The sequence below is a fragment of the Schistocerca serialis genome, chromosome 9 (assembly GCF_023864345.2).
Source record: "Schistocerca serialis cubense isolate TAMUIC-IGC-003099 chromosome 9, iqSchSeri2.2, whole genome shotgun sequence".
In the NCBI taxonomy this organism is placed as follows: Eukaryota; Metazoa; Arthropoda; class Insecta; order Orthoptera; family Acrididae; genus Schistocerca; species Schistocerca serialis.
The window spans coordinates 374,244,238-374,385,804 of NC_064646.1; the positions used below are offsets into that span (position 1 = coordinate 374,244,238).

Below are 141,567 nucleotides of genomic sequence, written 5' to 3' on the forward strand. Positions count from 1 at the left end.
CTAAAGGAAAAGGTTTAAACACACTATATCCACCGTATTCAGCTGTTTTGGTAGCAAAAAAAGCTTGCTGCCCTCAAGACGTAACCCTCACTTTTACCGAATCAAAATCTGAGGTACGGTTGCAAGTTTTGTTAGACCACACTGTTCAACGTGTTCTGCTGCTGAAACGAGACGATATTTTACATATGAGTGATTCGGAAATGTAAGTGGGGCTTGACGGAACCTCCGGGCAAAGCATGTATAGAATGAAGTTTTCAGATTCGAGTATTTCAGATGCAACTTTATTTTTCACTTCGCTTGTTCCACTGAAACTTGCAAACGTCTTTAAATGAGAAAGCGTATTACGACAAACAGATCGAACAACTCCACTCATTCGAAACAGTTATTCATGGGAAAAACATTTCCATTAAATACAATTTAAGCATGACCATGGTAGATGGTAAAGTGTGCAATGCTATCACCAACACGAAATCTGCGCAACGGTGCTATCTCTGCAAGGCTACGTCTGCCCAATTTAATAACATTGACGATGTTTTGAAAAAACGAGTTACCGCCGATTATCTGCAGTACGGACTATCAACTCTTCATGCCTGGATTCGATGTTTTGAATGTTGTATTCATTTGGCATACCAAATGAAAACAAAAAAGTGGCAGGCACATAGAGCAGAAGATAAAGAGGATAAAGCAATACTGAAAGCCAATATTCAAAAAGCTTTCAAAGAGTAGCTTGGAATTGTAATTGACATGCCGAAACAAGGATTTGGCAGTACGAATGACGGAAACACCGCTCGACGTTTTATTGAAAACACTCCAACATCAGCGCTGATAACTGGAGTTTCCGAAGAACTAATCCACCGTTTCCATATAATTTTGCAGACGATTTCGAGCGGACGTCAGATCGACGTTGAAAAGTTTCGAGCATACGCCTTAGTAACTGCCAGGCACTACGCGAAAGAATACCCCTGGTACAATATGCCAACAGCAGTCCATAGATTGTTGATTCACGGTCCAGACATTATTTCTCCGGCCATTTTACCCATCGGTCAACTATCGGAGGATGCTCAGGAATCAACCAATAAGTTGATAAAGCAATATCGCCTGAGCTTTTCTCGAAAGTTTTCAAGAGTTAAGACTATGGAAGACGTGTTCAGGAGATTGTTGGCAACGACAGACCCCTACGTTTCTTCCTTACGCAAATCTTCGCCGAAGAAACTGAAGAGTTTGTCGCCAGAAGCCGTTGCCCTCTTAGTTCCTGTGGCGGAAGACTATGAAGATTCAGATGCAGATGCAGATAATGAGGAAACAGTGTTTGAGGATGATGACGATTCAGTTGAAGCAGAAGATGAAAAATAATAAGAAAATCAAAACTTGTAAATTATGTTATAAAAAATTTACAAAATAAATAATTGTAATTAAAATAAAATAATTTTTTGTAATATTTTACACCATCTTGTAACCTATATTTGGTCCTTTCTTCGAGTACCCCAGTGAGCGTATTACGTGTGAATTAGGAAAATTATGTAGGTTATACTCCAGACGTGACCACCGATCGTGGGAAATACACCTAAAAGGATTTCAGAACATAATTAATGAGTTGCCTAATACGTTAACAAAGCTTCCGCCAATCACTGTGCAAAAAAACAAGGAGCCCCCGAGCAAAATCAAAGAGGCGGTGCCCTGTCTACTAGAGCCGAGACTACGCCGGAACGCAATTGTTGACTTAGCTTTACGCAACATCAAGCGTGCAGCAGAAGCCAGAGTCGAGGCGTATAAAGAAAACGTGAGAAAAGCAGTGTTTCATGTAGGACAAAAGTTCTTATCAAATCACAGAAGCTGTCTAACAAACGGTCAGGTGTCTACAAGATTTTTTTTAATCTCTTTAGCGGACCGTATCGGATAAGGAAGATTCCCCATGAAAACGCAATAGAATTTGAAACTCTTCGATCGAAGAAATCAAAAGGGCTACACCATGTGTCAAACGTAAAACCATACATTGAGTAGACAGGACAGGACAAGTAGAGATGACGGTGAAGAGAAACAATTGATAATTTTACATTTGTCACATATGCATTTTGAATAATATGTTGGTAAAAATAATGATAAAGGTGTTTCTATGTGATTGATTGAAGTGATGTTTGTGTTTTTTTTCCTTTCCTTGTGCAATTAGGATTTAGGTTGGTTCAAATGTGAAGATAAAAGGTTTCTTTGCGAACGAGTGAAATTCTGTTTATGGTCTTTTTGTGTACATTGAAAAGAGTCGCTCCTGAGAGAAGCAAGATCTGTGTTGAATTAATGCAAAACTCAGGGGAATATCCGATCTGTGGGTATTATGGGTCTGGCAATCCCAGGTCCCCAGCTGTTAGTAGCCTTGTTTCCGATTTTCTGCTTTCAGTGCTACTATCTATCTATTACTATTCTATATCTGTCAGTATTAATGAGGATCTCTTATTATAGTATGCGTGCTGTATTAATATTTTAAGATAGGAGAACTCCGAGAAAGGAATGAATAAGTTTAGAATTTTGATAACAGGATGCAATAATACGATTGTTTAACCAATGGCTTCCCAATATGGGATGATATGTTAATATTGATGATATATATCTTTTTTGTTCTTTATAGCTGAGTACGTAAAGTGCTGTTTGTGGATTTTGTAAGTAGATTGATTCCCTTCAAGGTGAAAGAAGAATTGTGGTTTGTGTAATTTACGTGGGCCCTAAATATTATTGTGGTGGTCAAATAACGAGCAGTTTTACAGCAAATGGAGAATGGAACAGAAATATGGATCCTTTTTGTAGTCTTGATTGATGTTGAGCCAGAACCTGAAAAATTATTCTGCGTTAATACTTGTCTTAGAAAAGTGACATTTTGTGTGTTTTGCTGATGCTGTGAACATTACAGCTTACTGTTTTCGCTGGTGCTGGATGCACTGCAGCCTACATGAATTGAACTCAAGAAATTTCCCTCTTGAAGGTAGAGGAAGATTAAATAATTTTGATTATGGGACCGAAGGAAAGCTTGGTTTAATGTAATAATCCTGAAGCAAAACATTTCTCATTTAAACTACAGGAGGATCCGGATTTTTGTGTCAGTTGTAAGTTAAATATGTTAAGATGAAACTGTTTTACAGAGTAGAGGAGACCACAATTTTGCCATTCATGAGAAATGAATCCATAATAACCACAACAGGCGAAATAACTGATTTGGAAGCGAAAGGTAACTGAAAGAAGGAACGAAATTGGAGCAAAATGGGTAAGAACATGTAGTATAACCTGTATGATGAAAATGTTTTTACCCTTCTCAGTGTCATCTGTGTGATTAATTCTTGTGATAACGTAATTTTAGATGAAATTGTCTTACTGTTTTATGAATAAACATATGAGTATGATAAATGTATAATTGCGACTCTCTTGTCAGGTGTGTCAACTGGTATAAATGTTTTGGCGTGTAAATAACCATTGTTCTTTTTACTATGTATGTTTAAGGAAAGTTTCTGCATATTTATCATGTGACAAGCGTCAAGAAGAGGACGAATTAGAACAATGTTGTAGTGGTGTAAACACTGTGTTGAAGTAGCATTGAAGTAGCTTTTTGGATTAACTAGTAGTGGATTGAAATAAAATTATGAGTAATTCCTGTTTATGGGTAGTTAGTTTGTAGAATAGAACAGGTGTGCATGTGTGTGTGTAAATAACATGTGAACCCTATGCTGTTCTGACCTATACTTGCACAAAGCGTAATTCTGTTCATTTTAGTGAATTGATAAGTAGCGTTTGATTTATTAAAACGGAAGTGAATTGTTTAAATTTGAAGCATACCACATTTGTGAAATGGATTTAAATATAATATTGTCAGTTCATTTAATTTTTATTTTCATACTGTCAAGTCATTTCACTTTTATTTTTTTATATTGTAAAGTCATCACCTTTTATTTTTATATTGTCAATTCATGTAACTTTCTGATTCGCAAAAAAAAAAAAAAAAAAAATTAGGTCTCACTTTTGATCTCAAAAATTGTGAAAGACAATACTAAGTGGTATTATGTATGACATTTTGTAATCACATAACTATGATGAACAATTTCCTTGAATGCAGTTGATAACGTGAAAGCGAACCGGCTAAACTCTTACGAGACACCGGGAGCAGCGAGGAGGAGGACTAGTTGTGAACAGGCGGGTTTCCCAGCAGGACACACTGGAGCGCGCTCGACAACAAAAGAAGGGCGGCGGGGCAAACACTTTCCCTTGCACCCGGAGCTAATGTCCGGCCGCACCAGTGCGATATGTGTTGAATTAATGCAAAACTCAGGGGAATATCCGATCTGTGGGTATTATGGGTCTGACAAACCCAGGTCCCCAGCTGTTAGTAGCCTTGTTTCCGATTTTCTGCTTTCAGTGCTACTATCTATCTATTACTATTCTATATCTGTCAGTATAAATGAGGATCTCTTATTATAGTATGCGTGCTGCATGAATATTTTAAGATAGGACAGCTCTGAGAAAGGAATGAGTAAGTTTAGAATTTCGAAAACAGGATGCGCGGTCCACTGCGCGGTAATCCATCTGCCGGCAACGCACCACACGCAAGCGACCATGACGAGACGGCCGCGTAGAAACGACAGAAGACAGGGGATAAAGAGGCTTGGACCCTTTTGACAGGTACTGTCCAGAGGAACTTGCAGACTTCAACGACGACTGTCAACATTTCCTGGCGGAAGCCCACTGTCAAGCGACAGTAAATCATGGTTCGGTGTTCTATGGTTGCTAAGGGTGGCACAAAGAAAAGCCAATAAGTGTCATCCTGGCCCAGGAATATCAAATTGGCGAGCCAATTGAGGATAACTCAAGAATTTAACAGCACAAAGGGCGTGGAGCCTTTTGACACGTACTGTCGGGAGAAACTGGGAGACTTCAACAATGCCTATCATCATTTCCTGGCGGAAGCCCATTGTCAAGCGACAGTAAATCATAGTTAGATGTTCTCTGGTAGCTAAGGGTGGCACAAAGAAGAGCCATTAAGTGTCATCCTTGCCCAGGAATGTCAACCTGGCGTGTCAAACGAGGATACTGCACGAATTTGACAACACAAACATGGAACCAAATCGAGATGTACGTGACACGGGCCACTAAGAGAAACTTCATGAGAGGGCAGGCGGGATCGCACGCAACAGATGGACATAAATCCCTACTGACGGCTGCAGCGACGAGCCTCCCCCCTCCCCCCCTTCCCCCCCCCCCCCCCCCCCCCCCGTTACGTTGGGCCTCGGAACAGTGGAACTACTGTGTGTGCCAGTGAACAGTGATTATACGGCAAATACGTGTGTTTCTTTCAGAGAAACTTTGACTATTGTATTTTGCAGGGTTCGATTTATTGGTGTTTTTATTAGACTGTCTCTTGTATTTTGCAGGTGTTCTATTTACTGTTTTTTTAGACATTGACTCTTGTATTTTGCAGGTGTTTTATTTACTGGTGTTTTTTTAGACGTTGACTATTGTACTTTCAGAGCTGTTTTATTTATCAATGTTTGTTTTTGTGTGATGTATTAGATTTGTGATATCTTGTTTCGTAAATTCATTCCTGTGGCATCGCTTCGTTTATCAGTCAGATAGCTATTGATTCTCATTGGACTGTGATCGATTACCCTTTGCATGGGGCATATTTATAGTCAGGAACCCCATAAGGGGATAATTGTAGTTTCAATATAACGACACAGTGGTCATTGTGTGCTAACTAACTGAAATATTGTAGGGTGAATAAATTAGTGCCACAAAGTTATTTTAATTCTACAAATCATAATTTTTATAAGATATCGAATTTTTTTGTGATAACCGCTTTGTAAAACATGCTTTTATCTCTTATTATCATTTTCTTTATTTTTTTTTTTTTTTTTTGCCTTTGCAGATTGTGCATTGTAATGTTCTGCTTTATAACACTGATGTTATTTTCATGATTTTTTTACTTGCTATGGCACCTTTGCTATTTTCAAAAACTTTACATGTTAATAAACAGTCATAAACTTTCCTATGATCACTTGGCTCTTGCAATGAGCAAATACTGGTGAACTCCATAAGGGTAACAACCAGAAATTGTTTTCATATTAATGACACAGGGACCATTGCTTTTTCTTGCTGACCGAATTAGGTCTACACTATCTTTTAAATAGGTGTCACAGATAGATTTTTTTTTAATTGATAGATTCTAAAGATGTGTTGAAATTATTGTGTTAGCCAACAGCTGGTGACATTTTGCATTTTCTTTACATTTTTGGTTTAAGTGGGGTGTGAGAAGCCTGCTTGGGAATGTCCTAGCATGAGCAGAAAATTCCCTGCACAGTCTTTTCCCGGAGCATTGGGGTTATGAAAGGCCTCTGTTGGATTCCTTTCATGTCAATTTCTTAAATCTGTTGTCATTTACAGCATACATTCCACTTCCGAATTTACTGTGGTGTTTCTGACTCCATGTGGGAGGAGACTCAGCAGTGGAACGTGTTACTTTTACACATAAACAAGAACGATCGGTCACACTATTACACTTCAAAACACAATTTATATGTCATTCATGCCACACAGTCTGATACGGAACCTACATCCACTTTCATTTATATACTGTATATGATAAGACACTGTCATCCCCCTTCCCTTCTGTGTGGAAGCATGAATGAGCAATGTATTTCTAGTTGCATGCTTCATGGTAGCAGACAAGCCTCTCTGCTAGAGAACAGTAGGACCAACGTCAGAACAGGTAGCTTTCTAAAAGCAAAGACGTTTCTATTCTTGGTATGGTCCTGTCCGTCCCTTGTCATGTTTGTATAGGAAGCTGCCTCTCTGGTCACTTCCATTTCTATCTGTGAAGCACCCTCGGTAGGGGGCCCAGGGCAGTCGGTCAGCGGCGAGCTGGGAATTTGTGGTTTTGAATACATGGTACACGAACTGAACTAAACTCATCTAATAGTGGTACTTAGTCTGCTAGTTATATCAGTAGTGCCAATATATGAGAACTCTTATATTATGTCAGTAACGCCACATGATGTTTTGTACTGGAGATGTTGACATATTTTGATAAATAATACAGGCTATTCTATTTTTGTTCAAAATCGAATTTTCGTTCATGGTAAGACATCTGCTGATGTACTTTCATATTATGATAATTACTATGTGTATGATTTGTACTCGAAATCTTGATGTATTCTGATTAATAACTTCATTAATAGATTATGTTTTAGAGATATTGGAGTTTCCTTCCTCAGTGGGAGTTTGTTCCATCATTGTCTTTGGCCTTGTTATGTGTTTAGCTAATATTTATTGTGTATAATCAAATGATACTTGTATTACGAAATTATGTAGTTTAAGTGATACAATATAATAAATCTTTAATCAAAGCACACTTTTATTGATAGAGTTTGTTGTATTAATGTGTTAGAAAATATGACGAAGTTGTATAAAACAGCAGTGGAACATAATTACAGAGAGGTACCAGATCCAAAAGTAATGAAGGTAAGGTATATTAGCAAATCAGTAACATCGATTATATTTCCTTAGAGTAGAAAATGTTGCATTATCTCCCCAACTAATCTCCTAAAATGGTGCTTGCGTAGATGAGATTTAATAAAAACTTCTAGAAATGTTATGTGATGAAAGTGTATTCTAGTAACACAGTCTATGATCTAAATACCAATATCTTATGCGTTTAGCAAAAATTAGAGACAGTTTAAATATGACTGCATCACTGTGCCACTTAATTTGGGGTCATATTTTTTCCATCAAGCGTAAGTTAAACGTTAACTACATTCTCCTTGAAATTCATACTGTTCTTTACATCATTATCACTATTTGCCAGCTTAGCACAGTTAATAGGCGTAGTGTTGTCATGTTGTGGCATACGTCCTGCCACCAGCTTCTGGTAAAAGTGTTGCTGTCATTGTGCCATCAGGAAGATGTCAGCACTGTGAGCTGTGATCTGCTGATTTACCTTCAACTGACTGTGAGGGAGGAAGTCTCCTCATATACATAGCAGAGGTGATGTTGGACTGGTGACAAGAAATTTGTTGGGTTCATAGAAAGTGAATAAGTGTACAAACACTTCTGTACGCAATTTAAGACCATTTTGTTTCTCAATAATTCAGTCCTACTCAAAGAGGGGACTTACAGTTGATTTTTCTAGATCGACGACTACACACTTCCACTCTATATAAGGCGTACATAAAGTCCTGGAACACTTTCAATTATTTATTGCACAAGAACCAAGCATAGTACAGATACCATACACATGTCATTTTGAAGAGAAACCCTGAAAGTTTTTTTTTTCCATGTGTACCTCCACAGCATAGTTTGGTAATTTGCCGATAGTCAGCGCTAGTCACAATCATGGCGAGTTCAGGTGTGGAGCGAGCTTTCTTTGTGTTTCAGTTCGATAAAACTGCTGTTTAACGGATGTTTAAAACCAAGTATGGTAAAAAGATACCAACATTGAAGGCCACTTACCACTGGCACAACAAATTCGTTACGACGGGTTGCTTGTGCCCTGCAAAAAGAAGCGGACGTTGCAGTATGAGTGAAGTGAAAGTGGAGTGCGTACGAGATATTCATAAGCAGTCCAAGGAAATCGGTGGGTCTTTATCCCGTGAGCTCGAAATGGTTCCAATGACAGGATGGGGCTCAACCCCATTTTCATCATAAAGTTCGTTGGTACCTGAACACGGAGCTGCCGCATTGATGGATCGGCTGTGCTATAAAAGAGGACAGCAGTTTTAAGAAATGGCCTCCCTGATCACCAGATCTCTTTCCATGTGACATTAAAAGTCTGTTGTATGTATCGCCTCTACCACGTGATGTACCAGAGTTCTGGGAGAGAATACAGGAGGCGACTGCCACAGTCCATGATGCCATGCTGTGACGGGTATGGAAAGAATTCGATTACCGTATTGACGTCTGCTGGGTCAATCATGGTTGGCATATCGAATGATTGCAAAAAAAAAAAAAAAAAAAAAAAAAAAAAAAAATTCTGACTTTCACTTCAAAATGCAATACGTATGACATCTATAGAATGCTTAGTTCTTGTGCAATAAATAAATGAAAGTGTTCCTGGACTTTATGTACACTATATTAGTCCTCTGCTGCAACTCCAAATGCTGAGAACTATCTTTCACTATCAGAAATAAGTGTTGTGCTTACTACTTGTCCCAATCATACACAATTAGATACTCGAAGCAAGATAAGAGACAAGTGGAAGAAAGTACTCGTTCCTTCCTAAACAGTGACACACAGAAAATTTATAGTTATCACTCGTTGTAATTCACTCAACTGTACACTTCATTCACACTAGAAGAGAAGTGTAAGATGGCACTTGTTCCCCTGTGTATTGTGACACACAGAAATACAATTACCAGCCAGTTCTAGAGATAAATTATACATTGCTTGTCGTTTATTAACAGGCAGAAAACTGAGGCTAATAGCTGTGGCTGCATAATTACCGCAAAATTTGTTGCTTCCCTGGAATGTGTACAGTCTTTTCATAGTTTGCTGCAGCATCATCTAGCTGTGACTCTATAATCACAGCTCCCAATGACTCAGAAGTTCCCTAGTAATGACTGTGACCATTAGAATATTTCTGAACGTTGCCTGTATGGCATCGCTGCAGATACTGTCTGACTGGCTGTTTTGTTTTAATGTCCTGAAAAATACTGTTATGCGATAAGCTGTTTCATTTTGTTGGCCGGTAAAATATGACACAGTCTTTGGCTGTTTAATTTCAGAGGCCTGCATAACGCCGCCATGGTCCCATTGAATTGCTTCTGACATTATGACAATGACGTCATAGGTGGGGGATGGGTCTTGTGATGTCGTGAGTGGGACTCTAATCTGCGAGAGTGACGTCAGAAATTTCCCAGATTCGTCACAGCAATTCTGCTTGTACCATCTGCGAAAGGTGTGAGGTTGCTATTAATGTTATCTGCGGGGGCATTAATATACAACATTAACATCAAGGGTCCAAACTCCCAAGGGAACACCTTAAGTTACTACATCTGTCGTTGATTCTACATGAGGAAAAATGTGCTACATCTTCCATAGATATAAATCTTCAGTTCAGTCCCAAATACCGCTTGAGAACCTGCACGGTACATACTTTCATTAACAGTCGTAGGTATCACATTGAAGAGGAAATCAAGGAATACTATCTCTGCCTGATTGCCTTGATTCTTTGTCTTCAGTATGTTACATGATAACATCGCGAGATGGATTTCACAGGGACGATATTTAATGGAATCTACGATATTTAGTACGGCGAAGTTAATTCTGTTCCAGATATCGAAGGCGACACGCCTTTTATTTCCCACCAGGCACTAGCTCAAAAAAATCCATCGCTCAGAGCGCCCTCCTTGACATTCTCTGACTACAGTATTTTTGCAGTGAACACAATGGATGATCTCAGTAGACCGCCATTGAAGAATGAGTGAGGTTCAAGTTTTGCAACAGTATGACCACCTCAGCAACGATATGCCAAGCAGGCTCTCACCATGTTAGTAGGTTCTAGGTGGAGCAGCATGGAACTGAAAGTAACCTAACACTAGGAGAGTTTGACTGCGCTGATTCGTAGCACCGAACTGGCCGTTTTTATTTTGACTGTTGGTTTGTTTTTATTTCAACTACCAAAAACCCTGCACTAATTTTAAAGTAACTATTTATTATTGATGTTGATGCGTATGCTTACCGCCTTCAGATGTTTGTACTTCAAGGGTGTATCGTTCAGAAAACTTTGTCCTTATTTATCTAGCTGATGCTTTCGAAGCAGGTTTGGCACACTGATGGTTTCTTTTCGACACCAAGATACTGGGGAATGGTCTTTCCTTTACCGTACCTAGGTCGATGTGACGTAAAATTCATGTTAACTAGGTACAGTTTAGATGCGCTTTCTGTTTGGCAGTCAGTTGTCGCGGGACTTCGTATCGATGCCATTGTCTGAGATGTACAGTTCAGACTTAGCTTAATTGTTTAACGGCATGCCATAGGTCGTAAATCTGGCTAAAAATTTAGGTTGCGTAGTCTCGTATTTTGTGGATTTCGTAATTTTCTTGTCGCGTCGTATGGAAGTCTTGTGTACTGTGCACTGTGGTAGTCTTAAACTCCATTTGTACCGTTTTCTTTTGCAGCATCTGAAGATCTTTCATGTTAGTGTTGAAAGTTGTGTCTCATGCTACACCACCGTATAATGTGGTGTGTAGAAGCGACGCTTTATATGGTCTGAGATTAGTTGTAGTTGACGTTTTTAAAGATTTTGATGCTGAGGATTGGCATTGATGTTTCACTTTCTTCTTTTTCTTGACGTGGTTTCTAAAATGACCTCGGTCTCACCAAACTCTAAAGTATTTTGTTTCCACTTTCCAGTGTATTAATCATCAAATATAGTTAATTCCTTATCTAGAATTGGCCTTATTGTAGCTGTTCTAGTTGAGTGTGAAGCAGCTGCTTACACTGAGGCCTCACACATGAGTATTTTATTTGTGTTCATAATCCCTACATTCCTTGGATTGACACCCTCATATGTTCACAGTTATGCATATACAGGAACTCTTAATTCAGTAGTTTCGAATGATCGTTGCACGACTCTCAATCTTTGAAAGGATTTACAATGGCTTCAGTATATATATATATATATATAGCTTCACTGTGAATATTACATGTATTAACCCTCAAAATACCAAGGGGTACAAGGTAGTTTATGCCCACATTTTCAAAATGTCATAATCTAGTCAATTACATTGTTATCTAAAATTAAAAGAAAAACATTTTTTAATGAGCACTAGTGGAACGAATAAATTTTTCATGCTTCTCACTAATTTTAAAGTCATATTCAACAATTTAGGTACAAAACCTTACTTACACATAAATATCTCTTTAAAAATTACATTATGAGAAAATTTCTACAACAATTAACGAAATTTGCATTTTAAAATTTTTCTTTAGGGTGGCCGCACCTGGTTGTAAACATGATTGAAGATGCATTGATATTGCCAAAGTGTGCTAAAAGATATTTTCGGGTTCTGGACCAAAATTCCAAATCAGTACCTGTTTAAAAAGTATGTGGTTAATGTAAGTCAACAAAAATTTACGAATTTCTTATATTACTTATGTTTTATACGGTGGGTGTAAAATAAGGTTCATGTGCAATTAAGGATCAAAATAGGCAATCATTATGGAGCTACTACGTAGCAACACTCATCACCCATAGATAACATAATGGAAGGAAGAAAGAGAGAACAGTCTTTAGCGTCCCATCGACAACAAGGGCATTAGAGATGGAGCACATTCTTAGCATGTTTCAAGAATGGTGAAGGATATGGGCCATCCCATTTCAAAGTAACAATCCTCTTGTTTGCCTTAAATTATTTAGGGAAATCGCCGAGTATCTACATCAGGTTGGCTGAATGCTGATACTAAGCACTGTCCTCCGCAATATTATCAGTTTTTGTATTTTCGAGTTTATTATTGTACGTTAGACAGTGACTAAAGCACTAAGAAGATCGATGTGCATGTGCACTGTTCTGCAAATTTTGAAAGGAACCTTTACACTACACAGAGCTCTGATGTACGTGTTTATTCGTACACGCTCTTGATTTAGAATTTTAAAAAATAGTTTTATATTGTTCCTGCTTAGTAACACAAATACAATAAATAAGGAGACTGAAGACATAATTCACTTTCTTACTTTTAGATGTGTAATTGTTTTCATTTACAATGTGTGACTAACACTTTGAATTATGTTTCTGCGGTGGTGTTGATAAATAATGTTTTATAATGAAACTTCCCGTAACGATCTAATCATCCTGATAATTAGAAACTACATTATAGTAATGTATTGCGAAATTTATTTACTGTTGCTGGAGAATAACTAATAAATAACATGATTTTTTAAAAGAAACTTTATTTTTTTCAAATATTTAGAGTACAGAACTATAATCATTTGAATCACACACTGAACATCTTTCACATCATGTTGTGATAATATGCTTAAGGACTAGGCTCCAACAGAGTTTATGGACTAGAATGCTTTCAATAATTACGATAGCATTGTTTCGATGAAACATTTCTATTGTTAATGAAAGCAAGTCCGTTGGAATAGACTCTTAAGCAATAATATGCTAATTGCATTTCGAAAGGGACTCATTAATGACTAAAAGGGAAGGAAAATCACTTACTAGTGGCAAAACAATGCCAAGATATCTTTGTTTCTACGAAGATTACATAATACCATGAAGAGAATAATATTGACCTACGTGTCATGTTTAATGTATTCCCTTTCTATAAGCAGAACTTCCAAGCTGCTAGATCTTCATGAAGGTGGGAAGACTGAGTTGTAGGGGACCTTGCTAAACACTCTTTCAGCCATCTCCTTGAAGGAGGCAGCCAGGGCTTCCTGTATGACGGGTACCACCTCCTTCGCAATCTCTTCAGAATTCTCATTCAGAAACTTGAGGGTGTTGTCAGCTGTAACACACACATAAGTTACAGAATTACCTTTACTTTATCAGAGTCATAATCATCTTAGAGCATCAATTAACAGGCCAAACTCTAAGACATATGAGTATTGCTGAGGTTCATGTGTTTTTTTTAAATTATTGCCATATGTATTTAAAATATTGCAAACGTATCAGAACACTATGAAAAGTAGTGCCCAATAAATTAAATAATGACACTGATGGAGGTCGTGAATACGCCAGATGTCTCAACTGTTAAGATCAGCACAATAATCAAAATTTCAACTAGTAGGAAATTATAAAATGAGTCTCTGCAGGTGCTAAAAGTAGCGATTACTGCTCTCCACATAGCTGATTGTCTCTGAGACAAGCATATCAGTGTCTTAACATAGTTTGCATATTTACAATCAAAATCTTAATCTTCTGGGAAGTGTCATCACTTTTTAAAATATAGTACTTACTACAGAAATGTGAGAGGTGACATTTACTTTCGGTGTTTATCCACAGTTAATTTGTGGTAACTAGTAGCATTCATCCTATGTCACTATCTTTTAAGAGTTATGCTATCTGACTGAAATTTTCCTAAATACACTAGCGTCCACAAATAACGCAACGAACCGCTATTTCCCAGTCTTGTGTCTAATTCACCGTATAATCATAAAAACTGCCAACAGATTCGGTACGATCGTACTATGCACGGAAAGTGGAGTTCCGGTGAACGGACATCCACGTCAACCATCAAGTCAGTTACCATTTAGACAGTGTAATATCTAACGTGTATTCCCACATCCACGATTGCTGAATGCAGTCACCGACGGTGCAGCATGGCACAAAGAAGAGGCCTACCAGAACACTCTGCTGTGGAGAGCCATAAGAAGAATAGAAGCAGGACAGTTCGCACACTGATGAGGCCTGATGGCTTAATGTAAATCGTTTTGTTATTTCACGGATGTGGCAACAACTTACAGAGGCCGCAACAGTACCCCAAAGACCAGAGCAAGGCCGACCACGTGCGATATCAGAAAGAGAGGACCATTATTTTAACTTTAGGTCACGATGGTACTGCCTTAGCACTGTACGGAAACTGGCATCAGACCTCGCAGCATACACTGAAAGTCTTGTATCAAGACAAAATTTGTCCAGAAGACTTTGGCAGAGTGGCCTTTATTGTCGAAGAGCTGTTGTATCTGCACCAATGATGCGTTTTCACAGAAAGGAACGTCTAGAGTGGAGACGTCATCATGCCGTCTGGGCGCTCGAACAGTGTACCAATGTTCATTCCACAGATGATTCCAGATTTGGTGTGTAGAGTGATTCTCGACGCATTCGCATATGGAGGGAACGAGGAACACGATTTTGGAATCCAAACATTATGGAAAGAGACCGATATAAAGTAGGGTATCTAATGTCGTGGGCAGGGATTATGTTGACCGTATGAAGACCTCTTCTTGAAGTTGTGTGCGTGAATCGACAAGGTTTAACTGCTGTCAGGTATCGTCACAAGATTTTGAAACCCAATGAGTGGTTGTTTCGAGGTCTTGCGGGCCCAGGCTTGTATTGATGGACGATAACGATCGGCCTCAAAGAGCAAAATCGTTTGATATTTTCTTGGAAACGGAAGATATTGCACTCATGGTATGTTCTGCTCGCTCTCCCGATTTTAAACCCATACTGCATGTCTGGGATACACTAGGAAGACGGGTTGCTTCACTGCAGCGTCCATCAACCACTCTAGAAGACTTGGGAGCAACTCTGCAGAAATAATTGACGTTATTGTCTCTAGTTGAGATTGATGATGTCTTTGTCAGACCTGTGTTACTGCCAGAGGTAGTCACACCTCATATTCAGCGCATTAGCCAGTTGTCAGAATCTGTATACAAATCTGTTAAGTCGGAAAAATCTTGGAACATTTTATGAATATTGCAGCTGTTTACGTTCAGAATTCCTTACATTGTTACAACTTTACTATCATCTGTTTGTGCTGTTTGTGGCAAACCAAACACAACCGTCCAAAAATTTTGAGTTTTTTTCTTAATTTTTGGACCAGTGTAATTCATCACATTGGCAGATGGTGTTTGTGGCCAAACAAGAGCTGTATCATTGGAGAAATACAGAGCCGATCGAGTTTGCCGGGACTTACCCCAGTTCACTGTTAGTAGCGACATGTCACCACAATGCGTCTGTGCGTAGCACACAAGTATTGCACCATAATTTAAGAATGGAATTAAAAGTTAAAGTTGCTTTTCCTAAATTTGTTAGCACGTCTTTTAGTATACTAATTTGTAGTATGTCAAATCTCGGAACGATCAGGTCAATATTTTTCCCTAAATCCATCATTTTACGGAAAAACAAGTGGTGCTAAAAAATAAATCTAGAAACCGAAAAATTGGTCATTGTGTGCAGATGTATGTCTAAATTACCTGGTACAAGTCTCAATGTGATTAAAGAAATATTTTGGTCAGAATTCGGGTTTTTAAGAAAAATTGAAGGCACCACTTAGAAATATGAAAATTTGTATGAAGCTTCAGTTCAACATAAAAATAGTATCTGTTATATTAATGCTAAAAGTTTTGGTTACAACACGTGATGAAACCTATTAAACAATAGAGCTATGACAACTTTCAAGGCCTGTATATAAGTAATAACAAATACAAGGTTTCTTAAAGTTGTATTCCAGAGATCAGGTTCTACTGAAGTTCCGTTCTGAAAATTCTAGACGGCAAAGGTTCAGTGCAGGCGAGCTAAAACATTTCGGCATTTCGGTTATTTTAAACAAATTAACTACATCTACAAAAAAATTACGAAGATTCTAGATTAATACACAACAGTGTTTTAAAATATTATGTGCCTGAGAAAGAGGCCATTTGGAGGCTGCTTCTGTCGGCATAGGGTGGATAACAGCAGGTATTCCCTTGACCGTCCGTTGCGCCACATACATAAATATAGCCTCGGAGGCTAGACTAGGCTTCACTTCGCATCCAGCCACTGTACGATCAGTGTCAGTCAAACATCAGAGTGCGTGCTGCCTCGGATGACGTCAGAGACAAGCTGTTACTAAACGCATATATCCAGTAATAATAGAAAATGAGCCCACGAGGACTGTACACCTTCTTGGATCACTTAAATTTCGCAGATGTAACCCTTAGTGTGCCGTCCGTAATGTTAACAAATCTGCATGGAAAGTTGTGATATTTATTTTCCACCTTTGTGGCGAGCCATTATTTTGATTATCAGAAGACACAGCGAAAAACAATTTAAGAGGAACTTACGATAGAGGTCGCCTCTGAACTGCTCTAGTGATGTTTAGTATAGAGAGATTTATTGTCAGTATTAACATACACAAGGTTGAACAAATGGAACTTTACCAAATATATCTGTCAATTCGAACTCAAAACCTTTATTTATAATTACAGTTCTGATCCCGCTGAGCAAATAGAGTATGGCAACTTTTCTTTCAGTGGGCTGGACAAAAATGTGAACTTGCAGACTGGGAACTATGGTCAGCAAGTTCTCCATCGCTTTCCGGCTGAAGACAAAAATAATTTCCAGGCTCACGTATAAGATGGCGAACAATATTCAAATACTTAGAGCAATTCAACCATATTCTAATATTTCAAATATTCTCTTCTATTACTTATAACTGAGATTATTATATACTATAAACTATTACTGCTGTTATTATTAACCCACCACCTCACATGATAAGTCCCACAACCTTACAGCAGAAGAAAGAAAAAAATTATAACTACTTATGACTAAATCTGTTTATACTAAAAGCTTGCACCTCAACACCACAAAAGAATTTAATCGTTTAACGAATAACACAAACCTGATGACAAATAACAAACTAAATTATAAATCTAGAACGAAGTCCTTTCATTACTAACAGCCATGTATTTTATAGACGATTTTCTTAAATTGATAACTAATAGCACAAAGTGTATGTACGACAGTTACTTTTTGATTTACAAACCAAAGCTATTTTTAATTGTAATACACATAGTAAGTATAAATCCTCGTATTTCCTTGCACTGTTTTATGACAGACATTTATTGTGGGAAATCAGGGGTCTGCCGTTGATAAGTAGACATTTAATATGAGTTTAATATCTGTATAACTAGCAGGTGTTGACAGATGTGAAAATTACTGAACAATCAGTTTAATAAGCCACAGCTGCAAAATACTAACACGAATTCTTTACAGACGAATGGAAAAACTAGTAGAAGCCGACCTCGGGGAAGATCAGTTCGGATTCCGTAGAAACACTGGAACACGTGAGGCAATACTGACCTTACGACTTATCTTAGAATAAAGATTAAGGAAAGGCAAACCTAAGTTTCTAGCATTTGTAGACTTAGAGAAAGCGTTTGACAATGTTGACTGGAATACTCTCTTTCAAATTCTAAAGGTGGCAGGGGTAAAATACAGGGAGCGAAAGGCTATTTACAATTTGTACAGAAACCAGATGGCAGTTATAAGAGTCGAGGGACATGAAAGGGAAGCAGTGGTTGGGAAGGGAGTAAGACAGGGTTGTAGCCTCTTCCCGATGTTATTCAATCCGTATATTGAGCAAGCAGTAAAGGAAACAAAAGAAAAATTCGCAGTAGGTATTAAAATCCATGGAGAAGAAATAAAAACTTTGAGGTTCGCCGATGCCATTGTAATTCTGTCAGAGACAGCAAAGGACTTGGAAGAGCAGTTGAATGGAATGGACAGTGTCTTGAAAGGAGGATATAAGATGAACATCAACAAAAGCAAAACGAGGATAATTTAATGTAGTCGAATTAAGTCGGGTGATGCTGAGGGAATTAGATTAGGAAATGAGACACTTAAAGTAGTAAAGGAGTTTTGCTATTTGGGGAGCAAAATAACTGATGATGGTCGAAGAAGAGACGATATAAAATGTAGACTGGCAATGGCAAGGAAAGCGTTTCTGAAGAAGAGATATTTATTAACAGCGAGTATAGATTTAAGTGTCAGGAAGTCATTTCTGAAAGTATTTGTATGGAGTGTAGCGATGTATGGAAGTGAAACATGGACGATAAATAGTTTGGACAAGAAGAGAATAGAAGCTTTCGAAATGTGGTGCTACAGAAGAATGCTGAAGATTAGATGGGTAGATCACATAACTAATGAGGAAGTATTGAATAGGATTGGGGAGAAGAGAAGTTTGTGGCACAACTTGACCAGAGGAAGGGATCGGTTGGTAGGACATGTTCTGAGGCATCAAGGGATCACCAATTTAGTATTGGAGGGCAGCGTGGAGGGTAAAAATCGTAGAGGGAGACCAAGAGATGAATACACTAAGCAGATTCAGAAGGATGTAGGTTGCAGTAGGTACTTGCAGATGAAGAGGCTTGCACAGGATAGAGTAGCATGGAGAGCTGCATCAAACCAGTCTCAGGACTGAAGACCACAACAACAACAATCTGTATAACTAATAGAAAGTCTGACAGAAAATTAGAAAATACACATAAAATTAAATACATCTACGTCTACATCTACGTGATTACTCTGCTATTCTCAATCAAGTGCCTGGCAGAGAGTTCAATGAACCACCTTCAAGTTGTCTCTCGACCGTTCCACTCTCGGACGGCAAGAGGGAAAAACGAGCTCTTACATTTTTCTGTGCGAGCTCTGATTTCCCTTATTTCATCGTGATGATCATTTCTCCCTATGTAGGTGGGTGCCAACAGAATGTTTTCGCAATCGGAAGAGAAAACTGGTGATTGAAATTTCATGAGAAGATCCCGTCGCAACGAGAAACGTCGTTGTTTTAACGATTGCCACTCCAATTCACGTATCATGTCTGTGACACTATCTCCCCTATTTCGCAATGATACAAAACAAGTTGCCCTTCTTTGTACTTTTTCGATGTCATCCGTCAGTCCCACGTGATGCGGATACCACACCGCACAGCAGTACTCCAGAATAGGACGAACAAGCGTGTTGTAAGCAGTCTCTTTTGTAGTCCTGATTCACCTTCTAAGTGTTCTCCCAATGAATCGTAGTATTTGGTTTGCTCTAAGTACAATATTATCTATGTGATCGTTCCAATTTAGGTTATTTGTAATTGTAATCCCTAATCATTTAGTTGAATTTACAGTCTTCTGATTTGTGTGTTTCCTTGCGTATTCGAAGTACAGCTTATTTCTTTTAGTACTCTTGTGAATAACTTCACATGTTTCTTCATTCAGGGTCAATTGCCACTTTTCGCACCATACAGATATCCTATCTAAATCATTTTGCAATTCGTTTTGATCGTGTGATAACTTTACAAGATGGTAAATGACAGCGTTATCTGCAAACAGTCTAAGAGGGCTACTCAGATTGTCTCCTATGTTGTTAATATACATCAGGAACAATAGAGTGCCTATAACACTTCCTTGGGGAACGCCTAATATTACTTCTGGTTTACTCGAAGACTTTCTGTCTATTTCTACAAACTGTTACCTCCGTGACAGGAAATCACGAATCCATTCGCACAACCGAGGCGATACTCCGTAGGCACGCAGTTTGGTTAGAAGACGCTTGTGAGGAACGGTCTCCAAAGCCTTCTGGAAATCTAAAAATATGGAATCAATTTGACATCCTCTGTCGATAGCACTTACTACTTCATGAGTATAAAGAGCTGAACCCGTGCTAACCATGTGTCAATAAATCATTTCATTTGAGGTACTTCACAATGTTCGAATACAGTATATGTTCCAAAACCCTACTGCAAATCGACGTTATTGATATAGGCCTGTAATTCAGCAGATTACTTCTACTTCAATTTTTGGGTATTGGTGTGACTTTAGAAATTTTCCAGTCTTTAGGTACGGATTTTTCTGTGAGCGAGTGGTTGTATATAATTGCTAAATATGGAGCTATTTTATCACCATACTCTGAGAGGAACCTGACTGGTATACAAACTGGACCAGAAGCCTTGCCATTATTAAGTGATTTAAGCTGCTTTGTTACACCGAGGATATCTCATCTTGGCAGTTTTTCGTGATTGCAGTTCAGGAATATTTACTTCGTCTTCATTGGTGAAGGAGTTTCGGAAAACCGTGTTTAATAACTCTGCCTTAGTGGGACTGTCATCAATGACTTCATCGTCGTTATCGTGCAGTGAAGGTATTGACTGCGTCTTGCCACTGGTGTGCTTTATGTATGACCAGAAGCTCTTTGGGTTCTCTCCCAGATTTCGAGATATTGGAAATTATTGAATGCATCCTGCACTGAAGTACGCGCTATATTTCGAACTTCTGTAAAACTTAGCCATTCTTGGGGATTCTGCGTTATTTTAAATTTGGCACGCTTTTTTTCGTTGCTTCTGCAACAAAGATCTGACCCGTTATGTGTACCATGAGGGATCAGTACCACCACTTATTAATTTATGAGGTATATATCTTTCAATTGCTGTCGATACCATCTCTTTGAAAACATTCCACAACTTTTCTGCACTTACATGATCAGATCGGAAGGAGTGAAGACTGTCTGTTAAAAAGGCGTTAAGAGCATTTTATCACTCAACAGAGGAAAGGCCACTGGACGTGACGGGATACCAATTCGATTCTACACAGAGTACGCGAAAGGACTTGCCCCCCTTCTAACAGCCGTGTACAGCAAGTCTCTAGAGGAACGGAAGGTTCCAAACGATTGGAAAAGAGCACAGGTAGTCACAGTCTTCAAGAAGGGTCGTCGAGCAGATGCGCAAAACTATAGACCTATATCTGTGACGTCGACTTGTTGTAGAATATTTGAACATGTTTTTTGCTCGCGTATCATGTCGTTTCTGGAAACCCAGAATCTACTCTGTAGGAATCAACCTGGATTCCGGAAACAGCGATCGTGTGAGACCCAACTCGCTTTATTTGTTCATGAGACCCAGAAAAAATTAGATACAGGCTCCCAGGTAGATGCTATTTTCCTTGACTTCCGGAAGGCGTTCGATACAGTTCCACACTGTCGGCTGATAAACAAAGTAGGAGCCTACGGAATATCAGACCAGCTGTGTGGCTGGATTGAAGAGTTTTTAGCAAACAGAACACAGCATGTTGTTCTCAATGGAGAGACGTCTACAGACGTTAAAGTAACCTCTGGCGTGCTACAGGGGAGTGTTATAGGACCATTGCTTTTCACAATATATATAAATTACCTAGTAGATAGTGTCGGAAGTTCCATGCGGCTTTTCGCGGATGATGCTATAGTATACAGAGAAGTTGCAGCATTAGAAAATTGTAGCGAAATGAAGGAAGAACTGTAGCGGATAGGCACATGGTGCAGGGAGTGGCAAGTGACCCTTAACATAGACAAATATAATGTATTGCGAATACATAGAAAGAAGGATCCTTTATAGTATGATTATATGATAAGGGAACAATCACTGGTAGCAGTTACTTCTGTAAAATATCTGGGAGTATGCATGCGGAACGATTTGAAGTGGAATGATCATATAAAATTAATTGTTGGTAAGGCGGGTACCAGGTTGAGATTCATTGGGAGAATCCTTAGAAAATGTAGTTCATCAACAAAAGAGGTGGCTTTCAAGACACTCGTTCGACCTATACTTGAGTATTGCTCATCAGTGTGGGATCCGTTCCAGATCGAGTTGACGGAGGAGATAGAGAAGATCCAAAGAAGAGCGGCGCGTTTCGTCACAGGGTTATTTGGTAACCGTGATAGCGTTACGGAGATGTTTAACAAAGTCAAGTGGCAGACTCTGCAAGAGAGGCGTCCTGCATCGCGGTGTAGCATGCTGTTCAGGTTTCGAGAGGGTGCGTTTCTGGATGAGGTATCGAATATATTGCTTCCACCTACTTATACCTCCCGAGGAGATCATGAATGTAGAATTATAGAGATTAGAGTGCGCACGGAGGCTTTCCGGCAGCCGTTCTTCCCGCGAACCATACGCGACTGGAACAGGAAAGGGAGGTATTGACAGTGGCATGTAAAGTGCCCTCCGCCACACACCGTTGGGTGGCTTGTGGAGTATAAATGTAGATGTAGATCAGCTTTTTTAAGTAGATATACTCCTATCGTTACCATAGTGTCTTGCACAGCAACCAATCCATATACCATAACATTCTAAAAAAAAACGTAATTTTTATGAAAGACAATGACTGAAATGAATTTTTGCATCTATTGTCTGTTTTTGTGTATTTCTGCAACAAAACTGCAATTATAATTCAAATGATACTTCTTAGAACAGAAGCAAAAGATTCCTGCCCTTCAAGTATACTATTTTTCCATAAGAGAATTCTGAGGTACCAAAATTTAGCCTAATATAGACAGAGAATAATAAATTTCCGGCAGTAGGTAACTGAAAATTACAACAATGTGAGCTTTTATAAGGAAAAAATACAAAAATAAAATGAACTTCAAGAGAAATAAAAGGATCGCCTCATTAGACTCTCTGAGATGGTTGACGAACTGTTGACATCAGTAGTCTAGTAAACTCCATGACTATTCTTTGTTTAACTTTGCCAGGTTCTTCTGGCTAACGTCCTTACCACTCTCAAACATAATGTACTTTTATCGGGTGTTTCAATAAGTGGTATGGACGTTAGCTAGAGGAACCTGCCAAAGTTAAATGCACATAATGTTGTACAATTGATGTATGTTTTAAATATTACATGAAACATTTGTAACTGTTTAACATAATCTGAAATACCAACGTTCTATACAAAAACTGCATTTCTGAGAGAATTAGGTTCTGTGGTATAATCTGAAGTTGCCTCAGCTATAGTTTTCTGTTAAGACAGCGCACTTTGTTATGAGCTATGAACGTAAATGTCTGTTGTGATGTGATTAATTGGTGCTGAGAAGGTGTTGCAGTATATGACAACTGTGAAGTTCGAGCTCCACGTCATAGTATGACATTTCTGTGGATACCTCACTTCCCAAATACAGAATCTGGAGGAGAATACACATACAGCCACATGAAAATGAAATTTTCTGTAAAGGTAGGAATCGTGTCGTATGCATTACCATCAACTCGGTGGACTCGTCTATCAAACCTAGTTTTCCAAGTATTTCACTTTGAAATCAGAAACCTCTGGGCTAGACACCCTTTAGGTCCCTGTTTAATCCGAGCAAATCATGTACCGTAAAATATCGTAGTCGTTTTGTAACTGAATATTGCTTTTCGTTAATAGAATCTTGGTGATTCCTGTATCTGTCAATATAAAGGACTAGTTAATCTGTTATATTTAAATAATCTGGTATATCTACTTGGAACACCCGCAGGTACTTTCTAATGATACATTACTTTTCTATATTATTTGAAATAAATGAATGGAGTTTCATTGCATTATGGCAGAGTGCTACAGCAACCAGTTTAGAATTATTTCAGAGTAAAAACAATCTTGGTTGCGAAGTTATTTAATATCAGCGATGTGGTTCACTCTACTAGGATTTCATCAGATTGAACAAAAGTAACTGGATATGTAACACATATGTCATAAAGCCACATAAAATGGAAAATGGACGCAACAGTAACTGGATCTGTAATCCATCCGACAGATTGCATATCCAGCTACTGTGGCGTCCATTTCCCATTTTATACGGCTTTATGACGTGTGTGTCGTATATCCACCTTCTTTTGCACAATCTGATTTGCCCCAAAAGAGTGATACGCGTTATTGATATTAAATGACTTCGCAACCAAGACTGTCTTTGTTCTGAAATAAAATACATAAAACATTGACACTTGGGAAATCCAACAAAAATTTGATTTCTTGGATTCTGTTTTGAATCGTATGTGTACCATGATTACTAACATTAACAGTATGCATTTTCTAAATAATATTAACTCTTACTCTCAGCGACTACATGAATGGAGAAATTTTTCTCTCTTTTGCTGCAGAAAATTGTTTCCTCTACGACATAACGAAATTACTCAATGTATGAACACATAATCAGTAAAACAGTTACTCCTATTAGCATTAATCTTGTCATCACAGATCTAACAACTGAACATAATCTACCAGGTTTAGGTGAAACGCTTATTCATGCAGATTTGTCCTGCCTCTACAACCAAATGAAAGGCAGTTTGTGTTTAGCCGTACGTGTTTCGATTATCCTATCTATGAACCACTTAAGTGGGCTGTAATACAGGAGTAGTTTTATCTACATGTTGTCTCCAAAATTAAGGGACAAGCTTAGGGCAGCTTCCTTACATGAAAACAAGGAAAAATTTCTTGTAAATTTGGGCTCTCAAATGAATAACGTAAGAGCTAAAAGCACTTTTTCATCTGCAATCCTACGGAATACATCTCTTCTACTTTCAGTTCCCTGCTTTCGATACTTCTGCAGGAAATAGTATGCACCAGAATAGAAACGGATGTCAACATTGGCTCTAAAATGGACCTGAAGGACTATGAGCGCTTATTCAGTAGAAGACATATGTCTCACAATAGCGAAGATGAATAAGTGCTCATAGCAGCCAAAGTAGGCAGTTTAGATCGCATATTTACTAAACATTTTTGTCTTAGTTTGGATCATAGAACCGCCTCCCAAGATATTGGAAGAAAAATCCTTGCTGTAGAAAAGATCTGAACGTGGTTTTCAGTGTTTAGTGTTGCCACCCATCGCTGTTGGTTTGTCTTTCGTCTTTTGCTTGTGTCGCGCATGTGATTTGCTATTCGTTTCTTTTGTCTCGAGTGAGTGGGTGTTTGTCATGTGAGAGTGCATTACTCTTTTCGTGAGTGAATTTGTCTGTGTGTGTGGGTGTAAGTGTGTGAGTATGCGTGTTTGTGTTTGTGTGTGTGTGTGTGTGTGTGTGTGTGTGTGTGTGTGTGTGTGTGCGTGTGCGTGCGTTAGTCTTTATGTGAATAGATTTTGTGTGTTTATGTATGTGTGTGTTGTTAAGTGTGAATGTGTTACTCATCTTTCATTTACTTTTTATAGTCTCATCACTCCAAAAATTACCCACTGCACTTCTCATGCGCCTCAATATTTCAACAGGTGGGAGGAACAGCCCTATAATGATGAGTACAAAAGGCTCTGTTCAGTAACATACCTAGTGCCTTGTCATTGTTGTAGAGTCCTGTCAAGTCAATCGATAGCTTGCCTAAACTGAGGTCGACCTTGTAGTCCGTGACGTCCCAGTACACCTCTCCATCTCTTTCAATGGGCTGTCCAAATAACTCCAGGACGGCCTCCAGTCTAGCTGCAGATTAGGAAAAGAAAATGAGTATTAACACAATTATATCGAAACTAAGAATACATGACGAAAAGCTACAGAAAAATGCAGGGGCTTTTACCTGAGAGCTGTACCATTATTTGAGACAAAATTTAATGAAAGGAGTCACGAAGCTGAAGTTTTTGAGCTAGGTGTCCCTGTGGTGGAAGAAAAAAAAATGGAAATTTCTGTTAAGGTCTTCCTGGACCAAACTGCTGAGGTCATCGGTCCCTAAGCCTAACAGTATTTAATCTAACTTCAACTAAGTTACGCTATGGACAACGCATACCCATGCCTGAGGGAGGACTCGAACTTCCGACGGGGTAAGACGCACGGACCGTGACAAGGCGCCTGAGACCTACACCGCGCAGCAGTGGTGGAAGAGGTAAAGTATTGAATAATCAGTTACCTATGGCTGTGAGTCATTATACTGATTCTGAAGCCTCCAACTTTCATGATTCTTTCGCAAGCTAGATGAAGTATTGCAGTTGGTAAATGATGGTTACCAAATAAATATTCTTCAGTAACGTGGTGTCGTCAAACCATAAACAAAGGATATGCCGTATTAAGTCACTCTTAACAACTGAAATTTACACTCACACCATGTAATAATTTTGTGCTGCGTATAAGATATCTTAGACGTTTTACATAAATAATTTACATAGCTGTTTCTTCAATGCTAAAACACCTAGATTTGTTGTAGCTTGTCCCTGATTCGTCAGGACAAATTTAACCCTGCTTGATACACTTCTGGATGTGGGTTCAGGCATCCCAGCACTCTTACCATAGGCTTGAAGATATTGAAGGTGAATTGGTGACAAGTATATGGCATGTTTAGGATTTCTTAAGTGAAGAAAATTCTGTGGGTTTACTGGATCACACAGAGGAAATTCACCCAAACTTCGGTAGACATATAAGTTACCACAAGCCTACAACAGGAGTGTGTGGGAAAGGGATGACGTGTGAAACGTAGCGCAACTCTGGATTAGCTGGTGCAGTTTGAACCAAACATGATTAACAGAAGAATTATCAAGTGGAGAAAAAGTACTGTGAGTGATACCTCTATAACATCACGACTGCCGAGGATGGGAGTGAAAATTAATAAATAATTAGATAAATTTGATTTCTATATAATAATTTATTTACCAAACACTGCTATAACCCAACATAGGATGAGACATACTTTAGAATCTGACACTCTGATGAGAGGTGATTTTTGGTCATCCGATTATTGGTACACGAGCGGCTTCGTACACAAGAGAGCCAGCAACGAGCTCAAGCTAAGACGTTTTAGATCTCTGTGTCTGTGGTTGGAGAGAGTACAGAAAGACTATGATGTCGAGCTAGGGGTTTACGTGTGGTGGTGGTAGGCGGAACGAGAATCTGGGTTGGTTTATTCGTCTGCTTTTTCTTCCTTCTTCACGCGTTTACGACGAACATGCAGTACACCTCAGACTCTAGTTTATAATTTCAGTAAGTGTAGAACGTAGATGAGGCTTCCTACCAATTACCAGAACAAATGGCGACACTCGCGCACACTCAGTAATTCATTCCACTACAGACCACGAACCGCGGAGATGCCAGTTTCTGTTTCTTTAATCGAAGCCTTAGGTTCAAATACTTGTCACAGTGTAAATGACATACAAATATAGGTGTATGTAGACAGTTGTAAGATGGAAGCAAATAGCCCTAACCCAGAGGTATGTACAGGCAAGTATTGGAAGTCCTTCTTATTGCACAGGATTAACGGAGTATAGTCGCCCACTTCTAAAGTATTTACTGCATGCTCGTATATCTGACGTGGCTGTCGCAAGTTCTCTCGAACCCAGAGGCATGTACAGGCACGTTTTGAAAGTCCTTCTTATTGCACAGGGTTAACTGAGTATAACTGCTCACTTGTACAGCATTTACCTTGTGCTCGTATATTTGACTCGGAACTGTCCTGCTTGGCTTTCGAGGGCCCCTACATACAGCTTTTGAGGCTGTTTGGTTATAGATGATATACGACTGCGTCGCTTTTTACCTCCGACTCACAATCGGTGTTTGTGAAATCAGTGGATTCTCGATGTATGAGACCTTTTAAATGACTGACGAAAGGGGCTTGCACTATGCGCCTCTACCTATGTTAGTGTATTTACAGCTGTTACTAATACTTGGATGATTTTTTCTTTTCTTTCTGGCAACCTTTCATGATTCAGTCATTACAACAAAGACAACTAAAGGAAAACAGTCACTATTAGTATTATATCGAAAGCTAGAGTTATCGCCAATAGCACTCATATATATAAATCAAGATTAGTCGAAGACAATGAACGGAATTATGTAAGACTTTACACTAATTTTCAGCAATGAACATTCTGAAATAACTAATACTGTCAGACTTATCATTTTATAGTTATATGTTCTGATAAACCAATATAAACATGTGACCAAATAACGCCCTGGTAATTAACAATTTCTCCGCCTTATGAAAATATAACAAAGCGTGTTCGCTGTTTCTACCAAAGATACTAGTTGCCAACATTGTTTCCAAAAGCAGATTAATTTTATGAGAACAGCTTAACATAATATACTGTTCTCTACATCTGAATATTTCAGGGTGGAACAAAAAAATTGTTCAAATGGCTCTGAGCACTATGGTACGGAACATCGGAGATCATCAGTCCCCTATAACTTGGAGCTACTTAAACCTAACTAATCTAAGGACATCACACACATCCATGCCAGAGGCAGGGTTCGAACCTGCGCCCGTAGCGGTCGCGCGGTTCCAGACTGAAGTGCTAGAACTGCTCGGCCACACTGGCCGGCCAGGGTAGAACACCGTTTGGCATGTCATACACAATCAATTGATGTCTGTTGAATATTCTACTTAAGTAATATCAAATATTGAGGAATGTTGTCACACAAATTTAGTGTGTTTCCTTTCAGATAGATATCCATTGATGATCTCATATTCACACATAATATTCACACAAAATCATCCAGTCACAAAATCAGTATCATTGGCGATAATCTGCTATGCAGCTAAAGCTTCCTTTTGTGTAAGTGATGGTTTTCCCATGCAGAAGTGAAAATGTTGTATAGTAATTGACACAACAATTATATTGCAGTCACCTTACGTATGAAGCATAAAATGGAGTTAAACAGTTTCATTTTCATTACATAGCAAGAAGATCCTCTGTATCGGTTAATGACTTATGATGTTCTCTCATGGGTTCTTATTGTTACTAATGTACATTAAGTATGTTCCATTTGCTTTGTCACAAAATGGTAACTTGGTCATTTTTTGCAGATAACAGCAGTATGGGAGTAAGCAGGTGGCATTAGTTCAGTTAGGTAAATTTTGAATCAAATCCTATTCAAAAATTTAAGCAGATGAATAAAGGTAACCAATCTCCATTTAATTTTAGCTAGACTCAGAATTTTCTGTTCAGTAACTCACTTTGAATACCAGAACTGAAACGTATAATACATCAAACAGTTAAATAGAAGTAATCAGTGTTCAGTGTTTGGGAACATCAATAAATCGCAAATGAGCTTTAAAGTGATTTTTAATCTTCTTGTCTATAGACTGATTGTGAAATTTTTCAGTATTAAACCGTTCTTTAGGTACCAGTATGAGTAAAAAAGTTTTTGATTCACAGAAATGACTGAATAAAGTAACATGTTTCTGACACAAACCTGACTGTCAAGATCTAATGGCTACACAAAAACAATAAACAATTTTTTCTTAGATGTTTTCTGTTGTCATTGTAGGCTCAAGTTGCGGTACGTGCCTTAGAACACGCTGCTGACTGAAATAATTTAAGTAAATCAACAAATAATGGTTAATATAATTGTTAATGGTAGCCATTACACAATTTTGTTACCTGAATTTAATTGTTATTTGCTTGTACATAATACAGTCCATTGAATCAACATTTTCAGAATAAACCACTTTGTTCTAAAAATTATATGTAAGGATAAATGTGCAACTCCTTACAGATATTTCTTGAAAACTTTTGTATATATGTATACACATAATTTAAAATTATCAGTATGGGAGAGTGTTGAACCCAGAGGACAATGTGACTAGGAGCTCTTGATTTTCCATGGTCAGCATTTCAGTTTAGTAGCTGATTTAAAATCACACAAAGGAAAGCCATAAATGATCTAACAATTTTCTGCATTTTTTGCTGTTAGATATGAGATTGAGTTATGAGTAGAATTTGTAAGTATTTCTTGTTCTGTTCATATAAGTTCTGCATGATATATTGATAGGTGCTAGTCACATTTGCCAAATAGTGACACAAATTCTTCACAGTTCAGTCGAAAAACTGCTAGAAGCTGACATCAGGATAAGTCAGTTTGGATTGCGGAGAAATGTAGGAACATACAAGGCAGAACCGATCCTAGAAGACAAGTTAAGGAAAGGCAAAACTACGTTTATGGCATCTGTAGACTTACAAGGAGATGTCTCCAGCGCTGAGATCGACTTTTTGAAACCAAATATACAGTGATGTAAGTTAAGATCCTAGATATCACAGCATGCAAACATTCACCCTGGCGGGTCTTCCTTTGCGAATAACCGACAAAAATATTCGAAAATTTACATGATTCTCTGTAACGTTAAAAAAGTCGTAATACTAGACTGGATGCATGGTGTAATGGATAGAACAATGTCTATTAACGCTGGGATTGTGAGTTCAGATCATGAAAGTTGCAATATTTTTTTTATTTTTAAAAATTTACCAAAATGACATTGGTCATTACTTTCATTCAATTAACTGGTTTATATTTAATTTTTTATTTCTATTCCTTTGTCATTTCATTTTAAGCCCTGTATGAACTTCTTGATTTGTTTAATTTTTACTGTGTATAATTCTTTTCCCTATCGGAATTATTGTGACAACAGGTTTAATTATATTTGTCTACTATAATATTCAATTATTTGAAAATTCCAATGTATCAGTTAAAAAGCATGAGACGACATGATCTATTTATACTGACAGGGCAATAGTGCGAAAGATGTACCTTTCGTCATCAGAAATTACTTTTTTCATGGTAATTGTCATAGAAACATTTAAACCATATCCTAGCTACCTTTTGAACTATGGACAATATAACACAGTTCAAGATTTAAAGGAAAGAAGGGTTTATAAGTAAAAGAAGTTGGATACAAAGAACAAAATAATGTGGATCAAAAAACAGGGTCATAAAGCAAAATAACTTTTATATAAATGAATACATAAATTAATTCAAAATGCATGAACAAATATTTCAAGTGGGAAAAGAATGATAAGAAGAAAATAAGAGCAAATGAAGACGTTAATACTATGATTAAAATTACTTTACAAAGGAATGGAAATAAAAAATTACATTTTAACCAATTAATTGAATGAAAGTAATGATCAAAGTTTTTGGTAAGGATTTAAAAACAAAGGCAATTACTGGACGTGACAATCCTAACCCACAACCTCTTGTATATGAAGCTATTATCCCATCCATCATACCACACAACCAGACTGCGTCATGCAACCTTTCTAACACTGTTGAATATCACAGAAGATTGCAAACATTTTTTTTGTCAGTGAATCGCAAACAAGGGGCCACCTGGTGAATGGCTGCAGTGCGTGATCTGGGATCTTAACATACTTAACCATCTTTCAAAAAGTTCTTATCACCGCTGGGCACCTCTTAGAGAAAGATTTTGACTATGTTGATTGCGATACTGTCTTTGAAATTCTAAAGGTATAAGTGATAAAATACTGGGAGCGGATCCATAGAAACAAGATAGCATTCATAAGAGTCGAGGATCATGGAAGGGAAGCACTGGTTGAGAAGATAGTGAGACAGGGTTCTGGCATATTCCCAAAGTTATTTACTATGTACTCTGAGAAAACAGTAAAGGCAGCCAATGAAAGACTTGGAGTAGGAATTAAATTTCATGCAGAAGATACAAGATTTTGAGGTTCGTCTATGATACTGTAATTCTGTCAAAGACAGCACAGGACTAGGAGTAGCAAATTGACAGCGCCTTTAAAGGGCGACAGAAGAGGAACATAAAAAAATGCAAAACAAGAATAGTGGCATGTAGTTGAATTAATACAGGTAAAGCTGAGGAAATTAGATTAGGAAATGAGACACATAAAGTAGTAAATGAGTTTTGTTGTTTGGGTAGTAAACTAACTGATGATGGTCGAAACAGACTGGATATTAATTGTGGATTGTCATTGGCTAGAAAACTATTTCTGAAGAAGAGAAATTTGTTAACCCCAAAAAGACAGTAGATCTGTTATGAATTTATTTTCTGGAGGCATTTGTCTAGATTGTAGCTTTGTGCAGAAGTGAAACGTGTACAACAACCGGTTTAGACAAGAAAGGAATCGAATTTTTCGAAATGTGGGACTTTGTAAGAGTGCTGAAGATTAGATGAGTAGATCAAATAACTGATGACGATGTAGTGAGAAGAATTTTGGCGAAACAATAAATTTGAGGAACAACTTGACTAAAAGAATGGATGAGTTGAGGGATCACCAGTTTAATACTGGAGAGAAGTATGTGGAGTAAAACTCGTAGATGGAGACTAAGAAATTAGTACAGTAAGCAGATTCAGAAGGATTTAGGTTGCAGTAGTTATACAGGAATGAAGAGGGATGCACAGGATACAGCAACAGGGAGAGCAGCATCAAACCAGTCTTCCACAACAACAACAATATGTTATATTAGAGATAATTTGAATATATTGTTAACTCTTCAAGTACATAGTTTAATGGTCAGTAAACTAACGTATAATTTTAGAATTCTTTATATAAGATGTAGACAGTTGAGCCATAATTCGTAGCTTGTACAGAGACTTGTACTTTGAAACAAAAGAACATTTTTTCAGCGTGACATATCACACTAGAAATTAATGTCTTAACAAATTTAGCTTGAAATTCGAAATTTGTGTATTTTTGGGGAGCTTCTATTTGAAAATGTATTTAACTTGTAACTGGTTTACAATAACATTTTTTGGTAATTTGATTTCAGTTACTGATTATAATCATTGCAACACATTTTTACTTTCTGCCAGCCCTCTCGATAAAGCTACGGTTTGTCTCACCTGTAATTGTGAGGAATAAGGAATTGAAAATAAAAGTTTCCTATCACAGACCGTTATCCCCAAGTAGAAGTTTTATTTTTTGTAAGAGTTCTAGACAAATATTTTACCCAAGGCTAAGTTGAGAAGGGTATTTTTGGTCGTTTTCTTTTTTATGAATTTTCTGCAGTGCCTCTTACTATCTACCAACAATACTCAACCAGTTCCCCATCCTATAAACCACTTTTCCATTACTGCAATCTTGTGCTAAAAAGTTTCCCCATGTTCATCAGCTACATCCCTCAAGTAATAAGAAAAAAAATCAAGATGAAGATAAAGGAACCGCAACTTTGGTGGCATACGATACTTCATACTTTGGAAACATCATGTTATTCACAATCGGTTTACAGCCACCAGATTTGTGGTTTCCAATAAAGTGTGCACACACTGACTTTAAGGTATTGCGTACGTCATTAGATCAAAACATATTGTTTTTTTACAAATTATCTAGTCTTTTATACAAATGTTTCTGACAATATACTTGTATATCACATATTTCGCATAAACACAGCACACAATACAGTAGCGACTGTAAATTCTGGGTAGCGCCAATACTCATTATTCGAAATTTCTCACGTGATTTAAGCACAAAACAGAATTGTGACATTTGTTTCTAATAGCTAACGCTAGATGGACAAACAAAGAGATAAAAATAAGTGTAGAGAAGAAAGTTTCCCTGTTGCATGTGAACTGAAACTTCCTTCAATTAAATTAATGCAAATCTACATGACAGAGAAAAGCCGATATCCAGAAGAAACTGTTAATAATGGAGAAAAACTAAAATCCCTAAAATCATAACTGAATGCAGCATAGAAAATCAGTCCTAATAATTTACTTTCATGCAAAAGTGGAGAAACTATTCTGTGCACTGTTAATGATTTATAGTAGAGTAATGATGTGACAGATAGACGATTAAATACAATACTCACAATTTCTTCTTTTTTACAGCATAGCTTCTACTCTTCAGTACTAGATCGTATTGTATCTTGGAATATGTATTCACATTTGGGAAAACTTTATAATTTTCCAGCGCAATTTTTAATTTCAGAAAAAGACTGCACCAGAGGAACAATACAATCATTTATAAAATTTTGTCAAAAATGTATCCAGTTTCTGTTACAGGGCTCGTTAGAGGTATTTGTCTGAGTATTGACCCAACCTACAACACTCTCACCAACTTCAAATATGTGAGAAGCGAGGTACAGCACAACAGGGGACAACAATCTCTGTAAATACTTCAGGGGCTTAACATTCAGTTGAGGGTGACATATGTCAGTAAAAATGTATTAAACATTCTGCCACACAATATATTAAATTTCTCTCCATTATTACAATGGAGATTCAAGGAGAGTTCCAAAAAACGTAAGATACCTTCCACCTGTTAACTCCTTTGGTTCACATAAGGTTCTCTTTGTAGGGTCTATTACAGTTAATTCATTTGTTGTTGTTGTTATAAGACTGTGATACTGCATAACTTGAGGTCAATGTGTTATAAGCCTGTCAACAAAATACAAATTTTTCATAATTAGCTGCTAACAAACATGGGACAGAGAGGTTATGTTTCTGGGAAAGTTTGTAAAAGTGATATTCTCTACCGACAGATATGTGGGCACTGACAATCCTGTCAAGTGGTCGTCATATTTGAAACTCTATTGGATTTGTGTGCTTCAGGAGATGATGTAAGTGTTTGACAGTGATCCAATTTTTAATTACTCATTTATCATTGTCTGATTCATATCATATAATGTTTAAATTCACAGAAAATATAGAAAAAGGTAAAATATGTGTCTTTAAGAAATTGACATAATTACATATTACGCTATGAGACCAGGATGCTCCTGTGTTAGATTTTATATGTATATATATATATATATATATATATATATATATATATATATATGATCCAATTTTTAATTACTCATTTATCACTGTCTGATTCATATCATATAATGTTTTAATTCACAGAAAATATAGAAAAAGGTAAAATATGTGTCTTTAAGAAATTGACATAATTACGTATTACGCTATGAGACCATGTCTTAAAGACACATATTTTACCTTTTTCTATATTTTCTGTGAATTTAAACATTATATGATATGAATCAGACAATGATAAATGAGTAATTAAAAATTGGATCACTGTCAAACACTTACATCATCTCCTGAAGCACACAAATCCAATGGTGTTTCATATATGACGACCACTTGACAGGATTGTCAGTGCCCACATATCTGTCGGTAGAGAATATCACTTTTACAAACTTTCCCAGAAACATAACCTCTCTGTCCCATGTTTGTTAGCAGCTAATTATGAAAAATTTGTATTTTGTTGACAGGCTTATAACACATTGACCTCAAGTTATGCAGTATCACAGTCTTATAACAACAACAACAAATGAATTAACTGTAATAGACCCTACAAAGAGAACCTTATGTGAACCAAAGGAGTTAACAGGTGGAAGATATCTTACTTTTTTTGGAACTCTCCTTGAATCTCCATTGTAATAATGGAGAGAAATAAATATATTGTGTGGCAGAATGTTTAATACATTTTTACCGACATATGTCACCCTCAACTGAATGTTAAGCCCCTGAAGTATTTACAGAGATTGTTGTCCACTGTTGTGCTGTACCTCGCTTCTCACATAATATGTATATTATCATCTTCAGCTTATATCAGGTGGTCTTCATATCTATAGGATATCACCATTGCAATTCCTACCACTACTGTAAAAGTTTGTTTTGTAGATATTAGTGGTGCTGTAGTAGGTGTTAAACTGTAGCTGGAGCAGTTATTTTTGGAGTTGTTGAATTATGAAAGGTTATTTCATAATTACTGTCAAGTAACATCATTATGAAATAAACTTTCATTAATTTTAACACTTACTATAGCTTCACCAACATCAATGGTGCAAACTTATACTGTACTGACAGCAACTAAGAAATCGGCAATTGGAGATTTGTGGTAAGTTCCTATAGGACCAAACGGCTGAGGTCGTCAGCACCTAGGCTTACACAATACTTAATCTAACTTAAACGAACTTACAGTAAGGACAACAAACACACCAATGTCCGAGGGAGGGCTCGAACGTCCGACAAGGGGAACCACGCGAACCCTGCAAGGCGCCTGAGACCACGCGGCTACCCCGCACGGCGGCACCTAAGACAGCAATATCAGATGAACATCAAGACCACCTGAAGTGCAGTAACTTGATGATGCCAATCACCCCAAAATATATCTACAGTAATAAAATTGTAATCGAAAACAGTGGCGTCTTGGTTTGTAGGACAATCTGTACCAAATTTGCCATGATTTAATTGAAAGTGTTGTTTTTCAAATATTTCACATGTTACTGTGATGATTCAGCAATGCAAACCCCATGAGAAAATAGCTGAAGTAAGGTTGAAAACTGTATTGGATTTTGTATATTTTGTGGGCGATTTGCTGAGCAGCCGTTGGTCTAATAAAAAAGATGTATTATCCATATTTCGTGGCACTACGAGTAACTGGACGATTTGAATGATATGTAGATGTAGGTCCTTGATTAGATATCAATATAAGTTAATGAAGGGAAGTAAACGCTCCTTGTGAGAGTATATGAAGAATTCGCATGTATTGCGTTAATGGAATATGGCTGTGGAAGTCAAACACATAGATCCTCTCCTGATGGGAACAGTCCAGTGGTTGTGTGTCAAGTTTGATGAGACCTCAAGTGTTCGAAATGCTAATTTTATGTATTGCTATATGATTTTCGTAAGTGAGAGTAAGCCGATATTGTAGCGAGGCGGAATGCATGCTTTTCAAGATTTAAGAGGGAGTGACAGAACATTGGCTTCTTTTGATGGTTTCGGCAAGCCAGTGTAGGTCTGGAGAACTGGTGACATGAGAATAGAGCACAGGAAGCGTAAGCCTGGGTACTTACGTGCTGTTATGTTGCTGTTCCCTTCCCCTTTAACAGGCAGCACCAACACCTTGCCTTCTGCCTTGTATGGGCCGACGAGTGTCAATGGCTTATCGGTATGTACCTTTGTCTTCATGTAGTAACTGCCTGGCTTCATCCTGTCAACACAGTCAAGTTGACAAGAGTTATCATGTTCCTTTGGTGTAAACTATAATCATTGAATAATCAGATCTGTAAATAACATCGTTATGAAGTGGGTTTCACTTTCATATGCCAAAGTTCACTGTTCCAATTCCTTGGGACAACGAGGCAGGAGTCGAACCTGCAACCGTAGCGGTCACGCGGTTCCAGACTGAAGCACCTACTATCGCTCGGCCACACCGGCCGGCAGAGCTTGACTAGAACACGCGGTTTTAAGTGATTACTGAAATGTTATAATAGTGTGCATGCGTCCACAGAAAACGGTTTTACATCAAGATTACTGTAAAGAATTCTCCCCCTGGCAAGTGGGAAGGTCATGCACCTCAGACAATTGCGAAGGCGGGAAAATTAAAGTTTTCCGATCGCTGTACCAATTAGACAACGATCAAGAACTGGGTCAGACTTCTTGGACTATTACGTAAATTATAAAAGACGGGAAGCCCGCGTGGGATTACAGAAACGTGGTGCCAAACGCATGAATTGTACTTTTACTACTGCAGCCTTGTTATTGTAGGTCCATTCACAGGAGTGAGATGAAAATCAGCAGCCAAGCCATTCTGCATTACAAAATGGCTATAAATTTTACCACTGTTACAGACGTAAGGCACTTCAGCATTACAATGTGTGACTGAATTACTATACTGATAATAAAATGACACGAAGGAATATTCCGCGAAATTGCGAACGAAATGTACGACGTAAGAGAAAATGACATTACAGTATGTTGAAGAACTATTTTGAAATAACGACATCACAACGGTTATTGTAAGCGCTTCCGCTCCAACTGTTAATCATCATAATATAATCCACATTCCCCAAATACTAGAGCATCCATCTGATATATGTAGAGATGCGATAATGAACAACTAGCACATAGCGATATTTAAACAAACGTCACTTATTCACTTGTAAACAATGAACACAATCTGATAATTTAACAAATTCCAATTAGAGAAATTAAAAATACAACCGAATATGTACAAAGTGTATGGTTTCAGCCGAGTCCCCGACATACCGCTGTCGATGTCACGTGATCCGCATCTGTTTCGCTGGGCCATAGTGAGGCCACAGAAAAATATGTCGCTCAATGCATAACTAACAGGATAAGGTGGCTCTAGGAAACACATGGATGCTGTAGCTCATATAAGATAAAAGACCAACGTGTTTATTCACCTATGAAATGGAACAGTGGTCCACATTAATCCCCGTTTATAATAAACGCCCCACGTGATATACATGAATACCAAATTACTACAGAATCAGTCCCAATGCTATAAATGCAAACAATAAGAAAAATATCAGCTATTAAGATGGAGGAAAGCAAATCTCGACAGCGTTTGAATAATTCAAGAGATTTGGGAAAAGACCGCAGTTTACACGTATTGAATTGATCGTGCAGAAGCTGTTTCATTTTGCTTCGCAGGCAACAAAATTTTCAGCTGAGTCGCAATGAGTCTACAACTATATGTACATCTACATCTACATCCATACTCCGCAAGCCACCTGAAGGTGTGTGGGGGAGGGTGCCTCTATCGGTCCTCCTTTCTATTCCAGTCTCGTATTGTTCGTGGAAAGAAAGACTGTCGGTATGCCTCTGTGTGGGTTCTAATCTCTCTGATTTTATCTTAATGGTCTCTTTGTGAGATATACGTAGGAGGGAGCAATATACTGCTTGACTCCTCGGAGAAGGTATGTTCTCGAAACTTCAACAAAATCCCGTGCCGAGCTACTGAGCGTCTCTCTTGCAGATTCTTCCACAGGAGTTTATCTATCATCTCCGTAACGCTTTCGCGATTACTAAGTAAACCCGATGGCAGTTATAAGAGTCGAGGGGCATGAAAGAGAAGCAGTGGTTGGGAAGGGAGTGAGACAGGGTTGTAGACTCTCCCCGATGTTATTCAATCTGTACATTGAGCAAATAGTAAAGGCAACAAAAGAAAAATTCGGAGTAGGTATTAAAGTCCATGGAGAAGAAATAAAAACTTTGAGGTTCGCCGATGACATTGTAATTCTATCAGAGACAGCAAAGGACTTGGAAGAGCAGTTGAACGGAATGGATAGCGTCTTGAAGGGAGGATACAAGATGAACATCAAGAAAAGCAAAACGGGGATAATGGAATGTAGTCGAATTAAGTTGGGTGATTCTGAGGGAATTAGACTAGGAAATGAGACACTTACAGTAGTAAAGGAGTTTTGCTATTTGGGGAGCAAAATAACTGATGATGGTCGAAGTAGAGAGGATATAAAATGTAGACTGGCAATGGCAAGGACAGCGTTTCTGAAGAAGAGACATGTGTTAACATTGAGTATAGATTTAAGTGTCAGGAAGACGTTTCTGAAAGAATTTGTATGGAGTCTAGCCATGTATGGAAGTGAAACATGGACGATAAATAGTTTTGACAAGAAGAGAATAGAACCTTTCGAAATGTGGTGCTACAGAAGAATGCTGAAGATTAGATGGGTAGATTACACAACTTTTGAGGAGGTACTGAACAGAATTGGGGAGAAGAGCAGTTTGTGGCACAACTTGACAAGAAGAAGGGACCGGTTGGTAGGTCATGTTCTGAGACATCAAGGGATCACAAATTTAGTATTGGAGGGCAGCGTGGAGGGTACAAATCGTAGAGGGAGACCAAGAGATGAATACACTAAGCAGATTCAGAAGGATGTAGGTTGCAGTAAGTACTGGGAGATGAAGAAGCTTGCACAGGATAGAGTAGCATGGAGAGCTGCATCCCAGTCTCAGGACTGAAGACAACAATAACAACAACAAGTAATCGTGTAATGAAGCGCGTTGCTCTCCGTTGGATTTTCTCTATCTCTTCTATCAACCCTATCTGGTACGGATCCCACAATAGTGAGCAATATTCAAGCAGTGGCGAACAAGTGTACTGTAACCTACTTCCTTTGTTTTCGGACTGCATTTCCTTAGGAATCTTCCAATGAATCTCAGTCTGACATCTGCTGTACCGCTGATTAATTTTATATGGTCATTCCATTTTAAATTACTCCTAATGCCTACTCCCTGATAATTTATTGAATTAACTGCTTCCAGCTGCTGACCTCATATATTGTAGCTAAATGACACAGGATCTTTCCTTCTACGTATTCGCAGCACATTACACTTGTCTACATTGAGATTCAATTTCCATTCCCTGCACTGTCAATTCGTTGCAAATCCTCCTGAATTTCAGTACAATTTTCCATTGTGGCAACCTCTCGATATACTACAGCATCATCCGGAAAAAAGCCTCAGTGAACTTCCGATGTTATCCACAAGGTCATGTATATATATTGTGAATAGCAATGGTCCTACGACAGTCCCTGTGGCACACCTGAAATCACTCTTACTTCAGAAGACTTCTCTCCATTGAGAATGACATGCTGCGTTCTGTTATCTAGGAACTCTTCAATCCAATCACACAATTGGTCTGATAGTCCATATGCTCTTACTTTGTTCATTAGTAGACTGTGGGGAACTGTACCAAACGCCTTGCGGAAGTCAAGAAACACGGCATCTACCTGGGAACCCGTGTCTATGGCCCTCTGAGTCTCGTGGACGAATAGCGCGAGCTGGGTTCCACACGATCGTCTTTTTCGAAACCCATTCTGATTCCTACAGAGTAGATTTCTAGTCTCGAGAAAGTCACTATACTCGAATATAATACGTGTTCCAAAATTATACAACTGATTGATTCTAGAGACCTACGGTACACCGCTGCAAAAAGAGGAGCAAGTTCCTTCGCGTACATTCTGAAGTAGGCCGAATCCCAGCACCATACCTAAAAACGCACTTAAATTATCGCGCCTTCTCCCCTATCTCTCACTGTGTTCAGTCCACAGGTGCATGAAGCCTAGTGGGCGCTGTGATTTTCCTCAAACTGCCAAGAACCAGATTTGCCTCGTACATCCAGATATAGTCTCTCAGCCACGTTTTCTCGCCCGTACTCTTACGAGAAGTCTCCTGCATCAAGTTAGAAACCGACGTCTGTTCTACCACTCTTCGAACAAAGCTGTTCTCTGCTGTTTTTCGAACACAAGTGACCTGTCTCCAGGGGATAGTTTATTCGCCACTCTGCAAACGTTCAAAACTGTTGTATACCAACAAGAAAGACTCATCAAAATAGTGTCTGATGCTGTGCTTATTTTGCAAGTCAACAATCTTCCCTCCATATGAAAGTGTACTATATTAACCGATTGTTATCCACCAATATGTGTAATTCTTATACAATACTGAACTACCATATTTCAGCCAGTTTTACCCACTGAGGTCATCTTCATATACGCACTTCTCGAAAGCTGACGTCTTGCCTTCCCCTACTTTGTTAATCGTTTAGGTGAGACTGTGGTGGCTTGTTACGTTTTCTTTCTTTTTTTTTTTTTTTTAGCTTAGAGGTCATCCACGTTTAGTCAGCGCCGTCCCTTTGAAGGATAAAGGAGTTTCTACTCACAAAGTGGGCCAACAGCTTCCTACAGCATGCTAAGACATTTATCTATTACAGACTGCCCCTAGCACAGATTTCCATGAAGGCGACTGTAAAATGGCGCAAGGTGTTCTAAACTCTTAGGCCAACAAGAGTAAGATAGAGGGAAAGACGGTTAATATACAATTCGTACAAGAACCAAGATGGAACAATGAGATTGGAAGGAATGAAGTGTTTGAATTAAATAGGTGCGTAAGAGAGGTAAGTAGTCTTTCGGCCCTAATATTCAGTCTGTATAACGAAGAAACAATGAGAGAAATAAAAGGAAGATTCAAGAGTGGAATTAAAATTCGAGGTGAAAAGATATCAAACATAAGATTAGCTGTTGACATAGCTATCTTCAATGAAAGCGAAGAAGAATTACAGGATTCTGCTGAATGGACTGAGCAGTAAAGAGAACAGCGAGAAACTTAATATAAAAATGGTGGTCATTAAGTGGAAGCATTTAAGGAATTCTGATACATTAGAAGCAAAGTAATATGTAACAGATCAAGCAAGTAGGGAAAAAAAGCAGACTAGTAGAGGGCAAGAGGGCATTCCAGGACAAGGGAAATCTATTGGTATAAAACATATGCAATAATTTCAGGAAGAATTTTCTGAGAACATTTTTCTGGAGCACATTGCTGTATGGTACTGAATCATGTACATTTGGAAACCCGAAACAGAAGAGGATAGAAACATTTGAGATGTGGCGCTGCAGAAGAACGTTGAAAATTAGGTGGAGTGACAAGGAATGAGGATGTTCTCCGCAGAATCGGAAACGAAAGGAACATATAGAAAACACTGACATGCGATAAAGAAACAGAGATTAACCTCCATGGTACCAGAGGGAGCTGTAGAGGGGAAGACAGTGTTTGAGATTTTTCCAGCAAACAATCGAGGACAAATGGTGCAACAGCTGCTCTGGAATGAAGAGGTTGCCGCAGGAGAGGAACTCGTGGCTGACCGCATCAGACGATTCAAGGGACCACTGACTCAAAAAAATAAACTTGAGTACTTACTCGACGTCGTCGATGATCGCATTGCCATTTCCGATAATGTCTACTTCGTTGAATTCCAAGCTCAAGGTGACTGGCCGTTCAGGTGAGTCCTTGATTTTGATTTGCGTAAAATGTAAGGGGTCAAGTGGCGGGAGACCCAGACTGGGAATACCTGAAACGAAAAAGTATATGTGATCAGAGTGACAATCGCGATACAGCACTGATAAATAAGTAATACGGGCCAGACCGCTGAACCGTTTAAGTAACTCCAAATCACTCTAAAGCACCAATATTCCACTAATTAAAGAAATCCACTAAATTAATGTTTCAGAAAGGCCAAGAGCAGTTATCGAGAAATTTGGGTCAACAACAGCGCCACAGAAAGCACACTAAACTGTAACTTGATAATGCCCTGGGCGTGGGTAAGCTACCGGAATTACTTGGAAGGAGAGACAGCATTGGTCGTATATTTTTGTTTATTATCGCAAAATCGATTTTCGGTCACTTAGTGACCATCTTCAGTGCTGTAATATATAACTTAAATTAGTAAGCACTGGTGTCAATAAGCATTACGGCGATCACATAGACTCCAGCACTGAAGATGGTCACTAAGTGACCAAAAATCGATTTTGCGATAATAATCAAAAATATACGACCAATGCTGTCTCTCCTTCCAAGTATACCCATTATCTGGTCGTAGTGCACAGGACACTATGGAGTCGCCAATCAACCGGAATTACTGCTGAATGAACAGAACGAGTATAACCTGAATGCTTACTATGAGATATTCAGAGACCTACTACTTTGAGTAGCGTGGAGCACCCTAGCGGATTGCCGCGTACCGGCCGCCGGTGAAAAGGACACCGGGCTGTCCTCCGTGAGCTCAACCATAGGAAAACAAGCAAGTCATGCAGAGAAGACACAACATATTCGCCATCGATACTGCACTCTAATATAATATCGATTCTCAATTTTCTATTTTTAACTAACGATGTCAAATTTACTAACTGTATTATGATTTCGTTCACTGTTAACTAATCTTAGGATAGAAGATTTTGTGATTTTTGATTTTTTTTTTACTTTATACTTTTTATACTGGCATTCATAAAAGTTGTATGTTACCTAACCAGGCTATGGGCTGTATTGTACATTATTTGTACTTTTCATGGATTACAAGTACGAGTCTAATTTCACTTACAGTATATCAGCATATGTTTGTAATGACAGACGCTCGTTTAGCCTAGGGGGAAATTTTTTTTAACTGAAGACAATGCATACAGCATTTTAATCTCTATATTGGCGACGCTGGTTTACTATGTACTCTGGCTGAAGTGCCCTCTGCAGGCATTAGGTTTTTGTATAAATACTGACGCAATCTGATTATTAGCACGCACATGTTTAAATTGACGATGATTTATATCAGAATATTTTAACTGTATGTATGACTCCCATGCATGGCTATAAATATTTTATATTTCATTCATCACTAAGACTTGTATAGATTTAATCTTAATTAATTGAACCTGGCCGCTTAGACAATATTTATATTTACAACAGATCTGAAGATGGCGATAAGCCGAAACCGGTCATTAAGTGTAAAGAAATCTATGTGATGAAGACGGACTTGTGAAAATAAAAGTGCTAAAAATAAAATGATCGCGGACTCATATACAGACTTTATGTCTTCAATTGTAAGGACGAGCTCGGTGGAAAGTTTGTAAATCATAAATCGTGACCACATATGAAACTACGTTTATACAGTATTTAATGTCCAAACAAATTAATTGGTATCTGCTTTGTATACTTTGCACTGGGCACCATCACAGTGAAAAAACAAATTAGAAATGCTGGTGATACATTTGTCGCCAGACCGGTATCAATTGTAGAACAATAGTTTGATTCTAAAACTCATGTCAAGGTTGAATATATGATTTAGTTCCTCTTGCTAGACGTATACAACATTAAACATAGCAAAAACCAACTTTCCAACTCAATGAACATAATGTCTTGCAATGGCGACGGAGAAATTGCTCCTACGCAACGTGTACAAAATCGTGTAAAGTACTGAAACACAAAGCTCTCTAACCATGAATATTCCGCTAACACTGTGGGAGGTAACTCATTTCTGTGGAAGAGTGGTTGGGGAGGGCTATAAACTTTCCTAATATGTGCAGCTCGCAAATGTATTGTAAGGGACTCCAAGACCAACGAAATAATACGATTAATCAGGCAACTCAAGTTGCGTAGAAGATCCCAGAAATTTTGAGCTGCTCAGAAAATGGATAATGCTAATGCAAATGCGACGATGACTCAGAACTCATCAGAATGCACCAGCCATCACCGGATAGAGACAGCCATGATAGCAGCAGAAAAAGGTTGCCATCGGTGATCTCTGGACCCCGAGTGCCTCACACAGCCTCACAAGGCAAGTGCCTAAAATTCTTGTACTGTAAGACTAACTCCTGATTGTTAGAAAAGCTGTACATGCAACACACGCAGATCGCTTGCAGATGCCTGTGGACTGCGTATGCTACAACCCATGTCGCGGAAATGTGAGCCCATAGAGATTTGACTGCAAGACGAACTTTCCAGTTCATCTCCGCTGACACAGTGGCTGAAATACTTAACTAAAACTATTCAAATCTGGTCAATCCTGGCAGATCCAAATAAATAGTTAGTGATACAAGTTCCTGAAAAGTACTGCAGGTGCAGAAAGATGTCACCAAAACGTTGTCATATGCAGTCGAGATCGATCGCTGTCTTTCGATTTTGATCGATTTTGCCACTCCACCAGGCACCTCAATGGCAGCTTTTACAGAGTTTCTCGTATAGTGCGCGACAGGACATGGTTCTGCAGCCTTATGGGGCTCTTCGCATCAGTTACTTTGCTCGTTCTATAACACGACAGTGACAGAACCGCATTAAAACTGCGAGCGTGTTATAACAAAACTAAAAAAAAAATTTGTGCTAAGTATTTGAGAACTGAGTGCTCGACTATCATTTTTGGGTTTCATTTTGAAGTAGTTATGAAATATGCGTAATAAGTGGAACAAATGAGACTTTATTCTCATTCAGCAACTGATATGATAGTTATCAGAGACATGTACACATGATGATGATGAGGTCCCATACTCCGAGGAGCGTAGGGGGACAATGAGGGAGACCCGCACCGCCGACTAGTCAAGGTCCTAGCGGAGGTGGTTTGCCCTTGCCTTCCTCCGACCGTAACTGGGATGAATAGCGGTGATGAAGGTGACACAACAACATCCAGTCATCTGGAGGCAGGGAAAATCCCTAACTCCACCGGTAATCTAACCTCAAACCCAGTGCGCTGGAAGCGAGAACGCTACTGCAAGACCACGAGCTGCGGACCATGCACATGTACATAACACTAATGTGCATGAAATTATTTCTAGGTTGCAGCAGCCACGCAAATACCAAACAAATGAGTTTGTAGCGTACAGTGACACTAACTACGATGACATGCGGATGAATATTTTATGAAATAGATACTAAGTGACTTTACTTGTGATACGTACCTCAACGTAAGTAGCACATTGATATGGTAGAAGGGCAGCCAACACGTCCCATCAGTTTTTTTCATTATTATTCATTAGCGACCAACTACATTAATCGTTACAGTCAAGTTGTAGAAGGTTATCGTATTGTAGTGCCAACTTATCTGTTCATTAGAATAACAAAACTTATTATAATAAGACTCTGTAAGATCATTATCTGCAGAAAAATAACCACGCTTGCTGGCCAGTAAAGTTTTTAATGCTTCCCGATTGTTGGTTATCGTTTACGTTCACGCAACCGTTTCTACCGCTCTGTTCGACCAACAATGGTATTCCTTAACTGGTTCAAACATTAAAGTGTGGCTACGTGCGAGTAGGATTCGCGCAATGAGGGTTCCTCACAAATTTAATTATGTATGTAGACAGATCGTAGAGGGTGACCAAGAGATGAATACACTAAGCAGATTCAGAAGGATGTAGGTTGCAGTAGGTACTGGGAGATGAAGAAGCTTGCACAGGATAGAGTAGCATGGAGAGCTGCATCAAACCAGTCTCAGGACTGAAGACCACAACAACAACAACATGTAGACAGACTACTCATCCTGGCAAGCGGAGGAGCTCTCGACGATTTTTGTCTGTTATCGATATTGGCAAGCCAACAGTCCCAGGAATTCCAAGACCGTGACAAAATATCTATAGTAGTTCCTAAGATATCCCGGCGATTAAAAAGAAGCGAAAGCGGACGTCGCTTTATATATGTAAAGAGAGGAGATCTAATGAAATGTTTTTTATTCACACATTAAAACATGACTATAACTTACGTTTTATATTTACATGCAGCAATATTTTTTCTGTTTCGCTATTAACGGACAGCGAATGCAGTGTAATATATAAATGCCAAAAGATATTTCTTATTTCATATAATAACGATTTTACAATTTTCGAATTTTTTTCCCTTTACTGGTACTGTGTAACCTTGCTTCTTGCCAAATTTCATGGTTCTAGGTTAACGGGTGCACCCTACAGGTTTTGATGCTTGAGTTTGCGAGTATTAAGATACGTGTTATAAATGATAGCGTCTTTTACTCGCGTTAACTTCGAACCTTAAATATTGTACGCAGACAAAGTATCACAGTATGTGACATGTACTTCAGTATGACACGTCTATCCGTTCCTGAGAGAAAGAGGTTTCAACAGACGGACAGTAAAAGGGTAACACATGACAAGAATATATTTTTTTTGTCATATAATTACAAATTAACAATTTTTGAATTTTTTCCTTTACTTGTTCTGTAAAACCTTGCTCCTTGCCGAATTTCCTAATTATAGACCATGGGGACATACCCAATATGTTTTAACGAGTGAGTTTACGAGTATCCAAGTAGGTGATATATAAATTTCAACTCGATTCTCTTACACACTACTGAGAGAAAAAGGTTTTAACAGACGGACAGCCAGAAAGAAGGGTAAAATAAGTGACAAAAATATTTTGAGGCATGATATAAACACAAATTAACAATTTTTGAATTTTCTCTGTACGTATACTGTCAAGCCACGGTTTTTGAAAATGTGATAATTGTAGGTCAACGGAATGTACCCTCTAGGTTTTGATGAATGAGCTCGCGACTCTGAAACTACGTGACATACATGGCCGTATCTTTTGATTTCGCAGTCTTGGAAGGTTAAATGTTGAACACTGCGAAGGGACTGTAGACTTTGGTGTGTGACATAAATTTTAACTTGATACCTCTATCGATTCCTCGGAAAAAAGGTTCTTACCAGTCGGACAGAAAGACAAACAGACCGATAGGCATACAAACAACAAAAGGAACCCATTAGGATTTTGTTTTAATGGCTGAACTACGTAACACTAAAGGCTATTGTTTACGATAACGCAGTGATACTTTTTTAATTATGGAAGCGATTGCATGAGAATCAGTAATCAAAAAATTGTACACTAACTGCAAATAAGAGTAAGAGGTAGATGGGGTAAAATTACCACCCTAACAGAAATTGTATTTTCGCGGTACCATAATTATTAACAGAAGTATGTCGCTTACACATTTTGAACCTACATGTGATATAGTACGACACGAAAAAGGAAAAAAAATGTGTAGGAACTGTATGTATTTTTCTGAAAGACTTTCCCAGCTTCCTAGGGAGGAAACATGGCAATGGCCATCGCAGCTGCATCTCACGTCCGTTGCTCTGATTTCCAGAAACATTCATCTCTTAAAACAATATCAGGCGACTGCAGCAGATCGATTTCAATCACCAAACATAACAGAACAGAGACAGTTTTAAATAACATAGTTAATTTGAAATAGTCCCGACGGAATGGAATTACGGATGACAGCTTCGTGTATCAAAGGGTCTGTAAGTCAGTCGGATCTGTAGTATTAAGCGTGACGTAATAAAGGTACGTGGAAAGAACTCTTACTGGTAGAAGTCCATCTGACCTGTCGTACTAAGCGTGACATATGGAAGGTGTATGGTAGGAACTCTTATTGTAGTGAACGTCTTGTTCATTTTCATGCTTAGGATGGTCACTTTTCCCTATCGGAAAGTATGTTGCCATTAGTGATTCACACATGAAACTATCACACAAAAGAAACCACACAGAACTAAATTTGTAGGCCAAAAGACGCTGTTTAAACATGAAACGATTCAAAGGTATTACTCTACATATACGTAATAAGATTAATATGTTGTAAGTAAGGTTGCAGTATCACTTCTTAAAACATTTATTGATTATTACAACATCAGTTTCGGAAGATTTCCATTTTCAAGATCACGCGTATACAAAGTTTGAGAATTTCAATGTGCTACTGTAGTTCTATTTTCTTATTTTTTTAAGTGGAGAATTTGGTGAATTATTAACTTATAACTGAAACTTTATTCATATTTTTTGCTATCGAGAATTACACAATCAACTACGTTGTAATTAATTTTTATACTTCTAAATTATGTGAGTAAGTGGAAGACTAACGTCTGCGTTGTCCGACGTATATATAACATCTGGTGTGACTGTATCTGGTGACTGTTCTCGTAATATTTCACATTAAATTCTGAAATATCTACACTTGTGTCCAAAATTAAAGCAACAAACCACTATTTCCCAGCCTTGTGACTAATTCAAGGTTTAATAATACAAACTTGCAACAGTTGTCCGTGCAATAGACTGCCGCGCGGGTGGTGGCATTCCGGTCAACAACGGACAACTACGCCAATAATGACGTCATGGCACCTATCAAATGGGGTAGACCCACATCCACACTCGATGTGTACACAGTCACAGACGGGGCGGAATGGCACAAAGACGATGCCTATCAGACTATGTGCGGTGGAATGGATGTAGAACAGTTGCTAACTGATGTGGTCCGATGGCTTAATGTGAATCGTACTGTTGTTTGTCGGACGTATCGACAGTTTATAGAGACCGAAACAGTATCCCGAAGAACAGGGCAGGGCTGACCACGTGTGGTATAAGAAAGAGAGCAATGTTATTTGGCTGTAAGAACACGACGGTATCGTCTTGGTACTGCACGGCAACTGGCATTTGCCCTCGCGGCATCCACTGGACATGTCGTATCGAGACAAACGGTGACAGAAGGCTTCGGCAGAGTGGCCTTTACTGTCGGAGACCCGCTGTATATCTACCTGTGATGCACCTTCACTGAACGGAACATGTACAGTGGAGTCGTCAACATAACACCTGGACGTCGAATATTGGACCAATGTTCCTTTGACAGATGAGTCACGATTTGGTCTGGAGAGTGATTTTCCAAGCATTCGAATGTGGAAGGAGCGTGGAACACGACTTCAGTACCCAAGCATTGTGGAAAGAGATCGATATCGAGGAGAATCCCTAATACAGTGGGCAATGATTCCGTTGATCACTCCAACCCCTCATCCCTGAAATTTTACGGGGAAATCGGCAAGTTTTAACTGTTATCAGGCAGGTATCGTGACTAGATCCTGGGACATCAGGTGCGGTTGTTGCGAGGTGCTGTGGGCCCAGACTTCGTTCTGATGAACGATAACGCTCGACTTAGAGCATAGGTGGTTGATATTTCCTCAGCAACCGAAGATATTGCACGCACGTTCTGGCCTACTCACTCTCCCGGTTTGAATCCGATAGAGCATGCCTGGGATGCAATAGGCAGATAGGTTACATCACGTCAGCGTCCACCAACCACTCTCCAACACTTGTGAGTAGCTGTGCAGAAAGAATGGGCGTTATTGTCTCAACATGATATTGATAACATCAGTCACAGTATTCCCCATCGTTGTCGGGCCTGTATTGCTGCCAGAGGTGGTCATACCCCGATATTGAGCACATTAGCCAGTGTCAGAATGTGTGTGCAAATCCATTATAGTGGAAAAAACGAAGAACGTTTTTGTCTACCGTTGTACAAATAACAGTTATTTATGTTCTGTATTCTTTACATTCTTTGTACTATATCCTCCACTGTTTATACAGTTTGATGGAAAATAAACGTAACTTGCCAAATTTCCCTTTGTTGCTTTAATTTTGGACACCAGTGTATTTCATGTTGATTTTGTGCTGTTTTAGAGTGTAGCGTAATATTTTGAAATAATATTGTAGATATTTGCTGTAATTTTTTTTTACAGTTCACACCACAGTTATTTTATATTGACATAGTAAGAGACTTTGGTCAGAGGCGACTATATCCTTATGTATATCTTTCACTCTCAGCCTTTAACGACTCAGTCAATAAAGCTGTATAAATAATTTTTGTGTTTGAAATCGGTGTGTCCATTAAGAATTGCCTTCGGATTTTTGTTGTGTGAAATATATCTCAACTTCTTCCAAAATATTAATTTCTAATCCTTTTCGTGTTTTATATAATAGTTTTAGAGCGGTTTCGATGTTTCTTGCTGAGTGATTTTTGTTTGTTCCATGTATCTACCCACTTGATTGGTCTTTTTCATTGACTCATACGAGTTCACAGAATCGTGTGACTAAAATAAGTCCTGTCTGGCAGATATGTAAGATATTGCAGTTATGGCATGTGATTTTGTAAATTCCTGGAATTTCTGGTGGCTACGAAACGTAGTTTCGTTCTTGAATTGTTGTTAGTGGGAAAAGCGAATTTAATCATGGTGTTTTTGTAAAGTTTCTGTCGGTATGTATTTAAGTTTAGGATTTGTCTGGTTTTCTCTAACTAGGTGGACATTTTTGTGTAGTGTGTCTCGTTATTCGTTTGTTACAAGTTTGGGTGACAATTTTAGGGTCAAAGTTGTTTTCGTAAGCTGTATCTTGTAGTATTTCAAGTTCTTAGTCGATTGCGTCTTTATTTAGTGTTAAATTTATTAATCTATTGACCATCGAGAACGTAAATTTATGTGACGTGGGATAACATTATTCGCCATTCGTAACGCAATCGGTGGTGGTAGCATTTCCGTATAATTCAAAGTTGTGTACAGCGTTATTTTTGCTAATAGTTAAGTCTAAATAACTTATGTCACTTCAAGACACATATTTCACTGTGGGCTCAATCATCCAGAAACTTAACATCACTTTCATATTTAACACTGGAGAATATACTGCGTTTTATACGTCTCAAATTAAAATCACGAGGACTATATAGAAAGCATAAGATACAAAAGAAAACGCTTACACCACAGAGTTACTCCATCTAACAGGCATGTAGAAAAAATCGACACAAAGAAACGTTAAACCAAGATTTGTATTTAGCACATCTACACCTACGGAAGTCCGTATCTCATGTGATATTTGATAATATTTTCATATTTGCTGATTATTATATAGCTTACAGCAGCAAAACATGTTCGACATACACATAATAAAAAAATTACGAACCACATACATAACGAAAATAGCACAAAAAATTCAAATACAGTAAGTCAACGTCTTACCTACGTAATTAGAAATGTTAAAATTAATGACAACATAGTTGTTTGTGCGATTCTCGATAGTAAAAATTATTACTATTTTCAGTTATACCTTAATAACTCACGAAATTCTTCATTTACACAAAATATAAAAATTAGAACTATTGCACGCTGTAATTCTCATACCTTTTATACGTTAATAATCAATAAATGTTTTAAGCAGTGATACTGGAACCTTACGTACAATGTCCTTTCAGGGCTATATTTCACTGCTGCCCTAACCAGCAAGGAAAAAGAATAATATAAACGACTTACCTTATACCAGACGTTTAAAACCGTAAAAGATTTTTTGTAAAAAAATAACGGTACAATCTTCCTCTGTTAGATGCATTGAGACCAGTAACGTTGCGTGTTACATCTAGTTTGATCTACGTACATCTACGTCTACAAGATTAGTCTCCAATTCATGCTTAAGTGAATGGCAGAGGGTTCATTGAACCGCCTCCAGACTATTTCTCAATCGTTCCACTCTCGAACAGCTCGTGAGGAAAATAACACTTAAGTCTTTCCTACGACCTCCGATTTCTCTTATTTTACATAAATCAGTTCTCCCTATGTATGTTTGGGACGATAAAATACTTTCGCATTTAGTGTAGACAGCGGATGACTAAAATTTTGTGACATGATCTCGCCTCACCAAAAAACATCTTTGTTTTAATAATTGCCGCCCCATATGGCTTATGATATCAGTGACATTCTCTTCCATATTTCGATATAATATAGAATGAGCTGCCCTTCTTAGGAGTTTTTCGATGTCCTCCATCAGTGCTATCTGATAAGGATCTCATACAGCACAGCAGTAGTCTAGGAGAAGACGGACAAGCGTATTATAGGTAGCGTCTTTCGTAGAGCTGTAGGACCTTCGAAGTGTTCTGCCAATAAAACTCTGTCTTTAGTTTGCCTTCCGCACAACATTATCTAAGTGATCCAAGTTCATGTTGATTGCAATTTTAATTCCTTGGTATTTTGTTGAACTGAAACCTTTATATGTATGCGATTTATCAAGTAACTCAAATTTAATGGATTCCTTTCAGTACTTACGCGAATGACATCACACTTTTTCTTATTTCGAGTAAATTTCCTCTTTTACCATCATACTGACGTCGTTTGACTACCTCTCGGCAGGCGTCCTTGGTCACTGTGCCTCACCTTCCTCTACTAAGTAAAGGAACATTCCATATTGATCTTATGAAAATCTATGCAAAACAGGCACGGATGAGCTACGAATTAAAGTAAATGTAAAACCGAAGTACACATGAAAAGTGCGCGGAAACCATGACAGTGCTCGTCAATGCTATAATTAACGGACGCAGCAGCACAGACAGCTGTCAGTAAGGGCAGTCTGAAAACCATCTGTACAAAAAGTATTTTACTTTATGAACTATTTACAGTTCAGAGGTCGATCGCGATGCATAACAGGATAACTAAAATGAAAGAAGAACTAAAAGAGGATAAAGGGAAATAGAAAAGTGTGGGGACAGATGGTGAGATATTATGTCTTACAGCACGATGACACACGACTACAGTCAAAAATATAGGTGAACGTGCTGCTTATGCTGTATTAATGTGAATACCTACATTAGAAAGAATACGGACTATAGAAAGAATACAGACAAAAGTTAAAAACTGAAACACATACGATTTGAACACAAGCAGAAGGCTTAGAACTTCCGAAACAGGTAATTGACGTTATTATCAATTTTTTTTACTTTAAAGGTTAGCTCATTAATAAGATGTATACGTATTCGTGATTATGGTTTTTTTCTTTCAGTAAGAAACAAGGAAACGCAACGTCACACTTCCTCGTCATCGGCTGGACGTTAAGCACAAATTCCTCGTACGCCTCTTTCTCCTTTTCTTTCGGTCAGGTGTGTAAACAAAGCTGTTGGTGAGCTTTTTTTGATTTGCTCTCATGCGAGCTGCAAGCATCGCCGTCATCTTCCAGCATTTGCATGCCTCGTGATGACTGGGTGTTGTGTGATGTCTTTAGGTTAGTTAGGTGTAAGTAGTTCTAAGTTCTAGGGGACTGATGACCATAGATGTTCAGTCCCACAGTGCTCAGAGCCATTTTGAACCAGCATTGGCAACGAGGACGTAATATTTCCAGCAGCAAAATAGCGCAAAACCTTTTACTGAAATCTGGTTCATATAAATTTTTTCCACACCTGACACGAATGAGTTTCTGTTTCAGTCACAAAGAAGGGATGATCGTAGCCGTGTCGCAGTTAAGAGAATTCACGTGCATTTAGGAGGACGCGATTTCAGAGTTGAATTTTCTGTGATTTACATAAATATCTCAAAGTAAATGTCCGGATGATTCCGATTTCTTACTTCAACCTTGCTCAGTCGTAGCTTGTACTAGGCGGTCTATTAACATAAACTTGAAATTGACCGACCGGAAACTACCCCTAAAGAAAGTAGTGATGCTAAAACTCTGTACCGTGTAACGGCGAATTTCTCGTACGAAATCAGTATTGTACTATATTTTGCTTACCGCGACGACCCTTTAATGAATATGTGCTAACCGAGGGTCACATGTTCCTCGTTGTTGGGAGTTCTGGATTTCTATTCTGTATGAAGGCAAACGGAATTCCACGAATCTTAATTAATGTTTTATCTCTTGTCTAGTTACCGTAACTATCTGTTTGACATGGAATAATCTCTCGGTATCTGTTCTTTGGTGGGCTAAAATTTTAGGCCTACAGAATTTCATGTAGGCCGTAAGTCACGGTAATTGTAATAAACAAATATACATCCAGCTTGTTTATTTGGAAGACGCTAAGTTTTTCTTTGCAATAATAAAATGTCATCTATCTCGCCTAAAGGCGATACATTAGTTTGCAAGAATGTTCCTTTGTTAGGAAAAAGAAACCGAGAAATTTTCAAAATCGTTGAATATTAATAACGTCGCAGCTGAAGTCGGCATCACTGATGTATTTTCTTTATGATTACTGTGTAATTTAAAAGGTCCGTCGCCTGAGAACCTTACAAAGAGCAGTGGAGTGCAGAAAATCGTAGCTCAACATCACGTACAAAACAGTCAACGCACTCATCAAAGCAGTTGCTTTCTGATTTGGCGACGGTTTTCATACGGCTTTAAAACTTTGCCGCGTTTATCGAGCAGGGCATTTATTTCAGCTTCGATAGCAGCTAGAAATTGCCATTTACGTAAGTACTTCCCTCTAGGTCGTTTTAAAGAAGAGAGCGGCCTGAAAACAACATGATTAGCCCATACAAACGGGAACAGGTTTCCGTGATTGCACCTTCTCCCCGGAACGAAAGTCGCCCCTCAGAGCTATCAGCTGAAACGATTTTCGTGTTTTCTTATATCCAAAGTGAGCTCGATTAACGATAAAATGAAGATAAGATTTTGGCGTCCAATTGAAAGCGAGGTCATTCAAGGCTGGGAGCAAGGTAGAAATAGGAAACATCCTCGAATTTACCTCAAATGACTGAACAAAACCTGGGTAAATCTGAATGATTATGGTCACACGACGGTTTAAATCTTATTTCCGAATTAGAATCTTGAGAGCTTCGAAACTGTGACCAGCATAAGTTACGGTGGAAGCTAATAGTCTGTCTGTGTGGATTCAAAGTACAGTCAATATCATCACCCACCCCCCCCTATTTCTCTGGTTTTTGCTGCAACAAAGTTTTAGAGCTAAAGAATTATTCTCTTCTGAACTTTTAATCAAAGTCCTAAGGAACGAATCTGCCAGTGCCTATTAATAACACTTTCTCTAGTTCTCAGTATAGTTCGTGATGTTAAAACTAACTTCAGAAAAGGGCCATATGAATAGTAACAAAAATAGTGTTGAGATTATTATAAATATCTCTTAAGAAATTAGCAATTTTAACAACATACACTGAGAAGCCGAAACATTATGCCAACTACTCACCGCGAAGTTGTATGGGCGGCGCTGAGGACACGTGACGCGGGAAGAGAAGTATATGAGCGAAGCAAAGACGAATGGGGAATCATTCTACGTATGAGAAGAGGCGCAAATGCAGAAATCCGCCGATTTAAACAACTTTGACAAAAGCCAGATGGTTGTGACGCAGTGCCCGGAGCGAGTTTCTGGGAAACAGTGAAACCGGTTGGCTGTTCGCGTACTATTGTCGTAAGCATCAACGGAAAATAGTTCAAGAAAACCGAAACTACGAGTAGACTACAAGAAGTTGGACGTCCATACGTCATGACAGAACACAGGGCCTGAGGTTGGCCCGCTCTCTAAATCAGGATAGGCAACACTCTTTGGCAGATCTCACGATAGAGTACAGTGCAGGAGAAGGGACAAGTGTTTTGGAGCACACCGTTTGGCACACACTTTTGAACATGTTATTAAGCAGCAGAGGAGCCCTACATATTCCCATGCTGACGCAACAACATTGTCAATTGCCGGCCGGAGTGGCAGAGCGGTTCTAGGCGCTACAGTCTGGAACCGCGCGACCGCTACGGTCGCAGGTTCGAATCCTGCTTCGGGCATCGATGTGTGTGATAGGTTAGTTAGGTCTAAGTAGTTCTAAGTTCTAGGGGACTGATGACCTCAGAAGTTAAGTACAATAGTGCTCAGAGCCATGTGTGTGAACGTTGTCAATTAAATTACAGTGGACACGGAATTGTCGACATTGGACCATGGCTCAATGGAATCGTTCCGGCTGGTCGGATGAATCCCGTTTACTGTTACACCAGTTCGATAGCCGCATCCAGAAACGCTCTCATTCAGGCGAACAGCTGTTCGAAACATGCATTGTGACACGGACGCAGGTCTCTGGGAGCATTCACTTGGGATTCCATGGGACCTGCGGTAGTAACCGAAGGCACCATAACAGGTGTGGGCTACGTGAACGTTATTAGGGACCACTTGTAACTTCTTATGCTTCATGTCTTCCTCAACATAGATAGCATCTTCCAGCAGGATAATTGTCAGTGCCACAAGGCTATAATTGTGCTGCAATATTTTGAGGAGCATGACAGTGAACTCATGTTGATCTCTTGGCCATCAAATTCAGCTTACCTGAGTCCAATGAAACCCATCTGGGACGCTATCGAGCGCCAGCTCTGAGCCCACAAACATGATCTGCGCTTAGACATCTGGTGCCACGAAAGTCTGAAAACGTATCAAGTATTTCTCGAATCCATGCCACCCAGAATCGCTGCTGAATTGCATTCCACAATCAGACCAACAAGCTTTTAAGTACACAGTCATAATGTTTTGGTTAATCAGTGCAATGTGAGCCTGTTTACCAGTGAGCTGTCCACGTTATAATTAGCCTTCATAGTTACTGCACAGACAGCTCTGCCCACTACCATGCAACCGAATCTTGACCGAACGTATATTTACAAAAAAGAATAAACATAAAACTCAAACAGCATCAAGAAATTTCGTAAGAGGACAGAAGATATTACAGAAAAAATTATTTAAAAAGTCAATAAAAAGTATTTGTCAAGCAACATATTCTACACACTGAGGGATTACATAGGTTACATCGGGTAGATGACTATTAAAGAAACTAAAACAAAAAAGAGCAATAGAACATCTCGGTCATTTCACGACATACTATCTTTTCCCAGAAATCTTACACCAAGGCTCTGCAACGTGTAATACTAATGTCTTATCCATTTTCGACGTCTCACATATTATGCAAGTATGCGGACTGAAATTCCCAAGCAAAGCAATGGGACGTCACACTATGGGAAATGGAAACCAGACATCGTCGCTGTGGTCATGATGCCAGTTAACTGTGCATCGTATGTTTATGAAATGGTACATATTATACTTGTAGGTATGGCGAACTGTGTTGTGATACGAATGGACAATGTAGCACTGACTTTTTTGCATTGTGAAATACACTAAGGGAAAAAATTGCCACAACAGAAAATAACTAATGCAGAGTAATGAAACTGTGGAAGCATATTTGTCTGGTAACATATTTAAATTATTAGCATTGCAGGACGGCAGGTTCATGTAAGAGCGAGATATGCCAGCGCAAATGCGAAGTGCTGGTATATTAATAAAAGCTGTAATGCCAGAATGTTGAATGCAAGCTCGCAAACTTGCATGCATTGTGTTGTACCGGTGCCACATATCTGTTTGTGAAATGGAGTTCCATGCCTTGGTCGGTGAATACAGGGACGGTTAATGCTTGTTGTGGATGACACTGGAGTTGTCGAATGGTGATGTCCCATATGTCTTCGACTGCAGACAGGTCTTGTCATCGATCTGGCCAAGGCAACATGTTGACACGCCGTAGAGCACTTTGCTTTACAACAGTGGTATGTGGGACAGCTTTACCCAGTTGCAAAGCCCTCAAAGGAATGCTGTTCATAAATGACAGTTCAACATGTCGAATCACTAGACTGCTGTACAGATTTGCAGTCAAGGTGAACGGAATAACCACGAGAGTTCTACTGTTGTCATACGAAATCACACCCCACTAGCCTCCTTCTAACACAGGGCCACGACTCGCACCAGGCACAACCATCTTTCATCAGAAAACATAACAGATCTCCACCCTTCCCTCCAACAGCTCGCGCTAGACGCCACTGAAGTCACAGATGTCGGTAGTTTGGTGTCAGTGGAATGGTAACCTTGAAGGCATCTGGCTCGGAGCTGCCCCTGAAGTAACCAATTGGTAACAGTTAGTTGTCACTGTGGTGCCCACTGATGCTCAAATTGCTGCTGAAGATGCAGTACGATATGCCAGAGCCATACTCTGACCACAATTCTCTTCCCCATCTGTAGTGCCATATCACCGTCTGGAGCGCAGTCGTCTTACTACAGTACATTCCCGTGACCACCGCTGCCAGTAATCATGTGCAGTCGCTACATACATATTCTGCGGTATTTCAGACGAATATCCAGCTTCTCTTAGCTCTTTTACATGCCCTTGTAAAGGAATTCTTGACTAACATCAACCAACCACGTCCATTCTTAAAGGTAACTAACGCTCACGACCGTTACAGCATGTATTTCAAGCAAACCTGATAGTAGTGGGTCAAAGGTGATTTGGGCACACTTTGGATCTCCACCACCATCCCTCGCCCCCCCCCCCTCCCCCCAGAAAACAATTGACCAGAAAAATCACTCAGTGTGTGCTACACTGTTGGACTGAAGAGTCTCAAGTAACTATATTTAAATCAATGTCGATTACATTGCAAGAGATATTCTCTTTATTTATAAAATTCAGTTTGCTTATTCCTTAATTAATTGGTCTACAAAAGATGGGGCTGTGGATCTCTTTATTTGACTGGAGGAACTCATCATTCTCTGATACTTATTTCTACATCATCTACATCTACATGGATACTCTGCAAGGGCTCATCGAACAACCTTCACAATTCTCTATTATTCCAATCTCGTATAGCGCGCGGAAAGAATGAACACCTATATCTTTCAGTACGAGCTCTGATTTCTCTTATTTTATCTTGGTGAACGTTCCTCCCTTTGTAGGTCGATGTCAACAAAGTATTTTCACATTCGGAGGAGGAACTTGGTGATTGGAAATTCGTGAGGAGATTCCGTCGCAACGAAAAACGCCTTTCTTTTAATGATGTCCAGCCCAAATCCTGTATCATTTCTGTGACAGTCTCTCCCATATTTCGCGATAATACAAAACATACTGCCTTTCATTGAACTTTTTCGATGTAGTCCGTCAGTCCTATCTGGTGAGGATCCCACACCGTGCAGCAGCATTCTAAAAGAGAACGGACAAGCGTAGTGTAGGCATTCTCTTTAGTAGGTCTGTTACATTTTATAAGTGTCCTGCCAATAAGAAGCAGTCTTTGGTTAGCCTTCCCCACAATATTTTCTATGAGTTCCTTCCAATTTAAGTTGTTCGTCATTGTAATATCTAGGTATTTAGTTGAATTTACGGCTTTCAGATTAGACTGATTTATCGTGAAGCCGAAGTTTAACGAGTTCCTTTTAGCACTCATGTGGATGACCTCACACTTTTCGTTGTTTAGGGTCAACTGCCACTTTTCGCACCATTCAGATATCTTTTGTAAATCGTTTTGCAGTTTGTTTTGATCTTCTAATGACTTTATTAGTCGATAAACGACAGCGTCATCTGCAAACAACCGAAGACGGCTGCTCAGATTGTCTCCCAAATCGTTTATATAGATAAGGAACAGCAAAGGGCCTATAACACTGCCTTTGGGAACGCCAGAAATCACTTCTGTTTCACTCGATGACTTTCAGTCAATTACTACGAACTGTCACCTCTCCGAAAGGAATTCACAAATCCAGTCACATAACTGAGAGGATATTCCATAAGCACGCAATTTCCTGTCAAAAGCCTTCCGGAAATCCAGAAATACGGAATCGATCTGAAATCCCTTGTCAATAGCACTCAACACTTCATGTGAATAAAGAGCTAGTTGTGTTTCACAGGAAGAATGTTTTCTAAACCCTTGTTGACTGTGTGTCAATAAACCGTTTTCTTCGAGATAATTCATAATGTTCGAACACAATATATGTTCCAGAATCTCGCTGCATATCGACGTTAACGACATGGGCCTGTAATTTAGTGGATTACTCCTACTACCTTTCTTGAACATTGGTGTGATCTGTGCAACTTTCCAGGCTTCGGAAACAGATCTTTCGTCGAACGAACGGCTGTATATGATTGTTAAGTATGGAGCTAGATAATGCATCAACATACTCCGAAAGGAACCATATTGGTATACAATCTGGACCAAATCAAATGGCTCTGAGCACTATGGGACTTAACAGCTGTGGTCATCAGTCCCCTAGAACTTAGAACTACTTAAACCTAACTAACCTAAGGACATCACACACATCCATGCCCGAGGCAGGATTCGAACCTGCGACCGTAGCAGTCGCGCGGTTCCGGACTGCGCGCCTAGAACCGCGAGACCACCGCGGCCGGCCAATCTGGACCAGAAGACTTGCTTTTAGTAAGTGATTTAAATTGCTTCACTAGTCCGAGGATATTTACCTCTACGTTACTCATGTTGGCAGCTATTCTCGATTCGAATTCTGGAATTACTTCGTCTTCTTTTGTGAAGGCATTTCAGAACGCTGTGTTTAGTAAACCTGCTTTGGCAGCACTGTTTTCGATAGTATCTCCATTGCTATCGCACAGAAAAGGCATTGATTGTTTCTTGCCGCTAACATACTACACATACGACCAAAATCTCTTTGGAATTTCTGCCAGATTTGGAGACACAGTTTCGTTGTGGAAACTGTTATAAGCAACTCGCATTGAAGTCGGCGCTAAATTTCGAGCTTCTGTGAAAGATCACCAATCTTGGGGATTTTGCGTCTGTTTAAATTTGTCATGTTGGTTTAGTTGTTTCGGCAACAGTGTTCTAACTTGTTTTTTGTACCAAGGAGGATCAGCTCCGTGGTTTGTTAATTTATTTAGTATAAATCTCTCAATTGCTGTCGATACTTTGAATTAAAGCCACATCTGGTATACACCTATAGTACTAATTCGGAATGAGTGGAGATTGTCTTTCAGGAAGGCGCCAAGTAAATTTTTATCTTTTTTTTGTCATAGGTATATTTTTCGCTTACTTTACCAGGGTTTGGGGCTTACAATATTCAGTCTCGCTACGACAACCCTGTGTTCACTGTTCCCTGAATTGGTTTTGATGCTCATTATTAACTCAGGATTATTTGTTGCAAAAAAATGATTCCAATGGCTCTGAGCACTATGGGACTTAACTTCTGAGGTCATCAGTCATCTAGAACTTAGAAATACTTAAACCTAACTAACCTAAGGACATCACACACATGCATGCCCGAGGCAGGATTCGAACCTGCGACCGTAGCGGTATCGCCGTTCCAGGCTGTAGCGCCTAGAACCGCTCGGCCACCCCGGCCGGCTATTTGTTGCAACCGTTTGCTGTTTACGTGGGCCCATGAACTTAACTGTTCCAAATAATTTTCAGAGAATGCTTTTAGCACAATTTCGGATGATATGTTATGCATACCTCCGGAAATGAACATTTATTTTCTCCAACATATCGAGGGTCAATTAAAGTCACCACCAACTATTACATTATGAGTCGGGTACGTGTTTGAAACCAACCTCAAGTTTTCTTTGAACCTTTCAGCAACTGTATCATCTGAATTGGGAGGTCAGTAAGAGGATCCAATTATTATTTCATACCGGTTGCCAACAATGACCGCTGCCCATACTAACAGGAAGTATCTACTACAATTTCGCGACAAGCTGAACTACTTCTAACATCAACAAACACGGCGCCTCCAACCATGTTTAGCCTATCCTTTCGGAACACCGTTAGGTTCTTCGCAAAAATTTCAGCTGAACTTATATCCGGCTTTAGCCAGCTTTCAGTGCCTATAACGATTTGAGCATCAGTGCTTTCTACTAGCGGTTGGACCTCTGATACTTTCCCAACACAGCTATAACAATTTATAGCTGTTATACCAATTGTTTCTGTATCTACGTTCTCTCTGTGTTCAGCCTGCACCCTTTGTGACTGAAGCCCTTCTTGTGTTTTCCCGAGACGCTCTAACCTAAAAAAAAGGCCAATCCACGCCACATAGCCCCTCCTACCCCATGTAGCCGCCTCCCGTGTATAGCGGACACCTGACCTATTCAGGAGAACCCGAAACCAAACCACCCTTTGGCGGAAGTAGAGGAATCTGTAGCCTACACGGTCGCAGAACCATCTGAGCCTCCACTCGGTTATGTACCAGAGTTCCGCAATCGGTCCTGTCGCCTATGCTGCAAACGGTCAGCTCTACTTTCATCTTGCAAGCAAGTCTGGCAGCTTTTACCACTTCTGTTAGCCGCACGAAACCAGAGAGAATCTCTTCTGATCCAAAGTGACACACATCATTGGTACCGACGTGAGCAACCACCTGCAGTTGGCTGCATCCTGTGCTCCTCATGGCATCCGGGAGGACCCTTTCCACATCTGGAATGACTCCACCCGGTATGCACACGGAATGCACACTGGTTTTCTTACCCTTATTGTCAGCCAAGTCCCTAAGGGGCCCCATAAAGCGCCTAACGTTGGAGCTACCAATTACCAATAATCCCATCCTGTGCGATTGACCGGATCTTGCAGGCTGAATGGTTTCCCCTCAAACAGGACAGGGGACAGCATCTGGCTCAGCCACAGTGTCAGCCACAGACAGCACCGGGAACCTGTTTGTCAGACAAACCGGGGAGGCCTTACGTGCGGCCGCCTGGGAAGTGTTTCTCCGCCTGGTTCGCCGCAGGGCGACCTCTCACTCGACCACAGGTGAGGGATCAGCCTCAGTGTGAGTAGTAACTGGGTTGGCCACCGGTGAGGACCGATTGGAGGACTCGGACATGCTGGACGTTTGTTGGATCCCCATGGCCGGCCCACAACAGTGGTGCCCATCCAGTGCAGCCTCAAGCTGTGTAACCGAAGCCATCACAGCCTGAAGCTGAGAGCGAAGTGTCACCAACTCTGCTCGCATCCGCACGCAACAATCGCAGTCCCTGCCAATACTAAAGGCCTCGGAAAACTAAACTATACAGATAAAGGGACTATCGGCACGTGCTGCGCAGCTCTACTGTAGACCCTGACGAAAACGCACGAACTGTGTCTGATAACACGCAGATATTCAAAAACCTTACTACCGAAGCACTCAGGTGAAAATAAATAATTCGCCCCTCATTAGAAACTTGTAATATGTCACAAAATCGGTTTACTTTGCGGCGCAAACGGAAACGCGAGAACAGTGGCTATTAGATATTAAATTTACACGCAGAAACTTAAGAAACTAAACTATTAAAGCACTCAGATGATATAATAAAATTCGCTCCTCGATATGAACTCGTAAATTTCACAAAAGCGGTTACTTCCCTGTTGCTCCATCTGTCTTGGTTGGCTACTATTGCCATCTTCGAATGTGCAGGAGTTGTAAAATGCTTTGAAAAAAATTATTGACATATCAAATACTCAAACAGATGGAATTTCTTCCTGCCACACATGTAATACCACCATGAAGTCAGCGCCAACTTCAAGTAATTATATCACTACAGATCGCAGTCGTAGCACAACAGAGATATAGCAAAAAGGAGGTCGTTCTGACGGTAAATCATACATATCGTGAAGAAACGGTAGTTGAAAATATTGTCATAGGTAAGAAAAATCACGAAAAACCATAGTCAACTGTACCGACAGCACGTTGCACGTGTCTAGAAATTGGCGGTAAGTCTTCCATAATGCGGAAAGAACGGTAGATAAAAATATCATCATAGGGAGAAATAGTGATGAAAAACTCTGCGAAACTGTACTGATACCACTTTAAACGCATTACGCGCAAATATATTGGTGGGAACAAACTCTGTGGCGCTCACGCTGGGAACACGTTCATTTTCTGCACACCGGAAGGCGTCAGCAATCTGCTGGCTCACGTGGACCATTATTTCTTTGCCTGCAGACCGGATGTTACCCGCCTTTTTCGGCGTATTGTTGTCCTTTTATCGGTCTCTCTTTGATGCGGTCTGCAGCTTGCAGTGGCTGCACCTAGTACATTCCCCGAACATCTGCAAACCGTTAAGCGTTCTGGCTTGCAGCGGTTGCTTCAAAGGCCTTCCTAGAAGGATCGTCAGAAACAATGAATTTCCTGTTGTCACACACAAGCGACTCCTTTGAGGCATTCCTCAGCTTGTCCTATTGTTCTCGGAAGGATGGCGACCTTCTGGGCACTTGAAAGAGACCACGGATTTGATGTCCCTGACAACAGGTTTTCAAGGGAGGACTGGTGAATGCTGACAAAGACATTCCTGGAAGAATGGATGGTTGCTGTCTCATCTGGATTCTGTGTTCTGAACCAGCTAATCAGTGTTGGGAGACTAGTTCACAACACAGCAATCAGAGGGAGCTCGAAATTCTGACGTCATGGGTCCATTTACAGGAACACGAAATTCACGGAAGGTCCTCTTATTTAACAAGAAACCAAAGGACAGAACATCTGCTGCTGATTTTCTCTCGATAAAAACCTTCCTATTAGCCCCTAATTTTCTCTTTGCAGTCACCCCGCCAGATACATGTGAGAGGTTGTAATACGTTTGCCACAACATATACAGCTCGCCTCTCAACTCCCCTGCCATCAGATTATCGCTTACTTGCCATATCCTAACGAATCCTCCAGTCTTTGATATACAGCATTAAAATCAACTTGATTTTCACGAGTAAGAGACGTCTCCCACTAAATTACATACCCCCTCCCCCCCCCCCCCCACTTCACTCGAAATCCCATCGCAATCCGACAGCATTGTTCCATTACTTAGAAGGCTGTCCAGTCCTCCACGCAGCACTGACGAGGTAGAGAGCTATCACAATGAGAAAAAAAGCACATTAACGTACAGCAAGAAATTAGCAACCATACAGATTATCTGAGGATTGCAAAAAGAAATTCAGAATTACAGCACCCACAATGCATCGATGTCTAACGATTGTCTACAAATATTTCCCTGCATGTGCTATAATCTCGTTTATCGTGTTCCTATGATTACTATGCTAGAAATACGACAGGATGATGTTGACAGTGTAGCGTTTCATGAGAAATACATCATAATCATCATCATCATTACCTTTTCCTTCTTTTCAAATGGAGCATGTCTTCATAACACGAATCTAACAACAGTAACACAGAGCATCCGATACACTATCCACTGAATCATATACACTGGTACAATAGCCTCATACTTCCGTGCATAATTCAGAGCTACTGCAAGAGTAGGAGGAAATTCGGGATTTAATCTCAGCAATGCTCAGTTTTACCCCCACACAGTATTTCATAGTTGACTGATCATGATAATCTATTCCATCTAGAGCAGAGTATATCCACGTGAGTGGTACAACTATGCTTTAATTTGAAGCACGAGGGCCAGTCCCTCCCTCCCTTCCTGCCATAGACACCATTAGTGTCTGTAGTTGACTTGGTCGATACATACACAATCAGTGATTCATCATGTCTGCTTGTTCTGCTCTAAAGAGCCTAGCAGCCTTCAGCTTCTTGGTAGAAGTAACAGTCCTACTGACAAACATATTCAAACATGTGCGGTGGGATTAACAGCTGACTACGCGGTAGATTTCTCAAGTTCACCTCTGTCGAGGCTGAGAAATCATATCTCCTACGTGGGGATGACAATGTGATGACTGTGGGAATACTAGGGGAAAACGGCAAGAAGACATCTAAAGACCCACAGTCCTACCATTTATGTTGTAAATGGCTTACGTTGAAAGTTGCTGTTCTGGTGTAGCAGCTGTCTGGGATATCACAGTAAATACTAGTTATTGAATTCTTTTTCCTATAGCTTGTGCACGATTTCTTAGAACTTCAAATGTTTGTTCACGACCTCATGAGAATCTACCTTCCTGGCAGTGACTGTGTCACAGACACTTCCCACTTCTGCAGGAATGTGACAAGAAGATACCTGATAATGGTCATATGTAGGAAAAAATTGTGGAAAGCCGTACCAAAACAAATGTAGCTCTTCCACCTTTCAAGGGTAGTAGTATAGGGGTGGATGTAGGCCGGAAATAACACGATTCGCCTAAGTGCCTGGAACCGAAAATGGCACGCTCCCTAGCAAGAAAAATTTAAGTGTGCTTACCCCCATTACAGAACCGTTTTACAGTGATACTATGGTTGTTAAAATCTGTGATGAAGGGGACGGTCAGGAGAAATTAAAGAAAGGACAGTCCGTAATGTTGAGTAATGAAATGTATTGGTCATTTAACTATTACCTACATAGTAAATTCTCCAAGTTCGTTACTGCGAGACATGTCAGAGCAAAGCTATGATTTCTGCTACACGGCAACAACAGTGCGACAGCAAGAGGAATACTGGAGAAAATCGGCAAGGAAGCGCAGGAAGCCATTTCGAGGAAATATAAAGATCCGGCGCCTATACCGTATTAAGTGGAATTAACCGACATTAAATTGAATGTTCTAATTAATGCTGCAGCAGCTACGTGTGGACAACTATGACCTATTGGATTTGGACCAAACGCAAGACTTTGCCAGAATTTTTAACAAAATGGAGACTGCGACTAGTTAACTTCAAAGCACAACTTCTGCAAGGGAGGAGACCGCCAGAGAAACAGCAGTGTTATTGTGGACAACGATAAAATAGTTGGAATAGATTACTTAACGTGAATGACCTCTTATTGTAAGGATATACAGGGTATTCCAGCTATCTTGTCCACCCAAAATATCTTTGGAACAATAACAGCTATTGGAAAACGACTTTCACCGGTATCAATGTAGGGCTGGGGCCCATGAATGTACGTATTTGGAAACATTCTAAAACGAAAGCATATGTATTTTTTAACACAAACTTATGTTTTTTTAAATGGACCTCCTATATTTTTTCTTCAGCAATCCGTAGCATGACAAAGCACATACACAATGGCGTTGATTGCATCGCATTATTCCCATTACATCCCGAAATATTGAGACGCGAAGTTGACGCTTGAAACACCCGACATGCGCTGCTAGCGCACGTCCTGAGGCTCAGGCGTGAAGCCCATGCTGCCCGTAATCGCGATGTGATTGACATGTGTAATCACACCTCCATACTTTTCAAAAGGTCCGAAACGAATAATACGGTCTGCTGCCATCAACTCTCATAAGCACATAATGGTTTCCCTCTTGCACGTTTTACCTATCTACGTACACAATATGAACCAGTACCGATCGGTGTACACCCGTCAGGTTGTCTTATTTATCCTGCACACCCAAAATAAGTTTTATCTAATGCGTTATATGACCCATTGTGCCTGTCGCGCAGGGCCTGGCTCTACCTAGTCAAGTGTCCAACGTAGTTCCCACTACTGCCACAGTTACCACTTCGCCTTGTTCATGATTTGCGACCCATGCAAACTCCTGTACTCCACCACCCTCCGAGCATCCCATTTGTTGTTGCTTTGGCGTGCAGTACACCGCTTGCCAGTGTAGTCGTGCATCAGAGTAATCTAGCGACAGCACGGAGGTAGTACACATTGTGAATAAACGTTGTGTTGTGGAACTTATACTGTACAGTATAATGTACACACATGAAGATATGGTAGAAGTGCTGCTGATCTATGGAGAATGTACGTTGACGGGAAATACGTTATGAGATTGCTTGTTTGTTGATAGTACTGTTAGCGAACATTATGACTATTAAGTTAATATGTCTGTTTTCTACCCTACTCTACATACCTGTACTGTACCCTGTTGTAGGTGGACGAAATGCTGTTCAGGCAGAACGACTGTACAGAAGACGATTCCCTGACAAGCCATCGCCTTCGCGCCGGATGTTTGGTCGTCTCACATCTCGTCTACGTGAAACGGGAAGCTTAAATCCAAGACCTCGACATCATCCTAGGACACGCACAGATGAACGTGCTGAAGTTGCTGTGCTCGCTACCATAGCTGTGAATCCTCAAATCAGCACACGTCAAATTGAACGTGAAGTTGGTGTGTCGAAATCAAGTGCACAGCGTATTCTTAAACGTCATAAATTTCATCCTTACCATGTTCATTTACACCAGGATCTTCCGCAATAGGGTAACATTTTGTCGGTGGGCTCAGCAAAAACTTCTGACTAATCCAAATTTTTTTGCAGATGTTCTCTTTAGCGACGAGGCATCATTCTCCAACAAAGGAATTGTCAATATAAGGGAATATGCATTATTGGTCCGCAGACAACCCAAAATGGCTCCGTCAGGTAGAGCATCAACGTTCGTGGAAAGTTAATGTTTGGTGTGGTATTATTGGAGATACCACTATCGGACCTTTCTTTATAAATGGGATCCAAAATGGGAGACAATACTCCAGATTTATACGACACAATCTTCCTGTTCTCTTGGACACCGTACCTCTGAACCGGAGAATGGTCATGTGGTATCAGCATGACGGATGCCCTGCACATAACGCCTTACGAGCACGACGACTTCTGAACCGTAAGTTCCCTGTTAGGTGGATTGGACGAGGTGGCCCAGTTAGGTGGCCTGCCCGATCTCCGGACCTTACACCGCTGGATTATTTTCTTTGGGGAGCAGTGAAGGATGCGGTTTACCAACGTGAACCAACAACACTAGGGGACATGAAGCAACGCATTATTGATGCTTGTACAGCCATCAAAGAGGAAACAGTAGCACGAAGTAGGGCATCCTTCATCCGCAGAGTGATCCTATGTATGCAAGCCAATGGGCATCACTTTGAGCATGAGATGTGAACGCTATGTTTAGTATGTAGTGCTGGTATCACAGTGGAAGTTTCTACAAAGGGCCATTTTACCCAGTGATGTTAAGAAACATTTGTTTGCAACAATTTGTCATTTAACGCATTAGTTAAACATAACATTGATAATTATGTGATAATAAAACTAATTGGTGAAACATGTTTACATTCATCTTCTATGTCCTACCTGAACTCCCCTAAACAAAACATTTTTACCTAAACAACGGTAAAACTTTTAGTCCACTTGCTCGTTTCACTAAAATCATCAACATGAATTTTACTATTACGAGTGGATGATTAACTGTCACTTGCGCTAGATCTACAGTAAAGTAAAGTTTTAACGTTGAACAGGATAAATAAGACAACCTGACGGGTGTACACCGATCGGTACTGGTTCATATTGTGTACGTAGATAGGTAAAACGTGCAAGAGGGAAACCATTATGTGCTTATGAGAGTTGATGGCAGCAGACCGTATTATTCGTTTCGGACCTTTTGAAAAGTATGGAGGTGTGATTACACATGTCAATCACATCGCGATTACGGGCAGCATGGGGTTCACGCCTGAGCCTCAGGACGTGCGCTAGCAGCGCATGTCGGGTGTTTCAAGCGTCAACTTCGCGTCTCAGTCTCTCGGGATGTAATGGGAATATTGCGATGCAATCAACGCCATTGTGTATGTGCTTTGTCATGCTATGGATTGCTGAAGAAAAAATATAGGAGGTCCATTTAAAAAAACAAAGGTTTGTGTTAAAAAACACATATGATTTCGTTTTAGAATGTTTCCAGATATGTACATTCATCGGCCCAAGCCCTACATTGATACCGGTGAAAGTCGTTTTCCAATAGCTGTTATTGTTCCAGAGATATTTTGGGTGGACAAGATAGCTGGGACACCCTGTGTAATGAATATCAAATCACAAGTTCAGGAGTAAATAAAGTTATCAGTAGCCTCCTTATAGATTTTATAAAGTGTGTAGACATGAGACTACGAGTAACTTTTGCGTCCTCCTTGGCTAAGGAACATGGCATTACCAGGTTTGGGAGCAACAACGTACAACTAAAGAATGGATCGTGTGTTCGATCCTGTACTTACACTTTGCTCCATTGTGCTCTGTGTAAATCACATTCATGTGTTGTCGGTTACCTAATACCTTACAGAACAGCTGCTGTGTGGTGTTTAGCAACGTTCTGCAATGTGTCTACTGGAGTAATAAGAATACCCATAAACTGATTGTTGTATAAATAAGTCTGCCAGACTCTCAAGAGAGAGAAAAGTTTACGGGTAATGTTTTGTCTGCATACAGTTTTAATAGTTTATCTGCACACTATGTAAAGTTTCTTAAAACTGACGCCAACGAAGATCATGTAAGTATTATATTAAAGCTGAAATGACATATTTTTCACAGTCTAGAACATTGTTCTCCACAATACTACCAAATATAGAAACTGACGAATTGGGTCTTGTTCCCACAAACAAAGTTATTCCTCAGGCGTTAAGGAAAAGAACTAATGTGTCATACAGACTTCAAACTTTCCCTATTAAGGAAATAATTCCGCTGAGTACAGTAATGTGTTATGTGCACGAAAAAGAAAACTGGAAATGGAGGACATCAAAGTCGATAAACGAGAACTGCTGGACTGCAACTGGAGAAAGAAATGGCTATTGCAGATGGGCAAGCAAACGACTGGGTTTAACCACAAAAAAGAGAAATCTGGGTACTACTGGGGAATATACAATATCTGCATTTACAGTAAACAGTATTGGAAATTGGTCACATGCTGGAGTGCTGGCAGAAATCAGTAGAATCGAGAATGTTCAATAGACTAAAAGATACACCAATTTTTGTATGAACCTCCATTCCCATTTGAAATGGCCAAACAAAGGTTTGCATTATATCTGAATGTGGAGAACAGGATGTTGTGCACCTAGCAACAGAACAGCCATTCAGGGAGTTTAAAGCTGATTGAATATCTACACTTAATGAACACTGGTTTGCATGAGTTGTAAACTTCACGTTCTATACAGAAATCCCCCAAATATGTGTAGCAGGAGAACAGTTGGTGTACACACCGGAAGATTTGGAGTGCTTTAATAATAGTGTCTTGGAGGAAATAAGAGGTAAAATCCATGAGTCCTCTCGCCTAGAAGCACTTTCTGAAGGAACAGAGCTAATTGTTACAGCCATAAAGGAGGAAACAAAAACATATGTGTGTTAGAATTTGATAACATACCTTCTTTGTACCTGCCAAATTACTGACTGGAGAAAGAAAACTTTGATACAGTTATGGACTTAAGTTGTAAGTTAAAAATTGAGCTAGATATTATTAAAATTACACCCAACAAACTTAAAGAAAGGGTTGTTTTCTGCATGTAAAAGTAAATCAAGGAATTAATAAAGATTTCGTGCGAGTACATTTGCTTGTCTTATTCACAAAGCTGCCAAGAATCCTAATACATTTAATATTTACAATGAAGGAGTAGAAGGAGATTAGTGTTTAACGTCCCGTTGACAACGAGGTCATTAGAGACGGAGCACAAGCTCGGATTAGGGAAGGATGGGGAAAGAAATCGGCCGTGCCTTACAAAGGAACCATCCCGGCATTTACCTGAAGTGATTTAGGGAAATAACGAGAAACCAAAATCAGGATGGCCGGGGACCGGTTTGAACCGTCGCCCTTCGGAATGCGAGCCCAGTGTGATAACCAGTGCGCCACCTTGCTCGGTAATCAGAAGGATGAGGAAGGATTTCGGCCGTGCCCTTTCAAAGGAATCATCCCGGCATTTGCCTGAAACGATTTAGGGAAATCACGGAAAACCTAAATCAGGATTGACGGAGACGGGTTTGAACCGTCGTCCTCCCGAATGCTAGTCCAATGTGATACCCACTACTCCACCTCTCTCGGTATTACTTACAATGATTTACGTGAATGTACTAGGGAGAGTGTGTAGTTTATGGGCGTGAAAAGCAGCCGAAACGAGAAAGCTGGTAGCGTCGTGATACTCCTTTCATACCTATACGAGGCCATTGTCAGCTGCTATCCCGATGTTAACATGCATAGACCTGTGTGTGATTAAATTATATGTTCGGTGAACAGTAATATTGATTCGAAAGCTCAACTCTACACTATCCACCAGGCATGTGAGTGTTACATGGTTGATCCACGAACCAAAAGCATCTGTGGGTACTACTAGGATCATATGGGTTGGCATACTCCATTCGAATATTTAAAGAAAAAAATCTCTGTTTAGGGCGACCTACTTCTTCTGGAAACACAAGGCTGCATTTAGGTATGGATGGATGTTATAGACAACTTGTTTTTAAATCGAAAGGAGCGTGGGTTTGAGATGGAGGGGTAATCAATAACACTTGTCGAACGTATCGTCAGTCAAGGACTGTAAAGCGGATTGCAGCGTGCTTGTTTTGTACGTAGAGTGTTCATAAGTGATAGAGATGTCCGCAAGCAGGTGGGAAGACCTATGGTGGGGGTTGGTAGCTGGCCTGAATGTTACTAAAACTCACATTAATAGCATTGCACTCGCATCGACAACGTTAACTGTGATAAAGTACCTGGTATTCTGCATAGTTGGGGGGGTGGGGGTATAAGAGTGCATATGATGGGTTCGCCGGCCGCTGTGGTCTAGCGGTTCTAGGTGCTCAGTCCGGAACCGCGCGACTGTTAGGGTCGCAGGTTCGAATCCTGCCTCGGGCATGGATGTGTGTGATGTCCTTAGGTTAGTTAGGTTTAAGTAGTTCTAAGTTCTAGGGGACTTATGACCACAGATGTTTGAGTCCCATAGTGCTCAGAGCCATTTGAGCCATGGGTTCGGATTCATTTGCTGGAATCGTACGGTATGCAACCCAAGCACTAAAAACTGACAAGTCGGTGAACTAAAGCAGATGAATATGTCAGGTTCAAATTCATTTACATGGATTTTTGAGGGCGTGTAATCTGCCCAATAATAAGCGACAGTGCGGGAGATGAGTGGCCGCAAATTCTGTCGTTATGTCACCTTGAGACTGTGGCATTAAATTTGGATCAAGGTGCTTGAGATACTAAGATGAGTGTTGTTGATGGAGGAAATACTGACACTGAATTGGTCTGGCATGTACTCTCGGTTAATTGGCTCTCGATGTACAATAGTTGGATAAGCATTTCAGTACTAAGTTTCCTTATAAATCAGTAAGTACCACTATGCACATCTGTGGTACTCATATGAATGTGTTCTGCTCTAGACAGAATGCAGTATCATGGCCGACCAACTATTGAATGCCTCGGTGAGATCAAAATGAGCAATGCTGTGATGAAGTCCCAAGTCTCCCTCTACTCTTACAGTAGGTCTGAATTATGCGTGGAGTATGAGGCTGTTGCATGAATGTAAGTCATTCAATGGATAGAATTTGGATTCCTGTTATGGAGGTATGTTTAATTTGAAATAAAGGTGAAAACTGTCAACGAAGACTCTGACACCATCATACTGACGTACACTCATGGAAATTGAAAAAAGAACACCGTGAATTCATTGTCCCAGGAAGGGGAAACTTTATTGACACATTCCTGGGGTCAGATACATCACATGATCACACTGACAGAACCACAGGCACATAGACACAGGCAACAGAGCATGCACAATGTCGGCACTAGTACAGTGTATATCCACCTTTCGCAGCAATGCAGGCTGCTATTCTCCCATGGAGACGATCGTAGAGATGCTGGATGTAGTCCTGTGGAACGGCTTGCCATGCCATTTCCATCTGGCGCCTCAGTTGGACCAGCGCTCGTGCTGGACGTGCAGACCGCGTGAGACGACGCTTCATCCAGTCCCAAACATGCTCAATGGGGGACAGATCCGGAGATCTTGCTGGCCAGGGTAGTTGACTTACACCTTCTAGAGCACGTTGGGTGGCACGGGATACATGCGGACGTGCATTGTCCTGTTGGAACAGCACGTTCCCTTGCCGGTCTAGGAATGGTAGAACGATGGGTTCGATGACGGTTTGGATGTACCGTGCACTATTCAGTGTCCCCTCGACGATCACCAGTGGTGTACGGCCAGTGTAGGAGATCGCTCCCCACACCATGATGCCGGGTGTTGGCCCTGTGTGCCTCGGTCGTATGCAGTCCTGATTGTGGCGCTCACCTGCACGGCGCCAAACACGCATACGACCATCATTGGCACCAAGGCAGAAGCGACTCTCATCGCTGAAGACGACACGTCTCCATTCGTCCCTCCATTCACGCCTGTCGCGACACCACTGGAGGCGGGCTGCACGATGTTGGGGCGTGAGCGGAAGACGGCCTAACGTTGTGCGGGACCGTAGCCCAGCTTCATGGAGACGGTTGCGAATGGTCCTCGCCGATACCCCAGGATCAACAGTGTCCCTAATTTGCTGGGAAGTGGCGGTGCGGTCCCCTACGGCACTGCGTAGGATCCTACGGTCTTGGCGTGCATCCGTGCGTCGCTGCGGTCCGGTCCCAGATCGACGGGCACGTGCACCTTCCGCCGACCACTGGCGACAACATCGATGTACTGTGGAGACCTCACGCCCCACGTGTTGAGCAATTCGGCGGTACGTCCACCCGGCCTCCCGCATGCCCACTATACGCCCTCGCTCAGTCCGTCAACTGCACATACGGTTCACGTCCACGCTGTCGCGGCATGCTACCAGTGTTAAAGACTGCGATGGAGCTCCGTATGCCACGGCAAACTGGCTGACACTGACGGCGGCGGTGCACAAATGCTGCGCAGCTAGCGCCATTCGACGGCCAACACCGCGGTTCCTGGTGTGTCCGCTGTGCCGTGCGTGTGATCATTGCTTGTACAGCCCTCTCGCAGTGTCCGGAGCAAGTATGGTGGGTCTGACACAACGGTGTCAATGTGTTCTTTTTTCCATTTCCAGGAGTGTATTTATAACATAGTAATAGGACACAAGAGATTGTAACACCTACAGGAGATATTTATAGACAATAATTCGATATCGATGAGCTGTGGGTGTTATGCTTCTAATAATTTTGTGCAGTTCTCGCATACTCTGCATGGTTGTGAATTTCTTCCTATACGTTTGTTTGCCATTTTTCTCGTTGCGATAGCTCTCTACCTAGTCTGTGTTGGATGGAGGACTAGACAGCCTTCTAAGTAATGGGACAGTGCTGTCAGATTTCTAGAGAATGGGCAAGGTCTGTGATTTGGTGGGAGACATTCCTTACTCATCAAAATCATCCTTACTCATATATCAAAGACTGGGAGATTCGTGAGAGTATCGCAGGTAAGCGATAATTTGACGGCAGAGGAGTTGAGAGGCGCGCTGTATACCGCTTTTCTAAGTATTATGGGCAAACATATTGCAATCACACAGATCTCGAGAAGTGAACGCAGTGAGAAGATTAGGGGCTAATATGAAGTTTTTTACCAACAGACAATGAGCAGGAGAAGTTCCACCTTTTGTTTTCTTGATAAATAAGAGACCAAATTCTTCCATGAGTTTTGTGTGCCCATAAATGGATGGAAACACATCTTAATAGGTGGACTATGTTTAAATTTACATCCATATGCATACTTCACAAGTCAGCCTACAGTGTGTGGCGGAGGTTTAAAGTTGTGTCAGTTAAGTTCCAATAGTTTTTCTTGGTTGTTTTTTCCTACTCGCTCACGCCGTCTTCAGGCCACGAGTGGTCTATCGGTACCATCCGGCCGCCGTGTCATCCTCAGATGAGGATGCGAATAGGAGGGCGTGTGTTCAGCACACCGCTCTCCCGGCCGTTATGATTGTTTTCTTTGACCGGAGCCGCTACTATTCGGCCGAGTAGCTTCTCGACTGGCGGCCTGGATGGTCACCCGTCCAAGTGTCGGCCATGCCAGTCAGAGCTTAGCTTCGGTGATCTGAGAGCAACCGGTGTATCAACTGCGGCGAGGCTGTTGCCATTTTTAATTATGGCGATGGTTTTAACTGCCGCTTTTCGTGATACGTGTGATCTACCATCAGAAACCTCTGTTTTCTGTATATCTGGGCTAACTGTATTTAGTGCTACAATTGGGATCTGCAGCGGTTAATTATATGTGGTGAGTGTTTATATTGATGTTGAACCAATTTCATGTCAGTATTGCATGCATGATTGGAAAAAAGCGATCTATTGACATATATAATTACTTTTAGACTGGTTGATATTTCTTTCGAAGTATTTTACAACACTTGCATCTCCCAAGATTAAATAAACGGCTGAGCTTCTGCTGCCAACTAAAGAGATCCACAGCTCTACCTCCTGCAAATAGATTAATTAAAGAATACGAAAACTGAGTTTCACAAATAAACAATATATCCTCTACAATGTAATTATTATTGATTTAAATTTCGTGCCGTGAGATCCTTCCTGCCCAATAGCTCAGCACAGACTAACCAGTTTTTCTCGCCAGTTTTTTTTCTGGAAAGAGACGGCGGGAAGGTGAGAGCAGGGGGTTGGGGATGGCTGAAGATTTCCCAGAGAGGGAAGGGGCAGGACCCTCTGACGGGGTGGGGATTTCCCAGAGAGGAGGATTTAATTAAGTGATCAATTTAATTGATTAGTCAGTTAATCTGTTATGATATCAAAACTGTACTCAGATCAAACCTGCCACACTACTCTTGATTTCCATCCTCATAGTGGCGTTTCCTGCGGCACTCTAAGGCAAATGGCGTTATTTTGAATAGACATCATCTTTCCGATGTGGGAGACATGCCTACCCCCTATCGGTATGTTGCACAGGCCATTCTTGTAGTAATTTTCTTCCATCATTGTAGCTTCCTTGCAATAATGTGCGATATCGAATGGGGCTACAGTGTTGTATACGGACTGGCCTTGTATTATGGAAGGGAGAGGATCAAATCTCCATCCAGCCATCTTACTTTTTGTTTTCTGTGGTTTCCCTAAATTAGTTCAGACAAATGTTGCGATGGTATTGACAATAAGGCCACCTGCCCTATCATTTCAAGTTAGACATATAACCATGTAAATGTTTATATGTTCTGTAACTATTATATACGTGTCCAATATGATTGTGAATGTGATCCTCAGAAACGTTTGGAAATTTGCAGCTCATTGGACTACAAATTGCAGATGTAGTTTACATTGAAAGTTTGAAACAATGTTGTCAGAACACAAGATGTCAGAAATGTCGTTTCAAACAAATGCTATTGTTTCGGAATTCGTCGTACTGTTACGTGATATTTAATTGTTCGTTCCAGTTGATGAAAGCTATTGAATGTGATGAACACTGCTTGGACATTTAATTTCAACTGCGTAAGTATTCTTTCTTATTGAATATGTGCTCCGACAAGACGACTATTACGTAGATTTAGCGCAGGAGGTATTTACAGAAAAATTCCGGGAGCACTTGTACAGCATCGTAATGTGGTTCGTCGCTTTACTGAGATACTTCGTGAGACAGAGTCATTGTTAGATACCAAGCGAACTGGAGTACCACTTAAACTAATCAAAAAGAACTTCTTCGCTTTTTCTTTTTGTAGAAGATCCCAACAAAATCATTGTGCCTGTTGGCACACTTAGAAGATACCGGGTTTGCAACTGTGCAAAAAGCAATTAGGCAAACATTGTACTTCTTCCTGTATCAAGTGATAGGAGTGCATCAATTGAAAGATACGGATAATAAAAAGCGAATCAGTTACTGCAAATGATTTACATCTTTTATCTGGAGGAATACCACTGATATTCTTGGTGTCACATTCTATACAGATGAGGCCTGGTTCCAAATCTTTGGTCACTTGGTAACATGGCCCGACCCGTGGATGTCATTTCCTAAATATGTAGAAACTGGACATGAACTATTCGAACGCTCTATACTACTATGTAGTCCAAATTGTTGCTAAAATTATATTTTTAAAATTTTTACGATACTCTCACGTGTCATTGTAGAACGAGATTAAAGAATGTAAACCGAGCGAGGTGGCGCAGTGGTTAGACTAAATCACTCCGGGCAAATGCCGGGATGGTTCCTCTGAAAGGGCACGGCCGACTTCCTTCCCCATCCTTCCCTAACCCGATGAGGCCGATGACCACGCTATCTGATCTCCTTCCCCAAAACCAACCAACCAAAGAATGTAAGTCAGTCACTTAATCTGCGGGCTAGTATGCCTTTTACATAAAATTTTTCCTCCATTAGCAAATGGTAGACGTCACTGTGGATAAGGTATGTCTGCGTTATAAGTAAGGAAACAGGTTTCTAGATGCAGGAAAACGACTCGTAATATAGTTATAACTTGATAGACTGCTGCTCATTAATATGTAAGAATGTTGGCAGTGGAGTTAGTTATTCTACATACCGCCCTACCGCGCGTCACGTCTGAAATGTTGATGTAGACACGGAAGCTGGACCGAAATTCGTTGCCCTTTGTTGTCCCATACTGCCTTCGATAGCAAAACTGCATTTCAATTATTTCAATTAGGTATCATGATAGTTACCCTCGGGTGGAGCCACGCATATTGGCACGTCACTTCTGGTATTTGGGCAGGAGTGCTGGCCCCAGATGTAACACGTCCAGTGGATTAGCGATTAGGAGCGGTGTGCTGGCCAACCTGGATGTTGTTTTCGGGTGGTTTTCCACATCGTATAGGTGAAAACGGGGCTGATACCCAAGTCCCGCCTCACTTATCCGATTCGAAAACATTTAACAAACATGTGCACACTTTTACGTGGCTAACACTAGTCGATGACCTTTTGGGGACACATATTCTGTCCTCAGGGTAACGCGATGACGACAGGTAGGGAATTCGCCCGCACATAAATTAACCACGTAAAATTCAACAGTGACAATGCAGGCCCCAAGTATATGCGAGACAAGGTCACATGGAAAAGAAGAAGAAGCATCATAGTGACCGAATTATCATTCTCTTAGTTTTGATGGTTTATTACAAGGTTATGACAGTTTTGTAGGCTATACTATGTGATTTAGGAAATAGACTGAAGTATCATATTCATACTGAAACATTTCATATGTCGATTATACATTAAATATAAATAATACTTAAAGATTCACGTTGTAGACGGGCTGTCCACAGGATGAGCGGATGAATTTACTGAGCTACGACAACTGTAGTTTCTATGCCAATTGCATTTTATTTTGTTTCTTATTTCATAAATTACTGGAAGAGGTTAATCATATGGTGATGGTTGTCTTAATCTTTTTAAAGCTTTATTGCATATAGAGACCAGAGTTATATACAACAGGTACCTGTTGTGTTAGATTGTAGTCTGTAACTGGAATGTATGTTACTAAACGGCGAAAACTGTCACTTGGTTTCCCAGGCACAGTTACAAGTTGCCTGTCTAACGCCTTCGAGGGGAAACGATCATCTGATATTCAGTATTTCATACAGTTATTGACCATTTTAAATATATATATGTTTCCGTCATAATTATGCTATTGTTCATCACAGATCCCATCTCAGACATGTCACTCATGCCTGGAAAACCGTTTCTTGCCTTTGATATGTAGCCTGCCTTCCAAAGTAGGTAGATTTGCCTGGCTGATACCGTTCCCGCACTACATAACTATTGTGCAGGGCAGTCTGTACGCCAGGCGCTGCAACAAACACAAGTTTGCCTGTATCTTCTCTTTTCTTCTTCTTCTGTAGTGGTCAATCCAAGGATTGGTTTGCAACAGCTACAATGTGTGCGTCTTTCAGCTTTTCTCTTCATTTCTTTATAGGTGTTACATCCCACATCTTTCACGATTTGATCCATGTAACTCAGTCGTGGTCTTCCTCTTTGTCTAGGGCTAGAATTTTGTAAACGCCACAGCTCTCATGCAAGGGACTCCTGCTACTTCTGTGCCAAATTTGGTTGAAATCGATCAATCGGTTTAGCAACCACCAGATTTAGCTGCACAGAAACTGGCGGCTGCCAATAGATGGCCTGTTCAATCAGACATGAAATGTGATTTATCTGAAAGGCCATCTGTTGCCACAACATGGACGTCTAGTTGTGGTCCAGGCGTGCAGATTCCAGGCTTTGTCGCTGTTGAACGGAAATCAGTATCGGTAGATGAACCAGGTGCCTGACACAGAGGCCTGTACGCAACAACGTTCCCTGAATTATCCTTAAGAAGGCAGTGAACGGTCGTTCTTTTGGTAGGCTCTTGGTTCATGTGGCCGGACAGTTGCTCGACAGTTGCCTGCTCGTCTATTCACCTGTACACTCGTACGCAGCTGTTGTTCACCCTTGTCACCTGTGGCCCATGGGGCACCGCAGTTGCCTCAGCGCCAGTTTTGAATAGAGACAATTTTTCATATACAGTGCACTTTAACCATGGCGGTCCCGAACAGTTTACAGACCTAGCCTTTACGGAATTGCTTCCATCGCAGTCCCAATAGCCAATGATTGTGCCCTTCTGTACGTGACATGAATCACTCTCTATACTACAACGATTGCACTGTTGACAGTGTCCCCCTGACGTACTTTAGGTACGCTTCACTGGTAGGGCTGCCGTCTATCGTCTGTGAGTGGTTATTTCTCGTTGTCGTCGATCATAGGCTGTATTTGAAGACAATATACTACATGACAAAAGTAAATGATCACTTATGTGAAACCCTGACGCCATCTCCCATTCCCAGATAAAAATTTAAAATCTCGCTCTAAGGTTCCAACTGACTTTCTCTATAATGGTGCAAAAGCGTTGCGCCCTGTGATGGCACCTGGGGCTCCACAGTGCTTGAAAGATCAACGTGTCGACAGAAGCGAAAAAAGGCCAGAGCTCAGAAATTCATGTTGCATGCCAAGTAGGTTAATGATGTCACACTGGCAATCAGTCTTGCCACAGTTCTACCCGAAGACTCCGTGGACGTGACATATCATTGGAAGTCGTCACACCTCCCTTTACCCACAGCTCTCTCCTCTGCGGTGGAGGTCACAACAGCTGTGCCTAGCTATGGTGTGACACGGTTTTGTTATGGATTGCAAGGGAAAACATTTCGGGCATACCGCTTCACAGAATCGACAGAAAAATGTCTCAGGAGGTGACATAATCGGCGTCAATGAAACCGCACCTGCCCTTTGGAGTAAATTTTGAAACAGCTCACAGTATAAAACGGCAGTTTGCGGTGCGGTGTTCTCAAAATGCTTTGATACCTCTGAAACCGGCAGGCGATTTGACACTTCTCTAAGACCTTAATAGGCTACCATCCACTGAACGTGATCTGACGCCATTAGAGTGTGGTGCGATCGCAATTCTGCTGTGTTGTGGGCGGTGGGAACGCTAGGAACAGTTCAAAACCATCTGACTAAATGTAAACATGATGCGAAGCAGAAAAGGGTCTGGTCACTCCTTTTCTGTGTCCTCCTGTGGCGTGTGCACGTGAGATATTGACACGTGTGTGAATAAAATGGTGAAGCCTCCCTCGAAGACACAGTTGCTTGGCTACATCCTTGGTGCCACCTCTTCCCATTGATTTAACACTTAAGAAATGTACCTGTACAGAGACAACCACGCATCAGTTCCTAGGTCTGTGCGGGGCAAACAACATTTTGGCACTCTCCAGCTGAGAGGCATTATGTGGCTGCAGTAACACATGTCTGCAGCACGTGAAGTCTGAACGGTGTCCAACGGTTGCCTGTCCCACAGGCTCTTCGGAATTGGTGAGTGATTGTCTCTATAGAGGTATATTTTTAAACTACCCAACAAGTGTGTGTGGTTGCTAATGTGAGTGTGGCGAAACTGGGTGGTTTTAGGGGGATCATTTGCTGTTTTATATATGCATGTGTCAATAACGCACCCTCCCGATGCACACGTCACAGGAGGGCGTGGAGAAGGCGAAAAGGAGAAGTATAAACACCTTTTCTTCTTCGGAACCCATTCTAATTTCGTCTAATTTTTTGAAGCGTCCTTAATGGTTCTTCCCCGTTCACCAGGGCAAAAGTTACTGTCGTGATACACTCCAAAACAATGCGTTCAATGGGGTTGCAGCACTATTGATGTCCTTAAGAGAAGGTTGAATCTTCCAAGGTAGATGTTAACAGTCTAAGGTTGTCTAGAACGTCGTCCTGCACAGAAAACTATCGTTTTCGATTTTTAAATGTGTGCTAATTAATCCTCAAAGTTAAGAGAAAGGTTCATTGACGCCCTTTACGACACCTCCAGCGGCCTTCATGTTCGATTCCGATCAGCGGCGTGTTCGGTACGTTTTCCTCGGCAACCCACAGGAGAACTGTATGAAGTCACCAGTGGGCATCGCTATTCTGACCTCCAGCGCTGAGCCATCAGCGCGAGCTGAGGGTAACGGGGGCTGAGAAGACCTTCCAATGGTGTGGTACTTCCAAAGTGTCTGAGAGAAATTGTGGCGAAATTTGGTGACACCGTGACATCGTTAACCCACCTTCTACCTAAAATGAACTGAGCTCTAGCCTTTCCGTGCGTGTCGACATCTTGGTGTGTGAAGCATCGCCGGGCCCGAGGACTACGTTGCAGGTGCCACGCTTCATCACTGTTGCAGGGGAAGGACGTATGCACATTCACACAAAATTTTAAACTACTGTGTCTCAGAGGAAGGAAATTACGAGGTTTCAAAAAAGTTATGTTTTAATTCTGCTGCGTCCGCAGCTCGTGGTCTTCCGGTAGCGTTCTCGCTTCCCCAGCACGGGGTCCCGTGTTCGATTGACGGCGGGGACGGGGATTTTCTCTGTTCGAGATGACTGGGCGTTTTTGTGTCGTCTTCATCATCAACATTCATTCCCATTACGGTCGGAGGAAGGCAATGGCAAACCACCTCCACTACGAACTTGTCTAATCGGCAGTGCGGGTCTCCCGCATTGTCCCCTACGCTCCTCGGAGTAAGGGACTTCTTCAGCATCGTCAATTTTGCTGCATTAAGAAATAAAATGAAATGGGTCGATCGCGTAAAATCAGCATTAGGCAAAGGCGAGTGGAAATCTATAACTGATTGTAAGCGTTCAGGGCTCGTACAGTGTATCTGTAAAGGTAATTGCAAATAAACGCTAGAGCATTGCTTGGGGCCTTTATTAAGTATGTATGACAAAAAGACGACCGGTGTCAGAGAAGAGCTTCTAATATCATAACAGGTCGGCATAGCGGGTACAGAAGAGTAACAGAAATGATCAGAAAATTTGTAAGGAAATTATTACTTTCTCAGTATATGGAGACTGCTGATGATCCGCAACTTTGTACTGAAGTAACGAATAATCGCTACAGTTGCTAAAAACTTCTGTATACCTCTCCCCGACGGGTCCTGGTTTTTATACTGAAACAATTTTCCAGTGGTGTGCTAAGATACTGCTTTTATGAAGCAGAGTGACACAGCACCGCACATTTTTCAGATCCACTGGAACATGGCTTCAATGTGAAAGCTAATGCCGTCATGGAGTAAAATAAAGAACTTCAGACAACTGAAGTGGTTATTCATCAGCTACATGGAACTCCTTGGACCACAGAACACATAATTCTTACGAAACCCTGTTTTATTAACGTACAAATCCTGTGCTCGTAAAGGTCCCTGCGACATTATGCTGCCACACACGTATAACTCGTGCAAGGGTTTTGAAAGAAAGGTAAGAGACATTAGAGTAGGTACAGATTAATGCTGTCAGTCAGTTTTTCCTTGCTGGTCGAGTATATAAGGGTGATTCACCTGCGCCTACGGATGTCGCTTAATGCAACTAGCAACGCCTAACCTCATGTGCCATTCTACGCTGCTGGGAATACGCTTTTATTATGAATAGTTTTGAGTACATCAGTTCGGAGTTCAGTACATTAGCTACTTCGCTTTTACCTTGTCTTACGCATTCACTTTGCTCTTTGATACACCGGGTCACTAGGCATGACATATTAACAAAGTTACAAGGTGCTTCATTTCCCATTATCGAAATTATCTGATGTATGAAGTCTTCAAAAGGTCGATATTCCCTTACTGCCTTACTGTATGGTAATAATTTTCAGTAAACAAATATTGAAAACTATTCTGAACACACCTGAATGGTGGTACATTCCCTTCGGAAAACGCAACCCTTTAAATCGTTTACCTATGTCCGTTTACCACGTAACTACGTTAATATGTTGTGTCTAGTGACCGGGTCTAACAAAGAGTGAAATTAAAGCTTGAAACGAGGTAACAATTAAGTAAATAACGTACTAAACACTGAATATACGGCGTGCATACTACACTACTGGCCATTAAAATTATTACACCAAGAAGAAATGCAGATGATAAACGGGTATTCATTGGACAAATATATTATATTAGAACTGACAAGTGATTACATTTTCACGCAATTAGGGGGGAAAGCTCCTGAGAAATCAGTATCCAGAACAACCACCTCTGGGCGTAATAAGGGCCTTGATACGCCTAAGCATTGAGTCAAACAGAGCTTGGATGGCGTGTACAGGTACAGCCTCCCATGCAGCTTCAACACGATACCACAGTTCATCAAGAGTAGTGACTGGCGTATTGTGACGAGCCAGTTGCTCGGCCACCATTGACCAGACGTTTTCAATTGGTGAGAGATCTGGAGAATCTGCTGGCCAGGGCAGCAGTCGAACATTTTCTGTATCCAGAAAGGCCCGTACAGGACCTGCAACATGCGGTCGTGCATTATCCTGCTGGAATGTAGGGTTTCGAAGGGATCCAATGAAGGGTAGAGCCACGGGTCGTAACACATCTGAAATGTAACGTCCACTGATCAAAGTGCCGTCAATGCGAACAAGAGGTGACCGAGACGTGTAACCAACGGCACCCCATACCATCACGCCGGGTGATACGCCAGTATGGCGATGACGAATACACGCTTCTAATGTGCGTTCACGGCGATGTCACACGGATGCGACCATCATGATGCTGTAAACAGAACCTAGATTCATCCGAAAAAATGACGTTTTGCCATTCGTGGACCCAGGTTCGTCGTTAAGTACACAATCGCAGGCGCTCCTGTCTGTGATGCAGCGTCAAGGGAAACCGCAGCCATGGTCTTCGAGCTGATAGTCCATGCTGCTGCAAACGTCGTCGAACTGTTCGTGCAGTTGGTTGTTGTCTTGCAAACGTCCCCAACTGTTGACTCAGGGATAGAGACGTGGCTCCACGATCCGTTACAGCCATGCTTATAAGATGCCCGTCATCTCGACTGCTAGTGATACGAGGCCGTTGGGATCCAGCACGGCGTTCCGTATTACCCTCCTGAACCCACCGAGTCCATATTCTGTTAACAGTCATTGGATCTCGACCAACGCGAGAAGCAATGTCGCGATACGGTAAACCGCAATCGCGATAGGCTACAATGCGACCTTTATCAAAGTCGTAAACGTGATGGTATGCATTTCTCCTCCTTACACGAGGCATCACAACAACGTTTCAACTGCAATTTGTGTATCAGAAATTGGTTGGAAACTTTCCTCATGTCAGCACGTTGTAGGTGTCGCCGACGGCGCCAACCTTGTGTGAATGCTCTGAAAAGTTAAATCATTTGCGTATCACAGCATCTCCCTCCTGTCAGTTACATTTTGCGTCTGCAGCACGTCATCTTCGTGGTGTAGCAATTTTAATGGCCAGTAATGTATAATCTATTCCTAAGACAAGAGGTGCATGTGGTAAGGAATTACTAGTGCATAGAAGGTCATTGGTAGGGGCAGCTGAATCACCCTGTACGCAGATACAGATGTAGATAAACTCAAATCTATCCTAACCTGTTGTGATAATACAGAGTACGAAGATACATACAATGACACTCAGAAGTGCTTTCTGTTTTGCTGATGTGTAATGGAAGTGCTTGTTCTTCCACATTAATCATTGGAAACATTTACTGCATCATTTCAGTTAGCAGCAACATTCGCCTCACAGAATTACATTCTTTATGCACAGCCTTACCTAAAAAGAAGTGATTAATCTTAAATTTTTTATGAAACCCAGCACATCAAATGCGGAGAAAGAGTTAACTATGACGACCCCACACATTCTGCAGTTAGTAACTGCAACAAAACTGTTGCAAAAATTTAATGTCACTGTTACCTCTGTGTTAACAAAGGAATTATATCAGTTCCTTGTTTTCCGTCATTACACCAGCACATGAGCTCCAGGTACTGTGCGTACATATGAGAAACACATCTTGCAGTTCTGCAACCTCCCTCATACTTAATCATGAAACAATATGAGTTTATGGACCATGGAAGAAGGGGACAAATGGAAAAAGAAAAGAAAAAGGAAAAAATCATGAAATGCGTTGGCGGAACTTACCTTTTACCAGAACCGGCAAGGCATCCGTAAAAGCATTTTTCAAGCAGCCGTTGAAGTCTGGATCATTTTGCTTGCAGGTCTTCAGGGATGCCGCTGTAAGAGAACAAAACTGATTAGCGAATAAGAAAATGCTGCATCACAAAATCATCCTGAAGAAACATAGAAACTGCAGTGTAAAAACATTGTTTATAATTCCTTTGACAGATTTTCAAGGTTTTTTTCATTAGGTTTAGCGCTCTAAAATTACGTTTGTCACATTAAGAAGAGCGTGTTATATATACTGCAGACAATATACGACTCTGTGTATGGCTAATCCGGGCCTGAATTTTCTGTCGAAACTGTGAGCCAGATGTTGTAGAATTGTGTTCTACGAACGTTACAGTTCAGTACGTTTTGATACATTGCATAAATGTTGCAGTAAATGGTAGAATTACTGGCAGTATTGGTAGTGTATAATGTGTATATAATTATTGTTGTTATCTTCTACTCTACAAAACATTGATCATCAAGATTAATGGTAGGAGTTTCTTGCTATTATTGATAAATGCAATAGTGGTTTCTGAATAACATGAACGTGTTTATACAGATAGGAGAATAACTACGTAGAACAAAAATGTGCCATACCTTATCCGACCGTCTACGAGGGCTGGAACTTAAATAGTGGCAACTATTTATTTACAGCTCGTACAAAATAGATAAGTGTTTCAAAGTTCTACTGAACTTCAAAGCAGTCAGCATCATCGTCTATAACCCGTTGCTACTGATGTGGAAGTCGTAGGATATTCTTAGCAGTGCCAGTTGTGTTGACATTTCGAGCTGCGCGGTCTATTGCCCGTCGGATTCGTAGCAGTTCTGAAGCGAATCCCGTGAAGTGTTTCCTTCAGTTTAGAAATCGAGCTGAACTCATGAGCTCGTAAGTCTGGGGGGTGCAGTAGGTGGTATAGCACATAGCAGCCTCATCAGTCAAACAAATCAGTAACAGCTTGCACTGTACGTGCCTGAGCATTGTCCTGCAAAATGATGGGCAGGTCCTGCAGAAAGTGTCATCACTTCTGTCTCTATGCTGTTCATTTATGGAACACAGCCTTCGACTAGATTAGAGACAGAAATGATGACAGTATCTGCAGGACCTGACCATCATTTTGCAGGACAATGCTCAAGCACGTACATTGCCAGCTGTTACTGATTTGTTTGACTGATGGGGCTGCTAAGTGCTATACCACCTACTGCACTGCCCTGACTTAAGACCTCGTAAGTTCTACTCGATTTCTAAACTGAACGAAACACATCACGGCATTCGCTTCAGAACTGCTACAAATTCGTCGGGCAATAGCCCGCGCCGCTCGAACTGTCAACACAACTGGCACTGCTAAGAGTATCCTACGACTTCCACATCGCTAGCAACGGATTCTACACAATACACAATGCTGGTGGCTACTTTTTAGGTCACTAAAACTTTGAAACAAGTAACTATTTTGTAGGAGTTGTAAATAAGTAGTTGCCACTATTAAACATCCAACCCTCGCATATCACCTCACTCATTTTCTATGCGGTTCACAGCTTCTGATTTTAGGAGAGTGTAGTAAGACACTGATCGCGTATGTAAAGAAGGAGATCGTTAGCAGGTAATGCCCTGTAGGTATGCAACACACCTAACGTACAGCTGAGTATGACTTGAGATAAAAGCACTGCGTCTTCAGCCCACGAGTGGCCTACCGGGACCATCCGACCGCCGTGTCATCCTCAATGGAGGATGCGGATAGGAGGGGCGTGGGGTCAGCACACCGCTCTCCCGGTCGTTATGATGGTATTTTTGACCGAAGCCGCTACTATTCGGTCGAGTAGCTCCTCAATTGTCATCACGAAGCTGAGTGCACCCCGAAAAATGTCAACAGCGCATGGCGGCCTGGATGGTCACCCATCCAAGTGCCGACCACGCACGACACCGTTTATCTTCGGTGATCTCACGGGAACCGGTGTATCCACAAAAGCTATTAGGAAAAGTACTATAGCCTATGGTTACTCATGACAGTCTACGGAAGCCAAGTTTAGTTTTAAAACTCTACATAATGGTGATTATCTACGGCCACTTCTTCAAAGTTATGTCTCGCTGTAGCACTATGACCAAATAAGGACGAAATGTAATTATTATAATAGACGAAGCAGTTCAGATAGTTGCGAGCTGTTCGAGCGGACAAATATATCTTTTTTTTCCTTTTGCCGAGGGAACACTTCACTCTGCAGCTGTACCTTCCGCATTAATACTTCCACGGCCTCTGCTCTCACCGGCCTGGAAGATAGCAGATGAGCTACTGGCAGAAGTAAACCTGATGTGTGAGACAAGCAACAGATGACACTGCTCATTCGTTTCCAGCGTTGTGGGAGTGGATCAGAGGGATTACCATTTTGTAGTAATTTTGGAGGGCTTGTCAAATCCGTTATTTGCTTTACAACCAAAGGGACGCCGCACAGAAATCTTGATTATAACGATGGGATTAAAACAACTTTTTTATTTGTTACGGAGAAACTTTTTTCGACACAGTAACCCGAAGACCTTTTGTGTGTTGGTAGTTGATGACTTGCTCGGTGTTAATAACAATGAACGTGATAGCAATCGGCAGACGGTAACACATCGTCAGTGAGGTAGGGCATCGAATCAAGGGGATGGGAATAGCTATACGCTCATAAACTATACACGCTAGTAAGTCTCTTAAAATGAAAACGTGGAAACAGGTCTTTTCCTTAAAGGTATCCGTCTTGTATTGCAGGTTTCATATCTGATGTTTGTTGTCATTGGCATGCCTTTATGACGTTAGAATGACAGTTTAGAGTGAACACAGACATTGCATGAACGTACGTGTATGAAACTGTAGAAAGACTTGTTTCCTCTTTGTACTTCGTGCTCCTGAGATCTAGATAGGAAATCTCCTGGGCATTCACTTAAAATTGTGTGGGATCTTGCTAGTCAGTTGTCTAAGCGTCATACGGAGCAAGCAAATCGATCTTAAACAGTCAGTGTTCAAAAGATAAAACACGAGGAAGCTTCAGTGGTACAAGTGCTATCTAGTCCAATAACGTAGGTATATGTCTTTTAGAATCTCATAAGTAATTCAAAGCTATAGAAATGCGTCGCGTATCAAATTAAATACATAACAAAGTACCTTGGTCAAGGACTAGCGAGATGTGAACTAAATCCCTGTATTTGCTTTTAAAATTTTACTTCGCTTGAAAGAAGCTACAAGAAATTCAGGACTGCACGGACAAATTGTAACACATAGAATCTTCTGTCTCTGAAGGATATATAAACTCTTAAGTCGAAAAAGACGCACTTCGAAGGAATTATCTAAATGAGACGTAAGTCTGTAAATGTGATGTACATGAGCAAACAAACAAATAATTACGATTTCAGAAAAAAATGGAAGATTTACTCAAGAGAAAGAGGTTCACAAGCCGAGCGAATCAATAATGCATTGGTCCATCTCTGGTCCTTATACAAGCAGTCATTCGGTTTATCATTCCCTGGATTTTTGACAGAGTTGTTGAATGTCCTAAGGGATTTCGTGCCAAATTCTGCATCTGCATTTAAAATTAAAAATTTAGAGTAGGTTAGAGGAACCTGCACATAATGCTCAAAACGTTCTCAATTGAAATATCCGGCGAACTTGCTGGGCAGGATAGAGTTACGCAATCACGAAGACCAACAGTAGAAATTCTCTTCATATGTAAGCAGATGTTATCTTGCAGAACTGTAAGCTGAAGATGACTTGCCATGAGGGGCGTAAAACATCGTTGACGCACCGCCGTGCTGTAAGGTTTCCGCGGATGACACCAAAGAGGTCCTGCTATGAAACAAAATGATACCTAAAGTTACGTTCCTCGGTGTCCGCCGTGTAGTGGGCGACAATCATGTTGGTAGCCACGGCTGTTCAGAGCGTTTCCAGCCACACCTTCGGCCTACAATCTCATTCCCTGGGGTAGAATTGTTGTCAGTGACGAGTCTTGCTTCGAAATGTGTCCATACACGCCCCAGGAAGCGGTGGCATATTTTACACCTAAGGTGATGGATCCATTTTTGATTTCTTTTTCACTGGTTGTATCTCGTCAAGGAATAAAAACACTGACGGCAAAATAATAATAATAATAACAATAAAATAATAATCGCAACACCAAGAAAGAGTTGTGCATCACAAACGAAATTTGGGAGGCATGTTTCTAAATCTGAAAATGATGCCTACGAATTCTTTCGCCAGCCACATATCAGAGGCGCCAGAAGTACCACTGTGAGGATACAAATTAGATTTACTTTAAATACACGTTTTAAAGATCGTGAGCGTTACTATCATGAGATTGGACAAAGACGTAATTATCAACATTTTACTATGTTTTAATGAGGTCGTGTTAGCCGGCCGCTGTGGTCGAGCGGTTGTACGAGCATAAGTCCGGAACCGCGCTACTGCTATGGTCGCAGGTTCGAATCCTGCCTCGAGCATGGTTGTGTGTGATGTCCTTAGGTTAGTTAGGTTTAAGTAGTTCTAAGTTCTACGGGACTGACGATCTCAGATGTAAAGTCTCATAGTGCTCAGAGCCATTTTAACCATTCTTTTGAGGTCGTGTTATAGGGCTGCTAGAAGCTGCGTGAAGCCTTCTGCTGTATTGTAGGAAGACATGGCATGAATGTAGCCACTGTACATCATTGCTGGCAGCGGTGGTGACGAGAATGCACGGTCGCAAGAAGACCAGGCTTTGAACGGCCACGTGCCACTAACGACAGAGAAGACCATCGTGTTCGGCGTATTACTCTAGCTCATCGGACTGCATATGCAGCAGTAGTACGAGCAGCAGCTGGCACCACAGTGACACAATCAACTAACGCAAACGGTTCCTTCAATGACAGCTCCGAGCCAGACGCCCGGTAGCGTGCATTTCACTGACCCCAAACTACGGACATTTGCAACTTCAGTGGTGTCAAGCGAGAGTTCATTAGAGAGCAGAGAGGAGGTCTGTCGTGTTGTCTGATCACAGCCGGTTCTGTCCCGGTGCCAGTGATGGCCCTGCGTTGGTAAGAAGTAGTCACTTGAGGGCCTGCATCCAACACGTCTGCTTGCTGGACGCACTGGAGCTACGCCTGGAGTTACCGTCTAGCGTGCAATTTTGCATGCAGCAGAAGCACTCCCGTGGTTGTTCCTCGAACCCTAACTGCAAATTTGTACGTCAGTATGGTCATTCCACTTGTTGTGCTGCCATTCATAAACAGCTATCCAGGGGGTGTTTCCCAGCAGTATAACGCTCGCCCACATATCGCTGCTGCCACCCAACACGCTCTACAGATTGTCTACATGTTGCCTTGGCCTGCTAGATCACCAGAATTGTCTCAGAAGACTGTTATAGCGTTATCCACACCGGCATTAACCGTTCCAGTATTGACTGACCGCCGGCCGAAGTGGCCGTGCGGTTAGAGGCGCTGCAGTCTGGAACCGCAAGACCGCTACGGTCGCAGGTTCGAATCCTGCCTCGGGCATGGATGTTTGCGATGTCCTTAGGTTAGTTAGGTTTAATTTGTTCTAAGTTCTAGGGGAGTAATGACCTCAGTAGTTGGGTCCCATAGTGCTCAGAGCCAGCCATATTGACTGACCAAGAACCTCCACCCCACAAACTGACATCCGACACTTATACAACGCTGAGACTTGGTTCTTAGGGAAAGCAGCAAAGGTGTGGAAGGGGCCTAATCTGTTACCGTTGGTTGCACAGAAAACAAATACAATTTATTTTTTTAAAAAAACTCACAACAATCATTTTTTAAGTATTTTACTACACTGGCAGCTGAAGGCTTTATTAGAAGAATTGCAAGTTGTCGGCTTAAGGCCACAAGCAATGTTACACACAATCAACGGCTGAAGGCCAGATTAAGAAGGTTCAAAAATTATTCGTCGGCTGAAGGCCAGAAGCAATTTCAAAAATACACAACGGCTGAAGCCCTGAATTACCAATAAGGTGGACAATTACACGTTAAAGAAATACCAAAAACCCTTTTAACAATCTTAATAACTGTAACAAGTTACAGTGACGGCTGAAGGCCTTATCAAGAGAGAAGTGAAACTATTTGTCGGCTGAAAGCCACAAGCAATGTTACAAACAATTAACGGCTGATGGCCAGCAGCAATTTCAGAATACACAACGGCTGAAGGCCTGAATTACAGGTAAGGAAGGCAGTACACATTAACAAATAGTAAGATATTTTCTTCTTAACAATCAAAACGGTAACAAGCTATAGTAACCACTGAAGGCCTTATTAAGAAACACTGCAAATTATTGGTCGGCTGAAGGCCACAAACAATGTTACACATAATCAACCGCTGAAGGCCTGATTAAGAACGTTGAAAATTATTCGTGGGCTGAAGGCCACAAGCAACTTCAGAATATACAAGGGCTGAAGGCCTGAATTAGCATAAGGTGGACAGTTACAAACAACTAACGTCTGAAGGTCGGAATTACAAGTGGGGAAGGCAATAACACGTTAAAACATTAGGTTAAATTTTAAACAAATATGACAACTTGTCCAAATAAGATGGAGTGATCCACAGACAGTGTTCCCTGGATCGACCTGAGGAAGGTGACTACAGCTGGGTAAGCGGAGAGACAGGCAGCCAAGAGTTGTACTCACGTAACAGGATGGCAACTCGCACTAGGGGTAGCTTAAGCGCCGACCGAGCGACTAACCAATCCGTCTAACGTCCGATCACCGGTACAGCGATAGAATATTTTTAGGCATGGTCGAAGAGGCGGACAGCACTACGTCTTCAGAAAAACATCCGCAAGGCCGACGGAAACACTAGAACCAAGGTAGACCTCCCAAAAACATATGCACAGTACAATTCAAGAGGCTGTCGAACTACACGCCGTATTGGACAGCATGAACACGACGAGGAAATGTACACTGCCGGAAAAGTACGCTAACCTCCAGGGCAGGCAACTGGGGCGTTAACGGCCACAAAGCAGGAAATACCGCTGGTTGCACTTTACTAATAAGAAGAGTGCTAAATCCAAACTAACATCAGGGAGTAGAAAGTGGCTGACAGCTTCCATCAACCTGACAGACCACTGTTGCGGCTGGTCTCACCGACCATGTGAGCAGCAACACGAAAACAACAGCAAGATCTGAAACAGTGGAGTTTTCAGTACTGGATATGGTTCACTCAACTTCAAACGTCCTGGGTTCGATCCGACAGTGCCTGCCCTCACGCTGCGGACCTCCTCGCTGCTCCGTCCGAAGCCGAACTGACTGACACACACGACGACCCGGAAATACTAGCCGTGGCACCAACGATAATACCACACTTCTGGCTATCGATAACCGCTGCTGCTGCCACTCGCGGACAAACAATACTAGCAAACTCAGTGGTGCCATTAACACAAGAAGGAAACAAGACGCCACTACCGCTATTACAAGACGCCAAGTTACGAACGGCAAGAACGCGGTTCAAACACAATTCATGCACGTTTGAATACTTTTATTCGACGTTCTGGGAGTCACACTAGTTATTGATGTATCAGCATATCTCATTTGCAATGGATTATCTCGCGCTTACGTTAACCAGCAATGTTAACCGCTTATATGTATTACTTAAACAAATGTATTCCCAAAAATTCAGTACTCTACATTAACTATTTTTTGACGTAGCGATCTTTTTCCGTTAGTCTATAAAGACAATTTTCACCCTCTTCATCAGACTGCTGCAGCTTGTACGGGAAAGGGTTAAGATCCTGGATGGGACATTCGGTGAGACGAGAGTGCTTGCTAACAGACGGTTTGGAAGGGCTGGTTTGTGGGAGGAGATTGAGAGAAAGTTGCAGATTCAAGATGACAGACGTTATAAACAAGGCAAAAATCACGCGGACCTGAAGATGAGGGCAAAAGGCAAAACATCCTGGAGAGTTAGTATGTGAAAACGTGCCTATGGGCAGAACAGTAAGACAACATCAGAGGTAGGCCTGTCCCCAATTTTCTTTGTTCTGCCCTTATCAGTCCCTGCTCTCATAGAATTGAATTCTTCTGCTTGAGATTCATAACGTTCAAATTGCATACTTAAGAAATTTTTACCTTTCACTATCCCGTGCCTTCATTTTTTTTAGTTTCCATTTCCAGCTGCTGTTGTCTTGAAGTTTCCTTGACTGGGGTAACAGTTAGGAAGGCATTGCAAAATGGCGCGTGAACGTGCCCCAACGCCACGTTAGAATTAGTTTCGACCTACAGTAGTAACTTTGAGGCTTTTATATTATACAAATGTTCCTTGGAAAGTAGAATAATCTCCTGTAAACGAACATACATTTATTTATTCTCCGTTCTAAACTGTACGCTCCCTAGGAGCTTCACTATTTGAATGAAAAACGTTTAGTCATCTTGCACAAAAACTTAAATGTTACATGGAAAGGGACGCTGCATTGGCGTATGACGATTTGGGAATTTAGTTCGGTCGGGAGGCGTGTCATATGGGCGAGACGGTTAAGGCGCTCATTCTAGATAAGAGTAGAATCCGGATTCGAGTCCCGGTCAGGCACAAGTTTGCAATTCGCGTCATTGATTAAGTTGTGCGATAAGACGTTCATTCAACTGGTGCTGTAAAGCCGGTGAGGGCCTCAGTAGATAGCAGTAATATTCTTCGATTGTCGGTCGTGCTCTAACAAGAATGGTCCCCGAGAAAACTGCTCTGCATAAACGTACTCCAGTCTCCCATGCTGTGAACTGCACGTACGTGTTGTAAGCGAAAACTGCTAATTGGCTCATGGAAAGAAAACTCTTGCAAAAGTTTCATAGTAGGTGCGCACACTCTTTATGATGGCAGGACAACTGCAGACCACACTCTTGCAATGCAGTAGGTGAGGTTGCGACATAATGCTCTCAAGTAACCTCTCACAACGCTGGAAAAGGTTCACGGTGAATTACTAAGCTTCTTTAATAAATCACATCAAAATATGATGATGTTAAAATACCATCAACGCGCACTGCACAAAAGCACACGGTTTCCCTATGGCATTACTGAAGCCCAGTACATGTTATGTGGCCTTAGCGTCTTTAATCAATAGGCCGACTACGAAATGTGACCTATATGACAGGAAATCGTAAATCCAGTGGCACAACTCCGATGATACTCTGAAAACACGCAATTTAATTACAAGTCGCTTGTGAGGAGCGGTGTAGAAAGCTTACTGGACACCTACAAATATGGAATCAATTTTAGATCCTCTGTAGACACCTCTCATACGTCGTGTGAATAATGAAACAGCTCCGTTTCACACGGACGGCGTTTTTGTGAATTCTTTGGGTATAGTTGAGTACATCGGCGGAAGGATTAGACGCTGCACATAATGAGATGGGGAACAGCTCAAAAAATGTTCAAATGAGTGTGAAATCTTATGGGACTTAACTGCTAAGGTCATCAGTCTCTAAGCTTGCACACTACTTAAACTAAATTATCCTAAGGACGAACAAACACAGCCATGCCTGAGGGAGGACTCGAACCTCCGCCGGGATCAGCCGCACAGTCTAGGACTGCAGCGCCTAAGACCGCTCGGCTAATCCCTCGCGGCGGAGAACAGCAACTAGACATACTGCTGACTTTAAAACTGAAAAGATAAAATTATTACGTATTGTGGGCGTTAGGAATCTGTACAATAACGGTTTACTCCGTACTGTCACTGAGTCCACCATTTCGGTGACGCTCAATGAAGGTAAAAGTATCCTCAACTTTATTTAAAAAAGCTCATTGCTTTACTGGGTATGGTCGTGTTGGAAGTACCATTACACAGGCAGCTGCGTGTGGGGCTACAGTTTTAGTATGGGCTCTACATAAAAGTGCCATTTGCCATTTTTCTCATTAGCATGTCATTGCCACAGGTTAAAGAAGCGATAAGCAACAGGATTGTCATCACCGAACATTTGAATTCACAGTCTGGAAATTATCAATCGACGCTCAAACAAGCGTCTCTTTCAAAGAATATCCTCAATCTACAGCTGTACAGCTGATTTTACTGTCCGTCTAGATTGCAAGTATTTCTGAATTTATGATCTATTTCGGTTCCACAGTTACTGTGGTGTCACCGCCAGACACCACACTTGCTAGGTGGTAGCCTTTAAATCGGCCGCGGTCCGGTAGTATACGTCGGACCCGCGTGTCGCCACTGTCAGTGATTGCAGACCGAGCGCCGCCACACGGCAGGTCTAGAGAGACTTCCTAGTGCTCGCCCCAGTTGTACAGCCGACTTTGCTAGCGATGGTTCACTGACAAATTACGCTCTCATTTGCCGAGACGCTAGTTAGCATAGCCTTCAGCTACGTCATTTGCTACGACCTAGCAAGGCGCCATTATCATTTGCTATTTATCTTGTGATGCATCAGATCGATGTTCACCAATTATGGATTAAAGTTAAGTATTCCAGAAGCTACGTACCTTTTTTACTAGTCTCAACTCCTTTAACTGTTCCAGACCTCACGCCAGCCTGCGTGAGATTAAACGCGTGCCTTTCGGCTATCTCATAGTGGCTTGGCTGTCTTGCCAAGTCACAACAGTTACCATCTTAAGATCTTAATTATAGGTTGTTAGAGAGGATGACTGTATTGGGATCCTACCTTCTGAAGTCGTATATTAATGTCTACCCTCAAAAGGCGGAAGAATCAGCGATGATCAACGGCATGAGATAACAGAACGCAATGAAAACTATTGCATTCAAGACACGGTAACGTGTATCAACAGAACATGTGGCCTGTAGCTGAAGAAGTGCTGTTATGATATCTCCATTGGCAAAAGATTCCGGATTAGTTCCCCATCCGGGACGGGACTGCGAAGGGGAGGTTACCATGAGTAAGTGGTGGAATGACCAACGACGGGATAACGTTCTAAGAAGCGGAGAATACAATGCCAGATCTTTGAAGGTAGTGGGAAAGCTGGGAAATCTGAAAAGTGTATTGCAAAAGCTCCGTGAAATGAAAAGAAACTAAGGACTTCAGGTCAGGCGAATATTGAGTAAATTAAACATCAGCAGCAAATATTATGACGTGGTACTTGTAGGATACGATATGAATAGGAAGGTAGACCAGGGAGTGAGCTACTGTGAACAGTTCTGTGATAGCGTGGTTCTCATCAGACTCGTCAGCAAACCAAAGCCGACAACGACGCTACAGGTATACATGACAACTTCACTAGCAGCGGACGAATAGGTAGGGAATGTATATGAGGCTATCGAACACGCAATTTAGGATGTAGCAGGAGACGAAAATGTAATAGTCGTGGCGGATTGGAAAAAAGTTCAAGGAGAAAGGTCAGTAGACAGGGTTACGGGAGAATATGGGCTTGGCAATAAAAATGAGAGAGGAGAAATGCAGAATTTTGTACTTCTCAAAAGGGAAACAAAGTAGCATGCCATACCTGGGTGTAACATATTGTAGCGATATGAAATCAATCAATCTCATAGGCTCACCGGCGGGTAGAGAGATCGGTTTAGCCTGCAAAAGAGGTTGCTTACGAAACATTCGTGGGACACATTCTAGAATATTGCTCAAATTATGACTACCAGGAGGAACTGAACACGTACAAAAAACATTTTTATGAGTGGGGGAGAGTCACAAAAGTGGCGGACGCTTGAAGGTGAACATGAACCATTCCGTGTAAGCCTACTCGTTAATTTCAAGAATTAACTATAAGTGATAAAACTAGGAATACGCAACAATTCCTTACATAGCGTTCCTGAATGTATCACAAAGACAAATTAAGATTAACTGCAGAATGCTCAAAGGACGTGAAATAACCATTATTCCTGCACCCCATATGCAGGTGCAACTGGAAGAAGCCATAATAACTGATAGAATGGAGAAATCCTCTGCCATGAGCTTCACATTCGTTTGCAGAGTATAGAAGTATCTGTGGAATATTATTCCATAAAATAGGATGCACATTTGCTGATAAACTGGTTGGATTGCTCTTGTAATTGACATATTCCGACCTAAAGGTGGTACGTGTAGAACTGATACCGAAATTAATTCAACGATGGCCGGGTGTGAGAAAGACACCCGTGTTGAAGATTCCGTATAAACTTAATTATGTGTATTAGCAGCTCAGCCGTTCAGGGAATGGAGGATCGACAATTTTTGCCTGTATCGACACTGGTACTGGCAAGATATAGGTTCCACAAGTTGCACGACTTAATAGAACGATATAATTTCAAGTTTAAAGTGGAATCAAGAATGACAAAATAAATATATTTTTGTGTGATATACTTATAAACGAACAATTTTTTTTTTGTTTTTTTTTACTTATAACCCGAAACCTTTCTTCTTGCCGAATTTCATGATTATACATCAAGAGGAAGTACTTTATTGGTTTTCATGAATGAGTTTGCGAGTATTACAATTTATGACTAACTGGCAGTATCTTTTGATTGAGTCGGCGTAATATTTTTACACCAGGAAAGAACTATAAACCTCAGTATGTGACATAAATTTCAACTTGGTACCTCAAACAGAAACAGGGGTCTTAGCAGACGGACGAACATACAGACAATCTGATAAAAAAAGTTAGTAATGTAATTATAAATGAACAATTTCGCTTATTTTCTTTGGTTCTAGTGAGAAACTCTGCTTTTTGGCATATTTCATATTTCTAGGTCAGTGGGAAATACCTTGTAGGTTTTGATGAGTGTGTTTACAAATATAAAAGTATGTGACGTAAATGGCCGTATCTTTTGAGCGGATCCACTTAGATGCAAACGTTTTCTATACCAACAAGGGACCATAGACATTAGCATGTAACAGAAATTTCAACTTGATAGTTCTGTCCGCTCCTATGAAAAAGGGTTTAACAGACGGACGGACGGACAGACAGACAGTCCGATAAAAACTAAAAAAAATTCATAGCATGTAAATCCAAATTAATAATTTTCGGATATGTCACTTTGGTTCCAGTGTGAAATCTTGCTTCTTGCCAGGTATAACGATTTTTGGTGAACGGGAAGCACCCTTTAGATTTTGATGACTGAATTTGCGAGTGTCAAAATATATGACATAAATGGCCGTAACTTTTGAGTGCGTTGACCTAGAAGCTAATGTTTATTTTATCGCCAAGAGACCATAGACCTTAGTATGTGACGTAAATTTTATCTTCATACGTCTACCATTATCTGTGAAAAAACAGGTCAAAACAGCCGAGCCGACAGACAGACAATCTGATAGCGAATGATAAAATAATCACAAACTAGCAATTGTCAGATTCTTTACTTTTGTTGTAGCGTGAAACCTTGCATCTTGGCGAATTTCACGATTTTAGTTCAACGGGAAGTATCCTCTAGGTGTTCAAGGGCGCTACTTGTAAAAACTGTGCCACGCGGGATTAGCCGAGGCGCAACAGTCATGGACTATGCGGCTGGTCCCGGCGGAGGTTCGAGTCCTCCCTCGGGCATGGGTGTGTGTGTTTGTCCTTAGGATGATTTAGGTTAAGTAGTGTGTAAGCTTAGGGACTGATGACCTTAGCAGTTAAGTCCCATAAGATTTCACACACATTTGAACATATTGTGAACTAAAAACTGATGTATAAATGACAGTCTCTTTTGAGTGAATTGATTGTTACATGACCAAGAGGCTGTAGACCTTAATGTGTTACGTAAATTTGAGCTTGATAAGTATACTCGTTCCTTAGAAAAACGGTTTTGAACAATCTGATAGAAAGACAGACAGACGGATGGACGGACGGACAGTAAAGTGATTCTGTAAGGGTTCCGTTTATACCGGTTGAGATATGGAACAATAAAAATGCATCCTGTTTAGATGGGCACTATAACCTTACATAGTTATCCGCCCAGGCATGCTAAGATTATACGATAGTTTGAAATGACGATGCTGGAGACATGTTTAACACGTGGTCACGGCAATAGCAGTGCGGACTAGCACAAGTGCCCACGGCACCAGAACATACATACAGGCGCCTGAAGCACGTCCGTGACTACCTCGGTCTCGCACGGTAGGCACTTACGGAGCTGAGCAGCGGCGGCGTAAGCGACGAGCAGCAGCACAAGCGACGGCAATGAGGACCCCATGGCGGCCGCAGTTGGGATGTGACGTCAAGAGGTGGAGACTGGTGTGTGGCGTCGCCGGTTCGCTTGTTCCAAGTTTTAAGTGCGTGATCTCAAGGGCGATTCGCAGCACCTGCCCGCGCCTAGCGTAGCCAGCCGCCGTTAAGTATCAAGGGCACGGTTTCGCAGGAACAGGTAGGTTGTTCACGAAAAAGAAAAGCTCAAGGTGAGCGACGATCCCCGACGCGGTCGAGTCCACGTGCATGCCCCTTAAGCGTGAGATAAAACCATGTTTTATTTCCCGTAGATGGAGATTCCACTGTGCACGCTAGCACACGCGAAGTACACCGAGCTCAAGTGCAACGTTGCACCAAATATTGAGGCCCGACATGTTTGCCATTCACGCGAAGACGTACGCCGAACAACTGCTTGCAATCACTGAACACACAGTAAGAGCTACTATTAAAGTTATTCCAACCAAGCGACAAGTCTTTTGCCGGACCACTCCCCCCCCCCCCCCCCAACACACACACACACACACACACACACATACCGCCAATCTCCCGTTCCTTCAGTCAATAGTTTCCTTCAGTTGGACGCTTAGTAAGATATTTAAAAATAAATCTAGTATTCTTGGAGGGGAAGATTTTTAAAATAAAATAGCTTCCTAGATTTTTCTCTACAGCATTAAAAAATTTAAAAGAAAGTTAAGTTGCTTTTAAGATAATCCTGATTTTTTAAAGGTCTCCAGTGAAAGTAGAAACAGCTAGAGTTTTTGTATTGTTGTATTGTTTTAGCATAAATAAAAATATGTTATGTATCAAACTACGTCTAAAGGACTAAAATACAGCGTCTATTACTTTTTCATTTTGGTAATAGACCTTTTTAACACTATAATTTTAAAAGTATCTCATTTTCCATCTAAAAAAGTGGACAGGAATACAAAAAAATCTCATATTGTTAGATTTTTCTATACTCCGCAAGCCACGTGACAGCGTGTGATGGAGAGTACCCTGAGTACCTCTATCGGTTCTCCCTTCCATTGCAGTCTCGTATTGTTCGTGGAAAGAAATATTGTCGGTATGCCTCTGTGTGCGCTCTAATCTCTCTGATTTTATCGTCATGGTCTCTTCGTGAGATATACGTAGGAACGAGCAATATACTGCTTGACTCCTCGGTGAAGGTATGTTCTCGAAACTTCAACAAAAGCCCGTACGAGCTACTGAGCGTCTCACTTGCAGAGTCTTCCACTGGAGTCTACCTATCATCTCCGTAACGCTTTCGCGATTACTAAATGATCCTGTAACTAAGCGCGCTGCTCTCATAGGGTCTTCTCTATCTCCTCTATTAACTCTATCTGGTACGGATCCCACACCGCTGAGCAGTATTCAAGCAGTAGGCGAACATGTTTACTGTAACCAACGTCCTTTGTCTTCGGACTGCATTTCCTTATGATTCTTCCAAAGAATCTCAGTCTGGCATTTGCTTTACTGACGATTAATTTTATATGGTCATTTCATTTTAAATCACTCCTAATGCCTACTCCCACGTAATTTATGGAATTAACTGCTTCCAGCTGCTGACCTGCTATAACGCAGCTAAATGATGAAGGATCTTTCTTTCTATGTATTCGCAGCACGTTACACTTGTCTTCATTGAGACTCAATTGTCAATCCCTGCACTTTGCGTCAATTCGTTGCAGATCCTCCTGCATTTCAGTACAATTTTCCATTGTTACAACCTCTCGATATACTACAGCATCATCCGCAAAAAGCCTCAGTAACTTCCGATGTTATCATTTATATATATTGTGAATGGCAGCGGTCCTGCGGCACTCACCTGCGACACACCTGAAATCACTCTTACTTCGGAAGACATCTCTCCACTGAGAATGACATACTGCGTCCTGTTATCTAGGAACTCTTTAATCCAACCATACAATTGGTCTGATAGTCCATATGCTCTTACTTTGTTCATTAAATGGCTGTGGCGAACTGTATCAAACGCCTTACGGAAATCAAGAAACCCGGCATCTACCTGAGAAATGATCGCCTTTTTCGAAACCTATGCTGACTCCAACAGAGTAGATTTCTAGTATCGAGAAAAGTCATTATACACGAACAAAATACGCGTTCCAAAATTCTACAACTGATCGACGTTAGAAATATAGGTCTATAGTTCTGCGCAACTGTTCGATGTCCCTTCTTGAAACCGGGGATGACCTGTGCCCTTTTCCTATCTTTTGGAACACTACGCTCTTCTAGAGACCTACCGTACACGAAGTTCTTTCGCGTACTCTGTGTAAAATCGAACTGGTATCCCATCAGGTCCACCGGCCTTTCCTCTTTTGAGCGATTTTAATTGTATTTCTATCTCTCTGTCATCTATTTCGATACCTATCATTTTGTCATCTGTGCGGCAATCTAGAGAAGGGACTACAGTGCAGTCTTCCTCTATGTGAAACAGCTCTGGAAAAAGACATTTAGTATTTCGGCCTTTAGTCTGTCATCCTCTGTTTCAGTACCATTTTGGTCATAGAGTGTCTGGACATTTTGTTTTGATCCACCTACCGCTTTGACATAAGACCAAAATTTCTTAGGATTTTCTGCCAAGTCAGTACATAGAACCTTACTTTCTAATTCGTTGAACACCTCTCGCATACCCCTCCTCACACTACATTTCGCTTCGTGTAATTTTTGTTTGGCTATGTTTACGTTTGCTGTGAAGTTCCCTTTGCCTCTGTAGCAGTTTTCTAACTCGGTTGTTCTACCACGGTGGGTCTTTTCCATCTCTTACGATCTTGCTTGGCACAAACTCATCTAATTCATATTGTACGATGGTTTTGAACTTTGTTCACTGGTGCACCTGTAGGCACCCTTCTTGATATGTGCATTGTCTGTCTCATCTGAATATCATCTAAAGTCCTCTGCTCAGCTTCTTGCAAAAAATCGCATTTGCTGCATTTCTCTGCCCTAACCTGTATGCGTGTTCATTACATTTCCTTATTCTGTACGTGGATGGTCTCATCGACCGCTCCAAATCGTGTAACTCTGCCGAGCCGACTTCTGATGACCTCATCCTCCGTGCCCAGCGACTATTTGTACCTTTGTCGACATCAGATGCTCCATAGACTTTGCACAAGTGGTTGTGAATATTCCCCACAGTTTCTTTCTCTCAGTGAAAAATTCAATGACGGCACATTGCTTGTAATGTACATCTCCTATAGACGCCATTTTGAAACTGCCCCACAGCTACGCTGTCTGTCGGAAGTGACGGAAACTTGGCGCGCTAACTCAGGAGACTTCCAATAATACATACGTAACGTTTCGCATTCGTAGCATTGTTTTCGGCTAAGAAAAAAAAATGCGGTGCATCACTTTCTGGGAAACCCTCGTACCTCACACAATTCTAGTTTTGGATTTTTGCAAACGCTCCGTCTCCAGCTACTCAATTCTTTAATGCCTCCATACACGTCACGTATGTTTTCGATTCTCCCACCAGTTGCAGTTTTGCTGTGTGCAGCAACTGCTGTCAGTGCAATCACTCATTTTGAGAAACGTCTTAAGGTCCTCTACGTTTAACTGTACAGCTTTAGGTGATTTTTCAGAAAAAGGGAAAACATTATCTTGCAGCTGCTGCATCTAACTCAAGCTGCGCTATCAGTAGCAATACTCACTGTTCGTCCCCAGCCCATGCAGTTGCATATTATCTGCTATCAGCTGTGAGCTGTGCTACTTTTCCTATAAAAATCCGTACCGCTTCCAGCTTTGGCACACTTTGTGTCTCTGAATGTACCATCGCGACGTTGTTACTTTCTATTACACTCAAAAGTACAAAAAGATATCAGAACAAATACAGTCTTTACATTGTCTCATGAGTCACCTACTCTCTACATTGCCTTCCAAAATGACCGTATCAATGACAAGTGCAACACATTAGAGGCATTGACTCCATGCATGGTTCAGTATGTCAACCAAGTTACGTATTGTACATGTTACCAAAACCAAGTACATCTCTCTATAGTTACCTTTAAAGGCAGGTAACTTACTCAACTCCTCCACCCAAAAGAAGATAACCTCTAACGTACGATGACAGTCATGCCTCACTTTCATCTCTATTACACCCTCCAAAACATAACCAAAAATTTCGTCACACTCAGCACTGTGATGACGCTGTTTGTCACGGTCTGCTTTGTGTAGCCGTCGCCGCAAATCTGATACCCAGTTCAGTGAGGGAGAGAGGCGATGGGTCACGATGTGCGAATGGGTGATAGAGGCAACTTCGGAGCCCACGACGCTTCACAGAAACACAGCTGCTACTGCAACAGTCTCTTTCTTGAAACATCCGCGTTGCGTCATACAGTTGTTCAGTGGCTGACCGGGCTCTGAATTTTGATGGACTGGCCGTCTGCACACCCAATATCAAGTTGATATGTCCTTGTAGACAACATCTCTCAGTTTTCCCCACAGAATAAATTCTCCAGGCATTAAATGTGGGGAACGGGCGGCCGAGGCACAAGTCCTCTGTGTCCAGTCCAATGATACAGCAACAATTCGTGCTGCAACACTTCGTACACTATGGGCTGGACAGTCATCATGTTAGAACCGCTGACTCCTCGTAGTCTGCAGAGGAACGTCTGCTGGCATCCGTGGAAGGTGGTGCGTTGGGAGGCTGCGATTCTTGTGCTCTTTCGGTGTTCTGTCTACAATAATGTGCCTATGAGTTATCCCATACAACATGTTTACACTCCATGGACGCTGGCGTTCCAACTGACGAAGCCAACAGGAAATGTCAACAGGTCAATAGCGCGTGATTCGGCTGTTTAGCTGGCCATGTTTGGCAAATGTGTCTTCATGACTAAAGAAGATACATGATATATCTGAAGTGTCTAGTCATAATCCTTATGCACAGGTTCTCATTATCGTTTCCACCCAGCTGTTGGCGGAGAAAAACCTAAGCTGATGGTGAATACTTACAAAACTTTTCAGTCTCAGACGACTTCCTCGTGCGATTGCGCAGCAGCTAACGTCAAGATCAACTGCAACGGTAGCAATACTATTAATTTCGTCATTTGCTTCTTTTTCTTACGTTGTCTACATGTTACGCCATCACTTTAACATAACTCGTTGAAGAGTTTGATAAATCAGTTTCTAGATGACTGACGTCTGTTGGGGTATATTGTGGCAGAAACCGTGTAAGAACGAACGGCATTCTTCCTACACTCCCCATACACTATGAGCATGTCAGCTTTTCTGCATTGGTTAATCCCAGCGCCACTCACCACCTATTGCTTGGACTGCCACACTCTAACTGACTAGCAAGTCACAGTGCTCTCAAGGAACATACCGCCGGCCGCGGTGGTCTCGCGGTTCTAGGCGCGCAGTGCGGAACCGTGCGACTGCTACGGTCGCAGGTTCGAATCCTGCCTCGGGCATGGATGTGTGTGATGTCCTTAGGTTAGTTAGGTTTAAGTAGTTCTAAGTTCTAGGGGACTAATGACCACAGCAGTTGAGGCCCATAGTGCTCAGAGCCAAGGAACATACAAGAACGCTGTAAGGAAACACAATAACGTCGTACATAACATCTACGCAAGTTGAATGGGACAAACGGTTGTCGATGTGGAAACTTTCCAGAATACGATACGTCTGAAACGTCTCGCGTTAGAATCCTGCCACAAATACTACTGGCATACTAATTTACTCTACTTTTAGTCTGTTAGTGTCAATAGCCATTGTTACATTTAAAAAAGTGTCTGTCTGCACAAAAAATACACTTCCTAAGTCTTATTACAATTTGTTTATTGGCTGATTATTCGAACCCGTGACTACCAATATATTCCGTACCGGTTACCGTACCCACGGCCTTGCCAAGCCGTTAACAATGGTTCCCATCCGACCACCGAAGTTAAGTAACGCTGGGTCAGGCTCATCCTTGGATGTATGACCATCCTGGGAAAATTGGGTGCCGTTGGTTTTAAGGACACGCAGGTCGGCGAAGTGGCGCCTAACTAAAAAGCTTGTATCAGGTAGTGGTACTGCAATCCTGAAGATCGTTGATGGAGCATTCCTGAGATATAAGCTCTTCCAAAACAGCAACAAAGAGCCAGGATTTACTCTCTAATGTCAGAATCTACTTACACCAACCTGCAGTCAAGCGAAGATCATCTCCTTAGCAATTCTCTAAAGACATTGAGGCAGTATATCCTGATCTGCATAGTGTGGCTAATAGACGTTTAGGAATGGCGGCTTCCTCTCTCTTCAAAGCTTACCGTTCAAGCATCATTGGAAAATGCCTACATAAATTAGTGCTCCTCAGTTCGCTTCCGGAAAAACATTTAGCACTTGTAAGCATATGCACAAGTGTACCTGTGTTAAAAAACGAACGTTGTTGAAAATAATAACATTAGTTATCTTATTAATACCTGTTAAATAAGTACATACTTCCGATAAAAATAAAGAATGGTGATTAAGAACTGAGTAAATATTATTGGTTGCTAAAATATAAATGTAAGTGTGATAGGATGGCGCCATATTTATTTGAAATAACATTTTCATCACAAATAAAACTTTAAGGGGAATAAATGTAACTCCATTTTATGCCTGGAGTGCGGGACTTCCTCTGGTCGATTTCTAATAATAAAATACGAACAGCCGTTATTTTGGTTTTATTTGTTAGGTAACCAGTTTCGACATTACATTATATTATCTTCACGCCTGCATATATCGAGTAACCCTCGCTTTAGAAACAAATGCAGCACTGTCAACTGGTATCGAGAAGATTTTTTTTTCTCCAGCTGACAGCTGTCCAAGGGTCGCACATGTCCGTGGGAAGAAAAATCTTCAGGATAACTGTTGACAGTTCGGCGTTGCTTTCCAACGCGAGCGTTAGTCGATATACGCAGGGTTGAAGATGGCATAATGTAATGTCGAATCTGGTTACCTGACGAATAAAGCCAAAATAACGGCCGTTGGTATTTTACTACTGGTAATTTAAGGAGAAAGCAGAGAGGTTACCTAACAATCGAATAATCGATTACTAGGATACAGTTAATAGATATGATTAATCGATTCATATACGAAGGTAGCCCAGAAAAGAACGCAGCGCATTTTTTCTTCGAAAATTCTTTATTGAACACAATGAGAATTACACACACGAAAGAATAGTGTTTTGCCTACACTCCCTGTTTTTCCACGTAATCTCCATCCCGTCCTGTGGCCTTACTTCAGCCCGAAACAAGGCCGTGTGTGTCCTATCGGTACCAATCCTTGTTCTGGTGGGGGAGCCAGTGCTTCAGTGTGTGAATCACCTACCCATCATCCTCAAAATGGCTTCCACCAATGGCATTCTTTAATGGCTTAAACAAGTGAATGTCCGAGGGAGCTGGGTCAGGGGTGACAGCCGTGGATGGTTTCCGTGACCGTTGCAAATCGTGGAGCTCCAACGAACCGCCTTCTGATGACTTCACCCTCTGTGCCCATCGACTACCTGTTTTTCTGTCGACAGCAGACACTTCATAGACTTTTCACAAGTGTTTGTGAATATTGCCCATCGTTTCCTTATCTGCAGTGAAAAATTCAATGACGGCACATTGCTTGTAAGTACACCACATATAGACATCATTTTGAACCTGTCCTGCAGCTACGCCATCTGTCGGAAGTGACGGAAACTTGGCGCGCTCACTCAGGAGACTTCAAAAAGCACATGCGTAACGTTTCGTATTCGTAGCATTGTTTTCAGCTGAAAAAAAAAGACGCTGTGCATTACCTTCTCGGCAACCCTCTTGAATAGTTGGACAGCCTCCCTCATTGACTGATTCTTACTCGTAATCTCTAGAATATTCGGAGCCGATCGTGTTCTTTCGGGCTAGAGGCTTTTTCTCGCTGTTTGTTCAATAACGCCCTGGCGCTTCCGGTCACGCAGCTTTGTGCGAGGAGTCGGAAGTTGTTCAGGTTTCACATGTATCGGTCACACGCATTCGAGTCACTCCGAAAAACATGTGAACAGTTTACAGATATTGATAGAATATCACTTCCGAAGATTCCCTTGGAATAGTAGGGCAATGGTGAATGATGAATCGGGTTACTGGTGAAGGATGCGAGTTACTGCACAAAAATTCAATGGAGACGTCAGCAGTGCCGGGTCGTGAGCACTTTTTCACAAAAGCTTTTTTTCCGGTCCTTTACACTTCCAATGAAATTGTAAACCTGACGTCTGTCTGTTTCTCTGATTGAACACCCTTATCTCCTAAACCCTCTAAGTAGGCTGTTTAGGTTTTTTTATTGGTAACTCCACCTCTGTATGAAAATCACTGGCTGTGCTGTCTGCAGTCTGTGGCTGCTTTGCATTGTTGTAATACTCGCCATTGTAGTGTTAGGCAGCTGGCTGTGAACAGCGCGTAGCGTTGCGCAGTTGGAGGTGAGCCGCCAGCAGTGGTGGATGTGGGGAGAGAGATGGCGGTGTTTTGAAATTTGTCATGAACTGCTATATATATTATGACTATTGAGGTAAATACATTGGTTGTTCTCTATCTAAATCTTTCATTTGCTAACTATGCCTATCAGTAGTTAGTGCCTTTAGTACTTTGAATCTTTTATTTAGCTGGCAGTAGTGGCGCTCGCTGTATTGCAGTAGCTTGAGTAGCGAAGATTTTTGTGAGGTAAATGATTTGTGAAAGGTATAGTTTAATGTTAGTCAGGGCCCATTCTTTTGTAGGGATTATTCAAAGTCAGATTGCGTTGCGCTAACAAAATATTGTGTGTCAGTTTAAGGACAATCGTGTATAATTGTTTAAAGGGGACGTTTCATATGGCGACCCTGCCAGTGCACAAGTGGTGGTTATGGACTTGCTATATTCTCCACAAGAATCTTCGATGGTGATTGTGCACCTGCACAGTCGCAAGGGATGGCTGCTAGCCGTCTCTACATGGACTACAGTGGGTCTGCATCTTTGATGGCCCACCAATACCATTATTTCTACAAGGACTACAGTGGGTCTGCACCCCTGGTGGCCCACCAATACTGTAATCTCTACCAGTACTACAGTGGGTCTACTCTGTGATGACCTACCTACCAATATTCTTCAAAACGTCGAATGACTCTGCTGTGGGTTTGCTCTGTTGTGGCCCATTACCTGTCTGCATGTCAAGAGTCAGCAATGTCTTTCCGTTGGAAGGACAATGCTACTTCTTCAAGACTGCATGGAAATCCACTACTTCCGTGTGCATTTTCTTTTGCTGCTCAGACTTTGAGAAAAACACTGCTATTTTACTGTGATGAACGATTAGGACTGTCTTTATGGACTGTGAGAAAGTTTAGCTTTTGACCAACATTGTATCAATAAGTGTGTACAATTGATATCTTTGTTATTGTAATTATAAAAAAAAATTTAACAAATCATTATTGGCCACAGTCCAAAACAATTTGTAAAATTTTTTGTGGGGAGCATGGGGGCTATGTAAGTAGGCTGTTTAGGTTTTTTTATTGGTAACGCCACCTCTGTATGAAAATCACTGGCTGTGCTGTGTGCAGTCTGTGGCTGCTTTACATTGTTGTAATACTCGCCATTGTAGTGTTAGGCAGCTGGCTGTGAACAGCGTGTAGCGTTGCGCAGTTGGAGGTGAGCCGCCAGCAGTGGTGGATGTGGGGAGAGAGATGGCGGTGTTTTGAAATTTGTCATGAACTGCTATATATATTATGACTATTGAGGTAAATACATTGGTTGTTCTCTATCTAAATCTTTCATTTGCTAACTATGCCTATCAGTAGTTAGTGCCTTTAGTACTTTGAATCTTTTATTTAGCTGGCAGTAGTGGCGCTCGCTGTATTGCAGTAGCTTGAGTAGCGAAGATTTTTGTGAGGTAAGTGATTTGTGAAAGGTATAGTTTAATGTTAGTCAGGGCCCATTCTTTTGTAGGGATTATTGAAAGTCAGATTGCGTTGCGCTAACAAAATATTGTGTGTCAGTTTAAGGACAGTCGTGTATAATTGTTTAAAGGGGACGTTTCAACCCTTAGACCAGTTTTTGTGGGGTTTTCACAGGTAATGTACGGCCTTGAATTAATCAAAATCGGATCACTGGAGAAAACAATACCATACTCTGAAATTCTAATACATTATAGGGACACATTGAGGAAAACCTCTTTATTTTTGTCATTTGAACGCTGTCATAATTGTGAAAATGCTTTATTGTTTTGATATTTGCTATGTAGTGCGATTCTTTGTAATGACTACAATGCTTACACAATCCTTAATGTGATTAATACTCATTAACATACTGCCTGTGACGTTTCCACGACTATACTGCATAACAGATTTCGATGACATTTTGTAGCGACGTAGCCTCAACCCTGAGGAGGAATATAGGCTGCTTAAGAAACTAAAAAAAGTGAAAGAACTTAACCCCTGAGTATGCGAAACAGGGGTGAAGCATCATTCTTTTCGTCAGTGAATATAAACTATCTGAAAAAGTTATTAAATTTGAGGCATAATGTCCACATCGTATAATGTATACCTACTTAAGTCGTACAACGCATAGAATGTCACTCTAACCCACACCCCTCTGTCGCGCATACCGCAGTGTCGTAAAGTGGGGCAGTGGAGCGTTGTGTGGGAGAGGATGCGGATGACAGGTGGGGATGCACATCTATATTTACGTCTACATCTACAGACATACTCCTCAAGAAACCGTAAGGTGCGTGGCAGCAGAAGGTACTTCCCACTGCTACTAGTCACTCCCGCTTTTGCTCAGCTCGCAAACAGAAAGGGGGGCAAAACGACACCCTACAGTATATGTCTTCATATTAGCTCTAACTTTAATATGGTGATGGTCCTTACACGAACTGTACGTTGGCAGCAGCAGAATCGTTCTGCACTCAGCTTCATAAGACAGTTCCCTCAATTATGTTCCTCGAAAAGACTGTCTTTCTTCATGGATTTGCATTTGAGTTCCCGAAGTTTTTCCGTAAATTTGCTTGTTCTTCGAAACTACTGGTAACAAATCTAGCAGCGCGCCTCTGAATTGCTTCGATGTTATCCTGGAATCTGACCTGGTGTGGATTCCAAAAATTCGAGGAAAACGCAGGAACAGGTCGCACTAGTGTGGTACTAGAGTACCACAATTTCCTGGACGTCTCCTAGCAAATCTAAGTCGACCCTTTGCTTTCGCTGTTACAATTTTTACATGCCCGTTACATTTCGCTTTGTGACCTTACACCGTCGGCACAAGGGCCGTGCTTTCGAACCTCAACGTTGAGCGTAGCACTCTCAGCATGCTGCTTAATGCTCAAACGTGATACAGCTTGTGCGTAGGGCAGGTTTGCCTCATTGTGGTATATGAGATCGCATTGCGCTCCACTGGCTGTTGTTGGCTGTATCTGGCTCGCAAATCGCACTGTTCACGAAATGGATTCGCTTTAATTCCCTACGTTAGCTCTATCAAAACGAACGTTTCCTCCCTTGTCCATTTGCTATTCAAGTTGTCTCTCTCGTATACGTAAATAACAACTTCGATATCCATGAACATGTTATATGGCAAAAAGGAAGATACCATGACTATTCAACAAGGACATGGGCTTACAAGGATTGCGTTACGAAGAGTGCGATATAAATTTATAGTAGTTCTCCACCTAAGATAAACATTCTTTCATCCTCTTACTTTTTATGAAAAGCTTAACGTCATTCTTGACTGATCACTATTCCGATTTAGTAGCAGGACCTTCAGATGTATCGAAATATTTTAATTATTTAAGCATCAGATTGAGAAGGGGTAGCAACGTATTCTTGCGTGGCTCCATTTCCCGTTTAGAAAGTGCCGCGTACCATTGTGGAACAGCGAGGCTTTGAGCGAGCGATGTACGATTTGAGAAGTGAAGTTTGCTAAGAAATTCCCGGACGTCATTCGCACTGAAAATATACCTAAGGGCCAGTTTACAACAGAGTTTGAGGGATATTACAAGGAGGGAGTATAAGTACTATGTTAACGTCGGCCTCGACTGTTCTGTCCGCGCAATGACACGTCGGACACGGCTGGCTCTGTAAAAATCTTGGCACATAGAAAGTAAATGATTAAGCAAACTCAAATTTAGAGTAATTGACACTATAATAACGAACTTGGATTTGAAACACATGTAACATGTTAACACTTCCGTCAATAATAATGACAGAGCCTCAGTGGTCTGTTGTTGTTGTTGTTGTTGTGGTCTTCAGTCTAGGGACTGGTTTGATGCAGCTCTCCATGCTACTCTATCCTGTGCAAGCTTCTTTATCTCCCAGTACCTACTGCAACCTACATCCTTCTGAATCTGTTTAGTGTATTCTATCTCTTGATCCCCCTCTATGATTTTTACCCTCCATGCTGCCCCACCAATACTAAATTGGTAATCCCTTGATGCCTCAGAATATGCCCTACCAACCGATCCCTTCTTCTAGTCAAGTTGTGCCAATGTCCATAAAAGTTTATGACTCACGTATAAATGTCCATTCATTAACCACTCTGTGTTTTTCACACATACTAGTCTCACACGCAAAAATATCAGTATTTATCAATAGATTTAAATAAATTACAAATCTTATAATAACGCCTATGTAATGGTGCGCCCGTATTATACAGGAGATGAAAAGAGAGTGATATGGTCTGGCAGTGGACGATGGGTTGCACGCTTGGTTTTTTTATGTTCAAATGTCTTCAGAGTCTGTTTTTAATATCGACGGTTTTACATGCGTGCTGAATGAGTCTATTGTTTCTTAGGTTCGTCAGTGGCGCTGGATTCATTTCTCGTAAATCGTCAAAATACATCATTACAATGCGTAGTGAATATTATACATTGACAAATAAATGGCTCTTGGCCTCTTTAGTTACTCAAATCAGTATTTTATGTGACGAGATGTGGCGGTGCGAAAATACAACATCTCATCGCCTCCCGTGTGGAGAACGAGAACTCCTACTGGGTTCTCGTGATCCACACGCAATTCCAGTGCAAATGGTTCAGATGGCTCTGAGCACTGTAGGAATTAACATCTGTGGGAATCAGTCCCCTAGAACTTAGAACTACTTAAATCTAGCTAACTTAAGGACATCACACACGTCCATGCCAGAGGCGAGATTCGAACCTGCGACCGTAGCGGTCACGCGGTTCCAGACTGAAGCGCCTAGAACCGCTTTGCCACACCGGCCGGCTGCAATTCCAGTGATGATGTAGTTGCACACAGTACATGCATTCATGTAACTTGTCAAAATCACACTCTTAAATTAATTAACATAAGAGTTACATCATACTATCCCTAATATTTATCAAACAGCTGCAGAGAAGTATTTATGCCTTAAACTGCAATTGTTTTCGTATTATTATGCTTCAATTCATTGTGGTCGGTGCCACGGTCATCTATGTTCTGTTAATGGACAATCGGTGAGCTTCATACCTTGAAAAATAAGTGTACACCACATTGATCTAGCTTTCACATTCATAAATTTAATTAATTCAGTCCTGCTGAAAAGAGAGAAATTTATAGTCTAACATGAAAATCAAAGGTAGACGGCTTATAAACTAATCATTGTCTGTAAATCTGCACGATGTTTTAGTTAGTTCAGGGATTTTGACTCTTTTGTAGAGCGTTATTTTATGTGCGAGTTGCACGGCATTTGCTTATCGCTTAAATTTACACTAATAAACTGTCATGTTTCACACGAACACAACACACTTTGACGTTCTTCGCTGTGGGTTGTCGATGGTAGTTTGTGGTCTTGTCTCACAGCATCTTGACATGGTTTGGTGGGCAAGACAAGGACGTTGCGAAGCTCGAGTCTCATTATGTTGAAGATTCGTCGATGTAGACAAATGTCCGTGACGTGTGTTCGTCTTAGTGCATTTTATCATGAAACAAAAAGAAAACCTGAGTTAGGTTCTGCTTAACACTAAGCTTATATCACTAATTGGGTAAGGGATAAGGATGTGAAAATCAGATTTACAAAGCTAGCGTGAGCACTCGATCACTTCATTTATACACTGTTCAGTAATATCTTATTTTCGCTGCGAAATGACAATACGACTGTTCGTATCTAGTGTACAGTGTACACACGGTACTTGACATATGTCCTTAGTTTGGACGCATTTATTGTTATACAGGTCTCTATATTCGGGGAAATGTACATGTACATATTTTGAATTGCCGCTGGGCACGCGGTTGTTAAAGTCAATCAGCTAGCATTGTCAGAAGCGATACAAGCCTCTGTTGCCTGGCCGTTAGCGCGCAATACAGGCTTGGCGGTTGTCGTCGGTACGCGCGGGTTAGCAAAGTTTTCTTCAAAGTATTGTCTTTTCGTTGATAACTCATTACTTGACTGCAACGTGAGTGTAGCGTAGCTCACTACAGGGCGAACTTCACTTTGTGGTCCTTGGATAGATGCTGTTGCTCGTTGTCTGCAAGGTGCAAGACTCGCCTGCAAGTAAGGACATTTAAATTTTCAGCATGCACGCTGGAGTGGAAATGGGTAGCACTGGTTATAATTTTCACTGCCTAACGTGTCTTGTAACGTTTTGCATTAATAGTTGATTATACACTTGAGCCTAGTCACTTCCGATTCATGTGAGTAAAACACAAGTTTATAATTTTGTCACTCGTTGATTCACATGAGCAGTGCACATGTCCATATTTTGTTCGTTTTAATTTACGAAGAAAAGTTGCTACTACTCACAATGTTTGCTTAATCACTAGTATGTACAGTTTATTTACTAGTCAGTTCCTTTGGTGTCGGTATAGCCATTCGGTTTCGCTTTCAGAGTAATTTCAATTTTGAATTATGTCTCAAAGATAGTCTTTAAAATTAATAGGGTTTTTTACAGATTTCTGCTACTCCCTTGTTTATGATTTTAAGCCATTTACTTTCATTGATTGTGCATTAGAGAGAATTGTGTGCCAACAGATAAATTGCGTACTTGCATCAGCGAGAACGTGACTTTATCCAACTTTGGAATTGTCACGATATTCAGATTTTCAATTTCATGTGCTCCAGTCGATAAAAGTAATAAAGAAGACAAATGACCGATAACTGAGTATTCGCAGTAAAATCCTATCACAAAATATGCGATCGCGGAACAAAATTTATCGAAAGGGTTAAAGGAAATTTGGAAGCTGCGCAGAGTCACGAAGTGTGGAAATCCTTTCCATCCAGTGTGTGTTCGCATTCCGTTTACATGTCCTCCATTGAACTACTGATGCTCACGTAGGTTGGGAATAGGGTAGGAATTTATGGTATATACATACATACATACACAGTGAGAAGAAAAGTTCCTTGAAATATTGAAGACAAAAAAAAAATGTCGGTGACACTTCTGCCACATCAAAAGTATCAATGAAACCAAATTACTTCTAGATTTACCTCTAATACTGTTTTCTATCTGTTTACATTTTATTTACAATGTCTATACCAGGGTAGTTTCCTCATGGGTGGTGGTTTTTACAGTTGGCTTCTAATAGTAGAACAGTACAGATTTAAATTCGTAGACTCATGTAGCACTCCTTTGTATTGGTTGCACACTTCTTGATAAATAGCAAAAGATTCTGGTCTTCGTTCTTGTAACGCTTCTACGTTTTAGTAGCTTGATCATATCTTTAAATATGCCAGCTTTCATTTTGAATAGGCGTGGTCGCATTATTCCGTCTTCTTGTGTAGCATTCGCTTCGCGGGGTGTTCAGTAAATATTAAAGCTGGGCGTGTCAAGGGACAAATGACTGATAAATTCCCTGCGTGTTTGCCGTCAGGGTCACGTCGTACGTTGCCTTATTTTTCTTCTTACCGTTCAGTCCACGTCGTTCATTACCTCACTTGCCGTTGGAGTTTCTTTTATCGTCCGCGTGTTTATATCTGTCCTTACATGCGGTAGTTACGAATAATTGTTCTCTCTCCATCGTGTCGCGCCGTCTGTTCCTCGGATACAATTATCTTCGTCTTACATCTAACAAAATTCATCATGTAGAATGTCGGAAGTCGGCTCACCGGCTACGTCCTTCCTTTGTATTCAAATAAAACCTCCATATAAATCGGCATCCATGGCCATCAGTCGCGTAGGATTTCATCTTCTTAATAACTAACTTAAAACTAATCCGATAATTTCTCCTGTAAATCAGGTCAGCGACTTTCTTTAATAATTTTCTTTTTTTCTTCCCTCTTTTCTCTGCAGCAGTATCTTGACTCGTAGATTCTTTTTGCAAGGATCGCAGGAGAGCTTCTGTAAAGTTTGGAAGGTAGGAGACGAGGTACTGGCAGAAGTGAAGCTGTGAGGACGGGGCGTGAGTCGTGCTTGGCTAGCTCAGTTGGCAGAGAACTCGCCCACGATAGGCAAAGGCCCTGAGTTCGAGTCTCGGTCCGGCACACAGTTTTAATCTGCCAGAAAGTTTCATATCAGCGCACACACGGCTTCAGAGTGAAAATCTCGTTCTGGATCCACCAACTTTGTTTAGCGTGTCGAAATACATTTGCAGATGAATTCCTTAAATACGCGTCTGTCAAGTTTGACTGAGGTCTGAATTTCGAAATCAAAATTTGCTTGATGTTGTTCCTTGCGAGAAAACTTATCCATTGTTTGCCCATAAGGTTTGAGGCATTCTCCGAAAGTATGGCGTCCGGTTGCCGAAACGTGGGAAGTAATCCTGCTCTGTAATTAAAATTTCCGGGCTAAGGGGCCGTGGTCCAATAGTAGAAATACTTCTCCCTGACGTTTCGTTGCCAACTGCGGGCAACATCATCTGAGGTGAGTCCACGACTGGCTGCTAGGCCGTGGAGGTCCTGTTTATATAGAGCGCGTAGAGAGCGCCACCACTCGTCACGTGTTGTCAACAGTAAAACTATCTCTGGCTGGCGTCATTACTCTCGATCGAAGGTAGTCGATTGTCACATCTTTGGTACAGAGTCGATCGCCATATCTTATCTAGCTTCAAACCTTCTTCTTTCCTGTCAAAATTATTGTGGTGTTTAAAAATCTCTACAGCCTCTCTATACAAACGTGCCTAATAATGCGATGTCTTAGCTAGCACGCTCATCTCACAAAATTTTATTTCATGGTCACCCGTTTCAAAAACATTTTCCGCTACAGCCGACTTGTTCGTGTGTCCCAGTCGACAGTTCCTTTTATGTTCAGTTAGGCGAGTATTGATACTTCTTTTTGTGGTTCCAATGTAAACCTTGCCACAACTACACGGAATCTTATAGACACCAGGAGTAGCTAGAGGGTGTCGCGCATCTTTCGCCGATCTTAAGCATTCACTAATCTTCTTGGTGGGTCTGAAGATTGTTTTTTATTAATTGATTGGTAACCGTCAACACTTTCGTTGTAGGAACCTTTTTCAACTTTTTATAAGTGGTAAGATCCAAAAGGTCACTGATCTTCTCGTGGTAGTCTTCACTCTTCATCACCACGGTAGCATTTACCTTGTCAGCAGAAAGTACAATAATACTCTTGTCCGCATTAATCTCCCGATACGGTCCGTAATATTGTGGATGAATGGAAGAAAAACTTTCCCCACCGATGGTTGTTGTTGTTGCACGTTTTCGGACATTTTTCTTCTGGGATGGAGTGCTCTATCTATCTCCTTGCCAGCGTACCCATTTTTCTGGAAAGCGGTTCGCAAGTGGTTTAGTTCCTCTTGCAAATAAGCTGGCTCACAGATTTTATTAGCCCTGTCCACCAATGTCTTGATAATACCTCCCTTCTGCCTGGGATGATGGTTTGAATCCTTATGAAGATAACGATCGGTATGCGTATCTTTTCTGTAGACTTTGTGACCCAGAGTCCCATCTGCTCGTTTAATTACTGAGACGTCCAAAAAATTTATCTGTCCATTACTTTCTGTCTCCATAGTGAATTGTATTTTTGAATTGATGCTATTGAAATGCTTCAAAAAACGGTTCAGTTCTTCTTCACCGTGATTCCATATGACAAAAGTGTCGTCCACATACCGATACCACTTCAAGGGCCTTTTTCTGGTTGACTACAGTGCTTGCTGTTCAAAAAATTCCATAAAAATACTAGAAACGGCTGGACTTAGAGGGCTACCCATTGCCACTCCATTAATTTGTTCATAGAACTCATTATTATACTGAAAATAAGTCGTGGAAAGGCAATGTCTAAACAAAGCTACTATATCAGTCGGAAATATGTCAGATATGCAAGCAACAGCTTCGTTGACAGGAACCATGGTGAACAGAGACACCACATCAAAGCTGACGAGAATGTCACTGGGGCTGACGGTAATCTCCTTCAATTTTTCGATGAAGTGCATAGAGTTTTTAATATGATGATCAGTTTTTCCAATAAACGGTTGTAACAAGGTGGCAAGATGTCTAGCCAGCTCTTGAGTAGGGGATCCAATAGCACTTACTATCGGTCTAAGTGGGACATTAGGTTTATGCACCTTAGGTAGGCCATATAATCTAGGAGGATAAGCTTCCGTTTTACAAAGATCTTTTTTATCCTCTGAAGGAATAGAAGGCTTTTTTATTAATTGATTGGTAACCGTCAACACTTTCGTTGCAGGATCCTTTTTCAACTTTTTATAAGTGGTAAGATCCAAAAGGTCACTGATCATCTTGTGGTAGTCTTCACTCTTCATCACCACGGTAGCATTTCCCTTGTTGGCAGAAAGTACAGTAATACTCTTGTCCGCATTAATCTCCAGTAATGCCTACTTTTCTCCTTGAGACAGATTACTGCTAGGTGGCTTAGCTTTACGCAGTATCCTGGCTGTTTCCATCCTAACTTCATCAGCAGTGTGTGATGGTAACAGCCGAATCCCCGCCTCTATATTAGCTACAATATCCTCCGTTGGAATCTTCAGTGGAGTAATTGCAAAATTACCTCCTTTCGAGAGAACAGAAGTTTCTTCCCTGGATAACTCTTTTCCGGACAAATTTATAACCGTTCGAGAATCATCTATAACCGGTGTTTCCTGTCTGCTCTTATGTAGACGCCGGCCGTGAAAGCCTACTCGCTGTGATTAGACGCCTCTGCGGGGAGGATACGTCGGTTATGGTACGACGATTGGAGAGCCTACGCAAGAAGAAGGCCCAGCAGCTTTGTTCGCTCACTTTCTTGCTACGTTGTCGTGACACCGGTACAGTTCCGAAGTTTTTGAAGGTGAGAGGATAGTTTCATTCAGCGCAAGCTAGCCGTATCTATTCACGCATGGAACTGGCAATGCTACGAGAACGGATCCATCAAACACGTCGAGGATTGGCGGTAACATGCAGTCAACTATTAAATCTCCATCTATTTATTAGCAATACAATGCAGGTTTGCGATTGGAATAAGGTGGATGGGCTAACATTTAGATCCATGGAACATAGTGCAGAAGTGTCTTCTAATAGACAGAAGAAGAAGTTTGACTATCTACATAAGAGCAGACAGGAAACACCGGTTATAGACAATTCACGAACGGTTATAAATTTGTCCGGAAAAGAGTTATCTAGGGAAGAAACTTCTGTTCTCTCGAAAGGAGGTAATTTTGCAATTACTCCACGGAAGATTCCAACGGAGGATATTGTAGCTAATATAGAGGCGGGGATTCGGCTGTTACCATCACACACTGCTGATAAAGTTGGGATGGAAACAGCTAGGATACTGCGTAAAGCTAAGCCACCTAGCAGTAATCTGTCTCAAGGAGAGGGAAATGCTACCGTGGTGATGAAGAGTGAAGACTACCACAAGAAGATCAGTGACCTTTTGGATCTTACCAATTATAAAAAGTTGAAAAAGGATCCTACAACGATAGTGTTGACGGTTACCAATCAATTAATAAAAAAGTCTTCTATTCCTTCAGAGGATAAAAAAGATCTTTGTAAAACGGAAGCTTATCCTCCTAGATTATATGGGCTACCTAAGGTGCATAAACCTAATGTCCCACTTAGACCGATAGTAAGTGCTATTGGATCCCCTACTCAAGAGCTGGCTAGACATCTTGCCACCTTGTTACAACCGTTTATTGGAAAAACTGATCATCATATTAAAAACTCTATGCACTTCATCGAAAAATTGAAGGAGATTACCGTCAGCCCCAGTGACATTCTTGTCAGCTTTGATGTGGTGTCTCTGTTCACCATGGTTCCTGTCAACGAAGCTGTTGCTTGCATATCTGACATATTTCCGACTGATATAGTAGCTTTGTTTAGACATTGCCTTTCCACGACTTATTTTCAGTATAATAATGAGTTCTATGAACAAATTAATGGAGTGGCAATGGGTAGCCCTCTAAGTCCAGCCGTTGCTAATATTTTTATGGAATTTTTTGAACAGCAAGCACTGCAGTCAACCAGAAAAAGGCCCTTGAAGTGGTATCGGTATGTGGACGACACTTTTGTCATATGGAATCACGGTGAAGAAGAACTGAACCGTTTTTTGAAGCATTTCAATAGCATCAATTCAAAAATACAATTCACTATGGAGACAGAAAGTAATGGACAGATAAATTTTTTGGACGTCTCAGTAATTAAACGAGCAGATGGGACTATGGGTCACAAAGTCTACAGAAAAGATACGCATACCGATCGTTATCTTCATAAGGATTCAAACCATCATCCCAGGCAGAAGGGAGGTATTATCAAGACATTGGTGGACAGGGCTAATAAAATCTGTGAGCCAGCTTATTTGCAAGAGGAACTAAACCACTTGCGAACGGCTTTCCAGAAAAATGGGTACGCTGGCAAGGAGATAGATAGAGCACTCCATCCCAGAAGAAAAATGTCCGAAAACGTGCAACAACAACAACCATCGGTGGGGAAAGTTTTTCTTCCATTCATCCACAATATTACGGGCCGTATCGGGAAAGTGCTGGCCAAGTTCAGAGTTGAAACAATCTTCAGACCCACCAAGACGATTAGTGAATGCTTAAGATCGGCGAAAGATGCGCGACACCCTCTACCTACTCCTGGTGTCTATAAGATTCCGTGTAGTTGTGGCAAGGTTTACATTGGAACCACAAAAAAAGTATCAATACTCGCCTAACTGAACATAAAAGGAACTGTCGACTGGGACACACGAACAAATCGGCTCTAGCGGAACATGTTTTTGAAACGGGTGACCATGAAATAAAATTTAGTGAGACGAGCGTGCTAGCTAAGACATCGCATTGTTAGGCACGTATGTATAGAGAGGCTGTAGAGATTTTTAAACACCACAATAATTTTAACAGGAAAGAAGAAGGCTTGAAGCTAGATAAGATATGGCGATCGACTCCGTACCAAAGAAGTGACAATCGATTACCTTCGATCGAGAGTAATGACGCCAGCCAGAGATAGTTTTACTGTTGAAAACACGTGACGAGTGGTGGCGCCCTCTACGCGCTCTATATAAACAGGACCTCCACGGCCTAGCAGCCAGTCGTAGACTCACCTCAGATAATGTTGCCCGCAGTTGGCAACGAAACGTCAGGGTGAAGTATCTCTACTATTGGACCACGGCCTGTTAGCCCGGAAGTTTTAATTACTGAAGACGCCGGCCGTGAAAGCCTACACGCTATGATTAATCCTGCTCTATTCTTCTTATAATCGGGGGCGCGTTTGACGACTTCGTTGCGTACAGACGTATATGTTTTGTAGACAGATATATAAGTGCCACAAGGTATTTCACACCCCTCTTTTTCTGTCGTGAGCGGCCCAGCGAGGACTATACATACTATTTGCCCTGGTTTCTGGGTTAATATGGGATTTAATGGCAAAGCATTTGACGGATTAATTGGCTTGGCTTTCTGGCGTACTAGACAACTTCGTAGGAGTTTTTGTATCTTTCCACGCAAATTACTAACGTAGCAATACATCGATGTTTTACTCTTGCATTTTTCAGGACCGAAGTGTCCCCAAGACAGGTGGGTACACCACAGCCAATGTTCCACATAGGGATGGGATATGCACACACACTATCTTCCGGTTGCTGTCGTCAGATGAAATAATACTCCTTCATGTAATTTGTAAAATTTCAGTAACCGGTGTTGAGGACATAACGTAAGTATTCCCTTTACCTTATGCCATTTTCTGTCGGTGTCTTGAGATTTATTGACTCCGTTATTAAGTCGCCCCCTGCGCATTCCACAGCTAACACACGGAGGCTTGGACCAGCTGCTTCTAGTTTTCCGCTCTCATTTGGCCTGAGTTTGATGTAGTGCTCGTGCTATGGTCTTCAGTTATCGTCACGGTAGAGCTCATACACCATGATCCCGTTGGTACGAATTCCGGTTGGTTGGTAAAATTAAAGTTCGGCGGCGGACAGACTTGGGTGTAGAATATGGACAGATTGTATGTTCCACGCGGCTTCTGATTTTGTTTAAACTGTTGCTGATTATTTCCATTAGTTGCTTGCTGTGGTGGCGCATTTTGTTGGTGTTGCATGACTTGGTTTTCCTGTTGAAAACTGTTATGATTTCGCGAAGCATTTTGGTAGCTTCCATCGTTTTGTTCGCCGTATTGGTTTCCACCGAATTTGTTACGTTGGTAATCGTCGCCGTATCTATTTCGTTTGTAGTCATTGACATAGTTTTTCGGATTATCATTATAAATGGGGTTGTGGCTGTAATTATTGTTACGTCTGTTCCGCTGGTTCCCATTCCTATAGTTGCCATTATTCTTTCCGTTGCTTGGCTGCCAGTTCGCGTTTACCTGTTGGCTACCCTGACTGTTCCCGCTCGCGCTCCCGTGTATGTCGCCGGCCGGTGCGCTTGGCGTTTGATATTCGTAATTGTGGTTGCTCTGAACACGCGCGTCTTCATGGATGAGGTCCAACACGGATAAGAACATCTCCTGGTCGTCATCCGAAACGTTTACCAATTTTTTCCTTATCGATATAGGCAATTTCGCCTTGAGAATCATTATTACATCTTTAGTCGCGATTGGTGTATCCCAATAGCGAATCTTCCTCAGATACTTCTCGAAAAACCTCCTTAGATTCCCAAATTTGGCATGAAAAGGTTCGGCATTATACACTTCTTTCCGAAGTCTCTGCTGTATCCCTGTGCTCCAAAACTTATGCAAAAATTGGCGTTCGAATTCGGCATAGGTATGATATCTGTCGAGCATCTCTGTTCCCCATAACGCACTTTCTCCTTGAATGAATCTGATAGCAGACTGTATACGTTGGCGGCCCGGCCAACTTTCTGGGAATACGCCAGAAAATCCTTTTAAAAATACGACAGGGTGAATGTTTCATTTCTCTAGTATCAATCTTTGAAAGACTTTAAGCTTCAAAACGCTCTCTTCTTTCAACAAAGTCGCGAGCAATATTTGAGCGATTTGTTCCGGTTGTAAAGGTTGGTTGTCCTGCTTCGGTACTGATCGTATGGAAGCTCGTTGTGGGCGGTGGAAATATTCCGCAGATTTGCTTACGGTTGGTAATTCGCTTTAGGATTCGCCCTGCGCGTCATTGTTTTGGAGATCGTTTAAGCGGCGTTGCATTTTCTTAAGTTTGACGGTCAAGTTTGCTTTTCCACTCTGGTAAATCTCTCATGAAGACGCGCCGAATATGCCCTGACTCGCTACAGACTATCTCCTGAAGTTCCGGGAGCAGCTAAGATTTCTATTGTGCCTGATTTTACGGCGTCTTTGAGCTCGTTCGTTACCTTGTCGGAAATTTCTCTGTCTTTGGTCTCCACCCAATCCTCGTATCTGTTATTCAGTTCTGTGATGTACGTGTCTAAGTCATGCTTTATTTTACTTTCAATATTCAACTTAGGTATGTCATCAGACAATTCTGCCATATTATCGCCTATTTTCTTGATATTATCTTCAAGCTTGTTGGCCTTTCCAGATACTTCTTCGTACTTTTTCAGCGTCTTCGCCGCCTCAGACTGGCACGCGGTTAATTGTAGGTGAAGTTGGTCGGCGATTGATTTCATGCCATTTTCCTACTTCAAAATTTGGTCTGGTACCGTGGAAATGTTACTAACTATTTACACACGTAAGTCGGTTTTAACCGCATCTACTTTTCATACATACTGTTATTCAGTTCTGTGATGTACGTGTCTAAGTCATGCTTTATTTTACTTTCAATATTCAACTTAGGTATGTCATCAGACAATTCTGCCATATTATCGCCTATTTTCTTGATATTATCTTCAAGCTTGTTGGCCTTTCCAGATACTTCTTCGTACTTTTTCAGCGTCTTCGCCGCCTCAGACTGGCACGCGGTTAATTGTAGGTGAAGTTGGTCGGCGATTGATTTCATGCCATTTTCCTACTTCAAAATTTGGTCTGGTACCGTGGAAATGTTACTAACTATTTACACACGTAAGTCGGTTTTAACCGCATCTACTTTTCATATTTGAGACCTTCTTTTAGTTCATCATTTACCGAATCTATCTTGCTTTCCACTGTACCAAATTTGGTTTTCGTATTACCTTGGACAGAGTCGATTTCTGCCGTTGCTGTAACCATTTGTGATCCGAGTTTACCAATATCCGCTTTTAATTCGGCCTTCAAATTATTACTCATTGAGTCAAGTTTAGTTTTCATGGCCGTTTTTAAATTGGAGAATAACAAGGCTTCTTTCTAGTCCCGCTCCCACTACTTCTCTTCGCGTTGCCTTTCCTTCTCATCACGTTCACGTTTTTCTCTCTGTTTTTCCTCTTCCCATTCGCGTTTATCTCTCTGCCACATTTCAATACACATGTCAAGTTTATTCAATTGACTCCTTTGCAATGTTTGTCCGAATCTTGTCTCACGCTCCTAGTCCACTTTATTTAACACGCCTTGCCGGGACTCCGGCGATTAGAAATTGCACGCGAGCGGCGCTGATTTGTGCCCGCGTTTATTTCGGAAAGTTCATCTGCGGAATTATCCACTCGCTTGTCTTCTTCCATGTTGGCAACCAAAGATTTCAAGATAGAACCACTGGTAGTATTTTCAGATACACTATTCGACCATAGATACTCCTAGACTGGCCTTGCTGTGCAGAAGCTATAGGGATGGTGTGGCTCCAACATAAACCACGTGACTGTTGGCAAAACGTGGCGGGATTTCAAATGAGCGATCTGCCATCCTGTGTTTGTATCGTATTTTACCCACATTTCTCAATTGACTGCCAAACGCTTCCAACAAAAATTACTTTTCTTATTTGCGAAAAATTATGTCAGAACTACATTTGACCTTGATTTGTTCACTGTACCATATATAAAATCTAAAAAATATATCGAACGCCCCTCTGGTGGGCAGCGGGACTAAATTACTATAAACTATCAGTTAAAGTAAAATGTCGTTAAAATTCTTTTAAACAGTAAGAGTGGCCTCGTGTGAAAACTTTAAATATTGGATTCGCCGCATTTTGAGCTCTAGTCACTTATAAAAGAAAATGGGATATGGGAATGATGTCAACTATAGGTCCCAAAATTGTCGACTTTAGGAGCAGGTCCATTTTAATCAATTTTAGGTGCACTTCAAAGGTTCAGTTCCTACTATGTTTACAAGAGTTTAAACTATCAGTTTAAAAAAAAATGATATTTTAGATGAAAGGTGAGACTCTGAAGTTTCAGAAAATAATTTTGGAACCTACATTTATTTGATAGTATTACAAGGCAGAAAAAAATTCTCTTCATGTGTCGACTATAGGTCCTCTTACCTTATTATAATCTCACTTGTATATACAAAAAGGAGCGTATGTGCAGATGGTTTAAAGTTTTTCCGTTTCAGGGCCTGTATCCAAAGCTGTCTTCGGTTTTCATCCTTAGGGAACCTATGAGTAGGAACGAGAAACACTTATACTTACTTCTGTAACCGAATTATCACAGATACTTTCCAAAATGTAATATGAGTCTGACTTTACAGGCATCACTTTCAACACTTTAATTTACGTGATACTATATTTCAAGTGTAAAAAACATATAAAAGTCACTTCAGCAGATTTCAATAAACGCATCTGCATTATCATAGAAACACACGTGAAATGTAATGCCATTTTCCCCGACAAAACGCTGAGTACAGCCATAAGCGCAACACGAAACAACCATGTTTTGCCAACATTTAAAACACATATAACATGCTAACACTTACGTTAATAATAATGACCCTGAGCGGTTTGTTATGTCCATAAAGTTTATAAAGCACGTAGAAATGTCCATTCATTAACCACTCTGTGTTTTTCGTACATACCAGTCTCATACGCAACAAAGTAATAGTATTTATCAATAGATTTAAATAAATTACAAATCTTATAATGTGACGCCTATGTATTGGTGCGTCCGTATTATATACGAAATGATATCGTCCGGCAGTGGACGATGGGTTGCACACTTTTTTTTCTTTTTTTTAACATCAAATGTCTTTATAGTCAATCTTTAATATCAATGTTTTTACATGCGTGCTGAATTAGTCTATAGATTCTTAGGCGTGTCAGTGGCGCTGGATTCATTTCTCCTTGTAAATCGTCAAAATACATCATTCAAACGCGTAGTGAAATATTGTACATTGACAAATGCATGGCTCTTGGCCTCTTTCGTTACTCAAATCACTATTTTATGTGACGAGATGTGGCAGTGTAAAACTACAACATCTCAACCTTTACAACATGTGAAATACAAAACTTAAGAAAGTGCAAAATATCTTCCCACACATAGTGAAAGCTGTCTTGTAAATTAAGCCAATCGAGCAAATTACTCCTGAGAAAGAGGACGGATACATTTGGTAACATCGAATATTACAGTATATACTTTTATTAAACTAATATGAAAGTATCAGACACATATTTACACACTCAGGTGACAAAAGTCATGATATAGCGAATGCACATATACAGATGCGGTAGTATATAGTGCACAAGGTACAATAGGACAGTGCTTTGGTAGAGCTGTCATTTCTCATCAGATGATTCAAGTGAAAACTTCGACGTGATAATGGCTACACGACAGAAATTAACAGACTATGAAGACATATGGGTAGTTGGAGAGGTAGATGCATGGAACATTCCATTTCGGAAATCATTAGGAAATTCAATATTTCGAGAATCACAGCGTCAAAACTGTGCCGAGAATAGCAAATTTCAGGCATTACCTCTCACCACGAATAACGCAGTGGCTGCCGTCCTTCACTTAGCGGCGTTTTCGTCGCGCTGTCATTGATAATAGACAAGTAACTCTGCATGAAATAACCGCAGAAGTCAATGTCGGACGTACGACGAACGTATCCAGTGCTGTGAAATTTGGCGTTAATGAGCTATGGCAGTGGACGACAGAGGCAATTGGCCTCTCCTTGGTTCGTAATCATATCGGTTGGACCCTAGACGACAGAAAACCTGTGGGCTGGCCATGTGGTCCGCGGTTTCAGTTGGTAAGAGCTAATGGACGGTTCAAGTGTGGCGCATACCCCACGAAGACATGGACCTAAGTTGTCAACAACGCTCTGCGCTAGCTGGCGGTGGTACCAAAATGGTGTGTGCTGTGTTCACATGGAATGAGCTGGGTGCTCTGGTCCAGCTGAATCGATCACTGACTGGAAATGGCTACGTTCGGCTGCTTCGAGATCTATTGCAGCCAATCATGGGCTTCATGTTCCAAAATAACGATGGAACTTAAATGAATGACAATGCGCCTTGTCACCGGTTCAAATGGTTCAAATTGCTCTGAGCACTATGGGACTTAACTTCTGCGGTCATCAGGCACTTAGAACATAGAACTACTTAAACCTAACCAACCTAAGGACGTTACACACATCCATGCCCGAGGCAGGATTCGAACCTGCGACCGTAGTGGTCGTCGGTTCCAGACTGTAGCTCTTAGAACCGCTCGGCCACCCCAGCCGGCCCTTGTCACCTGTTACACTTTTTGGCGATTGGTTTGAAGAACATTGGGGACCGTTTGAACGCATGGTGTGGTCACTGAGTTCGACCCACATGAATCCGACCGAACGTTTCTTGGACATAATCGAGAGGTCAGATCGTGCACAAAACACTGCAGCGGGAACATTTTCGCAAATATGGACGGCTGTACAGGCAGCATGGCTTATTCTTTCTGCAGATGTCTCCAAAGACTTGTTGAGTCCATGCCACGCTGATCTGCGGAACTACGACGGGCAAAAAAAGGCCGATACTATATTTAGAGATAGCCCACGGCTTTCATCGCCTCAGTATGTATTTATCACGAGACATCCTGTTAAGAGACACAGTGTTAAGTAGTGCGTGTATGTTTTCCCCATATACACTATTCTGGTCAAAGAAAGACATCCAAATGCATATGAACCGTAAAATTACTACTGGTTCACCAAAGGTTATTAATCTCAATCAGTACACAAAATGTAAAGTGGAAGTAGGTGCCAAGGAATAACTGGTGAAATTACACACAGTTTTCAGTAACACTCTTTATTCAAATTTGGTGTAAGACTTTACGATATTAAAAAAACTACAATCATTTAACAAATAAGTCACAATTTACGATAGGGAAGGACTTTTAAATTATTAAATTATTACAAAAAAATTTCACGCCAGTAAAAGGCAAGTACAGGCAAGCTATTTAACGTTTACAACGCGATCCTGCATAATATTTCAAGATCAGCTAAATTACAGGTGAATTTCACTCCATTCATTAAATGGCGCAGAATCTAAGTTGTCTGCAACATATAAAGACAATCCTGTTTAGAAAAGTTCTCAAAATAGAAAAACCAAAACGCATGAGTCATGCACACGGGGTGGGGGTGGGGGAACATTAACAGTAATAACATTAACACTTCCAAATATACGAAAAAATAAATTTTACAAATTTATATCAGTTAAATTACGGCATATACACACGCTCGCCAAGTAGGGCTTGCGAACTTTCAAGGCAACAATTTCTACCCGTAATGAAATGGCAAACTTTTGCATGGCAAGAAAACACACTAATAACCAACTACCTGTATAAAACACATAAGCACGTTGAGTAAAAGCCTTATAAGGTATTGAATTGGAAAAACACACAACAGTTTTTGCTAACTAGAAACAATATAAAAAAATCCACTACGGCGTACATTAACCTTGCTTGATTATAGCCGAATATACATAAACACAAATTTACGTAAGTTACAGCTTCCAGATAAACAGAAATTCGTTATGAAATTGACTAGTTCTTACCACGAGGCAAAAGAAATTTTTCTTCTTTGTTAGAGTACCTTTTACACGTGAGTCTAGTAATACTAGTTATGGCAGGCGAGAGAATGGATCAGGTCTTAGTGCCTTGCATTTTAAACAGCACAGTCATTGGTGCCTTAGACTTTCACAGACATGGCAGAGGCTAACAGTCGAATAAACCCGTAAGTAAGCTGGGAGGGGAAAGAAGCAGTCCGAACCACAGATTTACTCTGACTTCCCCCCCCCCCCCCTTTCGTCCTCAAAATGGGACAAACGGACCACCCTTTCTCCCTTTCTAATATTACCACCTTCCCGCGGGTTGGCAGACGAGAATGAATGACGGGAAACCCCCAAAAATTACGGCTGGTATAATTAACAAGAATAAGTAACTTGAATTCAGCTAAACTTCATAAAATCTGTTGTCAATACTCAACTTCTGGTGCGTTACGACTCCCAGCACTAAACCAACGCAGCACCTCCAAATGCTCTGCCGAGCCGCCCGCTGCCAGCTGTTTCAACGGACGCAGGAAGGCGCGCCGATTTTCAGAACCTCCTTGCCGGTCGACAGCATTCGGCCGAACTGCAGATTAGGCCCCTTGAGGACCCACGCTCAGGAAGATTCCTTTCGCGACGAGCAGTTAGCGCCCCATACTACGGAGCCGCTGCTCGCGTCGCTTACGCTGATGCCGCGGTCTGCGTGCTGTCCCTCTAGCATTGGCAGAGAAGTCGCTTCTAGATGCCCCAACTGCCAACTCTCCACGAGAGCCCATACAGCCACCTCTTAAACCCACGCGAACAGCCCACTTTTCCCCTTTCCCGCTAGAGGGAGACACCAAAGCCTTCAATTGCGACAAAGGCGCCACCGCCAGAAAACGGACGGCGGCTGCTTCACGCTACGCGCTGCGGCGCGCTTTTCAAAGCTAACTTTATTACGGCTCAGCATACACAGTTTTTTCCTTACGGAAAGCTTTCCAGTAGCAATATTTTCTTTCATTATTGTGTAGATGACTTACATAGCCGCACTAGCCTACATATACCTCTGCGCTTTTACAGGATGCAAAAGAAACTTCTAAAATGTTTGGTGGCTCTAATGACTCCGCCGAGATTTCTTGAATCCGTAGCGTATCAGCTTTGACAACACGATATCCTGAATGCAAAAGAAAAGTCCACAACACTCAGTGGTCACGGATTTACTTGTACGTAGCTTAGAAGTTAGAACTAGAAACAAGATTTACTTTTAATATATGCAATATAAATATTTATTTGCGTGGGAATAATTTAGAATCGCAATAAAAAATTGATTAGATCGTCATTTTTAATACGTAACAGGAGTTTTTTTTTGAGAAGAACTTAATTTGAGTGATATATAATGAACGATTTTATAATTACCATTTGCATTGCTGTCTATATTTAAAAAAACTGCTTGAAACGTAATCTCTCGCAGTTTTTGTCAGTGTTAATTAATACTACAGCTTACCTGAAGATGTCACTAAAAAGTTGTTCTGTTTTGTGTTCTCGCATAAACTACACACCTCAAAAAAAGTTCTGCCTCACGTCGGTTCCGAGAGTTCCGGAACCTGTACAGAAAATTGGAATAGAGAACAACAGAAACATCATTTCCGCCCTTTTTTTGCTCGTGAAAACCACACATTGCATGTTGTACTACCATACAGCGAGATCTTCAGAGGTGGTGGTCCAGACTGCTGTACACACCGGTGCCTCTAATACCCAGCAGCACGTCCTCTTGCATTGATGTCGTTATTCTGAAGGAAGTCATACAAAAGATGTGGACGATGGGTGCGCGAATTGTCGTCCTTGAAGACGAATGCCTCACCCAATATGCTGCTGATGTGGTTGCACTGTCGGTCAGAGGATGGCATTCTGGTATCGTACAGCCGATACGGCGCCTTCCATTACCACCAGTGGCGTACGCCGGCCCCACATAATGCCACTTAAAAACAGCAGGGAACCTCCACCCTGCTCCACTCGCTGGGCAGTGTGTCTAAGGCATTAGCCTGAGCGGGTTGTCTCCAAATACATCTCCGACGATTGTCTGGTTTTGCCATATGCTTCACTCATCGGTGAAAAGAACGTGATACCAATCCTGAGCGGTCCATTTGGCATGTTGTTGGGCCCATCTGTAGCGCGTTGCATGGTGCCGTGGTTGCAAAGATGGAACTAGCCATGGACGCCGAGAGTGAAGTTGCGCATCAGGCTGCCTATCGCGCACAGTTTGAGTCGTAACTCGATGTCCTGGGGCTGCACGAAAAGAATGATCCAACACGGTCGCGTTGCTGTCAGGGATCTTCCGAGTCTTAAACCATAGGTAGCGGTCATCCACTGCAGTAGTAGCCCTTGGGCGGCCTCAGCGAGGCATGTCATCGACAATTCTTCTCTCTCTGTATCTCCTCCATGTCCGAACAACATCGCTTTGGTTCACTCCGAGATGCCTGGACGCGATCGAATAGCGGTGCTGATTGTCTAGGCATGCTTGAACTACAGACAACACGAGCCGTGTACCTCCTTCCTGGTCGAAAGCCTGGAACTGATCGACTGTCGGACTCCTCCGTCCTGGCCGAGCGGTTCTAGGCACTTCAGTATGGAACCGCGCGACCGCTACGGTCGCAGGTTCGAATCCTGCCTCGGGCATGGATGTGTGTGATGTCCTTAGGTTAGTTAGGTTTAAGTAGTTCTAGGGGACTGTTGACCTCAGGTGTTAAGTCCCACAGTGCTCAGAGCCATTTGAACCAACTCCTCCGTCTAGTAGGAGCTGCTCATGCATGGTTGTTTACATCTTTGGGCGGGTTTTGTGACATCTCTGAAGAGTCAAAGAGACTGTGTGTGTGATACAATATCCACAGTCAACATCTTTCTTCAGGAGTGCTGAGAACCGGGGTGATGCAAAACTTTTTTTGATGTGTGTGTGTGTATACACTACTGGCCATTAAAATTGCTACACCACGAAGATGACGTGCTACAGACGCGACATATAACCGGCAGGAAGAAGATGCTGTGATATGCAAATGATTAGCTTTTCAGAGCATTCACACAAGGTTGGAACCGGTGGCGACACCAACAACGTGCTGACATGAGGAAAGTTTCCAACCAATTTCTCATACGCAAACAACAGTTGACCGGCGTTGCCTGGTCAAACTTTGTTGTGATGCCTCATGTAAGGAGGAGAAATGCGCACTATCACGTTTCCGACTTTGTTAAAGGTCAGATTGAAACCCATCGCTATTGCGGTTTATCGTATCGCGACACTGCTACTCGCGTTGGTAGAGATCCAATGACTGTTAGCAAAATGTGGAATCGGTGGGTTCAGGAGGGTAATACGGAACGCCGTGCTGGATCCCAACGGCCTCGTATCACTAGCAGTCGAGATGAAAGGCATCTTATCCGCATGACTGTATCGGATCGTGCAGCCAAGTTTCGATCCCTGAGTCAACTGATGGGGACGTTTGCAAGACAACAACCATCTGCACGAACAGTTCGACGACGTTTCCAGCAACATGGACTATCAGCTCGGAGACCATGGATGCGGTTACCCTTGACGCTGCATCACAGACAGGAGCCCCTGCGATGGTGTACTCAACGACGAACCTGAATGCACGAATGGCAGAACGTCATTTTCTCGGATGAATCCAGGTTATGTTTACAGCATCACGATGGTCGCATCCGTGTGTGGCGATATTGCGATGAACGCACATTGGAAGCGTGTATTCGTTATCGCCATACTGGCGTATTACCCGGCGTGATGGTATGGGGTGTCATTGGTTACACGTCTCGGTCACCTCTTGTTCGCATCGACGGCACTCTGAACAGTGGGCGCTACATTTCAGATGTGTGACGACCCGTGGCTCTACCCTTCATTCGATCCCTGCGAAATCCTACATTTCAGCAGGATAATGCACGGTCAGTTTGGAACCGCGTGACCGCTACGGTCGCAGGTTCGAATCCTGCCTCGGGCATGGATGTGTGTGATGTCCTTAGGTTAGTTAGGTTTAAGTAGTTCTAAGTTCTAGGTGACTGATGACCTCAGTAGTTAAGTCCCATAGTGCTCAGAGCCATTTGAACCATTTGATAATGTACGACCGCATGTTGCAGGTCCTGTACGGGCCTTTCTGGATACAGAAAATGTTCGACTGCTGCCCTGGCCAGCACATTCTCCAGATCTCTCACCAGTTGAAAATGTCTGGTCAATGGTGGCCGAGCAACTGGCTCGTCACAATACGCCTGTCACTATTCTTGATGAACTGTGGTATCGTGTTAAAGCTGCATGGGCAGCTGTACCTTTACACGACATCCAAGCTCTGTTTGACTCAAAGCCCAGGCGTATCAACGCCGTTATTACGGCCAGAGGTGGTTGTTCTGGGTACTGATTTCTCAGGATCTATGCACCCAAATTGCGTGAAAATGTAACCACATGTCAGTTGTTGCATAATATATTTGTCCAATGAATACGCGTATGTCATCTGCATTTCTTCTTGGTGTAGCAATTTTAATTGCCAGTAGTGTATAAATAATGGAATTTCTGCAGAATACCGCGATCTGCACGGCTTGTATATAACACTTTCCACTTTAGCACTATTATTTATTTGGTACGTCTGTTGTAGTTTCGGGTTTTGTTTCTTTTGTATGTCCTCTTTTAGTTTCTCAGGGACTACATTTTCCATTCTTTTCTAAAGCAAATTTATCATAAATACATAGTGTACATATGACAACCATAAGTGAACCACGCAGTCACGATCAGTAATGAGGTCCACTATCTGGGAAGGAAAGCGGCGTAACGTTCGTTTGAGTGACATATTGTTACGCCCTCTTGAAATCTAAATGGTCGTAATTTTAGCCTACGTTGTTTAGTTCCGTGGCAGACTGTTGTTGCTTTCTGTGAGGGAAGGCGACACTTCGCTATCCCCTGGCAAGAGAACGACGCCAGGAACAGACCCAGCTAAGTAAAAATATCTTACATTTAACGAAGTTAGCACGCAGTTCGATTTCACTCAAAAAACAGTCATCCATCGATACGCCATCAGACAGATATTCGTTACTCAAAGGGCATGTTAAGTGACATATGTTTACATGCCTTAACCAATCATTTCGAAACTCTGGCAGTGATACACTGGTGCAGAAGTGTAGTAATGATAGTGGCCAGTTTTCTCGCTTTTACTAGTTCACTCGTGTGGAGGTTTCCAGCATTTAGGTTCATTGGCTGTGTTTTCTTCGTAGCTAGCTGGCTACGTGAGAAATCCGGATAGCTTATCTTTCGATAACAGGATGTGTCACCTGGAAATGTAGGTCTGGAATGCCCGAAGTGTTGTACGGTCACCTAAGTGAAATGACTTTTGTCCATCGCTCACACCACCAAGTTTATTTTCTGAATGAGACTGTTGTGCGACAGCGTGCGTATGCGTTTATGGTAGCCAAGTATACTAGGAGTGAGAAAAGATAGGAAGGGCAGAGGTTAGCGTGCCATCGGGCGATTGAGCCACCAGAGACGCGAGCTCGAAGTGAGGCAGCGCAGAAGGAAATCGACGATGTGCTTCATGAAAGGACCATTCCTGCAATCATCTTACGCTTCTTCAGCATACGAGCCTAGTGCCTTAACCCCTGATCCATCTCCATCGGTGAAAAATGTGAGCTACATGACGTAGAAGAAGGAACAGGGAGCGTCAAATTCGTTTCTTGCACTTGACCTACGCGCTGAGAGTAGGTTGAGAACTTTGGGAACTTCCTTGCCATCTTTGCTGCCCGCGCCAGTCATGTCGTGACGATGAGTTCAATGGAGTAACTGTAACTGTAACTGGCTGTCAGCAAATTGAGAATACGTTAGCGAACTCGGCCACACAGACTGCTAGGCCGTTGCGAGAACAGATATAATTGGCATCAGGGCCGTGCTGTGGCTGGAACACATTACGCTACAGCTCTAGTGTGCGACGTAGACCAGAAAATCTAGCTTTTCCACTTCCTCCTTCTCCTCAGCGCTGACCAACTCCCCCCCCCCCCCCCGCCTCCCCCCCTCCCACCGTCACGACCCCACCCAGACCCGCTCCGCTACACAAATTACGCAGAGAGGAAACAACGCAGTAACACCGGCTTCTGTGAAACGTCACAATGCCTGTGTGATCGGAAACAAAGGAATAAGTCACATGAGAACGTCCTCTCAATGGGATCTATCGCGAATATGGAAAATGACCTGGCCGTCGGCGACTCATCGTATGCAGGACCGTTTCTGGGCAAGAAGGCTACGAAATTTATGCAAGGTACACCGTGAGAAGAGACATAGATGCCATTTCTCAGGCGAATGCCTACCTCTTAGTCACATCGAAAAGTAACCATCAGGAAATAGTACACAGAAAGGATTGGAATTCCTAAGGCCACGTTATAACAGACAACGACGAATATTGGAGAGTCGTACTCGCTACCTCTAAACGCTACATCTGCGTTAGTTCTTCTCGTTTGCCAACTTTCTATTTGCTCAGTCTCTAACGACCTCGTGGCCGACGAGATTTTAAACCTCAGTCTTTATTGAGGAAGCAAAAAAAAAAAAAAAAAAAAAAAAAAAAAAAAAAGAATCACTGATTCCATTTACATCTGCATGTAACTGAGCAACGCAAATAGTGGCTTAATTAGCGATTCCGTCTAATAATGCGAAAAAATTGAGTATTACCCAAATTCTTCGGAGAACAACAAGAATATCAAGAATATGATTTTCTTCTTAAAGTAGAAAATATTTAAGACAGAGCACTTGCCCGCGAAAGGCAAAGGTCCCGAGTTCGAGTCTCGGTCGGGCACACAGTTTTAATCTGCCAGGAAGTTTCATATCAGCGCACTCCGCTGCAGAGTGAAAATCTCATTCTAGAAAATATTTCCTGACGTTAATCACCAAAAATAAGAAAGCGAAATCGCATAGTGATTACTGAGAGAAACTCTATATTTCCTTGACATGTATTGCAGCTGCATTTATTGAATACTAACCTCATTTTCGGTTCTATAACTCTACTTTACGTTTTACTATTGTTGCAAATGCTGTTTCTTCAGCCCATGATTCCATATTATGACTACATTTAGGTATATAATTCAGGTGACATAACTAGCATTTCTCATCTCTATTAGCGGTTGTATTTTCTACACGTTGGGCACTTGAAGCGAATGAAATCTTTGTACCGGCTGTAAATAAAGCAACCACGTACCTCTGAAGAAGAATCATGCCTGTCTCTATTAAATAAGGTTTATGGATACTATTCACAAATTTTGTCAGAAGTTAGGTGATAGAGCTTGGCTACGCAAGATGCGTATTCCAGAAAAACATTTTAAAATCTCTTAGGCCCAAAATACCAGCACAGGAAATCGAATGTTGAAATTAGATTCGAGTAAAATATAGCACACTGTATCACCCCTCACAACTTACGGAAGGGATAGCCTCTGAAAACTACACTTCCTAAAAGATCAGTACGAAGAGTGTGTAGAAGAAATTTAAACACTTCAGAGTAAGCTGATAAACGTGTCAAAAGATGGTTGTATACTTACATTGCGACTAACATTCTACAAAATTCAAAGTGACCTAGGTAAACTGTACGTCTCCATAAACGATTAAAGATCCCGAAAATTTCTGTCCCTTCCCACTACCTTTTACACAGTCTCTTCGCTTTCATTGTATTCTTAGATCTGATGAAACCTTTCGAATGTGTATGTCGTTTCGAGCTTTTATTTCGGTTCCTAACTTACGTACTTTCGATCAGGCATATTCAACCCTCTATTTGTTGGTATTGAATCACATGCAACAGTACACTTTACATTAGTTCGCAGGAATACTCAGACATGTCATGAATCTCGTAAAATTCGTAGAACTCTTCTCTGTCCGAAGACTTTAAATGCGATATGATAAAATTTCTTTCATTTCCACACCAGTATAATTCCAAAACACTGTTTCACACCTATTTACAGGTATATCTCTCCTTTAAAACTGATTCCCAAGACAATGTTTTTCTCTAATACGAGCTATACGTAATAGATAGAAAGTGTCTGCATCTAACAACAACAGAGCATAACGTCCGGCCTTTCGCAAGGTAGAAGGTCTGAGATTATGTTATACATGTAGAACGAAGAGTATAATCATTTAGGTAGTCAACAAAACAGTTTAAACAATTCTTATCTAATTGTTTCGTAAATATTACAAAAAATTGGTCGAATATTTACGGAGACGAAATTATAAAACTAGTATATTTTATTACATTCTTAATTATGTCTTTGTTAGTTCAACTTCACACATGTTAAATTTCTAACTTTAAATGGTAATTCACAGTCCAAACTGCTTCGTTAAGATCGATTTTTGTACAAATCTCCTTTTTTTTATGTAGATGAAGTGATCAACACCGCCGGCCTCGGAGAGTTCAGATTCCGTGGAGAGGGCCGATGAGCTATGACACCACGTTCGGTCTCATCCCAGATGTGTTCCACCGGGTTCACATCTGGCGAGTATGGGGCCAGCACGTCAATTGGAACTCGTCAATGTGCTCCTCGAACTACCCTGTCACGCTCCTGACCTCGTAACATGGAGTATTACCTTGTCGAAAAATGCCACTGCTGTCGGGAAACATGATCGTCACGAGGGGGTGAACGTGGTCTGCAACCAGTGTACGATACACTTTGACGGCCATGGTGCCTTGCATGAGCTCCCGTGGACTCGTAGGTGCCCCTGTGAATGTTCCCCAGAGAATAATGGAGCCGCCGCCAGCTTGTATCCGTCCCGCCATACAGATGTCAAGGAGCTTTTCCACTAGAAGACGACAGTTTCGCGCCATCCAATCGGAATCATGTAGAAGGTATCGCGATTGATCAGATCATGCAACGCTCTGCCACTGTGCCAACGTCCGCTGCCGATGGTCATGTGCCCATTTCAGCCGTAGTTACCGATATTGTGGTGTTAACATTGCACATGCATGGGGCGTGTGTTCGGTGCAGTGTATGTTTGGACACACTTGTTAACTGCCGAGCATTAAAGTTTAATGTTAGTTCCGGCACAGTTCGCCACCTGTCCTGTTTTACCAGCCTGCCCAGCCTGCGACGTCCGAATCATTAGCGAAGGGTTGATGCCGAACCTCACGACATGTGGACTTTGTTTCACCATTCACCACAGCACTCCTTGAACACATGAAAAGTCCTGCAGTTACCGAAATGCTCGCACCGACTTTCCGTTTCATAAAAATACGTCCTCGGTCAAACTCAGATAGGCCACGGGCCTTCGCTATTGTATCCACGGATAACACGCCCACTAATACTACGTGCAAGGTGCGTGTGTCCGATTGGCAGTCACTCCTAGCCAGGTGACGCTGATATCGCCTGAACGAGATCAAATCGGTAGGAAGCCAGTGGCAATAATATTCTGCCTGGTGAGTGTAATACCACGGAACATTCCTATCCTTCAGCCTTTTCCTGTCACAAACAGTTTTTGCTGCCACTAGTTAAGCCATGATTCTCACTCGTGGGCTATATTGATAGGCACCCTCGTTTTAAGTTAATTACACCTTTATGGTGATATCAGCACAAATGATTATAATCTATAACTTCATTGTACAACCAAATACCAGTGGCATTAGTTACCTGACATCATCTCTTTCATCATGTGTCAATATGCTGTATAATCATTGAAATGTTAAATGACATCTTGGTGCTCAAAGTTCCTAACAGTATTTGTGTATTTATCTGTACAAATCTTCCAGTAGATTAAGAGCATCTGAAGACGACAACTGCTCGCTACAACAGGCAGAACTGGTTCAAATGGCTCTGAGCACTATGGGACTCAACTGCTGAGGTTATTAGTCCCCTAGAACTTAGAACTAGTTAAACCTAACTAACCTAAGGACATCACAAATATCCATGCCCGAGGCAGGATTCGAACCTGCGACCGTAGCGGTCTTGCGGTTCCAGACTGCAGCGCCTTTAACCGCACGGCCACTTCGGCCGGCAGGCAGAACTGGCCAAATAGTTAAGTTCACTAGTTAAGTTCACGCTTAACGAGTGCGTAGCTTGCAAAAGCAACGGTATTACATACTACATTACATAACTCCACCTACTTCCCATTCTTGCAAGAGCGCAGCACCTAGACACATCTTACTACTTACATTAGAGAAAAATATTGGTTAAGGTCATGATACGAAAGTAGAGGTATCTCCAAAAGGTCCTATTTTACACGCTCAGCCTCTGCTTGTGCCAGGGCGTCTAGCTGTACAAGCGTGCTCTGCAGTTCACACTTACGTGCCTGACAGAGGGTTCATCGGACCGCTTTCAGACAATTTCTCTGCCATTCCACTCTCGAATAGTGCGTGGAAAAAAACAACACATCCATCATTCCATATAATTAGTTTCCAATTCAGATCAATTTGAAACCCGATACTCTGGAATCTCAGAACATGTCAACACGTGCTGCCGCTATTCTGCGTGTTTATGTTGTTGTTGTAGACTGAAGTGCACCATAAGTTAACTAATGTTTTAACTGTTCTGTTTCACTTCACTATTAAATCCTGTTTACTTTTTCTATTATATCTCATTTACTTTTTGAATTACTAAAGAGATTCCCTTACTTCAGTTTTTATTTAGCCGTTCATTATCATATTATTGACGCTACTTATCATTATCACCATTAATAATACTCTCTGTTTTGTTCCTATTATTTTGCTCTTTAGCGAGACTCTTTTTCTTTCACCACTCAGCTATTCGACGACTGCTGCAAACCACGCTGGCCTTGGCCGTAAATCTCTCTTTCCCTGAACCTATCTCCGCTTTCGTTTCCTGGAAACTGCGCTGCTCCAGCCTAGTGCATTCCTCACGTTTTGTTTCCTTGGGAGCGCTGACCCTGAGTCGGAACTATCCACCAACGGCATCCTTGCACTTTCTACACCTGAACACACTAGGCTCCATACCTACATCTACATCTACATGTATACTCTACAAATCCAGTTTAAGTGACTGGCAAATGACGAATCTCTGCCGGCTCATCTCGACGAGTTTTTTAAGACCATGTATTACCTCTGTCGTAGTCTTATTTCAAACCAAACATTTCTAAGACATGATAGATGTAACAGACTAAAGGTTGGAGTAGAGGGGTACATATGTTCTAATTTATCACGTACTGTGCTACACACATGCAACAGTAACAAAGGTAAACAAGTCGAATATATGAATAAAACTTTCTCGGTTTTCCTGCCGCGTCAATTCGAATAAAATCCTCGAGCTTTCGACGGCCATCTCCATCATCGTCGTCAGGAGTTCACTGACAGCCGGGGCTGCAAAGGGTCTCTCGCTTATATAGGCATGATGACATCATCAATCGGCAGCCAATCAGATCGACCCAATGTGGCGCGCGTAAGTCGACTCCGGCAGCACCAGTGACGTCAGGTAGCGCTAGGGGAAGGCGCTACATTTGAAACTGCCGCTCCCACGTCGCGCATTTCTCTTTGCTTTCTTTCAATGTCCAACTTCCGCCCCCATGCCCTGCTGAGTGTGTATCCCTGGTCTCTGTTGAAATCGTTGTTGCTTAAACGAATCTCTATCGCATCCTTTATAACGGAGTCCCAATATGTAGACACATGGGCAATCACTTTTGTATTTTCGAACTGTATTTTACGTCCGTTTTCTAGGCAATGCTCCGCTATGGCCGACTTGTCAAGCTCCTTTTGTTTCATATGGCGCCTGTACTCAGTACACCGCCCGGCAACCGTGCGAATTATTTGTCCAATATACATGCTGCCACATTCACAGGGTACACCATACACACCGGACACTCGAAGAGCAATGTCGTCTTTAACAGGGCGCAACATATATCGAATCTTGGGGGGCGGGCCGGAACACTGGTCTTAACCACTGTTTCTGCAGCAGATGTCCTCACTTACTGCTAGTTGCTCCACAGTATGCCAGGAATACAGTCCATTTCGCGTCTTCTACTGATTCACCAGGTGTATGTCGTCGGCCACCCTTGAAATCGTTTGAGATGTCTCTTTTGCTGTGGATCATCTTGCAGTCTTAATTTCTCGCGAAGTCCAGTGCAATGTTTTCACTCACGTTTCGCGCTTCGCCAGCACTGCGTCGTGTGCCGCGGCACAATGCCACAGGGGAGGCAGGCAGCATCAGACTTCCCTCGGGGTTTAGCATAACGTATTACAATATTTTCACTGTATGTCAATATGTGTCATTTCCTGCTACTGGAAATACTACATCTCTGCTGATGACC

At 41.4% G+C, this 141,567-nt stretch overlaps 1 protein-coding gene across 1 annotated transcript; it reads right to left on the bottom strand.

Moving 5' to 3' along the window:
- Nucleotides 1–12,896: 12,896 nt before the first annotated feature.
- Nucleotides 12,897–100,396, bottom strand: LOC126419786 (protein takeout-like). The gene is made up of 6 exons (XM_050086971.1): nucleotides 100,239–100,396; nucleotides 86,224–86,316; nucleotides 42,347–42,497; nucleotides 36,682–36,818; nucleotides 25,477–25,626; nucleotides 12,897–13,479 (listed from the first exon to the last, which is right to left on the bottom strand). The coding sequence occupies exons 1-6, from the start codon at nucleotides 100,300–100,302 to the stop codon at nucleotides 13,325–13,327; spliced, it is 750 nt and encodes a 249-aa protein (XP_049942928.1). The 5' UTR covers nucleotides 100,303–100,396; the 3' UTR covers nucleotides 12,897–13,324.
- Between the last annotated feature and the right edge of the window lie 41,171 nt (nucleotides 100,397–141,567).

Coding starts and splice junctions, on each gene's coding strand:
- LOC126419786 (XM_050086971.1), bottom strand. CDS start 100,302: ATGGGGTCCTCATTGCCGTCGCTTGTGCTGCTGCTCGTCGCTTACGCC. Junction 86,317..100,238: donor CGCCGCCGCTGCTCAGCTCC/GTAAGTGCCTAC, acceptor GTTCTCTTACAG/CGGCATCCCTGAAGACCTGC. Junction 36,819..42,346: donor GCGATCATCGACGACGTCGA/GTAAGTACTCAA, acceptor CTGTGTTGACAG/GATGAAGCCAGGCAGTTACT.